The sequence below is a fragment of the Sminthopsis crassicaudata genome, chromosome 1 (assembly GCF_048593235.1).
Source record: "Sminthopsis crassicaudata isolate SCR6 chromosome 1, ASM4859323v1, whole genome shotgun sequence".
Taxonomy (NCBI): domain Eukaryota; kingdom Metazoa; phylum Chordata; class Mammalia; order Dasyuromorphia; family Dasyuridae; genus Sminthopsis; species Sminthopsis crassicaudata.
The window spans coordinates 149,062,768-149,175,877 of record NC_133617.1 but is presented as its reverse complement, the minus strand read 5'-3'; the positions used below and the strand labels follow the sequence as shown (position 1 = coordinate 149,175,877).

Here is a 113,110-nt window from a genome sequence, read left to right as displayed (position 1 = left end):
TCTGCCATACTAATTTCCAGGTTTCCCAGCAGTTTTTGTCAAGTAATGAATTCTTATCCCAGAAGTTGGAATCTTTGGGTTTGTCAAACATTAGATTGCTATTTTTATTTACTATCTTGCCCTGTGAACCTAACCTATTCCACTGATCAATTAGTCTATTTCTTAGCCAATATCAAATGGTTTTGGAGACTGCTGCTTTATGATATAGTTCTAGATCACGTACAGCTAGGCCACCTTCATTTGATTTTTTTTTTTTTAAATTACTTCCCTTGAAATTCTCGATCTTTTGTTCTTCCATATGAATTTTGTTGTTATTTTTTCTAGGTCATTAAAATAGTTTCTTGGGAGTCTGATTGATATAGCACAAAATAAATAGATTAGTTTAGGGAGTATTGTCATCTTAATTATATTCGCTCGGCCTATCCAAGAGCACTGAATGTCTTTCCAATTATTTAAATCTGACTTTATTTTTGTGGCAAGTGTTTTGTAATTTTGCTCATATAATTCCTGACTTTCCTTTGGTAGATATATTCCCAAATATTTTATACTATCGACAGTTATTTTGAATGGAATTTCTCTTTGTATCTCTTGCTGTTGGATTGTGTTGGTAAAATAATGCTGAGGATTTATGTGGATTTATTTTGTATCCTTCAACTTTGCTAAAGTTCTGGATTATTTCTAATAGCTTTTTAGCAGAGTCTTTGGGGTTCTCTAAGTATACCATCATGTCATCTGCAAAGAGTGATAGTTTGATTTCCTCACTACCTGCTCTAATTCCTTGAATCTCTTTCTCAGTTCTTATTGCCCAGGCTAACATTTCTAGTACAATATTGAATAGTAATGGTGATAGTGGGCAACCTTGTTTCACTCTTACTGGGAAAGGTTCCAGTTTATCGCCATTACATATGATGTTTACTGATGGTTTTAAATATATGCTCTTTATTATTTTAAGGAATAGTCCATTTATTCCTATACTCTCAAGTGTTTTTAGTAGGAATGGATGTTGGATTTTATCAAATGCTTTTTCTGTATCTATTGAGATGATCATATGATTTTTTGTTAATTTGGTTATTGATATAGTAGATTATGCTAATAGTTTTCCTAATATTGAACCAGTCCTGCATTCCTGGTATAAATCCCACTTGGTCATAGTGTATTATCCTGGGGATGATTTTCTGTAGTCTTTTTGCTAATATTTTATTTAAGATTTTAGCATCAATATTCATTAGGGAGATTGGTCTATAATTTTCTTTCTTTGTTTTCAGCCTACCTGATTTAGGTATCAGTACCATGTCTGTATCATAAAAGGAATTTGGTAGGACTCCTTCAATCCCTATTTTTTCAAATAGTTTATATAGCATTGGAGTTAGTTGTTCTTTAAATGTTTGGTAGAATTCACATGTAAATCCATCTGGTCCTGGGGATTTTTTCTTAGGGAGTTGGTTAATAGCTTGTTCTATTTCTTTTTCTGAAATGGGACTATTTAGACTACTTACTTCTTCCTCTGTTAATCTGGGCAAGCTATATTTTTGAAGGTATTCTTCCATTTCATTTAAGTTATCGAATTTATTGGCATAAAGTTGAGCAAAGTAGCTGCTAACTATTATTCTAATTTCCTCTTCATAAGTGGTGAGCTCTCCCTTTTCATTTTTAAGACTAACAATTTGCTTTTCTTCTTTCCTTTTTTTAATCAGATTTACTAAGGGTTTGTCTATTTTGTTGGGTTTTTTCATAGAACCAACTCTTAGCTTTATTAATTCAGTACTTTTTTACTTTCAATTTTATTAATCTCACCTTTTATTTTTAGAATTTCAAGTTTTGTGTTTGTCTGGGGGTTTTTAATTTGTTCCTTTTCTAGCAATTTTAGTTGTAAGCCCAATTCGTTGGCCCTCTCTTTTTCTATTTTATGCAAGTAGGCCTGTAGAGATATAAAACTTCCCCTTATTACTGCTTTGGCTGTATCCCACACATTTTGGTATGATGTCTCATTATTGTCATTTTCTTGGATGAAGTTATTATGTCTATGATTTGCTGTTTTACCCAATCATTCTTTAGTATAAGATTATTTAGTTTTGAATTATTTTTTGGTCTATTTTCCCCTGGCTTTTTATTAAATGTAATTTTCATTGCATTGTGGTCTGAAAAGGATGCATTTACTATTTCTGCCTTACTGCATTTGATTTTGAGGTTTTTATGTCCTAGTATATCATCAATTTTTGAATAGGTTCCATGTACTGCTGAGAAGAAAGTGTACTCCTTTCTGTCTCCATTTAGCTTTCCAAAGATCTATCATATCAAACTTTTCTAGTATTCTATTTACCTCTTTGACTTCTTATTTATTTTGTGGTTTGATTTATCTAATTCTGAGAGTGCAAGGTTAAGATCTCCCACTATTATAGTTTTGCTGTCTATTTCTTTTTGCAGTTCTCTTAATTTCTCTTTTAAGAATTTAGATGCTACACCACTTGGTATGTATATGTTTAATATTAATACTGCTTCATTATCTATGCTACCCTTTAGCAGGATATAATGCCCTTCCTTATCTCTTTTAATTAGATCAATTTTTGTTTTTGCTTGATCTGAGATGAGGTTGGCTACCCCTGCTTTTTTGGCTTCACCTGAAGCATAGTAGATTCTGCTCTACCCTTTTACTTTTATTTTGAATGTATCACCCTGTTTCAGATGTGTTTCCTGTAAGCAAAATATAGTAGGATTCTGGCTTTTAATCCAGTCTGCTAACTGCTTCCTATTTATGAGAGAGTTTACCCCATTCACATTTATGGTTAGAATGACTAATTTATATTGCTTGCCATCCTGTTAACCCCTGCTTATGCTTTTCTCCTTTCCTTCCCACTTACCCCCCAACCCAGTATTAAACTTGTGAATACCACTTGCTTTTCACAGCCCTCCCTTTTTAGTATCCTTCCCCCACTTTAAAGTTCCTCTTCCTATTTTACCCTTTTTCTCACAATTTCTGTATTCCCTTCCCCTTAGCTTACTCCTTCCCTCTCACTTTTCGATGAAGTGGAAAAAGTTTCACCATAAATCGAATATGTCTATTGATACATACTATGTTCATCCCCCTCCTTTCTTTCTCTCAGATATAATAGGTTATCTTTGCCTCTTCATGAGATGTAGTACCACCACTTTACCCTTTTTTATGGTATAATTTCCTTTCCATTTCTAATTTCTAGGACAAATTATACATGTGTTCTTTGCATATCTTTATGGCAGAAATATAGTTCTCAAGATTTCTTTATACCTTTTTAGAAATCTCTTGAGTTCTGTATTTGAAGATCAAACATTTTGTGTAGATCTGGTTTTTTCATCAAGAATAGATGGAATTCATTTATTTCATTAAATGTCCATCTTCTTCCCTGGAAAACGATACTCATTTTTGCTGGGTAAGTTATTCTTGGATGCATACCAAGTTCCTTAGCCTTTTGGAATATCATGTTCCAGGCCCTTCGTTCTTTTAATGTGGACGCTGCTAGATCCTGGGTTATCCTTATTATGGCTCCTCCATATCCGAATTACTTTTTTTCTAGCAGCTTCCAATATTTTTTCCTTCGTTTGATGTTCTTGAACTTGGCTACTATATTTCTTGGTGTTTTGATTTTAGGGTCCCTTTCAGTAAGTGATCCATGAATTTTTTCAATGTCTATTTTACCCTCTGTTTCCAAAATGTCTGGGCAGTTTTCTTTGATAATTTCCTGGAAAATAGTGTCCAGGCTCTTTTTTTCCTCACATTTTTCAGGGAGTCTGATTATTCTCAAATTGTCTCTCCTGGATCTGTTTTCCAGGTCTGTTGTCTTTCCAATAAGGTACTTTACATTCTTTTCAATTGTTTTGTTTTTATGGTTTTGCTTGACTACTTCTTGGTTTCTCCTTGAGTCATTCATTTCTACTTGTTTGAGTCTAATTTTCAATGATGTATTTTCTTCACTCACTTTTTTAAATATCTTTTTGTAATTGTCCAATTGAGTTTTTATGTTCTATGGAATATTTTTCCATTTCTTTAATTTAATTTTTTAGAGAGCTGTTTTCTTTTTCCAGCTCACTAATTTTATTTCTCAATGATTTGATCTCTTTATCCACTGTGTCTTTAAATGCGTGGGATGACTTCTCCAGGCTCTCTTGCCAAGCTTCTCTTTCCTTTTCCCATTTCTCTTCTATCTCTCTTGTGAGAGCTTTTTTGATTTCCTCTATGAGAGTCTTATGTATTAAGGAGCAGATCATATCCTCCTTAGGGGATTCCTCTGGAGACAATCTGCTTTTAGTCTCCTCATTGTTTGAAGTCTGCTCTTTCTCCATATAGAAGCTCCATATAGAAGCCCTTTTAAATTTTTTGTTCATTTTGTTAAAGCAGGAATCGAAGAAAACAAATTGACAAGAGAAACAATTGGTCTATTATGGGGCTGGATGGTGCTACTGGGCTTTCTCTACAGAATGTGGGAGACAGCATCGAGGCTCCAGCAGGACAGTGATGGCTGCCCTGTGTCTGTGCTCTGAGGCTCTAAAAACGTGCTGAATCACTTCGGGTGGGGGGTGGGGGTGGCTGGGTCCTGAGACCTAGCTAGCTTTCAGGGGTTTTATTCTTCACCTCTGGTGTTTACACCCTCTCAGCTGCTCCTGGCTTCCTGCCAAGACGGAATATCAACACTGGAGTAAAAGTCTTTTTGCAGAAATGGAAGAGACCGCACCTCTCCCCCCTCAGGTCTGAGCTGTGTGACCTGCCTGCTGAGCTTTTGCTGCCTGCCCTCAGTCTGCACCCAGTCTGTTCGTCCCCTCCCCCAAGCAAACAGAGACCTTCTCTGGCGAATTTCAAGGATGTCTTCTATTGGTGATTATTTGTGGTTTTTTTTTTCTGATCAAGCATTAATTCTGAGGCTTGTCATGAAGTAAGTCCTGAGAGAAAACGCAGAGCTCAAGCACCTGTCTGCCTCCACACCGCCATTTTGGCCAGAGGTCGGCTATAATTATTTTAAATGAAATTTCTCTTATCATTCTTCTTACTGGATTTTTTGGGCAATAAATAAACATGCTAATGATTTATGTGTGTTTATTTAATATCCTGTAATTCTGCTAAAGTTGTTAATTATTTCAACTAGATTTTTAAGTTGATTCTCTAGGATTCTGTAAGTATAACATCTGGCATAATGGCTGTTTTTTTTTTCCCTCCTTGTCTATTATAATGTCTTTATTTTTTTTTCTCTCTTATTGCTATAGCTAGCATTTTGCATTATTGAATAATAGTGATAATAATGGGCTTCCTTGTTTCAATCTTGATTTTAGTGGAAAAGTTTCTAGCTTATCACCATGTAAATAATTTTTGCTGATTTTAAGGAAATTGCTTGTTCATTTTAAGGAAAACTCTATTTATTCTTTTGTTCTCTAGTATTTTTAATAGGTATATGAGTTATATTTTGTCAAAGACTTTTTTCTACATCTATTGAGAGAGTCACATGATTTCTGCTGATAGTGAACCAATCCATTATTCCTGGTTTAAATCTTAACTGGTTATATTGTATGATTCTTGTGACATATTTCTGTAACGTCCTAGCTCATATTTTATTTACAATTTTTACATCAATATCTATTAATGAAATTGGTCTATAGTTTTTTTTCATTGTTTTTGCTTTTCTGGTTTCAATATCGGCATGATTTTTTGCTGTAAAAGGAATTTTGTAGGAGACCTTTTACCAAATTTTTGATATAGTATTGAGATTGTCCTCTAAATGTTTAGAAGAATTCATTTGTGAATCCATCTAGCCCTGGATGTTTTCCTTAGGGTGCTCATTGATGACTTATTCAATTTCTTTTTCTAAGATAAGGCTATTTACAGTATATTCTATATCTTCGATTAATCTGGGCAATGTATATTTTTATACAATATTCATTTATTTTGCTCTAGATTACCAGATGTGTTAGCATATAATTGATAAAAATATCCTAATAATCACTATAATTTCTTCTTTATTGGTGAATTCATCCTCTTCATTTTTGGTAATGGTAATTTCTTTTTTTAAAATAAAATTTACCAATAGTTTTTTTTTTTTTTCATAAAGCCATCTTCTAGTTTTATTTATTAGTCCAATGGCTTTCTTACTTTCAGCTTTATTAATCTCTCCTTTGATTTTCAGGATTTCCAATTTGATCTTTAATTAGGAATTTTTATTTGTTCTTTTCCTAGGTTGTGTGTGTGTTGTGTGTGTGTGTGTGTGTGCAATGTGTGTGGTGTGTGCATGTGTATGCCCAATTCTTTGAGCTGTTGTTTCTCTATTTTATTTTATTTTTGCTGAGGCAGTTGAGGTTAAGCGACTTGCTCATGGTCACACAACTAGGAGGTGTCTGAGGCCAGATTTGAGCTCAGGTCCTTCTAACTTCAAGGCTGGTCCTCTAACCATTACGCTACCCAGCTGCTCCTCTTTCTCTATTTTATTGGTATAAATATTTAAGAGATGTAAATTTTCCTTGTGATTCTTTTACTGCATCCCATAAGTTTTGGTGTGTTGCCTCATTATTGTCATTCTCTGTAATTTTTGATTGTTGCTATGATTTGTTCTTTGATCTACTTATTTTTTAGAATTAGGTTATTTAGTTCCCAATTAATTCTTAATCTCCTTTTCCATTGCCCTTTATTGACTTTATTTTTTATTGTATTATGATTTGAAAAGGATACATTTAATATTTACTTTTTTTCTGCATTTGGTTGTGAGGTTTTTATGTACTTGATCAATTTTTTGTGTAGGTGACATGTACCTTTGAGAAGAAGGTATATTCTTTTCTATTACCATTCAGTTTTCTCCAGAAATTTATTATATCTAAATTTTAAAAAAATTACTCACCCTTAACTTGTTTTTGTTTATATGTGTGTATGTGTATATTATTTATATGTATATACATAGATAATTTCTGATTAATATCATCAATGAATATTTATGTAAAATATTGTTAGGAAAAGAAATAATAGCAATATATCCAAAATTATTTTTATAATCAAATTAGATTTTTAAAACTACAAATGCAATGATTAAAAAAAAGGAAATGATTAGCATATTAAATTATACTGATGATGCAAAATCACATGATTAATAGATGCAAAAAAATACATTTGCTTATATTAAAAAACAAAAGCTAAAAAGCATAGGAATGAAAAGTTCTTTCCTTGATTAGATCAAAAACATTTATTTGAAACCAAGAGCATTTAGAATGGGAATATAGTAGAAGATTTACCATTTACATCAAAAGTGAAACAAAGGTTCATAGTGGTCATTATTCTTGTTAGACATAGAAATGATAGCTATAGAATTAAGGCTTTTCCCTATCAGAAACTAAGGAAATAAGTATTATCAAAGAAGACAGACTTCATCTGTTGTTGACAACAGAAATTTTTACCTAGACTAAACTCTTCCATTCTGTACTTGAACTTGTTGGTCATCTCCCTAGAGAATGGATACTGACTACATCTCCCCTCAGAGGTAATTCTGACAGGTTTTAGTGTTGTTTCTCTAATTCTGTCATTCATGAGTCTTCATTTACTATTACTCTAATGTCAATTAAATCATTGGAATGGATTGACTAAAATAAGAGGAACCTCCCACATTGATGGCACACTCTCCCCTACCAATTTGGTTCCTGGAAAAAGCTGATTCAGACTTAAAAGTTTTTTAAACAAAATATTCCCCCAATAAATGCTATTTCTGGATCAAACATACTCAGTGAACAAGTTCTCCTATGATTTGCTATTGACTATAAGTTTGATTCATTGTTAGGCTGAACCTAATAGATTGGTTACTGACACCCTCTGCTTTTGATTTCAACCACTGGACAACTGATGATCCTTCTAACTTTCCAAAACATATAAGTACCTAAACTAGTTAATTGGCTATGAGTAGGGAGATGAAGCAGTTGGTGGTACTGTTTTCATCACTGATACCTTTATTCTCCTATTTCAGAAGCTTAAAAGCATTCTCCTTTCTTATTGAAAAGCTGCTAAGTGAAAGAGACAGAGATATACAGAGCGACAGAGAGAAAGGCGGGGTTGGAGGGATAGAGGGAGAGAAAGAGGTTTCATCTGTTATAGCTTTTTGTACTGAGTTTTGATTCAGTAGTCAATGAAAGATTTTCTATCACCACCCAGCAAACTGACAGAAGATAGAAAATTTATGTGCATATTATAAAGCAGGAATGAAAGAGCACCTTCCATTATGAATTTCAGGAACCAAAATCTCCAATCCTCCATTTGCATTGATAGTCAGTAGAGCTGTATATGACCTCTTTAATTATTCTTCTAATTGCATACACTTATTAAACCCTAGGGAACTAATGAAAAATAATTAGAGAGAAATTTTAGTAAAGAACCCATATACAAAATACAATATACACACACAAGTCAATATTTCTGAATTTTCTCTCACTGGTAGTATACTCTTTTAAAACTATCCAAAACATGTCAAAGAGTTGTTCATTAAAATATTTTAATAGCTTTATTAACAAAAACCTGGAAGAGATAGGAAAATTCCATTTAAAAGTAATGTCCAAATGTCTTATACATCTAGGAGGTAATCTACCAAGATACCCAAAAGACTTATATGATTAAATAAATAACTTACTAAAGTTTACTATGTACAAATCACTATGGTAAGCAGTGGTGATAAAAATTAAAAAGCAAGATAATCCTTGCTCTCAAACTGTATATTCCAGTAGAGGAACAACACATATAGGAGGTTTCTTCTATGAGTCACTTTGAAAGGCTCAGTTCTTCTTAGAGTGTAGCAGCAAAGTAAATAATAATATATCTTATCTGTTTCTCATATTGAACTATTTGATAATGTCAAGGATTTTGATGTCAAGAACTTTCTCTTCTGGATTTTCAGTAGTTGTAGCCATTAAATAATATAAATACAAAATTATTTTTGCAAAAATTAATGAAGACAAATAAGTTTTATTGTACCAACATAGTATAACAAAACTACTCAACTTTATCTACATGTTTAATATTATCTCAATCAAATTATCAAGAGATATTTTTTAGAATTTGTTAGGTTCTTACTAAGTGCTAATAAGATAACGAGATATCAGGTTCTTACTAAGTGCTAAGTTGGTACTTAACAATTCTCTAGTTCTGGTCTTTACTAGGAGTTTAACCCCTTTGAACTCCTGGGGAGGAGCTTGCATGCTTAGAGGATCAAGTTCATTGGTTGAAGTAATTTTTCCCAGAAGCCCTTGCATTATCCCACGCCCATTCTCTGGGAGGATAAAAGAGGGCAGCACTCGAGAGATAGAGTCTTGTCTGGACCAGACCTGAGGCACCTCTCTGGAGGGAGAGAAAGGGTCTCTACACAAGGTCAGAGTTGGTGGCAGTTAATGAAAGCAGATCTCCTCCCAGAGAGCGATTGGCAGTTTCTGGAGACAACAGCACATTACAAGAATTAGACAAAATAATAAAATTCATATTAAAAAAAATGTTAAAAACATTTAAGTCAGGGATTCTTAACTTGAGGTCTGTGGATAAATTTCTGGGAGTCTTTAAACTTCAGTGAGAAAAAAATTATATCTTGTTTTTTCCTTACCTCTAACTGAAAGTTAGCATTTCCTGCAACTATTTAAAATATTATTGAGATAAAAGTTCATAGGCTTCACCACACTATCAAAAGAGTTCATGACATTATAAAGGTGAAAAACTCTTTATATAGGAAAAATAATGGGGGTGGGGAGGAAGTATGGAAGTAGTGGGGGTTTTATGCTCCATATATTGGAGAGCATTCTACATATTTATTATACCTTTGAAGTAAATATTCATTTTAAAAAATTAATGTGTTAATGGCTAAAGGAAACAGAGGTACAGATGACCTCACCCACAATTTCATAGAATAATATTGTTATGGGCTGGAGCAATTCTCAGAAAGTCCAGACACTTCCAAATCTCCCTAAGAAGGATACCAGAGAATGCTAGACAGGTGAAATGTAACATACTTGGCTTTCAGGGAGAGGGGACCAGAGTAGTCATTGTTATAAAAGAAATAAGAATCATACATGTCAATCTAAATGGCAAAGAAGGAAATATTTACTGTTGCTAGCAAAATCAGCACATAAAAAATTGCTTCTATAGCTATGAACTGTTCCAATCACTTTGTAAAACAATTCTATAAGTCCCTTGAAATTTATACAAGTCACACTATTAGTTAATATGTACTATATCCCTGGCTCATGAATTACCACTGATGCATTTCTTTTATGCTTAGCCACCCAGAGGACTTATTAGTTCAAAGGGAATACTCAAAATATTCAAATGGATTTGTAATCTTAACAATGTGGTCATTCCCTCCACTTCCCTACCCATATATTCTTGCACTTTTTGTGTGAATCATTTTCATGTCTTAAGATAAGTTTGCCAGAAGGGGTCCAATGTATGCTGGAAGCCTTTCTTGCTTTCTCTTTTATCTTATGAAGATACAGGTTTTTGATGATTATCTTTTACTCTGGCCATTTACTTGACAAGCCAATCTTCTTTCTCAAAAATGTCCTTAATTACATCTTTAATGCTACTTTTCCTTAGTAATATCTAGTTTCAGTCAATCATTTATTAAGCACCTACTATATATACCAGGCACTGTGCTAGATGATGATATAAATACAATTAAAAAGGAAAGAGTCTCAGCTTTGTAGGAACATACAACACACAAAAGAAGTGGAAAGGGAGGGCAAGGGGGGAAGAAAATGCCCAGTCTTGATGGAGCTGATGTTGATACAAACTGCCCTACTTCTCACACCAATCATCCAATCCCTATACTGCATAGCTATCCTATACCCTCTCTGTAACTAAATAATTGTATTCCCTATCTGGAATTATTCAAGTATAGGGAGACATTTAGGTTCTTTGTTGGGCAAAAGAGAACATAAAATCCAAAAATATTATATATACTTGTATATAATAAAGGCAGGATTTTAGGCCATGAAAAAGAAGGATAATGACTATGCCTCCATTTCTGGTGTACCATAACAAAATAAAATAAAAATAATTCTAGAAGAACATCTACAGGTCAAGATGAAGTCGTTTCTTTGAAGTCTTTGGGTTTGAGCCTGAAATAGGGTCCTTTGTCTCAGACAACTATCCGACTTATCATTTTAAAAATTCCAAATTCCCCTCTAGTTTCACATATAAATAAGCCAGAATAAAAGACAAACAAAAAAACTGTCATTGCCTTTGACCTACCTACCAAACCCCAGATTCTGCCTTTTTTATGTTATATATTGACACATATCTTCTTGCTATAACTTGTCTTCTGGACTGCACAGACCTCTAACTTGTGGATAGTCACAAGGGAACGTTGAGTCTAGAGACTGGAGAGTCAGAATCAAACAGAATTTTAATTTCATAGTGAGGGAAACAGCTTGTAAGTAAAGAGGGAAGTTAGATCCATGTGCTACTCCTTTTCCTCCAGTGGAGGAAGCCCTCTTTAGTGCAGGCAAGTCTCAATATTTATGCTAATGTCTATACAGGAAATGTAGTCTTCACAATGAGAGTTAACACCAACAATGAGGATTAACAGCAACGATGTGATAGGTTTGATTCATAGTAGGTCTTTATGACCAGAACTTGTTGGACTTCAGAGAATACCAGGTGCTGGTTAAAGCAACATAATAATTATGTGAAACAATTCTGGGATTTTGCTGGGGGTGAGAACATCCAGAGGGTGGATGCAAAAGATTGTTGTGCCAAGTCTGGGGAAAAGTTTGCCTGCTGGGGCTTACCTATGGAAAACAGGTTGTCTGAGTTATCGTGCTCTTATAACGTATAAGCTTCTAGTCGTTGTACTCTAGTAAATGTGAGCTGATGTTGCTAGCATTTGGTTCTGAAGAAATGAAACCTAGGAGCCAGTAGTGGAAAGTTCAGAAATCATATATACCCTAGAACTTTTCTACCTATTACATCAGGATTTGATTAGGAATACTCCTTCCCATATCTGGCACCAATTACTTGTTCTCAACCAAGATCATATTTAGGGAATACATTTTGCCACCCAAATGCCAACTTTAAGTGTGTTCCCTTCCTATCACATCTCTTACCTATTTGGCTGGCATGAGATTTTTGCCTGGGAGAACAATCTCTCTCTGTTTATATTACCCATAATATCTGTATGTATTTTGTTTGTCTTCTTGTTTCCTGTTATACCAATAAAGCTCCTTATTATATACCATGTCCCTGAATACCAATTTTCGAGACATTCCAGATCCAGGCATTTGCTTTAACTCTAGCCACTAAAGCCAAGTAGAGCAAAATACACAAATACATAAAATTTTGAGCAGTTAACATAAACTAAGTCCCTGGGATTAAGAGGGGAGGTTATCTTTTCGTAGTGGCTAGAAATTGGAAACTGAGCAGATGCCCATCAATTGGAGAATGGTTGGGTAAATTATGGTATATGAAGGTTATGGAATATTATTGCTCTGTAAGAAATAACCAACAGGACGAATACAGAGAGGCTTGGAGAGACCTACATCAACTGATGCTGAGTGAAACGAATAGAACCAGAAGATCACTATACACTTCAACAACAATACTGTATGAGGATGTATTCTGATGGAAGTGGAAATCTTCAACATAAAGAAGATCCAACTCACTTCCAGTTGATCAATGATGGACAGAGGGAGCTACACCCAGAGAAGAAACACTGGGAAGTGAATGTAAATTGTTAGCACTACTGTCTATCTACCCAGGTTACTTATGCCTTTGGGATTCTTAACTTGCAACAAGAAAATTGCATTTACACACATATTTCTCTAGGTTATACTGTAACACATGTAAAATGTGTGGGATTGCCTGTCTTCTAGGGGAGGGAGTAGAGGAAAGGAGGGGCAAATTTGGAAAAATGAATACAAGGGATAATGTTATAAAAAAAATTACTCATGCATATGTACTGTCAAAAAATTTTTATAATTATAAAATTAATTTTAAAAAAATTAAGAGGAGAGCTTAATTTATTAAATCCTTCTACATACGGTGACATGCTGATAGAAAGGCAAAAGTTCCCTGCTCTCCCGGAGCTCACAGTCTAAAGAGGGAGACAACACCTAAATACGTACGAGCACACTCTATGAATTGGAGATAAACAACAGAAGGAGAGCTTTCGAAGGCAGAGGACTGAAAAATGACTGACCCAACTTGAGCACACAGCCCCAAACTTCAAGGGAAGGCTCCCTTCCGGAGGGCTAGATACGTGAGCTCCCTGACCACTTTTGGTAACCTAGCAACCGCATCCAAAGCCAATCACTTCATTCTTTCCCGCCTCACTCTCTACTTTAAAAAACCGCTGGGTGGGCGGAGGGCTAGAGGGCGCGTCGCGGAGCCGTCCAATCAGCTGGGCGACTTGGCCGCAGAGCATGATGGGCCCAAAAAACAGCGGCCCTGGTTATCAGTACCATAGCGACGGCTGAGCGTGGGCCGCAGGCGGTGATGGCTGTTGACTGGGCTCTGAGGAGGCCAGATACCCCGGCGGCCTTGACTGTGCTCGTGGCCTTGCTGCTCCCGGGGTTCTCGGGGACCCAGAGTTTCTCGCTACCCTTCCGGCGGCCGGAGACGTGCGACCACAACCAGTACTTCGATGTTTCTTCCCTGTCCTGTACTCCGTGCGGAGCGAACCAGACTCGGGACTCCCGAGGTGAGAGCGGGGAGTCTCCGGAGAGCCGGAGCCCAGGCCTACCCTCCAACCCCTCCTGCTGCTGGAGCAAGTGTGGAGGTTCAGAAACGTAAACTTAGGAGAGGGAATGAGAATTGCTTCTTCTGACTTTGTCTGGAATTCGTGTGGGTTAATTTGCACTGGATTAAAGGGATAGGGGATTGGGGGGGAGTGGAGGGATAAAGGGAGGAGAGGAGAGAGACTGAGACAGAGACAGAGAAAGAGGAGAGCGAGCAGTCTACTTGCTTTCTGCTCCATCCGGGGCATCAATTCACCTGCCTCCCCTAAGCACAGTGAAACCCACACCCTCAATCTGCAGGGACGAGAAAGCCACTTGTGCGTGGGATATTAAAGATAAAAAATTCAAACAATTTAAGGTTCTCTTAAAAAGTGAAAATGGCAATTGGAGAAATAGTTTTTCTGGCTCTCGGGCAGGTTGGGATTTGATCTCCACATTGTTGTTTAGTAGTATCCCACTCAGTGACCCCACTGGGGTTTTCTTGGCAAAGATACTGGAGCTTCACCACTTCCTTCTGCAGCTCATTTTACAGATGAGAAAACGGGGGCAAATAGTATAAAGTGATTTGCCCACGATCACAATAGCTGTATCTGAGGCTAATTTGAACTCATATTTTCTTGGCCCTCTGTCCAGCTCCCTGATCTCCACATGGCAAGGTCAAAATCAGCAGTCTCCGGAACTGTGGCTACACATGTTCCTATACAGAAATAGTGACATCAATATCAAGAACACTAGAGTCAGCCTGGTAACAATTTGTTTTAACTGTTTTAACAGACATTTTGTATCTCTGTATCAGCCTGCAAAGAGCACCTCTATGGCTAGAACACTCCTGAGTCCTTGGGTTTGTTTTTGTTTTTGTTTTGTTTTGCTTTTTGTTGTTGTTGTTTGGTTGGTTGGCTTTGGGGTTTTTTGCACCAACTGTGCATATATTTTATGCCTGGAAGTCTCTAATTTATTATCTAAACCCTTTGTTTTCCTTAATTTTCTCTAAGAGTCAGCACTAATCCCACCTTCTACAAGAAACAAGTTGGAATTTCCTTCTCCTCTATCCTTTACCTGAGACTATTTCCCATTTACGTTGTATAGATTTTGTGTGTACATAATTGCTTTCAGTTTTTAGTACTAAGGGTAGTGCTTGGCACAAAATAAATGCTTAGTAACTTAACGGATAAAAGATTATTTTTATATTCTCTTGGAAGTACTGGACCACCAAAAGATGATAGATTTAGAGTTAACAGGACCCTTCGAGATTAGGAAACAGACTCTTAAGGGACTAAGCAATGTGTCCAAGGTCACATGTGATAGAAGACCCTTGAACTGGATCCATTGTATTTTCTCTGTCTCAGTTTTATCTGACTTTTTAATTAAACCATACTGTTTTCTTAACACAATAGATTACGATAGGACAACCCTGAGATTAGCATATGCATATGTGTCTATACACATGTATATATATGTATGTCTATACATACTACTATATATAGCTTTAACGTCCAATAATTTGGCTGATAGGATACTCATTTTTTTAGAGGAGACTTAGATATTCAGTTTAATTTGCCCAAAGTGATTTAAAATGATAGCTAAGAAGCATAGAAGTGGAAATCAGATAATAATAATACTATTAAAAATAATATAATTAATATGCCAGTATATTAATTGTATTATATTATAAAATAATTAACATTTATATAGCATTATGTTTCAGGTACTGTGTTAATTGCTTTACAATATTATCTCATTTGATTCTCATAGTAACCCTGGGAGATAGGTGCTATTCTCATTCCCATTTTAAACATAAGGAAACAGAGACAAGCAAGTTAAATGACTTGCCCAAGATCACACAGCTAGTAAGTATGTTTGAGGTTATATTTGAACTTAGGTGTTGCTAATTCCAAAATTCAGTTATTCCCAGTTCTAAAATTCAGACTTAAATTGAAGAAATTAGGAAAACCATTAGACTTAATGTAGGTGTGACCTAAATAATCTCCCATGTGGCTATGAAGTAGTAGAGATAATGAATAGATTCAAGGAATTAGATCTGCCTGGTCTAGAGTGCCTGAAGAAGTATAGACAGAAGTTGGAGATAATATATAGGAAGCATCAACAAAAGTATTTCAAAGAAAAAGAAGAGTAAGAAAGCAAAATGACTATTTGATGAGGTTTTACAAATGGTTGAGGAAAGAAGAAAAGGAAAAGAGAAAGTGACATACCCAATTGAATGCAGAATTCTATACAAAAGCAAAGATAGAGATAAAGTTTTCTTAAAAGGACTATGAAATTTTTATATCTCACCAACAAAATCCAACATCAAGAGATACAAAGAGAAGTTCCATTCAAAATAACTGTTAATAGCATAAAATATTTAGGAATATATCTACCAAAGGAAAGTCAGGAATTATATGAGCAAAGTTACAAAACACTTTCCACACAAATAAAGTCACATTTAAATAATTGGAAAAATATTAAGTGCTCTTGGATAGGCTGAGCAAATATAATCAAGATGACAATACTCCCTAAACTAATCTAGTTATTTAGTGTTATACCAATCAGACTCCCTAGAAATTATTTTGATGACCTAGAAAAATTAACAACAAAATTCATATGGAAGAACAAAAGGTCAAGAATTTCAAGGGAATTAATGGAAAAAAAAATCAAATGAAGGTGGCCTAGCTGTACCTCATCTAGAACTATATTATAAAGCAGCAGTCACCAAAACCATTTGGTATTGGCTAAGAAATAGATTAGTTGATCAGTGGAATAGGTTAGGTACACAGGACAAATTAGTTAATAACTATAGCGATCTAGTGTTTGACAAACCCAAAGATCCCAACTTTTGGGATAAGAATTCATTATTTGACAAAAAACTGCTGGGAAAACTGGAAATTAGTCTGGCAGAAATTAGGCATGGACCCACACTTAGCACCGTACACCAAGATAAGATCAAAATGGGTCCATGAATTAGGCATAATGAACAAGATCATAAACAAATTAGAGGAATATAAGATAGTTTACCTCTCAGACTTGGGGAGGAGGAAGGAATTTGTGACCAAAGAAGAACTAGAGATCATTATTGATCACAAAATAGAAAATTTTGATTATATCAAATTAAAAAGCCTTTATACAAACAAAACCAATGCAAACAAGATTAGAAGGGAAGTAACATACTTGGAAAACATTTTTACAGTTAAAGGTTCTGATAAAGGCCTCATTTCCAAAATATACAGAGAATTGACTCTAATTTATAAGAAATCAAGCCATTCTCCAATTGATAAATGGTCAAAGGATATGAACAGACAATTTTCAGATGATGAAATTGAAACTATTTCCACTCATATGAAAATGTTCCAAATCACTATTGATCAGAGAAATGCAAATTAAAAAAACTCTAAGATACCACTACACACTTGTCAGATTGACTAAGATGACAGGAACAAATAATAATGAATGTTGGAGGGGATGTGGGAAAACTGGGACACTGATGCATTGTTGGTGGAGTTTTGAATGAACCCAACCATTGTGGAGAACAATTTGGAATTATGCCCAAAAAGTTATCAAACTGTGCATACCCTTTGATCCATCAGTGCTACTACTGGGCTTATATCCCAAGGAAATACTAAAGAGGGGAAAGGGACCTGTATGTGCCAAAATGTTTGTGGCAGCCCTTTTTGTGGTGGCTAGAAACTGGAAAATGAATGGATGCCCATCAGTTGGAGAATGGTTGGGTAAATTGTGGAATATAATGTTATGGAATATTATTGCTTGGTAAGAAATGATCAGAAGGATGAATACAGAGAGGTTTGGAGAGACTTACATGAACTGATGCTGAATGAAATGAACAGAACCAGGAATCATTATACACTTCAACAACAATACTGTATGAGGATGTATTCTGATGGAAGTGGATATCTTCAACAGAGAAGATCTCTTTCAGTTCCAATTGATTAACGATGGATAGAATCAGCTACAGCCAGGGAAGGAACACTGGTAAATGAGTATGAATGCTTTACATTTTTGTTTTTCTTCTCAGGTTATTTTTACCTTCTGAATCCAATTCTTCCTGTGCAACAAGAGAACTGTTTGGTTCTACACATATATGTTGTATATAGGATATATTACAACATATTTAACATGTATAAGACTCTTTGCCATCTAGGGGAGGGAGTGGAGGAAAGGAAGGGAAAACTCAGAACAGAAGTAAGTGCAAGGGATAATGTAAAAAAAATTACCCATGCACATGTATTGTCAATAAAAAGTTATAATAAAAACAAAAAACAAAAACAAAAAAAGGACTATGCAAAAAAGTAAAAGAAAACACTAGAGTAGGAAAGAGATCTTTTTGAGAAAATTAGAAATATCAAGGGAAATATTCACGTAGAAATGCTCATGATAAAAAGCAAAAATGGTAGGTATTTAAAGGAACCAGAAGGGATTAAGAAAAAATGGCAAGAATACATAAAAGAACTATACAAAAAAGATCTTAACATTATAAATAATCTTGATGGTATAGTTATTGGTCTAGAACTGTATATTCTGGAGAATTAAATCAAGTAGGCACTGTTGATTATAAGACTAGTGGAGATGAATGGAATTCCAGCTGAGCTATTTAAAACCCTAAAAAGGTGATGTCGTTAAAGTGTTGCATTCAATATACCAACACATTTAAAAAACTTAGTGGTGCCCTCTGGTTTGAAACAGATGGTTTAAGTCCCAATCCTAAAGAAGGGTAATGCCAATGAATGTTCAAATTACTGAACAATTGTGCTAATTTCACAGGCCAGCAAGTTTATACTTAAGATTATATAAACTAGGCTTTAGTAGTTTGTGAGCTGAGAGTTGTCAGAAGAGCAGGCTAGTTTTCAAAGGAATATGGAGAAAGCAAACAAGTTCCAAAAAAATATGCTTCTGCTTTGTTTGACTACACTAAAGCCTTTGAGTGTGTGGATCATAACAAAATGAGACAAATCCTGAAAGAGATGAGAGTACCAAATCATCTTACTTGTCTCCTAAGGAACCTGCATTCAGGCTAAAAAGCCTGGAACACATAGAACAACTAATTGGTTTAAGATTGGAAAAGAAATATGGACAGCACATCATCTAGTGTCAGCTAGATGAATCAAAAGTTGGAGTTAGGGTTACTGGGGAAAATATAAACAATCTTAGATATGTAGGTGATACTTCTCTAATGGCAAAAAGTGAGGAAGAATTAAGAAGCCTCTTGATTAATTTGAAAGAGATAAGTATTAAAGCTAACTTGAAGCTTAACACCAAAACACTTAAGTTCTTGGCAAAAAGTCCCATCATTTCCTGGTAAATAGAGGAAGCAAAAATAGAAACAATATCATATTTTATAACTCTTGGGCTCAAAAATCACTGCAGACAGTGACTGCAGCCATGAAATGGAAAGATACATCCTCTGCTGATTTCAGAAAAACCTGGAAGATTTATATGAACTAATGCTAAGTGAAGTGAGCAGAACCAAGAAAATAATTGTATGTAGTAACAAGATTCAGTGCTGATCAACTGTGAGGGACTTGGCTCTTTTCAACAATGAGGTGATTCAAGGCTATTCCAATAGACTATGGAGATAAATCAAAGCATAGAATTTTCACCTTTTCTTTTTGTTGTTGTTTGCTTGGTTTTTTTTTCCCTTTCTTGTGTTTTTCCCCCCTTTTGAGCTGATTTTTCTTGCTCAGCATGACAAATATGGATATCTGTTTAGATGAACTGTACATATTCAACCTGTATTGTTATCTAGAGGAGCAGTCTCTAACAGTTTCAAAACTTCCTCTCCTTTGCACAATCTAAGTCTGTTCTCTCTTATACTTCTTTGGAAACTATCTCTAAGAGTTTTTTCACTAGATCAAAGGATAGGCACAGTTTACTGATTTTGTGGGCAGAGTTCCAAATTGTAGTTCATAGTTTCACCAATAGCACATTTTTGGGCCTAGGCTCCCATAAGACCTTCAACAATGTCCATTTTTGTTTTTATTATTTTTGTCACTTTGATGAGAGAAAGTGCTTCATGTATCTTCATTGTCTTCTTGCCTAGGGAATTTTGCTCTTTTCCCTCTTGCAAACATGTCCTTGCCAATCTAAAAATTTCTTCTCCCTTTTTAAAAGCATTCCAAATCTTCTCCCTTTCACTGCCAATATTCTTTAAAAAGTTGTCTACCTTCTCCTTATCCCTCAGGTGAAATTAGTGTCTCCAGAGCCAGTTATTATGTCCTAATTGCCACAGGACAGAGCATAGTAAGATATTTGGGATACTGTACCTCTCAAGGAAGCTAAAGATGTTGATTTTTTTTTTTTTGGCCTGTCATGTGACACTGTTGCCTCTGTGATTTTAATGCAATAAAAGTAGTCTTTTTTTTTTTTTTCACACAATTACTTCTCCCTAATTGTTTGTCACCTTCCTTCCATCATATATATATATATATATATATATATATATATATATATATATATCTTTTGGGGGGATGGGGACAAGAACATTGGGGTTAAATGACTTGCTCAGGGTCACACAGCTAGGAAGTGTTAAGTGTCTGGTGCCAAATTTGAATTCAGATCTGCCTGACTCAAGGCCTGGTACTTTATCTACTGTGCCATTTAGATGTCCCCTACATCCTTACTCTTTTATCTAGTATGTTTAACTCTTCTGCCTTGTCTTATATCATTGATATGTATGCCTTCATCTTGATGAAATATCATAGAATCAACTCAAAGACAGTTTTCTTCCAGATACCTTATCCTAGTATCACAACCTGGAGGTAATATAAATAAAATAGTTTTAAAAAGGGCTCATTTAAAGTGATACAGCATAGGTTCATAGGGCGAGTCACCTAATCTCTCTGAGCCCCTTTCTGGGATCCCCATAAAATGTAAATAAAAGTTTGTTATGATATTTTATTGATTGATTGCAATTATTTTATTAATATTAACATTTCTGTTATGGACTTTTATTTTTGTTTCAAGTATTGTAAAAAATTTATACTTATTTTTGTTTTGTTTTAGGGGTTTCATGCATATGTCTTCCTGGATTTAGGATGGTTTCTAATAATGGTGGACCTATTATTTGTGAAAAGTGCCCAGAGAATATGGTATGGAACAATTTTTTCATAACTTTACTGTAAGAAAATGTTACTTTTAAATATTTTTAATTTGTGAAATTTATTTTCTCCTAGAATTGATACTTTATCAGAATTAGTTTTGATAGAACAATAAAAGATTAAAAATTTTGTGCAAAGCATGACTGAAATAGAAATCTGTATTAGGCATTAAATTCTTGTTTCTACTGGAATTTAAGCAAAATAACTGGATTTCATTTTTTCTTGTTCTGAATGCAAATAGTATGTTCTTTAGCCAGAATGGTTTTAACCATTTAATCTCCTATGTACATATATATCTTTTACTTCTTCAGTATTGTATCATAATATATAATCAAAGCAATAAAATTGAGTCATTGAAAGAAAACTTGAGTAATTGAAAAAATCTGAAGTACCTTTTTAAATAGTCAAGGTACTGTTAGGTTTTGTTGATATAGTTTAAATTGATATGTGTTAAATGTGTTTTGTTTTATTATAATTATTTAAAAATTGGCGATTTCTATTGAAAATTGAAAACTATGCTGAATATTATAAAACAGTTAGTAGCTACTTGATGGGCAATGGTGTCATACAGGAATTCTTTTTCTCAGTAATCACTGAAAAGTTAATGATAGTCAAACAGCTTTATAGGGAATTTGTAGATGAGTTCCAGCCTTTTCAAAAAAAAAAATCATGTCTTTTTTTTTTTTTTTTGCTTTTAATATTTTTATTTTCCCTGATTGAATACAGTTTTTTTACATTTGTTTTTAAAATGTTGAGTTCTAAATTCTCTCCCTTCTTTCCCATTCCCACTCCCCATTAAGAAAGCACAAGTGAAGTTATACGAAATATTTCCATAAAAGTTATGTTGTGAAAGAAAACATAGATCTCCACTCCCATCAAAAAATCCTCAAGAAAAATAAAATTTAAAAAAATACTTCAATCTGTATTCAGACACAATCAGATATTCTTTGAGTATGGATAGCATTTTTCATCATAAGTTCTTCAGAGTAGTCTTGGATCATTATATTGCTGAGAATAGCAAAGTCCTTCACAGCTAATCATCCTGCAACATTGCTATTACTTTGTACATAGTACATTTTACTTTGCTTGAATTCATGGAGAACTTTCCAGGTTTTACTCATCTTTTTCCCATTGAACAACTAACTGCATGCTTTTTTAAAGGATAAGTGACGGGGTTTTCCTCAGTGTCCTGTGTGACCTAGAAATGTGCCAGCATTTATGAAAATTTTTGAATTGCCTTGCCCCCGTTTGTGTTATTAGCCAATCAGGAAGCAATTATTAAGTATTGTTTATATAATATCACTAGATAACATATTATATTACAAGTGCTTGATTTATTTTAGATGTTAATTTTAGAATAAGAAAGGTAGCATTACATAGAGGATAGAAGACCAGCATCAGTACTTTGGTTCAGGCCGTCTTTGACACTTTCTCTGTAGTTATTTAGGATAACTAAGTGGTGCAGTGGATAGAACGCTGGACTTGGATTCAGGAAGATATAAATTTAAATGTGGCTGTAATCCTGGACAAATCACTCAATTTCTCAGTTCTTTAGGAAAAAATTTTAATGGCATTTTATTTTTCCAAATATATGTATAGATAATTTTCAACATCAATTTTTGTAAAACTTTGTGTTTCAAATTTTTCTCTTCCCCAAGACAGCAAGCAATCTGATATAAGTTAAATATGTGCAATTCTTTTAAACATATTTCCATAATTTGCCATGTTGTACAAGAAAAAATCAGATGAAAAAACAAAAAGTCATGAGAAAGAAAAAAAAAACAAGTAAACAACAAAAAGATGAAAATACTATGCTTCAATCCACATATCCATATTCAATCTCCATAGTTCTCACCCTGTATGTGGAGGGTATTTCTCATCCCAAGTGTATTGGAATTGCCTTGAATCACCCCATTGTTGGAAAGAGCCAAGTCCCTCATACTTGATCATCACTTAATTTTGTTGTTACTGTGAACAGTGTTCTTTTGGTTCTGTTCTGCTCACTTCACTTAGCGTTAGTTCATGTGTTTCCAAGCTTTTCTGAAATTAGCCTGCTCATCATTTCCTCAGGAATACTCTTAAGGTAATGTACTACTTAATCATAAGTCTGGCCCTTTCTTCCCCATAGTTTTAGTCCAAATCTTTAGGAGTATTGGCTGTGTGTTAAAGCATTATAAGAAATGCTTTCTTTAGAAATCTAGAAAATACATTTGAGTTAGAATCACTGTTTTAAAATATATATTATTTATTTAAAGAATAATAAAGCCAACGAGTGATTGCACTGTTGCATTTTGATTTTATTTGTTCCATAAGCATGGAATAGAAATTCAAATTTACCTTTTTTAATAGAATCTGTTTGACATAATCATGTCAAATTATAATTTTACCTAATGATGTTACCTAAATTAAAAAAAATCATCATAAATTTATAGACTCATTAATCTAGTACTTAATAACATTCATAATAACTGCATATTCATTTTCTAGTTTTATGCCTCAAATTTATATACAATACATAAATAGGTATAGATGAAATTATATATAATACAATAAACATTGGTGAAGATATTGTAAGTTAGACTGGCAGGAAAAACTTTTAAAAAATGTTTTCTGGAAAAAAACTCTAAAAAAAATGTGTTCTGTTACTTAGAAAGGAATTACAGAAGATGGCTGGAATTGTATTTCTTGTCCCATTGGTCTCACTGTAGAAGGTAGATGCCAGTGTCCTGCTGATCATATTTTAGGTAAGGAATAGATTCTATATAAAGCAGTACTAATGATTATGCATTTAATTCTCATTTATAGTTAAGCTGATCAAATTCAATATTCTCTTTCCTTTCTTTGTGCATAGATGGTCACCCTTGTGTAGAATACAATCATTGCTTAGTCTTCTCCATAGAATTCCTAGTTTTCCTCAAAGCTGCCTCTTACATTAGGTTCATATGGCACAACCATTGGTGAAGCCATACTGACTCTCAATGATCGATGCTTCACTTCTTGAATATTCACAAACAATAGCTTTGAATGTATGTGCTAGAAATTTGTTGTAAATAATCAGGCATACAGACATGTATGAGTCTAAATGAATCAAATGAAAAGGACATGTTTAATTTAAAGATAGTCAAGACAATGGCCAGAACAGTCAACTACCCTAGTGGTATTAAAACTTTAGCTACTACCATTACTTAGTCTGTTCTAGCTGTATTTATTTATTTATTTATTTAAAATATAGCAGAGGTTCCTTAAAATTCTGCCTGAGTAAGGACAGAATATACAGGTGTCTTTCAAAGAAAGGAATCAACATGTCACATTATTTTCTACTACTTAAAAACAAAACACTCAAACAAACAGAAGCCTTTTCTGCTCTTTGGTGGTCTGCCAAGATTTGGCTATGACATGTGAGGTTGAAAATGATACTCTATTTATTCATGCCATATTGCAATTGACTTTTATAGACTGCTACAAATTTTAAAGTTCAGCAAAGCCTTGGCTTGTCATTAAGGAAGTACCACTTTGGCTACTATTTTGGTTCTAAATTTTTTTTTCAGGGTTACAACTACTTAATATTGTTGTTTTCAGAGAGACAGGTAGAAGTGGGTAGAGAAGAGGAGAATCAACTCCCACTATAGCATAGGACAGTACCAGGCATCTCATGCCCAGTTTATGTCTAGACTACTACAATTTAATCTGACATTACATGGTGTAGTGGATAGAGCACTGGATTTGGAGTCAGGAAGCCCTACCTCAGTCTCCTCTTAGCTGGGTGACTCTGGACAAGTCATTTAATTTCCTTTAATCTCAGTATTCCTTACTTGTAAAATAAGGACTTCTACACCAAACTAATAGGCTTCTTGTGAAGATAAAAAAAAAAGATGTGTAAAGAAAATCTTTACCTTGAAAATCTTAAAACACTATATAAATGCTATTATGTACTTTTATCATTATTAAAAATAAGTATGTAAGCAGAAGCATTTTAGCACTTTTAGTGTTTGAATGTATTATCAATTTGATACTCCATTTCAAGGGAGGAAAAGACATAATTTTTAATAGAATTATAGAGATGAGAGAGGATTTCTAGAGATTATCTAGTCTGATTTTTTTCATTTCATAGTAAATATTTGTCAGGCACTGTGCTAAGTGCTGGGGATACAAAGAAAAGTGAAAAACACACTCTGGTTTCAAGAAGCTCCCAGTCTAATGGGGAAGACAACATGCAATAACTAGGTACAAGTAAAAAAAGAGGATAAATTGGAGGTAATCAACAGAGAGATGACAAGAAAAGATGATAAGAAAACTGGCAAGGTGATAGCTTGGGATTGATAGTGAGCAGTTTTGCTTTAAATGCTCATAACATTTTATATTTTATCCTGGAGTTAAGTAGCTACTAGAGTATTGAGTTAGATTTTATGATCTCCTTGATAGTTGAATGGAAGATGGCCAAGATTGAGGAATTGTGAGACAGGAAGACCCTGCCTGCAATCTATTGCAGTAATTGAGGTGTGAGGTGAGAAGGGCATGCACTAAGGTGATGGTAGTGTCAGAGTAGTTACTGGTGCCAGAGGTATTATTATGGTAAGTGAATTTTAAATTTGTCTGGGTAGGAATTGATCATTGACTTTGGGTGCAACTGTAGAAGATCAAGAGGGAGCTTAAAAATGGTAGTTGATTAAATAAACTTATGGAAAAATTTAGGAACAATTATTTTTCAATGGTCAACTGAATGTTAATCACTTTTGATAAGGCAATATTTGTAATTAAATATACTTGAACATTCTTAGCAGTGTATCATACAATATAGACATGTTTAAACACCAATCAGCTAATAGAAGAGAAGGAAATTTATTTCAGATTTTGCAATCCGCTCATTCATCCATTATTAGTAGTATTACTTATTATAAAGAGTTATAAAGACCTAGGGAAAACTTTAAAAAGTAGAAAAACATCTTTTGTACTTATTTTTGTTCCTCCCTCCCTCCCTTCCTTCTCTTGCAATTGGGGTTAAGTGACTTGTCCAGGTTCACAAACTAAGAAGCCTTAAGTGTCTAAAGCCAGATTTGAACTCAGGTCCTTCTGACTTCAGGGCTGGTACTCTATCCACTGCACCACCTAGCTGCCCCTGCCCCTTATATTTCTAAAGAATTCGAATAGAAATTTAATATGTAAGAGGTCCTAAAGAAATGCTTTAACATAAATTTGTGAGAATAGAAATATTTTAGTTAACTATGCAGTCTGTATATATAAAATCCTATTCATTAAAGAGTAGTTGAAATAGGTGTTATGCTTTTTAAACAAAAAAAAAAAAATACTTTTTTAAGGAAATAAATCATGATTATATATTACATCTTAATTTTGTTTTTAAATTATTTAGTGGAACGAGATACTAATGGAAAATTGTTTTCTGAAGCACATTGTGTACTTTGTGATGGAAGTGAGAACTCTTTCTCAGCATCAAATATATTTAGAAATAGGTAAGCTATATTGATGGGGACTTTTGAGTTTCCCAAATAAATTTGACTAAATAGAGGGTACTAATTGCCTGCATTTTTGTTGATTTTACATTTTTAATGCTCTTTTTTGTGTACTTCATTTGCTATTCAGAATAGTCCTTTGAATATATATAAAGAATCATTTTTATTGTTTGGTTTTAGCCTTACTTGGACAAAATTTTTAAGATGCAAAAGTATATGTTCCTAGGTCCAACTTCTCCTCTGTAAGAAGCTTGAGATAAGGGCTTCTCCTTGCATAACAACCCATTTTTAAAAATAACAACCTGTTTTTACTATGATCGACCAAATTTCTTGAACTGCCTCCTGATTCTCTACCTTTCTAATTTTTCTCTCAGTCCCTTGGTGCTAATATCTTCTTATTTTGGGCACTGGAAAGCCTGTCTTAAATGAAAATATATTTGGAAGGAAATTTCCTTTTAGTTTTAGGTACTCCTATGCACTTTTTGTCAGAAATTCTTTTTATAATCTTAATAAAATATTATTCTGAGAAGGGATACATAGCCTTCATCAGACTGACATAGGGATTTATAATACAAAAAAGATTAAGAACTCCAGCTTTATGGCAAGTAACATTGAAAAGGGAAAACTACAGTGGAATAGTAGCTAAACACTTTAAACACTTGTAAGATTTAATCTTTATTTTTTATCAATATTTCAAAAATTCTCAATAATTTTTAAAAGATCATTTGAATGCTTGATTTATCTAACTTATATTTGTTATCCATTCCACACTATCTCACATAGCACTATGTAATTTTCAAAAGAATGTTTGTTTCTGATTAAAATTTCAAATTTGCTTTGTTTTAGATATAGTAACTTTTTGAGTTGAGCTGGTTTATTCTCATTTTCAATTTAGGAAGTAATTTTTAATTAACACTTGCATTATTCATAAATATGCTTTAAAAATTTTTTGTGTGAATTTTATTGCATAGGTGTGTCAGATGTGAACCAACATTCATCAATATAACCAAGTCCTGTATGTGTTCAGAGCGTGCCATTTTAGTAAGGAAAACAATTAATATAATTAAGAAAATACATAGTTTTATCAAATAATTTATACCTGTATGCTAACTGGAATTTTTTTTATTGATTATTTGTTAATATAGACAGGTGGATTGTGTTTCAGCAACAAAGAGAGTTTTCCTCCACAGGCAGTCACAACTTGGCGTTATGGACAGCTTGTAAGTGTTTTTTAATTTTTTTGTTCTTAAGTCATTAAACTCCTTCAATTTCCATTTGATTGATAATTATATCAGTGTCAAATTTAGCATTATCTCTGTTCAAGTTAATTTAAAGCTAAACTAAGAAACACTAGAGTGAAATCGTTTGGAATCCCTATAATTTTTGGTTGTTTTTTCAAATCTCCAGTTTTTTTTTAATTTTTATTTTATTTCTTTAGATTTGTATATATTCAAATCATTAATAATATTTTATGTGCTTAAATTTAAAATTAAATTTTATCTTAGTGTTTAATTTGAAATTAGTGAATTTAAATTTGTTTTTTAAAGTTTCTAAAGCTTTCTTATTTTTTGTATCAAGATCATTTAATATATAATATCCAGTCCTTTGTTACAAAGAAAAATACCTTTAAAAGCCTATTCAACAAAGACTATTTAGTACCATATAGAACATTCTATGTCCATCTGTCCATTAAGAGGAACACTGTATACCTTATCTATTCTCTGCAACTAAGATTGGTCATAATAGTTAATGGGAGTTCATCATCTTTTAATGTTTACATTTATTCTTCTGTTTCCATCATTAGGCACTTTCTGTGTTCATCCTACTTGAGTGCAGTGTTACAGCCCACATCTCAGGATCCAAGAATTTTAAAATTAGAAAAGACTTCAGGTGTTATCTAGTTAACTCATTCTTCATTGGAAAGACATGGGCTTCTCTCCTTGAAGACCTCTTTGAGGGAAACACTTTTTCAGTCAGAGCAGTTCATTTAACTTTGTATAGCTTCTATTGTTAGGAAGTTTTCTTAGATCAGGACTAAATTTGCCTCTTTGCAACTTCTGCTCATTGTTCATTGTTCCATTATTCTGCCAAGCAGAATAAATCTTGGTTCCTTTTCCACATGACAGCTTCAAGTACTTGAAGACAGTTGGCATGACCCAACTTTTCTTCAAGTTAAATGCCTTCAGTTCCTTCAATTGATAATATCTGTGTAGTCAGCTTTTAGCATACTGGCTCTGCTTCTCTTGATGTTATTCAGCTTATCAGTATCCTCTGTAAAGCAAGATGTTTTTATCTGAATAGTTGAGTAGTGATCAGTCCAAATGTGATCTGACAAGGGCAGAGTATAACGGTATTATCACTTTCTTATTTCTATATTCAAAGCCTCCTTTAACATGGTATAAGGTAGCTCTAACTTTTTTGATTACCATATTATACTCCTGACTTAGATTACAATTTATGATTCACTAAACTCTTTAACTATTTTCCAGACTGACTTCTCCCTTTTATTTTTTGTTTTTAATATTTTATTTTTCCAATTACATGTAAAAATAATTTTAACCTTTTGTTAAACAATTTTGAATTTTAAATTTTCTCACACCCTCCGTCCTATCTCCCCTCATTGAGAAGGCAATCAATTTGGTAAAGGTTACATAAGTAGTCTTGCAAAACATTTTTCCATATTGGTTATGTTGTGAAAGAAAATATAGACAAAAAACCCGTAAGGCAAATAAAGTATTAAAAAAAATACAGTATGCTTCAGTCTGCACTACTAAGATTATATAAATTTTTTTTCTGATGATGGATGGCATTTTTGATCAATTTCAGGAAGGATCTTTGTATTGCTGAGAATAGCCAAGTCATTCCTAGCTGATCATTTTATAGTATTACTATTACTGTGCATAATAGTCTCTTGATTCTGCTCATTTCACTTTGGCCAGTTCATGTAAGTGTTTCAAGGTTTTTCTGAAAGTATTCTGCTCATTTCTTATAGCACAATATACAATCATATAACATAACTTATTCAGCCATTCCTTAATTAGTAGTTATCTCCTCATTTTCTAGGGATTAGCCCATTTCTTTTTGTCATTTGCACAAAAATAGTATGAAATAAATTGTGAGACTGTCTAGGTAAACAGTGTAACATTTCTGCAATCTGGCATTTCAGTAACCTCGACAAAAAAGAAATGTATTTAATCTGATATGATGAAGTTCTTAATTAAGCCATTCTGGTTCTTTGTGATCATCTATATATATATATATATGGTATCTACTAATGATGTCTTTAATAATCCATTATTGAATTTTGTGATAAATCAAAGTCAAGTTTACTTTTCTAAAAGTTGTAGACTTTTCTCTTCCCTTTTTTGAAAATGGAGGCAACATTTGCTGCTTTTTCTATTTACCATGATTTTTGCTAATACCATTATTAAGCTTAGCAATCATTTCTTTTGATTCTTTAAATACGCAAGGAAGTTCATCTGATTCAGAAGGTGTTTGTTTGTTTTATTATTTCTTTATTTATGTATCAGTTCTTCATTAGCCTTTCATGTTCTGTCCTTTTTGGTTCTGTCCTTATTGTTCTGCTTTACTCAAGAGACATGTCCCCTACTTCATAAAGGAATCACAGGTAATTTTTATAGTTTTACATATAATATGTGCTCAATGGAAGAATTTGTTTTAAAGACCATGCATATTTATTACAAGAATTTTTTTTAATTGAGAAATTTAAATAATTATCATTCATTCATTCAATAATGAAAGAGGTGTAAAAGGAAGAAAAATATTTTTTCTTATTAAAAAAATAAAACAAAAATAAAATCCTAGGGCTAAAAAGGATGAGGAGGAAGCATCTCAATACCTTTTCTGTTTGCCCTTTGTTATCTGTGACTACCAGTTGGTCAAAGATTAACAATCCTCAAGTGCTAGAAAAAAATCAACTCTAAAACAATAACAACAAAAAACTGTTATTAGCTACCTTCTTTTTACTCAGCTCATTTTATGGTTTAACATTTTTGATACTACTTTTATGGGCCCATATAATAATTTTATATTTATCCTCTATTGTCTGCTCTTACATCCATTTCCTGTACATATCATTTAAAAATCTGAGTTAGTTTCTGAGTTCGCTGTGTATACATGTGTTTCTTCAGACTACTCAAATTGTTGTTCCTTCTGGAATTGTTTCCCTTTGTGTCATAACAGTTTCATTCATAGTTTTCTACCCATCCTGAGCTGACTTTGCAATTTAGAAAGAATGCTACTTTTACTTTAATCAGTGAGAATTGATCACTATGGAATTACTGATACATCTTTTCCCTTTCTCCACAAAGCATTCAGAAAAATCTTTTATTTTAAACTATTTGTAGACAGACATTGATAATCATTGGTAAAGTCTAGGATAGGAAGAATGTGAAGATTCTGTAGGTGTGTTATTTAGTTTGAATGAAGTTTCACAATTTTAAAACTCTGCCTCTATCCAATTTTAACTAAGTCTGCAGCTTTTCTCTAAGCCCTCAGGTTCTGGTTGTCCAAAAACTAATACTGCTGTATATCTCCTCCACATGGAAGAATTATAAGTACTTCAAACTTGCCATGTCTAAAAATGAACTCATTTCTCCTTTAACTCAATTTTCCTCTAGACTCTCCTTAGGGGTATGTATCTATGTGAATCAGCAACAAGTATGACTTCCCTTTTCTTTCCTACTCATACTCAGTTAAATGGCAAGTACTGCCAATCCCACTTCTACAGTATCTTTGCTTATCCTTTCCCAAGGATACTTCTCTTATTACTTCTTAACTGTACTGTTATCATAAAGCTTCTGTTTGATTTCCTTATCTTTGGTATCTTCCCTTTCTAAATATTCTTCACAGAGCTTACAAAATAGTCTATGTAAGGCACAGAAATAATCATTGTTTCTTTTTAGGACAGAATATATACTCCTATGTCTGATATTTAAGGACTTCCTTATCTAACTATAACCTGCCTTTATAGAATGAATTCATACCATTCCTCTTCATATACTTCTTATGTTTCAGACAAATTAGATTACTAGCTTACCCCCCTAGACACATAATAGTATTTTTTTCTAATTACATATAAAAATAGTTTTTAGCATTAACTTTTATAAAATTTTGAGTTACAAATTTTCTTTCTCCCTTCTTTCCCTCTGGTCTTTTTTTTTTTTTTTTAAAGTAGTAGCCTAGGACAAAGCCTTGAAGACACTTGTACTTAGTAGGTAGGGACAGGATGGTAGTCCAGAAAAGGAGAAAGAGCAGTAATAATGAGATTTTAATATTATTAGTTTTAAAAATTTTGCCTTAGCACTTTCTTGATATTTTAAAAACAATAAATGTTTTGTTCTTTGAGACTGCCTTACACATGTTTGATTGTCTTTGAATGTCTTTTCAAATCTAAATTTTATCATATGATAGTACTGTATGGTAGGGCTAGATAATATGGGACTGATCCAGAAATCCTAGGATTCGATTCTAGAATCTTATTAAAGGAAAAAAACCTAATATAATCTTTGCAATTAATTTTCTCTGGCATTGAGAAGATGATAGTTTTTAACTCAGAGCATACATTAAGAAGAACTACTCTTTTTAAATTGAAATTTCCATTTTAGAATGGATGCCCATCAATTAGAGAATGGTTGAGTAAATTATGGTATATGAATGTTATGGAATATTATTGTTCTGTAAGAAATGACCAACAGGATGAATACAGAGAGGCTTGGAAAGACTTACATCAACTGATGCTGAGTGAAATGAGCGAAACTAGGAGATCATTATACACTTCAACAATGATACTGTATGAGGATGTATTCTGATGGAAGTGGTTATCTTCAACATAGAGAAGAGCTAATCCAATTCCAATTGATCAGTGATGGACAGAATCAGCTACACCCAGAAAAGGAACACTGGCAAATGAGTGTAAACTGTTAGCATTTTTTGTTTTTTTTCCCCCAGGTTATTTTTACCTTCTGAATCCAATTCTTCCTTTGCAACAACAACAACAACAGAATTCAGTTCTGCACATATATATATATTGTACCTAGGATATACTATATGTATGGGAATACATATAAATATGTAATGGGAATTAATATGTATGGGAATGCCTGCCATCTAGGGGAGGGGGTGGAGGGAAGGAAAGGAAAAATTCAGAACAGAAGGGAGTACAAAGGATAATGTTGTAAAAAATTACCTATGCATATGTACTGTCAAAAAATGTTATAATTATAAAATTAATTAAAAAAAAGAAATTTCCATTTTAATTTTTCAATAAAAATTCTTTTGTTGTTTATAGGGTGCATCACTTAATTCAGAATGGTTTTCAAAACATTTGCAATCAGCAGCAGCTGCTTGTTGGGTGAGTTCAATTTTTCAAAAATTTATATATTATGAATTGTGTCACTTTTTCTGATTTAAAAACAGTGCTTTTCTACTGAAGAAGTAGTTTTTTTATTTATTGATAGAGAAAACATTTAAGAAAAATATTGTTTAATATCCACATATATTATCTACAAGATTAGTCAGTTTGGTTTGAGTTTTTTAAGAGAACTTTAAATTTGTTTTATGATATGAATACAAATGTTCATAATTCCAGCTAAAATTAATGATTTTCAAGCAAATGAATATCATCAAATTGTTGAATATAGTACTACTTTTAATTCTTTAAAATATATTGTATATAATAATTTCTTTTAAATGTAATGAAGTAAGCTTTTGTTTAGTATTAGTTTTTATAATATTTTTGAATTGGACTAGAGATTAGATCTGTGATTCCACTACGAGGGACAACTCCCAGATGAAAAAAACTTGTTATCAATTCATGATGGTACTTTCTTTTTTTCTTTTTAATTTATTTTATTATACCTTTTATTTACAAAACATATGCATGGGTAATCTTTCATTACTGACCCTTGCAAAACCTTCTGTTCCAAATTTTCCTTTCCATCCCCTTATTTCCTCCTCTAGATGGCAGGTAGTCCAATATGTGTTAAAATATATGTCAAATCCCATATATGTTTACATATTTATACAGTTATCTTGCTCAGATCTAGAAAGAAAAAAAACCTGAGAAGGAAAACAAAAATGCAAGCAGAACAATAACAGAAAGAGTGAAAATGCTATGTTGTGGTCCACACTCAGTTCCCATAGCCTCTGTCTGGGTATAAATGGCTCTTTTCATCACTGAACAATTGGAACTGGTTTGAATCATCTCATTGTTGAAGAGACCCATGTCCATCACTTCAACAACAATATTATATAATGATTAATTCTGATGGATATGGCTCTCTTCAACAATAAGATGAACCAAATCAGTTCCATTTCTTCAATAATTAAGAGAACCAGCTATACTCAGCGAAAAAGCTCTGGGAAATGAGTATGAACCACTTCATAGCATTTCCAATTCCTCTGTTTTTGCCCACTTGCTTTTTTGATTTCTTTAACAGGTTAATTACACATTACACATTAATTACACATTATTTCAAAGTCCAATTGTTCTTGTGCAGCAAAATAATTGTATGGATATTTATACATATATTGTATTTAACATATACTTTAACATATTTTACATGTATTGGTCTACTTGCCATTTGGGGGAGAGGGTGGAGGGAAGAAGGGGAAAAATTGGAACAAAAGGTTTGGCAATTTATCAATGCTGAAAAAAATTACCCATGCATATATCTTGTAATAAATAAATAATAAAAATAATACAAAGCTATATTAAAAAAAAAAAAAAAGACTTATTAGGAGGCTATTTCAGTAGTTTACCTAAAAGGGATAAGAAAAAGTAACCTAATATGTTCCTATGCCAGACACTAAGCAATTTAGCAGTATTTGATCCTAACAGCAGAACTATAAAGCTATTATTATCTTCATTTTGTAGTTGAGGAAACTGGGTCAGATAAGTTAAGATCTTGCCCATGATCACACAGGAAGTGTCTAAGACTAGATTTGAACTTAAATCTTTCTGACTTCAGGCCTAGCAGTCTATCTACTATTTCACATGGTTACTCTAGTTGATGACGATCTGAATTAGAGTAGAGATTGGAGAAGTAAAGAGAGGTTTAAAAGATGTTATAGATGTAGAATTAACAAAGCTTGGCAGTTGATTTGAGTATCAGAGAGAGAAAGAAAGAGAAAAATCAAGAATGATTCCAAAGTTGTGGACCCAGGTGACTACTAGAAAGGTGGTGAAGCTAGCAACAGAAACTGGAAAGCTTGATGAAGAAGAAAGTTTAAGAGAAATATGAATTATATTTTGGACATGTTAAATTTGAAATATTTGTGGAACATTGAGCAGATCATTGAGGTGATTTTAGGGCTATGTAGATTGATTTGGGAATCCTCTGCCAAGAGATGATAGACTTATGGCAGAGAGAAGTGAGCCTAGGACAAAGCCTTGAAGACACTTGTACTTAGTAGGTAGTCCAGAAAAGGAGAAGGAGCAGTAATAATAAGATTTATGAGAAAACCTAAGAGAGAGAAGTATCCCAGAAGCTGTGGAAAGAGAACGTGCCTAGAAAAGAAGAGTGGGTCACAATATAAAAGGCAGAGAGAAACCAAGTAGCATGAGCACTTGAATTTAGCTTTTATAGGATCTTTAGTAACCTTAGATAAATTAGTTTCAGACAATCAGTATTATAAGAATATAATGAAAGAGTGGGAAGAGAGACAATCGAAACAATGAGTGTGAACCAAAGCTTTTGGCTGTGAAAGGAGGCAATATTGAATAGTAGCTTCATGGGGATGACAGGGACAAATAAAGGGATTTTTTTGTTTGTTTGTTTTTTAAAGGATAGGCCACATTTAAGCTAGCACAGAAGAAATCAGTGGATAAGGAGATATTTAAAATGAGAAATTGAGAAAGAATAATCAGAGAGGCAAGTTCCCAGAGGAGAAGAAAGTGGAATCGTGAGTAGAAATAGAAGGATTGACCTTGGCAAGTAGAATAACTATTTCTTCATAAAAGTCTGGAACAATGCAAGAGTATTTGGGAGTTGAGGAAGGGGGATATTGAGCTGTGTTTAATGAGGGAGAAGAGGGCATGCAGGACAAAGAAAGTGATTTAATGTCTGTGTTGGCACAGGAAATTGGTTCCTGAGTTGGTAAAGATATGACCAGATAAACTCAGTTTTCTCCTTATTTTAGAAATGAGACACTGGGTAACAAAATTTTATTAAGCACCATTCTATTTCTCAGCTGGTACCAAAAGTTTTAATGATTGCTATTTATAATATAATTTGGGATTTGGTATGAGTAAGTCACCTTCTTTTGCATTTTTTTCTCTTTAATTGCTTGGATATTCTTGACTTTTTGTTCTTCCAGATACATTTTTGTTATTATTTTTTTTTCTAATTCTTTAAAATAATATTTTGATTGATTTTGTATGGTACTGAATAAGTAAATTAATTTAGATAGAATTGTTATTTTTATTATGTTAACTTGGTCTACCCATAAGCAATTGATATTTTTCCAGTTGTTTCGATCTGACTTTGTGTGAAAAGTGGTTTTTTTTGGGTTTTTTTTAAATTATAGTTTTTTATTTACAAAACATATTCACGTGGATAATTTTTCAACATTGACCCTTCCAAAACCTTCTGTTCCAACTTTTTCTTTCCTTCTTCCCACCCCCTCCCCCAGATGGCAGATAGTCCAATATATGTTAAATATGCTAAAGTATATGTTAAATCCAATATATGTATATATATTTATACTGTTATCTTGCTGCATAAGGAAAATCAGCTCTAGAAAGAAAGAAAAAAAAACCTGAGAAGGAAAACAAAAATGTAAGCAAACAATAACAGAAAGAGTGGAAATGCTATGTTGTGATCCACACTCATTTCCCATAGTTCTCTCTCTGGGTGTAGCTGGGTCTTTTTTACTGAGGCAATTGGGGTTAAGTGACTTGCCCAAGGTCACACAGCCAGGAAGTGTTAAGTGTCTGAGGTCAGATTTGAACTCAGGTCCTCCTGACTTCAGGGCTGGTGCTCTATCCACTGCACCATCTAGCTGCCCCTGGGTCTCTTCTTTACTGAACAATTGGAATTGGTTTGAATCATCTCATTGTTGAAGAGAGTCACGTCCACCAGAGTTGATCATTGTATAATCTTGTTGCAGTGTATAATGATCTCCTGGTTCTACTCATTTCACTTAACATCAGTTCATGTAAGTCTCTCCAAGCCTCCCTGAGCTCATCCTAATGGTCATTTCTTACAGAACAATAATAGTCCATAACATTCATGCACCACAATTTATTTAGCCATTCTTCAATTGATGGGTATCCATTCAATTTCCAGTTTCTAGCTACTATAAAGAGGGCTGCCACAAACATTTCTGCACATGTGGGACTCTTTCTCTTCTTTAAGATCACTTTTGGATATAAGCCCAGTAGAAACACTGCTGGGTCAAAGGATATGCATAGTTTGATAACTTTTTGAGCATAGTTCTAAATTGCTCTCCAGAGTGATTGGATCCATTCACATTCCACCAACAATGTATCAGTGTCCCAGTTTTCACGCATCCCCTCCAACATACATCATTATCTTTTCCTGTCATCAGCCAATCTGAGAGGTGTGTTGTGGTATCTCAGAGTTGTCTTAATTTGCATTTCTCTGATCAATAATGATTTGGAGCACCTGTGAAAAGTGTTTTGTAATTGTAGTCATTATATTTCTGGATTTTTCTTGTCAGGGAGACTTCCAATTATATTGTGTATATTTATTTTAAATGGAATTTCTCTATCTCTTGCTGTTGGGCTTTGTTGGTGATATATAGAAATATTGATAATGGGTTTGTTTTATATCTTGTGATGTTCCTAAAGTGGTTAATTATTTCTAGTATTTTAAAAAAATCATTCTATAGGATTCTCTTATCATATCATCTGCAAGAGTGATAATGTTGTTTCCTCATTGCATATTCTAATTTCTTTAATTTCTTTTTCTTCTTTTATTGCTACAACTAACATTTCTAGTTCAAGACTGAATAATAGTGGTGATAAGGGACATTCTTGTTTTCTCTCCTGGGAAAGCTTCTAACTTATCCCCATTACAATTAATGCTTGTTGATGGCTTTAGATAGATACTCCTTATCATATTAAGGAAAACTCTAATTTTTTCCTTTGTTCCCTAATGTTTTTTTTAATAGGAATAAGTGCTGCATTTTGTCTAAAACTTTTTATGCATCTTTTGAAATAATCATATTATTTCTCTTAGTTTTGTTATTGATATAGTTAATTATTTTGATCGTTTTCCTAATATTGAACCAACCCTACATTCCTGGAGTACATCCTACCTTAAATATACCTACCTATAATACACCCACAATGTATTATCCTAATGACAAATTGCTTTAATCTCTTTGCTAATATTTTATTTAAAAATTTTGTGTCAATATGTATTAGGGAAATTGGTCTGTTTTGACTCTTCAGTACCATATCTGTGTCATAAAAGGTGTTTAGCAGAACTTCTCCACCTATTTTTCCAAATAGTATTGAAATTGTTATTTAAATATTTGGTAGAATCTACTTGTAAATCCCCTTGACTCTGGAAATTTTTCCTTAATGTGTTCATTGACAGCTACCTTGTTCAATTTCTTTTTTCTAAAATGAGGTTATTTAGGTATTTTATTTCCTCTTCTGTTAATCTGGGTAATTTATATTTTTGTAAATATTCATTCATTTCACTTAGATTGTCAGATTTATTGCCATGCAGTTAGGCAAAATAGTTCTTATTGCTTTGATTTCTTCTTCACTAGTGGTGAATTCATCCTTTTCCTTTTTAATATTAGTAATTTGGTTTTTTGCTTCCTTTTTTAAATTAAACAAAGGTTTATCTATTTTATGGTTGTTTTTGTTCCCCCCCCTCCACAAAACAGCTTTTAATTTTATTTATTAGTTCAATAGTTTTCTTACTTTCAATTTTATTAATCTCTCCTTTGATTTTTAGAATTCCTAATTTGATATTTAATGAAGATTTTTAAGCTGCATGCTCAATCCACTGCTCTGCTCTTTCACCATTTTATTCATTTAAAGATATAGAAATAATAACATTTCCTCTAAGAACTATTTTGGCTGTACCCCTTAAATTTGGGTAAATAATCTCATTATTGTTATTCTCTTTTATGAAATTATTGATTGTTTCTACGATTTGTTGGATCTACCCAATTTTTTAGGATTAAGTTATTTAGTTTCCAATTAAATTTTAATGATCTTTTTATAGCCCTTTATTACACAACTTTTATTCCATTATGATCTGAAAAGAATGCATATAATGTTTCTTTCCGCATTTGATTGTGAGATTTTTATGTCCTAATGCATTGTTGGTTTTTGTTGTAGGTGCCATGTACTGCTGAGAACAAAAGTATATTTCTGTTCCCATTCAGTTTTCTCCAGAGGTCTATCATATCTAACTTTTCTAAATTCTATTTACCTCCATAATTTCTTTCTTGTTTATTTTGGGGTTAGATTTATCTAGTTATGAGAAGGCAAGATTGAGGTCCCTCAGTACTGTAGTTTTGCTGTTTATTTCTTCCTGTAACTCAGGAACTCTCTGTAACTCTTGTTAACTGCTTTCCTAAGAATTTGGATGTTATATATAATTGATGTAATATATTTAGTATTGATATTATTTCATTGTCTATGGTACTTTTTAGCCAGGTGTATTTTTCTTCCTTTAAATAAAAAAAATAGATCTATTTTTGCTTTTGCTTTGTCTGAGATTAGGATTGCAACCTCTGCTTTTTTTTCCTTCAGCTATGTCTCCCTGCTTCAAATGTGGTTATTCTAAACAATATATTGAAGGATTCTGGTTTTAATCCACTCTTCTATATGTTTCCATTTTGTGGGAGATTTTCACATTCACATTCAGTTAGGATTCCTAAATAGGTTTTTGAATGCATTTTTGTTTTTTCAGAATGTAGTCTTTAATCCCATTGCATTGAATCTTCTCATATTAAAATATATGTATGTATATATATATATATATGTACATATATATATATATATATATATATATATATATATATATATATATATATATATATATATTAATCACTGTATTCAAAGATGTTTACAATGTACTATCCTAGTTTTTGAATTCTTGTTAGTACTTGGCAAGCATGTTGACTGTCTTGTTCTTCTATGTTATCTTTCCTGGATCTTCATGTTCCCCTGCTTCCTATTGAGTGTCCTTTGCCTGTTCCATAGATGCTTTTTAGCCTTCTTTGCTGAATCACCATTTATACCAGGTCTCATGTAGGCATACCACAGGCTTTCTGTGGGCTCACTTTTTTTCTGTCTCTACAATCTCTCATGGGGTCAAATCCTATTGTTTCTACTTCTACAGTGTCTTCCATATACAACACTTTTCTACTGGCATAGCCATCCATCCATTCTAGACCTTCAGCATCATTCTCTTGGTCTTTGCCATAGCCTCTTAATTCAGTCTTCCAATCTTAAGTTTCTAGCCCTAAAGGAATCCCATCTTCCACGAAGGAGGGGAAATATTGAAGAAGGGACCCTGAAACTCTAAGACTTCTTGAAAGAGAGATTCTCTTTGGACCCTGTGTGGGGTCCCGCCTGAGGGAACCAAGATAAACAACTTCATTCTGTTATGAGGTGGGGTTGGTTCAGTCCTGAGCTAAAGAATTCCAACCCTATTCAATTGAAGATTTTCTATTCAATTTCAACTCCACTCACCAGTCTCATCAAGATAGGGTGCAGGCTTTGGATTGTAGCCAAAGACTCCCTTATAAAAATGACAATTTTAAACTCATTTCTTTGCAGAGATCCTAATATGCCAAGGAAACCTCTGCTCGCTGTACTCCTTAAGCTGTACTTGCATTTAATGATATTCACAATCTGAAGGTTATTGAATGCAGTTCTCTTTTAAATTAATTGATATCTTTTGTTTGTAGATAACCTTCATTTCCAATTGTATCCTTCCTCCACCCAAGAGCCATCATTAGTAGCAAAGAATAAAAAGAAAAGCAGTTACAGAATCTGACAGGATATGTGCAGTATTGTACACTCATACACTGACTTCTATAAGGAATGGAGAAAAACGTGTTTTCTCAGGTTTTCTCTAGGGCCATGCTCAATCATTAAAATCATGTAAGATTCAAATTTATTGTTATGTATTTCTAGGAATTTTGTATGATTTTGACACATATAGGGGGATACCTCTTTGAATTAGAGCCTGTAATACCAGAGAAACTGAGGCAAGATAGAGATTAGAGAATATTTAATACTTTATTTGAAAGGGAGAGATTTACTGGGACCAAATGGATCCATGGTCTGGTCCCAGGGCTGAATGAGACTATAGTCTCCAAGAATCCAGCAAACAATGTGAGTTCTCAAAGATATATATTCAAATGGCTCTGCTATGGGGGGGGGGGGTAGACTGAGGCAGGAGCAGAGTCAGTATGCTAAGAGCAGGAACATGGGACTAACAATCTGATTCTAACAGGGTAAGGGGAGACATGGGGGATATCTGATAATTGTGATTACAGAATGGGGAGAGGCACCCAACATTCTGATGATGCCTAAGATAGAAGGTCTTTCTCCTTATCTGGATCTGATCATGATTAGGAGGAAGGAGTAGAAACTGAGGCAGAGCAATTCAGGAAAACGGAGGCAGGACAATTTAGGGAAACTGAGTCAGAGAACTGTGGCACAATACGCCTGTAAGGAGACATTTGTCAAACCAAATCCAGTGGTTTTTAGTGTAAATGAACTATTGATAAAGTGTTAATTGTATCAAGCCATGGAACATTGCAAAACCCTCCAAATGAGATCCAAAATCACTCAAAAAAGTTTAGCTCAACAATCCACATGGAGAAAGACAGGTGAATGAAGAATGTTGTTCAGAGTATAATATGTATTCTGTTAAATGTTTGAATTCAATGGAAATATGATCTTCAAGCCACTTACAAGGGAATTTTCTCTCAAGAGAAAAGATGATTACAATATCCTGATGCCCAGGAATAATACTTTTGTTGAGTGAGAAAAAATGTTTTCATTTAGTTAGATCCTCCTTAGGCAGGCTGTAGCTCTGCTTCACATTATTAAATAGCTGTGGGTCTTAACAGTCTTGTCTTTTCAGTAGATCCTAGGACATAGCAGAAGGAGAAGGGGGACTTTAGGCTGCTTTAGCTTTCAAATCCCAACCCTTCTTTGTCATCATTACTTTCTTGTGAGACCATGTCTTCTTACTTTTTTGAGATATGTGTCAAATGTTACAATATTTTTAATGTTGTTTATTGTAAATACGATTTATAGAGATTTGGATTAAGTTTCACTCCTTTTTGGAAAGGAAGGAATGGGCAACCATCATAAGGAACTTATGGATCTTATAGGAGCTGCTAATATGAAACAATGATTTTGCTAATGATCCCCAGAACACGTCAATTATCCCTTCTGTAAAAATTAAACTGAGAGAAGAAATTAAATCCATTTCTAGTCATAATGAAAAAAAAAGTTCTAAATCACTATTGATTAGAAAAATGCAAATTAAGATAACTCTGAGGTAGCACTTCACACCTCTCAGATTGATTATGATAACAGGAAAAGATAATGATAAGTGTTGGAGGAGATATGGGAAAACTGGGACACTGATACATTGTTGGTGGAATTGTGAACTGATCCAACCATTCTGTAGAGCAATTTGCAACTATGCCTAAAGCCTTTTAGCAGTTTACTATTGGGCTTATATTCCAAAGAGATCTTAAAGGAGGGAAAAGTGTAATGCTGGAGAAACTGAGGCAAGACAGAAATTAGAGAGTATTTAATAATTTATTTAAAAGGGAGAGATTTACTGGGACCAAATGGTTCCATGGTTTGGTCCCAGGGCTAAATGAGACTATTGTCTCCAAGAGTCCAACAAACAATGTGAGTTCTCAATGACATATATACACATGGCTCAGACTCAGGGGATAGACTGAGGCAGGGGTGGAATCAGGGTGCTGAGATCAGGAATGGGACTCTGACAGGGTGGGGCAAGCCATGAAGAGGGGGGTGACATACTAGGGGGAGGTACCCCAGACTTGGGGAGAGCATCATGATAAGACAATATCTGATATTCTGATAGCTTGGGATGGGGAGAGGCATTCTGATATTCTGAAACATAAGATCTTTTATCTTTATCAAATACTCCTGTTTAAAAGGGAGGGGTTGTTTCACAAGACTGAGCAGAACAATTATAAACTGAGGCAGAACAATTAGGGAAACCAAGGCAGGACCATTTAGGGAAACTGAATCAGGACAATAAAAAAGAACTGTGGAATAACATTCCACACTCTCTTCTGAATATTCGAATCATTAAATTGCCTTCCTCTAGAAGGTCTTAGCACCCTAATTTTGACTAACCCTATGAAAAGCAAATAAATCAAAATAAAACTAGAAAAATACAAGGGCTTATGGCAAGGACAAGTCTCTCCCTGGTAACCCCAGTGTTATTAGCATAAAAACAGCATTCTTCATTTAGGGAGCCACACAGGCCTCCCTGTTTCAGAAATATCAAGTCCTCTGCAGTTGGGGCATCTCAGCCAGAGAATACAGTTTGAATCCAGTTCACTGTGAATTAGGTCTGTGGTCATTTGTGCATTTAACTCAGCCTCTGCTGAATGAGTAGCAGTGCTCAAGACAGTCCTGCTGCCCATCCTAAGAGGGGCACCCCAAGCCTGTCAGAGGCTCCAAAAGGGGAAAGAAGTGGAGTCTGGGGTAGCTCCACCTGTCCCCTCTCAATAGAACAGGACCTTTTATTAGGTAACAGATTTCTGAGCAAATTATGCAGTTAGACTAAGGCAGGCAACCCCAAACTATTAGAGGCCTGTTATCAAAATGCTGAAATACTAATTAAGGAACTGGGGTAACAGGAGTAGAGAAACAGATAGGAGAGATTGCCAGTCCCCAGACAGGTATCTGATTTCTGGTTTTTTCTAAAAAATAATCCCTAAAGCTGAATCTGCCAGGGCAATTCCAGCAGAATAAGGGATTTCAAAGTTAAAACATAACCAGCAAATCATAGTCCAGTAAGTTTTAAGCAAAGAGTAAAAACGAAAAGGACTATTTAAATAATTTCTAACTCAGTCTGAATTAATGAATTAATCAGTTTCTTCCTCCTTTTTTTTTTTTTTTTTTTTACTCATGGAAAAGAATTATCAAATTACCATTCCACGTATAAATTCCAAGAGTGAATCAAAATTCCTATAACAGACTAGTACAGTAAGTTTCCTAAAAATCTCTCAAACATACAGCAATAGTTACACAGTTTTAACAAATCTATCCTAAATTCTAAACACAAAGTAATAGATAACCCAATCAGGGTTCCTAAATTCTCCCATATCAGTTCATTGGGGATAAAAGATGAAGCTTCATTCAAAAACTGCTTCAGGCCATTCAAAATGGGCAGACTCAGTCCATGCAGAGGATATACATGGTGTGGCCTGGCATGCTGGCAATCAAAGCTGATTTAGGTCCCAGAAGTAAGTCAATACCTGTAACTTGACAAAAATCTAGAACAAAAAACACAATTCTAACAAATAAAGGTTAGAATAGACTGATACAAAATGTGAAAAGGCCAATATGTATTAGCTAGCAGCTTAACAGGACAGGCAAATGGTTGTCAGATATAGTCCCCATAAATAAATAGCAGTTAGGTCTTACTGTGCTAACTATCCCTTCATTATTTAGAAACCTTTAAAAACCTAAATATCCACAAACACAGACAAAACACATAGATGACCAGGGTAAATACTCATTTGCCAAGTATTTAGGATATAATAGATTACATATAACCAGGTTGGAAACAGCAAGGTATGACATAATTGAATTGCATTAACAGTTTCTATTGACCATTGCCCTGATTATAGAAATTAGTTATAGGAAGAAAAAATGCAGGGACATAACTATAACATAACATAAGCAATCAAAACTTAACTTTCAGCAAAACAGGATAAAATAGCTTTAATTCATTTTTACTCAAGTTAATTGTCCCACTAACTCTCAGAGGGTGGAGCTTTAAAACTGCCAAATATCATTAACTATAATCCCAAGAAATTTTTGCTTCCCATTAACCAAAGTTTCAGATAAATCCTAAAATAATATTTACCATAACCTTATATTTATAACAGTAAGAATTTATTTCAGTAAGTTCATTTCTTTCATATCTAAGTAGATGTTTCCATAAGTGAACATTATATATACAAATCAGTTTGCTTTTAAAAATATTCAATACATAAATATCCCAAATTACATATTGTCTATAAGTTACTGACATTTTGTTTTGATAACCTATATTTTAACTTAAAATCCAATCAAATACAGCTTTAAATTCCCAGTAATATAAAACTGCTTTCCCTATCATATTTCAAATAATGAATTTCACTAAACATAGTTGTGTTATTTTTCCCCCCTCCCTCTGGCCCCACATGGCCATTATTCCCAATGGACTTTTCCTAAGCTCCAACTTTGGCCAGAGTTGGAGCTTTTAGAAAAGTCAAACCCTTCTCTACTAATTAGAGGCACATGACCCCTTTCAGGCAAATTAACAGAACTTCTTAAAATCTTATATTCAAAGATAACCAAATCTAGCCTGCATAGGCAACAATAAAATTATTTCCCATAATTTTAAAACTGCCCAAAGAATACTCAGAACAAATCTGGCATGCAAAGGTAATAATAAAATTATTTCCCACAATTTCAGAATCATCCTAAAATTCCTAATCATATGTTTTCTCCAGCCAGAGTTCAAAGCAATTAGCATAAACTTCTTTTGTTATCCAAAGGCCTTATCTAGGCTAGCTCAACCTAAGCCATGCCTGAATTTTAAACTACCTCAAAGAAAAAACCCAAGTGCCAGTTTTTAAAAGTTTAAAATCACAAGCAAATTTTATACGAAGTACAGTTGCAACATTGAAATAACCAATTCCCAAATTTCTTTTTTTTTTTTTTATAATATTATCCCTTGTATTCATTTTTCCAAATTATCCCCCCCTTCCTCTCTTCCCTCCCCTCCCCCCATGACAGGCAATCCCATACATTTTACATGTGTTACAATATAGTCTAGGTACAATACATGTGTGTGAATATCATTTTCTTGTTGCACAATAAACATTAGAATCCGAAGGTACATGCAACCTGGGCAGACAGATATTAGTGCTAACAATTTACATTCATTTCCCAGTGTTACTTCTCTGGGTGTAGTTATTTCTGTCCATCATTGATCAACTGGCAATTCCCAAATTTCTTAATCATTGTTCTTAAACCTTTAGAAGAGCTCTTAACCAACAGAACACACAGACAGACTGTGCAGTCAAAACATTTAACCATACAGACCAGGGGTTATCTGGAAACCTAAGAATAGACTTGAGGAAAGTTGTTGCAGTTTGAGAGTCTTCCCTCCCAGAAAACAAATGGAACCTTTTTTAGATTTTCAAGCATTTGATGCATTTCTCTGCCTTCAAAACCTGAGCCAGATTGTATCTTATAAAGACATCCAGATTTATACTCAGGAATTCCCAGTTGTGCTAACTGGCACACAGAACCAAATTTGTCTTAGGAGACACCCAGGTAGTGCCCCCTGTATCCAGTGGACACTACTCTCAAAATTTATGTCTACCAGCATTTCATTATTCTGAAAATCCAGATGCTAGCACAGATTCACAGAACAAAACAGGTCTAAGACATCCAGACTTACTCTTCCATGGCCTAAATGGAGTGTCCACTGTTGGGCTTAAGGCACAGTTGTGGCTGAAAACTGCTCTTTCCCGGAGTCTCTGGGAAAAAAAATCCAGAGAGCTGGCCTCTTCAAGCAGATCTTTAGCTGCCCTAAGGCCCAAAGTGGAGACCCGAATGTCTCTGTTCTCTAATCCTACTCATTTTCTAATATCTCGCTGGAGCCTCCAAAAATGTAATGCTGGGGAAATTGAGGCAAGATAGAGATTGGAGAGTATTTAATAATTTATTTAAAAGGGAGAGATTTACTGGGACCAAATGGATCCATGGTTTGGTCCCAGGGTTGAATGAGACTATCGTCTCCAAGAAGACAGCAAACAATGAGTTTTCAATGACCTATACACACGAGATTCAGATGCAAGGGGTAGACTGAGACAAGGGTGGAGTCAGGGTGCTGAGAGCAGGAACGGGACTCTTTTTAAAACCCTCCTCTTCTTCTTCCTTCATCATCATCATCATCTAGGTTATATAGTTAGTGTCAAGTGTCTGAGGCCAGATTTGAAAGCAGATTTTACCAATTAGAGGTGATGCTTTATCCACTACACCTAGCTGCTTTTCATGTCTCCAACCTTGTTTCTAATTTTGCAATTTTCATTTTCAGTTGTTTTGTGGTTGCTTTTGTTTCCTGTTCTTTGCTACCATAGTGTTGAGATAAGTATTTTGTAATATATGAAACCTTTTTGTTTTCAATTATCTTATTTCATTCTTTTCTTAAAATTACTTTTGCCAGTTTAATGGGTTTATTGGTAAATTACAGTTGTTCTAATTTGCATCTGTTTCATTATTAGTGAGGTTAAATACTTTTCCCATGGGATTATTAACAATTTGCTTTTCCTCCTTTGAAAATATTCTGTTCATGACCTTTTACCATTTATTCATTGTGAATCTTGATAAATATTTAACAGTAGCCTATGCATTTTAGATGTTGGGTTTTTATTTGACCTACCACAAATATTTTCCCCGATCTGTTATTTTTAAAAAATATTTTTGTTTTTGTTCTACAGAAATTTATTACTTTAATATATCCAAGCAGGCAGTGTGGTACAGTAGCAAAAAAAAAAAAAAAAAAAAAAAAAAAACATTTGTAAAAATACACTCTAGGTTCAAATCTTAATTTTGTCACTAGCTCTCTCTAGGCTTGTTTCCTTATCTTTAAATTGAACAAGTTGGACTAAGTACCTTTAAAGTCCCTCTAAAATTCTAACTTTAAACTATGGTCCTAGGAATATGAAGAAAAACTCAGATAGTAATAGAGATATGAGACTAAGATGAAGTTTTTATTTCCTGAGCTGGAAAACAAAAAAATTCCAAAATGAGGGAGTAATGAATAGAATGACTAGAAGAATGGTTCTCAAAGTATGGTCATATAATCCTTTAGATCCCCAAGATCCTTTCAGGATATCCATGAGATCAGAATGAATTTTATAATACTAAGATATTATTTAGCTATTAAAATACTCTTTCCTTTTCCAATCAAATATCTGTAGGAAATTAGATTTCTTTACATACTTCAACCAAAGTAATATAACAGATTGAATGCAGAAACAGATGTGAGAACATAACTGTCTTCTTTTAAATCAGACAATAGATTTGCAAAAATATATAAAGCAATGTACTTCTCATTTTTGTTTCAGGAAAGTTATTTTCATATAAAAAGTAAATTATATTAACATGTGATAAGTTTATTATTGCTATTTTATTTTTTAATTTAATTTACTTAAAACTTAGAGAAGAAAAAAAGAAGAAAAAAAAAACAAAAACATTGCCCTGTGTGCAGCAGAACATAAGATTCAAAATATAAAGCAATAAATTTTCATTTCAATAAAGCCTTTATAATAAATACTACACATTTTGTTAGGCACTGGCTATCTTTTCTTTGCTTCCTTGTAAATTTTCTGTTCTATGCTGTGCACTTTTAACTTTATTCTTTTTTTTCCCCTCTCCCCTCACCCCAAGAAGACTACAATTAAGAATCAGTACATTTATATATGTCTTTAACCCTTATTTACATATATACATATCTAACATATCGTATAGTTTCTCTATTTTCTCTTTTTATTAAATTATTTTAGTTTTAACTTTGTCTAAAATTATAATTACTATTCCTGGTTTTTTTACCTAACAAATTCTATATTTGATCTTTTTTTATTTTGTTTGTATATATCACTTGTTTTCTATCCCTCCAGTTTAAATTTACAACAGGGTAAATATTGATAGATATAATCCACATAGACAAAAACTTTCAGCAATTTTTAAGAGTAAAAGGGGTCCTGATACCCAAAAATTGGAGACTGCTAGATTAGTCAAAGTTAAATTTAATTTTTATACTAACTTATTTTTTAATAGTCATACTAAAATTTATTTCCATTTTCCCTTAAAGATATATTCTAATCTTACATCTTGCCAAGCTCTTGGAAATATGTGCATAATGACCATGAATTCTTGGAGTTCTGCTACTTTTGATGCTTGTCGTCTATTTCGGTTTATCTTTGAAAACACTGCTGGACTAGGCACTGTTCATTCTGTAGCATTCTGGTATGAACATTTTTATTTATGTACTTTTTTGAACATGCAACTATTTGTACAAATTTTAAAAATAAAAATATTGGATTTCCATGATTTAAACTAAAATTATTTTCAGGAGACAGAATCTTCCATGGTTATTCTATGGAGACCAATTAGGATTAGCACCTCAAGTGCTCAGAACTACCCAACTTTCTACGAATTTCAGCTTTAAAGGTCAAGACCAGGTATGTTGTAAATTCCTTTTCCTAGTACTTAGGGACATACAGGTCTTAATACAGTAAGTTATCACTTTAAGAACAGAATTCTTTCCCCAGGAGTTCTGAAGATGGCATTTCCAAAACCAATGACAAGAGTCTTGAAGTGTAAGAGTAAAATTATGATTTTCATGCCTAAGTTACAGGAAATTTCTGCCATGGCATGCCCCCAGCATCCTGGAGATTGGCTCAGGAAGGCATTTGAGTCTCTGCCTACATGCTTAATGTATCAAGGCCCTTAAATATAAGAAAAAGGGGAAATTTTGATTTTTTCCTTAATTAATCTGTTTTTTAAAAAGATTCTTTTATATGTGAAAACAAAATGCCACGAATAGAAGTGCTATATCCTTCAATCTTAAATCTATTTTATTAGCTTGAGTCCCAAAATATATTTCTTCAGTGTTCTTGACTTTGGTTTTGGCTAAATTAATCTAGTTTCAAAATAGAATCAGTTAATTTTTAATATTTAAAGTTTAGCAGAGAATTTTATTTTTCTCAAAATTATAATGATGTAAGAATATGTAATATATTAATTTAGCTTTTGGCTTTTATCATTAGGATATGAAACTGAGGTTTGTCGCAGCTTCCTATGATGTAAGAGGAAATTTTCTTGAGTGGAGGACTTTGGAAGGAGGTCTTTTACAGGTAAAAAATAATTATAATTAAAGAAAAATTATTCTCAGCATAAAAGGAAAAACTAATTAGGGTTTTAAGTGGAGCATCCTTTTAAATGTTAAACGTAGATTACACTTTAAACTGAGAGACTGTGACTCATGCTCAGGGTCATAGAGCTACAATGTCTTGGAACTGGGATTTGAAACCATGTATCCTATTTCAAGTTCAGCACTGTCTTTTACTCTACTATATCTATAAATTGGATCTCATTTCTATAATGCCCACCCCACATAATGATTATGAAAAAAAAAAGTATTTTGTAAATTGTTGAGCTTTGTATAAATCCAAGTCATTACTTTATTAGGTTTTTAAAAATTATTCAGTATTTATGCTAAAAATAACTCTAATGAAGAACAAATTCAATCCCTAATGCAATATCTTCCTTTAATTTTGCACATTCTAGTGCTGTAGAATAGAGCAGCATGTGCTCATAATATACTGGATTATGATCTAAACCAGATTAAGATGTGATTGGATAATATTTAACAAAATAAATAAAATTCAAATAGGACATGGAGAATAATGTTAATTTGTGGCTTTCTGAGTTAATTAATATGTGCCCTGTCTTTAAATATGATTTGGTGGCTCCCTTTTTTATTTGAATTTGACAGCACTGATATGAGAGTTTACACACTGTATTATTCAAGCTATTTATATATCTTTTTTTCTGTTGATAAAGTAACCCTTTTACTCTTCAGTTATTTTCTGTACTTTTTTGACTGCTTTGATGTAGCTTTGTCCAGACACAGTGACCAGACTGAATGCTGCTTATAAGTTTGGAACAACTTATCATCAAAATGTAAGATTAAATTATATCAAGTTGTACTTTTATTCTGTGCTTAAATCTCATATTTTTAAAACAGTAATACTGGAAGCAAACATTTATTCTTGAAAAAAATATTACTTAATATTTTAGATAATAAAAAAATTTCTTAATTCATTTACTGTCAATAATGATAAAATAAAATGTAGCCACTAATATCATCTAGATTCATAAAATCTACATAATTTTAATTGTATGAGAGAATATTATACATTTTAAAATTTTATAAAGTCATTCTGATTCACAGATTGATTTATAGGTTTTTCTATTTCCTTAGCAAAATGTATTGTTCTTAAAATAATAATAGATTTTCATAATCATGTTTTTATTACCTAGATTTGCAATTATAAAGAAAAGGGTATGTCTAAAATTGAAATTTTTGAGAAAAATTCTCAATATTTATTATATACTTATATACATATGTATATATACACACACACACACAGATTATAATATAATATATTCTATTTGAGTTCCAATACCTAATTGTATTTTAAATGAGTATATTTTACATTTTTCTGGGAACTGTCTTATAAAATTTAGGGGCATGCTTAATTTTTTTTGGCCAGTGATCAGTAGATTTCATTGATGTTGCACTGATAAACTTTATAACCCATACTTGATTGACTAGAATATATAACAATAGTAGAATACACTTACTTTAGATAAATTTTATGTCTGTGGTATTTTTATTAATACATTCAATTTTAAATCTATGATTGCTTTGCCATACCTTGAAGGTAGAAACTATAACTACCAACTTTTGGTACCATCATAAATGAAATTTAAATTGGGGGAATTTTTAAATCTAATTAAATATTTTTGTGCATCCCCTCATCAGAAAAGATAATGTAATTTGCCTGATTCTGCCAATGAATTGTATTAGCCTATTTAAGATGTGAGTTCATGTTTTAAAATATCAGGATAAATTTAATGCCTTGAAGACTTTGGTGACAAAAAAGGCAACTAGTGGCTTAAAATGTACTATTTCTATGGAGCAAACTATGCCCTTTTTGACCATGACAACTAAGCTTATTACTTATTTTGTACTTGTTGGTTGATCTATTTTTTCCCCATTTAAAATTTTTGGAAAAAGCATGGGATATACATATGTACTTATTCAAAATGCATTAATGTGTATGTATTGTCTTTCTTTATCACTGACATATGTGAGGTATATATGTGCCTAGTAGTGATACCTTTGGGTCAGAGGGTATGAGAATTTTACTCACTTTTTTAGCATAATTCAAACAATTACTAAGATAACTACAATAATGTAAAGAAAAAGAAGAAAGACATCCTGAAACAGGCTTCTTCCTCCTTTGCAAAGAATGCATGTCTATACTTATTTATAACAATGAAGAGCTTCTATTTGGGGGGGGGATGTTTGTGGACAATGATGGAGATGTTTTTAAAAAGCATGAATTAAGCATTGACTAAATACCATCTTGTTAAATTTAATACATACTTTTAATAAATAAATATATATATAAATTCAGCCATATATGTGTTCCTCATTTTCTTTGTTTATTGAAATTTGTTATGTTCATAAAAAAATTAGAATTTAAGAGGAAAAAAAGTATGTCAATGAAAATTTCCCCTAAGTTTATTTTAAAACATCTTTTAAGAGCACCAATGTCAATTTTGAAATTTGATGCTTTTTTTTTTTTTAAATAGTGTGAGGTTCCCATCTCCAAGATCTTAACAGACTTTACAAGTCCAGTATTTTATGATGTGTATCTTGAATATATTAGTGAAAATCAAGAGCGACGTCTTTGGGCTATACCAATATTAAACCTAAATCTTCGGCACAATGAAATCTTCGTGAATCAAGGTAAGACCTTCATACTTATATGCCTTAAGTTGACTCAAGTAGGTAAAATAAATGATAATTGCTATTATCAATACTTTGAAATTTATAAAGCCCTATACAAATGTCAATAAACATTAAGCATTTACTTGTGTGCCAGACGCTGTGCTAAGCACTTCAAAAAGTGGCAACTATGGTCTCAAGAAGTTTACAATCTAATGAATGAGGTTAATATTATTTCATTTATCCTTACAATCACCCTGGGAAGTAAATGTTATTATTATCCTCATTTTATAGAGGGGAAAACTAGGGTAGACAGAGGTTAAATGACTTGCTTAGAGTCACATAATAAGAGTATTGATGAGGTTTAGGTTTTGGGGTTTCCTTTAGTAGGGAACCAAATGATAAGGTCTAGATTTATGGAACCAAAATGAGATTAGGGTTTCTGGTGGTCAAGGAGTTAAATGATAAGGTCTAGTGTCAGGTTTGGGGTTCAGGGAACCAAATGGAGAGGTTTGGCTCCCCTGTACCCTCTTGGGATTTGGCACAAGAGTAGAGAGTTTTGTGGAGCCCCCTTCTGGCAGTGCAGAAATTGTCTGTAAAGGAATTTACAGACCCGAACACCTAGATTGATAAAAGAGGTTTATTATAGGGATTGGGAAGTAAGGTTAGAAATCCTGACAGAGAGGCATATAGTCAGGATAGGGAAATAGGTTAGGGTAAAAAGAGGATAGTACTGGAAAAGAATATTATTCCAGTGATCAGATGCCTCCTTGGCATAGCATGGCATAGCCTAGCATGGCATGTTTAGAACCTCTGCAAAGAGAGGATTTTAGTTTGGCTCTTTTATAATAGGAGCTTTGGCTACAAGCTGAAGGGGTCTAGTGTGTGGAGTCCCAAGTTGGCTTATCTCCTAGCTGGGTTTTAGCTTAAGCTGGAATATGAATAGAATTAGTTTCTTGAATAGAATTAGAATTCTTTTCCTAAGGACTAGAATCAGCCCCACCTAGATAACAGAATGAAACTGTCTTGTTTCCCTTGGGCTGGGGTCCCTCACTGAGCAGAGTTGAAGGAGATTCAAGAATTTTTAGAGTTTTGGGGTCCCTTCTTCAGTATGAGGTTGGATTTAAACTTATGTCTTCTTAACTCCAGGTCCAGTACCCTATCTGCTGTGATCCCTAGCAGCCTAGATAAATAAATGCTTGTATAAAATTAATGTACCAATGATCTATTTTATTTCTAATGTCAGTTGTATTGTTATATGAATTTAGATTTTCCATTGTTGTCTTTGACATAATGCTTTGCTGAAAATCACTTTCAAAGGAAATTAAGTAGAAATCATGTGGGAGTGGTTTTTTTTTTTTTCCAAAATGATAACATTTTATTCCCTTTAAATAGTTTTTTCTATAGCAAGAGCTCACTAAATTCAGATAAATTGGGGAGAATTATTTTCCCAAATTGATGAAAACTTAGTTATAGAAATAATAGTTAGGTATGATGGAAGCAGTTCTTAATTATCAGGATCACACTGGAATCACTATCACCAGTATTCTCAACATCATTTTCTCTTTAGCCTCCTTTATATGAAGCAAAACATTTACTTTGCGTATTAATTTTGTTTAGTGTTTTTTTTTCCAAATTATTTTGGACAGTTATTAAAGTTTTGAATGTCACATTGTTCACATGCAAATCCTGATCAGTGATCACAAAGTAGCACAGTGCTGGAGGAAATGAAGCACATTCCAAACTGGCATTCTTGCTCTTAAGAGGACAGAGAAAATAATGAAGTATGACTTCAGTGAAAAGATGGTGAGAAGGCTCTTTGAGAGGTGAAGGAATGGAATAGCCTTGCTGGCTATTGAAAAGTCAGTGGGAAACACAGTAAGGAATATTTGGGTATCTTGTCTCAGAGCATGATAATGAAGCTAACTGAGCATACTATCATGAATATGATTACATCTTGAAGTACCAACGTTCCCTGAAGAAGTGTATTATGTAAAGAACTTCATAAGTTCCTCTATTATAGTGTTCTTGTTGGTTTTCTGGAGGTCTTAGATCAGCCTTCAGTAGAGAAATCATCACAAAAATAGCCAGGTGTTGCAGTACAAATCCTTTATTATCTCCTTCACATCCTAGTTTCCTTGTCTGGGGCCCAGCTAGCTTTCTTAGAGGCCTTCTGAGTCTTGGTTTCAATGGAGAAGCTAAGGAGGAAAGCCCTGCCACCATGGTGGTGTGAGATGGGATGAATGAATCTCTCTGAATCTGAGGGCTTGTGCTTCAGCCTTCAGCAACCACAAAGGTGGATGATGGAATGAATCTGTCTCTCAGTCCCTGCTGGCTGTTATAGACTCTATTATAATTACATCATTGTAGGTGTGAATCTTGTGGAACTATATTAATCACCATCTAAACTAGATAACCATTGTCTTTAGCAATTCCACTGACTTAATACCTTGTAAGAATCCTTGTTTGTGAGTTCTGGCCCATAACACTCTTATCTTTTTGGATCCCTTTGGCATTGTGGCGAATCATTCTATGTTCCCTTTCTCAAAATGTTTTTAAATGCATAAACTAAAATGGAATTTTAAAGGAAGCCAATTTTATTGAAATAAGAGTTATCAGTATATATATATATATATATATATATATATATATGTTTTTTTTTTTTTTTTTTTTTTTTTTAAAGTTCTCACATCCCAGGTTAAGAATTCTTCCTCTAAACTAAGACAGCATGTACTTGGAATACTTGGGGACTTGAGTGCATATGTAGATGCAGAAGATGAAGAAAATTGTATAGGAAATTGAGACCAAGAACTAATAAAAATTCAAAGGCTTGTGAAATTTATAATCCTGATTCCTTTCTTCATTAAGTGTGCTAATATTTTCTTCTTAATTATTTTTGTAATGTATTGTAGTTTTCTTAGTTCTTCTGTGGGCTTCTGCATTATTTTTCAATCTCCATCTCTTTGGAGATTGAAGGATTCTATTACTTACAGTAATATAATAACACTGGGAGAATATTAGTTTTAAAAACATTAAAAACAGACAAATTTGATGTCATTCAAAAAACTTAGTAATTTTCCAAAGCCAGTCCTGATCACTCTTATGTTCAATTTTGGGATCAACTCCTCCATTTATAGTGTCTCTTAAAATTTGTGTGTGTGTCAGTCAACAAGCAGTAAATATTTATTGCTCCTACTATGTGGTAGACATTATACTAAGTGCTGGGAATACAAAAAAGAGGCAAAAGACAGTCAAAGAGCTCACAATGTAATGGAAGAGATAATAAGCAAATATGTTTGTTACAGGATAAAAAGGAAATAATAAAAAGAGCGAAGTTACAAAATTAAGAAAGTTGGGAATGATTTCTTGTGTAAGGTGGGATTTTAGTTGGGACTTGAAAAAAGCCAGAAGGTTCAAATGAGAAGGAAGAGCATTCTAGATCTGGAGAATTGAGAAACTTCCCAGAGCTGAGATGAGGTGTCTTGCTTAAAGAACAACAAGGAGACCATTGTTGTGTTACAGAGAACATAGGGAGTAAGATGTAAAAAGACTAGAAAGGTAAGAGGGTGCTAGGTTATGAAGAGTTTTGAGTGCTAAACAGAGTATCTTTAAATTTTTTCTCCTGGAGGTATTAGGGAACCACTGGACTTCATTGGGCAGGGGCCTGTCCTTGCAGGATCTATGTTTTATCACTTTAATAGCTGAATAGACAATGGATTAGAGTTAGGGAAAGACTTTAGGTAAGCAGGCTATTACAGTAGTTTTGGGATGAGGGGAATAGAGACTGCCCCAGAGTGATGGTAGTATCTGAGAAGAGAAGGGGGCTTATTGGAGAGATCATAGTTGAACCTGACAGGCCTTGACAACAATTTGGGGAAGGGCTGTATGTGGGTATGAAATAATGAGTTGTTAAGAAAGTTGTCAGCATGAGGAATCAGGATGATGGTATTGCCCTTCATAATAAGAAGGAAGGTATGGGGGTTGGAGCAAAATTTAACCCTAACCCTAACTCTGATACTTAGTATCTCTGTGGCCTTGTGAAACTTCTTTAATCTATCTGGGTTTCATCATCTTTACAAATTGGACTAGATTATCATGGAGGTCCCTTCCAGCAAAAATCTGCAAATTCTAAGACTTGCAGAGGCCTATTTCCTTTAAACACTATCCTATGATCTTAATGTTCATATAGATTATTTGTATTAAATTTTATATAGGTTAAAACAGTTACATGTATTACTGTAATGTTCTCTCTTTTGTGTGTGTGTGTGTGTGTGTGTGTGTGTGTGTGTGTGTGTGTGTGTGTGTGTGATAAAGGCAGAGTTTTCCCATAACTCTGGCACTTTTCCTTTCTTTAGATACTTTGAAAATCAATTCATAACATCTTTAAATTTTGTCACCTCTAGTATAAACTTCCCTTTGTGTCAACTAGTTTTAGTCTCACTGCTTCTCTAATCTTTATCCTTTTTAATTATTTTGGTTTCTTTATTATGGCAATTGATTTATATTTATTATGAATTATCATAATTAATATCATGTTCTTATTTAAATAACTCAAGTTGTAGTTTTAAGTCCACATCATATTTTACTTACTTTTATTATTTTTATCTTTCCTTTTATAGTCAGTTGTTGCATATTAGATTTTAACAAAAGAGCAATGAGGCAAATCTCTGAGCAAAATAACATTTATTAACAGGGACATTTTGCCTGTCAATAAATGGTTCAATGGCTTGCCTCCATTAAAGCCAAAAACTCTAAACAAAAGAACAATTTCCCTTTTATAGGTTTTGGGAATACAGAACAAAGAAAATTATAGGTTAGGTAGGTAATACCATGAAATTAAGGGCAATATGATTTGAAACCAAGTACAAGATAGCAGCCCAGACTTCTAGACAACAAATCAGACATCTTTGAAGGATCACTTGATGTAGTAAAAATATCAGACCCAAGCTCCCTTTCTGTTCACACACATTCCCCAAGGTTAGCAAAATTTCTTGAGACAAGAATATATTAGTGATTAGCAAGAGAGGTAGAAGACTATGAACTAAGTTAGAGACAAAGAACCCTAAACAGTTACAGAATAAAATCAATTTATAAATAGTATCAATTAAGAAAATGATAGGATCAACCTTAATCTTCTCACTGTGACCTGAATATACACACTATATTGAATCTCAAGAATGATTCCCATGCCAGTAATGATTCATTTGTTCTCTATTAAAATAATCAATTTTATTTTTTATATTATTTGTGCTTGCCATGTTGAATGATTACCAGTTCTTTTTCTCACAGCAACTAATCCTATCTAGGAACAATATTTTTGTGTAGTCTATAGATCTTGGGTTTCTCTAATCCATCCTCCTAAACTAATTTTCTTACATTGTTTCTTGTCCTTGCCCCTTTTCACTTTTTAATTCAAAACAAACAAACAAACAAAACAAACCCAGATGGCAGTTTGAGGATGAGTGCTGGATTTTGGAGTCAAGGAACCAGTGTCTCTTGACTCCACCCTTCAAGATATCTGAGTGATTTTGGACAAGGCACTTAATTTCCTTGGGCCTTAGTTTTATTATGAGAAAGAAGAGGGAGCTACTAGATGATCTTTAAAATACCTTTTGCTGTGCTTCTGTGATCCTTCTACATAAAGTAGGCAGCCACAAAAACATAAAATATTGACCCATATGTTTGCTTTCTCAGAGGTGTGAAGTTTTTATGGGAAGAATCTCTGTATTTTTGAGAGCATCATCAAGGAAACTCTGAATAGGAAATAAGCAGCTTTTATGATAATTTTTCATAGTAATTTACCTAATTGAGAGGAATAGTTCTAAAAATAATTTGGATTTTGAAAAGATGGTGGAATAGGTCAGAAAATTTCGGCTCTACAGATTTCCTCTACAGAAAAAGACAAACATTGTCTCAGAGGGAATGGAGAACAGCAGAAATAAATATAAGTCAAGGTAAAGCAGTTATTCTCCTAATACAACCTAGGAAGACCCCAGGAAAGACTTGATCTTCAGGGGACAGAGATTTGGTCTGAATAAAATACAAACATCTGTGGACCAACTCTAAAGAATTAATAAACAACAAGACCTGGAGACAACTGGGGTTGGGAGATAGTCTTAGCCTTAGAAATTTTTCATGTCATGGACCGCATGGGGATTTGACAGCTGAGTAGAAAACTGAAGGACCTTCCATTCTTGAAGAATACCAAACACAGCTGTGCTGACCAGATGTGTCCTGGGACGGGCTACTACTGTTGAGAAGTTATCACATACCTGGTAAATGCAGTAGTAGAAAGACAGGGATCCTACTATGTGTAGGCACTTGCGAGAGAGCAGAGTCCCTGTTTCATTGCCCAAAAAAAGAGAGGATGATTGTGAATTGCAGTCACTGGAAGGACCAGAGAGAGTAAAATCATTTGTTGGACAGCTGCTGGAGAGGAGGGGAATGGGTGGGTCTAATTGAGGCTTAGAAGTAAAGAAGAGAGCCCAAGATTGAGCCTCAGGACAGATCTCAGAAAATAACAGTAAAAAGGACCTGAGATAAGGGAGGGAGGAATGGATTGATTAAGGTGTAGGAGGGCAGGGTAACAGAAGTAATGCAGAGGAGTGAGGAGGGATAGGAATAGAATGAGAAGGATAGTGAGGAAAAATAGGAGGAAAACAAGCAATTATAGCTTAGGCAGTGAATGGGAAGAATTTAACCATAAAATGGAAACTGATAGATTAAAAATTAGAATTCAACAAATCTTGTTTTTAGGAAATGCTGTAAAAATGAGAGGCACACAAAATAAAGGTGAGAAGTAGTATTTATTATGTAAAAAAATTGGATAGAAATCATGATTACAGACAAAGTTAAACCTTTAATTATTTTTAAATTAAAATTTTCTTGCAAAAGTAAAATCTATGCAGCCAAGAATAGAAGGAATGCAGAAAGTTATGTGTGTGGGGGTGGGGTGGGTGGAGATGGAATCTTTCAGAGACAATCAGATAGAATTAGGTTGGAATATTGCTGTGGTGTAGGAAATGATGAGCTGGTTGACTTAGAAAAGAATGGAAAGATTTGGACATATGAAAGAAGATGCTATCTACCTTCGGAGAAACAAGATAAGTGGTAACAAGCACAGTATGGTGTGTGTGTGCGTGTGTGTGTGTGTGTGTGTGTGTGTGTGTGGTGTGTGTGTGTGTGTGTGTGTGGTGTGTGTACGTATGAATGTATGTGTGTGTGTATATATGTGCATGTTTACAGATAGGTATATACTTATATCAACTCTTAATTATTGCTTTTTTGAGATGGAAGGGGAAAAATAAAGTAAAAAGTGCATAATAGAAAACAAACAAAAATCCACAAGGAAGCAAAGAAAAGCTAGTTTTGAAAACAATGTATTTATATAGATTTTATTGAAATAAAAGTTTATTGTTTTATATTGAATCTTTTCTTCTGTTCACATAGAAATATATTTTTCTTATTATGTATTTGTTTAAAATAAATTTTAAAATTTTTTTAAAAAAAGAAAAGTAATTGAAATAAAATAGAGAAATTTGTTGTAAACACTTAAAGAATTTTAAACACTAAAAAATAAAAAACCCAAAATAACTTTTCTTTGTTGATTTTAAAATTGTGTTTGAGGGCATCTAGATAGTGCAGTGGATAAAGTGCCAGTTTTGGAGTTGGAAACACTTCATCTTCATAAGTTCAGATCTTTCCCAAAACAGTAAACTAGGTATGTGACACCCTGATCAAGTCACTTAACCTGGTTTTCCTCTATTTCCTCATCTGTAAAATGAGTTAGAGAAGGAAATTGAAAACCACTCCAAAATCTTTATCAAGAATCTTCCCTAAATGGGGCTTGAAGACTTGGATACAACTGAATAGCAATAAAAAAATGACTCACTACAGCAAAATGTAGCTTTTAATATTCTTTTTAAACAAATTTGTTTCTTCATGTATATGTTAAAATGATACTTCCACATCTATAGAAGTTGTTGGGCTTGAGGCCCTACCCTCTATAAGATAAAAGCCAAGAAGCGTTTCCTTTATGTTTCCCCAAGCTACCCAGTAGGTCCCATGTACAATGTGACATTGTCCTGCTTGCAGAGAACTCCTGAGTATCTTACCTCATCATTACCAATAGGAAAGCCAAATTACTGGAGCAGAGGAGCAGGGGAGCAGGGTACCTAGAACAGAACAGATACTTTGTGAATGCATGGTGATTAATTCACTTTAGCAAAAGATTTGAATCTTGAGCTGTTCTCTAAGTCAACGAAGATATAAGGGGACATAATAGTAACATGGATTCAGAACTGGTTAATGGCTGGACCACAATTTAAGCATGCTCGGTGTGGGTTTATTTTGGGTGACGAGACTAGACATGTAATTTCATTAGTATAGGAAAATTTCAAAGCAGATACTCCTTCTACCAATACATATCAACACTTGTGCAATTTAAAGTCTTATAGAAATACCCTGGGTCAGAACTATATTAAAATATAATTGGGAAATATTTAACAAAATAAAAAAAAAATAGGAGCAACTAGGTGACACAGTGAATAGAGCACCAACCCTGAAGTCAGGAGGACCAGAGTTCAAATCTGGCCTCAGACACTTAACATGTCCTACCTGTGTGACCTGGGCAAGTCACTTAATCCTGACTGTACTCAGCAAAAACAAAAACAAAAACAAAAAAAAAAAAACTGTTAATATGTGGCTTTCTAAATGGTCAGTGTGGTCTGTCATCAGAGAGATAAAGGTTATAGCCATTCCTGACCTGGAGCTGAGAGGATATTTGACTTATTCACCATAAGTTACATAGCCAGCATGTGCCACTTGAACCTAGTTTTTCCTGACTGCAAGCCCCATTGTTGTACTGTGCTTGGGAAACTATCTGGTCATACCTTTCATTTCACAGTGAGGAAACTAAGGCCAAGGGAAAGTGACTTGCCTAGGTTAAAATAACCTCCTTACAATCAGGATATAAGGACAAACCCCTCTTTCTCTATATTCAGTATCATTTTTATAATTAAATGATACCGAAACACTTAAATGTGAAGTGTTTAGTTAGAGCTGTGCCCAGCATATAGTAGGAATTTAGTAAATGTGTGTTCCCTTTCTCCCCATCTCTCTTCCATGCATTTTATAAACTGGGCAATGCTTTCAGTGACCTTAAATGCCTCACTATCATACGAGCGCATCTCTTTACGATCCGTTTTCTTCAGGTAATGCTGTATGCTTCTAAATCATGGAACCCCATAGATTGGAAAAAAACAGTGACAAGTTGCCTAAAGGACAATAAACAGGTGCATTATAAGTGTGGCTAGTATGACACTTTCCAGCTTTTCTAGAAATAGGCTAGAGATATTCCTTGAGTAGGGCCATCTCCAGCTGGGAGACCAGCAAGCAAGCATGTAAACTAATGAAATCACAGGGCACCAGAGTATAAAACTAAAATATCTTTGTTCTGTTTTCCTCTTTCCTCTTGTTTTTGGACATTAAAGATAGCAGTACTGTCAGGTGGCTTCTGACTCGCCGCCTGTTCTTGGTGGATACCTTAAGTGGACGAGAGAGCGACTTAGAGAATCGGCCAAGAGTAATTCGAATTGCCAGCAAATTAACCATGAGGTGAATAAATGTCTAATACCTTGGTCTTGGCTATGGGATATGTAGCATGAGAAGCAGTGCCTAGCTGTCTCAGAGAATATGGGTAATAAAGTTTATAGCTTCAGGTGTCTATATAGCTCAATACAGAGTAAGGCATTGAAATTGAAAGTCTAACACCAGTAAGTTTAATGATTTCTTGGTTACCAATCAGATTTGGTAGAATGGGATTAATTATTGGAGCAGGGCTATGAAGAGGTATAATTTTATTCAAAAGAAGTCTAATAGAATGGAGAGATAATTATAAGATCCACAAACCTCAACACCTAAAAATGCCAGAAACATAACTAATTTGTATCTCCCATAGGAGTGTAGTATCAGAGACCGCAAGACCTAGGTTTCACTCTTGTATCTAACACACATTGGCAAGTCACTTAACTTCTTTCACTTCTCTAGACAATTCTCCACGATTATCATTTGCAGAGAAGGTGCCACCTGTATTGGCAGAGAGGGTTTCTTACCTGGGAAATCATAGATCTAGTCCCTATCCCAGTGGTCCATAGCACCTATTGGCATATACCAAATGTAATAGGTGCCTAATAAATGTTAATTGTATAACTGAATGAGTTACACTATTTAGGTGCATAATTAGATTGCCCCCAAAGATGGAGACTATGGACTAGGGCTTTGCAAATACATATGATCAAACTAGAAATTGCTAAAAATCTGCTTTTTAAAAAATTGGCTATGATAAATGATAAAGTATTAACTTTTTTACTGACTGATTTGTCATTTATCAGGTAGAAAGGAACTATGTAAATTATTATTCTTTACCTAATCTGACCAACAAGAAAAAAACAGTTGGCAATATGAAAGTGATAGGAACTTTTGGGAAAAATGATCATGTCATCTTGAGATTCATATTTGCAAAGTGGAACATTGGGGATAATTAGCCCAATATCCTAGACTCTTGAACAACGAGTGCTAAAAAATTAAGAGAAGGACTAGTAATAATCCTGGAAATTCTTAAAAGATATGACTCTCAAGAATGTGAGATGAAATTCCAAGCACAAATAATGCTTAAGAGAAAAAAAGGGTAGAAAGATCAAAAAAAAAAAAAAAAAAAGAGGGACTATATGATGAACTCATTTTAAAATGACATAAAAAAAAAAGATGGAAGGAGAGGCACTGGAATAAATATAGGAGAACAATTAATCCTATCAAGAAAAGTCCAGAATGAGAAGGTCACAAATAATAACAACAACAAAACACCCTTCCCACAAACTGAAAATAACAACCGGAGCTTTAAAAAAAATCTGTGGAACAGAAGGATCAAGGGAATGACCCATTTTTTGAAGATGACGGTATAATGACAAAAGGAAGATGGAACTATTTAACTTTAAACTCCATCTTCTCTAGAAAGTATTCTTCAAACTGGAAAATGGGGAATATAGGTATATAAAAGAAATTGAATTCTGCACCAGGTAAAGAGCTAAAATGAGAGCATTTCACTTCAAATGAATCTCAAGGACCAAATGAAGTCCTGCATAAATAATAAAAATGTTAGATTTAAGGGAAAATCATAAATATAGTGTATTCTTTGTGAATCAAATAATGAAATATGAACTAGACAATGATAGATTTTTTTTGTTAGTATAACTACACTCAAAAGTTTATTGCCCAATTGATTAATGGAAATAATGAAATTCTAGTAATTTATCAATGACTTGGATAAAAACATCGTATCCATGAATTTGAAATCCCTAGGTGCTTCAAAATTAGGAAGAGGTAATAGAATAGGTCAAATTAAAGGTTCAAAATTATAAATCATCTTGTTAGGCTAGAATGCTAAGTTGAAACCAGCATAATGAAATTTAATTGGAATAAAGAAGATAAGTCTAGAGTTAGGTTCCAAAAATAAGTTCCATGAGTATGAGATGGGGAAATATTACTTACATAAAAAGAAACTCAAAGTCTTAGTTGACCACATACATAAAATAAAGCAAAAGAATGAAATAGTACATCAAATGAAATTAGCATATGAGGCAACTTTGCAAACCTTAGAGCATTACATATTATTAATTATTATATAATATAATTATAAATCATACAATATTATATATTATGGTTAATATATTATTTAATAATAATATTTATAATATTATCATTTTGTTACATTAATAAAAGTAGTATTTAGTTTATGGGAAGTCATAGCACCAGTGTAATCTCCCATAATCAAATTGTATCCAGAGGATTATGTGCCACATCTTAGGAAGGTCATTGACCACATACATTTACACACGAAGTTAGCCAGGATAGTATGGGGTCTGCAATTCATGTCATAAGTCATTGTTGTATAGTAATTATATGGCTTAGCCATATGAAGTAGTTTGAAGAAATAGAGGATGTTTAGCCTGCATAAGGAAAGACATAATACCCATCTTCAAATACTTGAAAGGCTATCACATAAAATATAAAGTAGACTTTCTTTTTTGCTTTAAGTTGCAAAACTAACACTGCTAGGTAGAAGTTACAAGGAGTTGGATTTTAACATTAAAAAGGAAGAGTACTTTCTAAATAGAGTGGTCTAAATAGAGTAGAATGAGGTGTCTCTTTGTAGTGAATTCCCTCTCACTGGGGAAGATCTTGAGTCGAGAATGAAATTGAAGAAATTTCTGTATTGGGTGGATGATTGCTTTACACTTTTAAATAAAGTTCCTTCCAACTCTAAAATACTTTGAAATAGTCTGATGAATAATTTTGAAATAATCTTACCAGGAACCTAGGTGATAATAACAAATAAGAGCACTGGATCTTTAGTCAGTAATATCTGAGTTTTATTTTGTGTTTTGTCCCCTTATATATTTATCAATTATAATTTTTTTTTCTTTTAAACAGTATTTGCCTTGTACCCAACACCAGAAGTGGAAACATTTATCCGCCTCTAATTACTGTTGCATATGAGGACATTGAAATTGAGAATCCCAATAGCCAGTCTGTGATGGTGAGTTCTTAAGTTTATCTCTCCTATCAAATGTGTTTCTAACTTGCACAGTGCATTAATATTGGATTTGAAATCAGGAAGACTTGAGTTCAAATCCATCCTCAGAAACTGTGTTGCCCTACATAAGACATTTAATTCCTTAGCCTCAATTTCCTTATTTGTAGAATGAGAATTCTACAATAGCACCTACCTCCCATGATTGTTTCAAGGAGATGTAGTAATAGCTTTAAAGTGCTTTGCAAATCTTAAGTGAACTGCATAAATGCTGGCTATTATTCTTATGGCAGAAAACTTATGTCTTTTTTCAAGCTTCAAACAGGTACAAATATAGGTGAATTTGTATAAGTATGTATACAAATATAGTTCTTGAACTTTTGTTCTCAGTATCCCTTTATTCTACTAAAAACTATAGAGGATTTGTCTATCCAGAGAGTTTTTGTTTATGTGGATATATTTATAGATATTTACCATATTTTCATGGTAATTTTTTAGTTTTACCATTAAATTACTTATAATTATTACAGTGGTATATATTAATTTTATATATATATAACTTATTAAATTAAGTTTATCATATTTGCCATATTTTGAATTTCTAGATCCTTTTCACACTGATAGAACCACTGATCTGTACTATTTGTGGGAAGTAGTGCTATTCCTTGTCTTGGTCTTTTGCTCAGTTTTTTATGACTTTTTATGTTGGTTCACTGCTTGTCTGGATCCTGTTCCTCCAACTCTAGACCAGAAATAAATGGAATATTCTCTGAGACTAACACATAAATAATCTAAAGTGTGGTATACTTCTTTCCCTCATCTTCCTTTCTCTTCTTTTTTTTTCCTGTTTACTCTTCAATTTCTTTTTTTTAATCATTTAAATTCATATTCTAATTGGGGAAGTTGAGTATAGAAGTACTTAGGCTTTTTGGCTTAAAAATCTTTTTCTGGTGACTTGGATCTTTCATTTGAATTTTGAACAGGACCCCAAGCTCAAATGGTGCTGTACTAAGCCCTTTACAAGCATCATCTTTATCATTCACAACAGCCATGAAATGGAGGTGCTATTATTATAATCCTTATTTTATAGATGAGGAAATGAGGCAAACAGAGATCAAATGATTTGACCAAGCTCACATAGCACATTTGAATTCAGATTTTTCTGATTCCAGGCCCAGAGCTTAATCCATTATACTACCAGCTGTCTATGTCAACATATCAACTATATTAGCATTTTGGTTATATATGTAGTGATAATCATTTTATTCAGATTTATATGTATATTCATAAGTGCCATATATTTTTCTGATGTTAGAAAACATCAAGATGAAAAAAATCAACATGTTTTACATAATTAGTTAAATTAATTTTGTGATTTTTTTTTTAATATCAGGTTTCTTTCTCAGTCAGATATGAAATGAACCAAGAAGAAGCACATACCCAAACTAATGTGAGTTAATATTACTTTGTCATAATTCTTGGGAGTTTTTTGGAGGGTGTTATAAAAAAGATTATCTAAGCTCTAAAAATCATAACTTTTTTTTTTCTTTTAGATTGCATTGGGTGTATTGGGGGGGCTGGCAGTTTTATGGTCTCTTTTAAAGACTGCAGGATGGAAGAGACGCATAGGAAGTCCTATGATTGACTTGCAGGTATAAAATTTTTTTGTTTTAGAAATGTTATATTCTTGTAAAGATAAATCTTTTTTAACAATCATTTTCCAGGCAGCTAGAAGAGGGTGAAGATATAACTTAATAAGTTATAAATGCTTTAAGACCAGGAATTTTGTTAGCTTATTTTTATATCTCCTCCAGGTCAAAGTATAGTAGAGCACACATACTATGCACTTGAATTTTAAGAAATGAATATATAAATGAGAGAATATATGACTTGGGACTTGGCATACCTACCAGAAAATAAAAAAGCAAGATTTTCATACTAACTTGGATTTTGTTTCTTTTATAATGGATTTGAATTGAAATTGGTGCTATTCCTGATCTCAGTACTCTTAGTTTATACCTTAAGTATTTACTGATAGTATAATTATTTTGTTCTTTTATTTATTAGGATTACCTTGGTCTGGACCTTGACAGGACCTTAACTAGCTTCCATTGTGGTGAAAGTAGAGAATAAAAATGAGACTAGGTATTTTATTTTATGTTGAACTAGCCTATATTAGTAAAGGTGGTTGTAGTATAGAAAGAATTTAATAAATTATAGTAGGAAGTCTTCAGCTAAGGAATGAAGTATTAAATTTTTTTTTTCAAATTGGTCATTTTGAAGTTGGAATCCATTTTTTCACAGAAGCAATGTTGTAAGGGGTGATCTGATTTTAGAACCACTACTTCTCATCCTCTGAGAGCCCATTTAAACTAAGATGTGCTTCTACTAATCCTTCCTTGATATCTCATTAAACTACTTCTGGATGATGTAGTGAATTAGCCCTAAAACCAGGTAGATCTGAAAGTGCCTCAGGCACTTAACACTTACTAGATGTGTGACCCTAGGCAAATCACTAACCCCCAATTGCCTCCTGAGGAAAAAACAAAAAACAAAAAACTAAAGGTATCTTATTGAAGAGTGAAAGATTAACTTTTTAATTTCCTAATAGTCTGGGGGCAGCTAGGTGGCAAAGTGGATAGAGCACCATTCTTGAATTCAGGAGGACCCGAGTTCAAATGTGGTCTCAGACACTTAACACTTCCTAGCTGTGTGACCCTGGGCAAGTCACTTAACCCCAGCCTCAGGGGGGAAAAAAATTTTCTATAGTCTTGAAAGGCTTTGAGTTATGATCCCAATGATTATGATTGCCTTCTGGTGGATCAGCCTGTTAAGGTTAGAGTACTTGCCCTGGTTCACTGCAGAAGGAAGGCCATCTGTATATGTTGTAAGAGTACAACATTCTGTATCAGCAGAGGGAATATCTGTGCCAAAAAATGCATGGTTCCTTGATTACTGAAATACAGTTCTCTAGAACATAGTTTCATTTTAGGATGCTAGAAACACATCATCTGCAGATACATCCCTGGTAGCTGGAAAACAGATTACTCTCCTTGTTTCTCCCACTCATATTACTTCTCTCTTGCTAAGAAGTAGGGACTCCTTTGTATCTAGGCTGCTAGTAATGGTTCATATGGCCTATATCAGGGACTCACAGAGGGTTGGGAGAGGCAGGGTCCTGGGAGAGGAAAGGAGTTCTAGATGGAAGCTGGAGGGAAAAAGAGAAATAAGGAAATTTGTTCAGCAACTTCTGGGAGAAGAGAGTCTTAGTAGCAATATGACTAGAACAACTGTTCCTTCTTAAAGAATATAAACTTCTTTTCTTTTCTTCCCTTTCCATCTTCTTTTCTTCTCTCTCCTCTACCCTTTCTTTTTCTTGCCCTCTCTCATCTTCTCTCTTTTAGCTTCTGGAGGCAGTTAAGTGGTACAGAAAATAAAGCTCTGTTTTGGGATCAGAAAATTCAGATCTATCCTCAGATGCTTAATAGTTAGTTAGGTAATTGTGGCCAAGGTACTTAAACTTTGCTTCAGTTTCCTTATCTGTACAATGGGAATAATAATATCACCCACCCTCCCAGAGCTCTGATGAGAATTAAAAATGAGATATTTGTAAAGCACTTCGCACGGCCTGGCATTTAGAAGGCACTTTTTCCTTTCTTTCCCTCGGCCTCCTCTCTCTCTCCCTCCTCTAACTCCTTTCTGTCTCTCTTCTCTCTTCTTTCTTTTCTCTTTGTTTTTCACTTCCTTTCTCTCATTTTTCTCCATTCCCTCTTTGTCCTTACACAATCTGGCTCATTTTTACATTCCTGGATTTATTTCCAGCTATTCTGTTTCATATTCTGTGTGTCTCAGCCAAAATGGCCAGGTCATGTTGTCCAGACGTCATATTCTACTTCTTGCTTCTAGCCTGTTTTTGTATAGATTGTCTCACAGTTGCCATGTTTTCCCCCTTCATTTTCTGTTTTGAAGTTCCCAAATCTCGTGCCATTTCCTATGAGGGGCCTTCCCTGCTTCCCTATTGTTAGGGTTTCCCTTGACAAGCTACTTAAAATTGACATTGTAGTTAGCTGTATATTCAATTATCCATATCCATGTTGTTCTCTTCTTCCCAATTCTAAGAGAAATATAACCTCCTTGAAGACAGGATTGTTTTGTTTTTGTCTTTGTATCTTTGATGCTTGCACAAGGGAGGTATTTAATAAATGTTGAATTGAATTAAGGGATGTATGTAAGGTAGATGAGCATAAGGGTAAACATATAAACATAGTGAATATTTTGTTTCTCAAAATGGTGATATGATTAGATTGAAGCTTATTACTACATGTTTGTTTAAATATAATTTAATATTTTCAATAACTGTATTTTTTTAATAATTACAGACAGTTATGAAGTTCTTGGTGTACTATGCTGGAGATCTAGCTAATGTTTTCTTTATCATCACTATGGGAACAGGTCTTTACTGGCTGATTTTTTTCAAAGTAAGTAAGATTTTTATATCATACTTAACCTGAATGCTCTCAGAGTAACATTGTTTAGCTATATTTATAAATTATTCTTTTCCTCCTTTTTTGGCTCAAGCATGCTCAGAGAATTGTATGATGCAATTCAAGAATGTGTCATTTTTTCCTTCTTTTTTAGTTGCACTGAATATATGTTATACTTAGTGTCAAAGAAGGTAAGAACATGTTTTTTAATAGCCTCACAATCTTCCTTTATAGGCACAGAAGTCTGTCTCTGTTTTATTACCGATGTTAAGCCAGGAAGAAAGTTTCGTCACTTATGTGGGGTGTGCTTTTGCTTTAAAGGTAAGTTTAATATATATATATATATATATATATATATATATATACATATATATATATATATATATATATATTTTTTTTTTTTTTTTCTGGAGTCCAGATCCCCTTGCCTCACCAATAGATTTCCAACAACAATTCCGTCACTCATCTTCGTGAGTTTTCTAGAACAATGAAAAATGAAATGTCTTGCCTAAGTTCCCTCAGCTAGTGTGTGTCTTGTCTGGAATTGGAACTGAGACCTTTCCTACTCTGAAGCTGACTTTCTAGCCTCCTTGTCACATGGTCCTTTTTGAAGATAAGATTTCTAAGAACATGGTGTCTAATTTTAAGTAAAGGGACTTATTGGATTGTGGTAATAGAGAAAAGTGATAGACTTGGACATTGGACTCAAGATTTCATTGATATGGAAAGCTCAAGTGTAAGGAAATACTAAGGCAAACTATTATCTTCTCTTCAAATTTAAACCAAAAAACTTTAAAAGAAAAATTTCCTTCATTTGTCATAAATATAAAGATCTTTTTTACAAAAATGTTTTAAATACTTTTTAAAAGAAGCCACAAAAGTAGTTCAAATGGATATAGTTATATCATATGGTTTATATGTTGTCTGATGCACTTATTCATGAATCCTCTTGGAACAAAATTTCTCTAAAGTAAAATCTAAGTTAAAAAATACATACAAAAACATGTTATGAGTAATATGAAATATTACATAGTATGCATTCTTAGCTAAGCATGATATCAATACCATTTATTTTTATACTTAGTTAAAGTTATGGAAGTCAGACTAGGCTAACACATAAAATGTCAAAAATTCATTTTCTCGATCCTGAGTAATGCATTCTTCCTGACATCCCTTTTGTGCTTTAGTTGCCAGCTTTCCACTTGCCTTCTTTGGTTTCCTTCCTTTTTCAAAACAAGAAATAATACAATATTATTCATTTCTCACTCATCCTTTTCTTTTTTAAAATAATAAATAAATTGCCTCTATCTTTTTAAATATCTCTGTCATTTCTCCAGTTATTCCCATTTTACCCTCTTCCATAAAACCCTTCTTTGTAATAAAGTATAATCATACTAAACATACCTCTATATTGACTATGACTGATAATAGTAATCTACTACATCTTCATCAAAAAGTGGGAGGCATGTCTTACCTCTTAGTCTTGTGAATAAGTAAAATCCTCTCGATTTATTTATTTCATTTAAAACTTGATCATTCTTCCTCTTGGATGCTCTGACTTCCCAAGGCATTTGTGACACTGCTCTTTCCTGTTTTTCCTCCTACTTGGCTGACCATTCTTTCTTAGGCTTCTTTTTAGGATCATCATCTAATTCTCACATTCCTTCCCTTCACCTTAAAGAATGAGAAACACAGCTCTGCTTGTGTCTCTAGACTTTTCTCATGTTTTAGTTCTTTCATCAGTTCCCATAATAATTTATCATCTTTATGCAGATGGCTCCTAAATCTACATATCAATCCACAAACTTTTATAGTATTTCTATTACACTGTAGGTTAAAACTAACTAAGGTAAAAAAAAAAAAAAATGAAATGAAAGTACCTATCTTCAAAGAGCTTACATTCTGTCTTAGGGAAGCTATACATTGTTCCCTCCTGAACTCTAATCCACATTACCAGCACTACCTATTAAGCATATCTACTTAGTGTCTAACAGGTATCTCCAGTTTGTTATATCCAAAAGACAGTCCGTTATCATTCTTCCTAATCTTTCTGACCTTCCTCCCTCCTACCTTCCCTTCCTCCCTTCCTTCTTTCTTCCCTTCCTCCCTTTCTTTCTTTCTCTGTTCCTTCTTTTCTCCCATCTTCCCTCTCATCCTTCCATCCTTCTGTACTTTTTTCCTTCCATCCTTCTTCCCATCTTCCCTTTCATCCTTCTTTCCATCCTTCCATTGCATTGATCCTTCTCTTCTTCCTTCTTCTTTTCCTCCTCCTCCTCTCTCTCTCTCTCGTGGATGCATTACAAAATTTATAAATACTTATAAATAACATTTATAAATACTTGTGTATATTTAGTCAACCAAAAATCAAACCTCAGTTTAAGCCACTGTGTATATAAATATATATAAAATATATAAACAAAAATGCTTGTAGGCTTCTTTATCATGAGGAAAAATATGATATTAAGCTATATTGTATACCAACTATCAGCACTTTATAGCACTTATTTTATTCATTTACTTTTTTGTTTTGTTTTTTAGAATTTTAATATTTTAACTTAATTGTAAAATTTTTAAATTTATTAAAATTTTGAATTCCAAATTTTTTCTCTTTGTATCCTTGCCTCCCTCATTGAGAAAGTAACCAATTTGATATAGATTATACATATGCATTCATTCAAAATGTTTCCATATTAGTCATGTTATGAAAGAAAACACCGGCCAAAGGGAAAAAAAACTCTAAGAAAAAGAAACTGAAAAAATTAGTATGTTTCAATCTACATTTAGATTCCCATCTTTCTTTGGAGATGGATAGAATTTTTCATCATAGTTCCTTCAAAATTATCTTGGATCACTGTATTGTTGAAAATAGCTAAATCATTCACAGTTGATTATCACAAAATGTTGTTATTATGGTGTACAATTTTCTCCTCATTTTGCTCATTTCACTTTGTACCAGTTTGTATAAGTCTTTCCAAGTTTTTTTAAACAGTCCTGCTTGTCATTTCTTATAGCACAATAGTATTCCATTACAATTATACTCCAAAACTTGTTTATCCATTCTTCTATCTATGACCACCTCCTCAATTTCCAATTATTTGCCACCAAAAAAAGAGCTGCTATAAATGTTTTGTGTAAATAGTGGTATTGCTGGGCCAAAGGATATGCATGATTTTATAGCCATTTGGGGCTACAGTTCCAAATTGCTCTCTGGAATGGTTTAATCAGTTCATGATTCTACCAATGAAACAGTAATTTTTAAAAACACAACTATAGTTGAATATTTGAATATGAAAGCAAAAAAAAATTGCAAGTAATGAGTGTGTTAAGACAATTGTAGTTCTTCACTCATTCACTATTGCATATAAAATCCAGAAGAATACTCACTGGCCTCCATTAAGCAATTCCTTTGACAAAGAGCCTTATCTCTAGGATGATGTTTATCATCCTTGTAAGTTTCTTTGCAGATGGATGAAAGTCTATCAATTCTACCTAATCCATTACTTTATTCTTCTTTTTCTTTAAGGCAATAACTTTTCCAACAAAGATAGCTTTATCTGATGAAAGAAAGCCATTCTCTGTGAAGTTTACTTTAAATTCAGTTATTGGAGTTTCTTTTTCATAAGATTCATAATAAATCAGTATGTCTTCATGCAATACACATTTGATATCTTCTTCATTCTGACCAGGATGAGAAGTAATGACTATAGTTCTACTGTAAGAGTTGATAATAGTTTCTGAAAGCTACACAATGCTTCAGACAATTGGATATCTATATACTTGGAAAAATCCTCATTGTGACATTTAATTTTTTCCAGTCTTTTATTTTTTATTAATTTAATAATTATAACTTTTTTTTTTTACAATACATATGCATGTGTAGTTTTTTACATCATCATCCCTTGCACTCACTTCTGTTCTGAATTTTCCCCTTCTTCCCCCCACCTCCTCCTCCAGAGGCAGTCCCATACATGTTAAATATGTTATAGTATATCCTACATACAATATATGTGTGCAGAAACGAATTTCTTGTTGCACCAGAAGAATTGGATTCTCGCTGTAATATTTAAATATAGTATTATCCTTCTGATCTAAAACAACAATATCTCCCGACTCCTAATCACCATCACAATGGAATTTATCTTGTAACCATGTTTCATTCTCTTGTGAATATAAATTTCCAGAATCTTTTTTTATGCTCTTGGCATTCCATGCAAAGTAATTCAATTTGTTGAACTATTTTAGGTCTTATGAATTCTTATTATCATTGTAGTACTTCTGCAAATTAGATGGCATTCTACAGTTCCTTTCTTTTTTTTCTTTTTTCTTTTTTTTTATTATAGCTCTTTACTTATAAGATAATATGCATAGGTAATTTTACACCATTGACAATTACCAGCCTTTTGCTCCAATTTTTCCCCTCCTTCTCCCCATGCCCTTACCCAGATGGCAGGTTGATCAATACATGTTAAATATGTTAAAGTATAAGTTAAATACAATATATGTATACATGTCCAAACAGTTATTTTGCTGTACAAAAAGAATCAGACTTTGAAATAGTGTACAATTAGCCTGTGAAGGAAATCAGAAATGCAGGTGGATAAAAATAGAGGGATTGGGAATTCTATGTAGTCATCTCCCAGCATTCTTTTGCTGGGTGTAGCTGCTTCAGTTCATTACTGCTCTATTGGAACTGATTTGGTTCATCTCATTATTGAAAATGGTCACATCCATCAGTATTGATCATCAGATAGTATTGTTGAAGTATATAATGATCTCCTGGTCCTGCTCATTTCACTCAGCACCAGTTCATGTAAGTCTCTCCAGGCCTTTCTGAAATCATCTTGTTGGTAATTTCTTATAGAACAATAATATTCCATAACATTCATATGCCCTGAAGCACAATCTTTCTGGGAAGTTCTATTGCCCCAGCTGTGCCCCTCCTGCCGTGCAAATTTGCAGCTGCCCCAGGAAAAGCCCATGCTGCAGATTGGGGCCCTACAGCTGTGCTGTGGTCTGTGCTGAGTCACTTCTGGTTTTGAGTGGGTATAGCTAGGTCTTGTTAGGATCTGGCATTTTTTAGAGTGCCCTTTGCCCTTGGCTCTAATTTCTCTGCTGGTCTGTTGCTTTATAACCAAGGCAGAGCAATCAGTCTATGCCAGAGTCGTCTCTGTAGTTTTCTAGCCGCAGAGGCCAACCCCTTCCCAGGTCCTCTTAGTTTGCTAGCCTCTTCCACCTCCCAGTTTGCGCTGATCTGTGTCGGCCCCTCAGGACAAACTTTTTTCTGACGAACTTCCAAATTATCTTCTGCAGGTGAGTTGTACTTCTAGTCTTAGTGAATTTTGCCAGTCAAGTGCTATTTTTGAGGCTGATTTTAATGATTGGTCCTGAGGTACGAGAGGAGTTTAGAAAGTCCCATGTACCTTCTCCACCATCTTGGTTACAGTTCCTTTCTTAACATTTCCTTTCTTATTATCCTTTGAATCTATCACTAATTACATTATTTTATAAAGCCACTTTTTCCACCATTATATAAATCTTCCTTCTGAGGTCAATAATGACTGATGAATAGCATTTTTACCTCTTTGTTCTCTTTTCATTCTTCTGCCTCATCCAAAAAATATATCAAAGGTATCCGTTGGGGAATCAAAGCAACTACCGAGATCACTCTCTTTAAGGGCTTATTCTCTACCTTTGTCCTCTAAGTCTCTTTTTTTGTATCAGAAAATACTTCATAAGCTTGAGAAATCTGTTTGAACTTATTTAAAGCCTTTAAAATTTTTGTTCTGCTCTCTCTCTCTTCAGACTTAATGTCATTCCCTCTCTAAAACTCTCTTTTTGGGCCAAATTAGCCTATTTGTTGTTTCTCAGTTCCCTAAATTATACCTTTACAAAGGCTATCATCATGCCTAGAATGTACTCCCCTTGACCTCTACTTTTATAATGCTTAGCTTCCTTTAATAAATATTCAGTTTTAAGGTATAGCACTATGAAACCTTTTTTGATTTCTCATTGTCCTCCCCCATTGTTAGTGGACTGCCCCTTTTCTATTTTGTATTTATTCTACTTTTTGTGTTTATTTATCCATAAATATATTATAGCTCTATGTCAGAATTTAAATTTCTTGAAGGTTGGGAGTTTTGTTTTTGTTTTTGTTTTTAATGTGTGAACTTACTACAGTGCCTGTACTTTTTTTTTTTTTTTTTTTTTCGGTCCACACCTGAGGGATTTCCAAGCTGAGGAAACTCTTATCTGCTAATGTAGATCCTCTTTAGCTTAGAGTCTTCACTATCTGAGGCATTCACAGGTTAATTGACTTTCCCAAAGTCACACAGGCATTTTATATCAAGGATAAGTTGTTTTTATGCACCCCATCCACTATGATATAAAGCTTTTCTCCATGGAGTTGTATTAATTCACTAAAGTTAACAATTTGTGCACAGAAGGAAAGCTTATTGAATCAAATTGGATTCCTTGATAGATTTCAGTTATACATAAATGATTTTCAGGATATTACCTCAACTAGTGTTTTGTGTTTTAATCTTTAATAAAACTACAGTTGTGAACTAAACTCACAAAAAAGTCCTATTCTCATGCCCCATTCTGTTGTGGAGGGGACCTTAAATTGTGAAAAATTATGTCCATCCAATTTCTAAGTGGAGGTTTCTAATTGGCTGGAAAAGTGTCACAGATTGACTTGTCATAGATTTTGTTTACTCTCTGAGGACCAGCTTTATAACAGACCTTGAAGAATATTTTAGCCAATGCAACCTATGAAACAGATTAAAATATAAAATAGTTCTTGGGCCTATGAATTCTCTGGTTGGATAGTAATTATGATAGAGTGGTGAGAAAAAAGAATCATAATTTCTGTTAATTATAAGAATCGCAGTTTTTTAGAGTTTCAAAATGATTTTAACTTTTGGTACTTTTAATGTACAATCTCTGATCAGTAACTGAGTCTTCAGACATAACTGTATTAACCTTCTTGCTATGAATGGTATTTATATTGTTTTCAGAAAGGGAAATAGACATTTTCAGGAATTAGTTTCCTAATATATCCAGAGAATACAAGAAATATTATCACCCAGGACATTTGGTCTTCTTTCTAAAAACATTTCACATTTTTAAATATAGACATTTCAAATTGTCTGTCTTCTTCTCTGAATATTCTTTTCCTTAGCTTTAGTTAACCTTTCTCTGTGGATAATTATCAAAATCTTCATCTCTAATCCTTACTTCTTTTCCCACCTTTGGAATCAAATTTCCATAGCTCTTCTTTTTTTTTTTTATTTATAATTTTTTTTCACAGTATATATGCATGAGTAATTTTTTTTATAATATTATCCCTTGTATTTATTTTTCCAAATTATCCCCTCCCTCCCTCTACTCCCTCCCCTTGATGACAGACAATCCCATACATTTTACATATTCCATAGCTCTTCTTGGGTATCCTATTGTAACTCCAACTGACCCTATCCAAAGCCAAATCCATCATCTTTCCTTTCAATCAGTCCTGTCTTCTGCTTTTAAATTCCTTATTTCTGTTAAGAAGTGTCATTACTTCTCTAATTGTCCAATTTTTAAAACCTTTCACCTTTACTGCTTTATTTTTGGTCTCTTACATCATTCAGTTATTGATGACATAATATTTTTGTTACCATATAACTCCGATCCTATGATTCCCTCACATAAACTCCCTGATTCAGATTACTAATTAAAGTCCAAACTCCCAAGTATGGCATCCTTCAGTCTCTCTTCAATCTACCTTTATAGTAATATCTCCCATTTCTCCTTTTATCTATCCTTTGCGCTGGCAAAACCAAGCTACTTATGTTTCCTGAAAATGTTCTATGCTTTCTTACCTCCTTGTTGTTACCTCATGTTTTATCTCCTTCAAAAATCCCAAATCCCTATTCTATCATCTTGCTTCATCATCTATATCTGTAAAAATTATACTCTCCTATCAAGGTCTAACCCAAATGAATTCTGCACTTCTTTCTCCTAATTTCAATTGGCAGTAGGCTTTCTATCTTTTGTGCATCCCTAGAATTTTTATAAAAAATTTTTCCATAGTACTCAATCACATTCAACCTTATATTACAGTTATATTTTTGTGGTTCAATTGCTTAGCCTTTCTGACCTTTTGTGACTTCATGTGGAGTTTTCTTGGCAAAGACAGTGGAGGGTTTGCCTCTTCTTCAGCAGATGAAGGCAAACAGAGGTCAACTGACTTGCCCAGCATTTTACAGCTAATGAATGTTGGAGGTGGTATTTAAACTCAGATCTTCCTGACTCCAGGCCCTGTGCTCTATCTACTGAGCCACCCAGCTACCTCTTTTTAAAGTTATTCCTAAAAATGTCTTATCTCCTTTAGGGCTAGGACTATTTTTTATTTTTCTTTGTATCTCCACTAGTGCTTTGGATTTAATAGATGCTTAATAAATACTGAATTGAATTTAACTGTACCCAAAAAATTAGTAAAGATATATTTACCTGGTATCATATTCAGGCAACTTGTGGTGTTTTACTTGTGTTCCATTAGTCAAATAAGATAATGTGCAAAAAATTATTTGAAAAATCTATTGAGCTATTGTTATTAATAGTGTAAAATCAGCTAAAATAATAATAATTATTCTTTCCTCCTAGACCCCTCAGCCCTACATTCATATGAGGGGATAAAGGAGAGAATTGTTAGCAACTAAGCAAGATGGTCTGTATTGGTTGATGTCCTGTCCTATCTGTCTCTGCCCAGATGTTGAATCAGGACAGTGAAGAACTTGAATTCACTTTAATATTGAAGTCAGACTTTGGGGTGAAGGGTGGGTATTTGTTGGCAGTACTTCCAGTGTCAAGACACAAGACTTGTCAACATGGAGCTCCATTCAAAACTACCAGAGGCCAACCAGTGACTTTGGGAATATAGGTAAAGCATGCCCAGGTAGTTTCTATCTTAGAGAAAGTCTTACAAAACTAAAGCCTTCTTTATATCTGAACTTACACTTGGAACAATATGAGAGCTATCTAAGACAAGACTTTATTGAATCAGGCATCCTTAGAAACGATGTATAAAGCAATTCCTGATTAATCATTTCAGTCATCTATTTCTATTTAATTTGATGAGCTACAACTGCTTTTATATTTACAAAATATTTTGAAAACTTTAAAGTACTATATACATGCTAACTATTATTTATAATTATTATTGTTATCATTGTTATTATTACTGTTGTTAAAATGGTGAACATCTGGATATTCTGAGATTCAGAGAATTCTTCTAAACTAGTGTTTTTAACAGCAACAAATATAATTTAATTCAATTAAATACTTATTGAAAACTTTGTACAAAGCACGTTACCTTTCGTCTTCTTTGAGAATGGAATGATTAGCTACTGTTGAGTTTCCAATTCATTCTTATCCTTCCTATTTTAGGCTGTATCCCTTGTATCCCTTGTATCCCTTGTCAAATATAGAACTGTGCCAGGGCTGCTGCTGCTGCTGCTTCTCCTCCTCCTCCTCCTCCTCCTCCTCCTCCTCCTTCTCCTTCTCCTTCTCCTTCTCCTCCTCCTCCTCCCCCTCCCCCTCTTCTTCCCCCTCCTTCCCCTCCTCCTTCCTTCTTCCTTCTTCCTTCTTTTTCTTTCTTCTTTCTTCTTCCTTCTTTCTTCTTCTTTTTTTTGTCTAAGGTCAGATTTGAATTCAGATCCTCTTGACTTCAGGGCTGGTGCTCTATCCACTGTGCCACTTAGATGCCCTAGCTTTAACTTCTTTATATCATCACTTTTTACCATGAGAAGAGAAGAAAATAGTCATATGAAAAGATGCTTCAAATCATTATTAATCAGAGAAATGAAAATTAAGACAACTCTGAGATACCACTACAAACCTGTCAGATTGGCTAGAATGGCAGGGAAAGGTAATGCAGAATGTTGGAGAGGATGTGGGAAAACAGGGACTGTAATACATTGTTGGTGGAATTGTGAATACATCCAGCCATTCTGGAGAACAATTTGGAATTATCCCCAAAAAGTTATTAAACTGTGCATACCCTTTGATCCAGCAGTGCTACTACTTGGCTTATATCCCAAAGAAATACTAAAGATGGGAAAGGAACCTGTATGTGCCAAAATGTTTGTGGCAGCCCTTTTTGTAGTGCCCAGAAACTGGAAACTACATGGATGCCCATCAATTGGAGAATGGTTGGATAAATTGTGGTATATGAATATTATGGAATATTATTATTCTGTAAGAAATGACCAACAGGATGAATACAGAGAGGCTTGGAGAGACTTACATGAACTGATGCAGAATGAAATGAGCAGGACCAGGATATCATTATGTACTTCAACAACAATTCTATATGATAATCAATTCTGATGGACATGGCTCTCTTCAACAAATGAGATGAACCAAATCAGTTCCAGTAGAGCAGTAATGAACTGAACCAACTACACCTAGGGAAAGAACTCTGGGAGATGACTGAACCACTACATAGAATTCCCAATCCCTCTAATTTTGTCTGCCTGCATTTTAGATTTCCTTCACAGGCTAATTGCACACTATTTCAAAGTCCGATTCTTTTTGTTCAGCAAAACAACTATTTGGACATGTATACAAATATTATATTTAATTTATACTTTAACATATTTAATATGTATTGGTCAACCTGCCATGGGGGGGGGGGAAGGAGAGGAAAAATTAGAACAAAAGTTTGGCAATTGTCAATGTTGTAAAATTACCCATGCATATATCTGGTAAATAAAAACTATTAAAATATAAAAAATAAAATAATAAAAAAAGAAGAGAAGAAAAACCAATCATTTTATGACTATATATAAACATCCATTAATTGTCAGCTTTATTAAGTTCCCAGAAGACAATCTTATTAAAAATCATTTGTGATTGTTACTTGTAATTATAGTATTTTTATTTTATCAGCAGAATGGAATTTGGTTTTTTTTTTCCTATGCATGCAACATGTGTAATAGTTTAGGAGCTGGCTTTGGAGTTAGGTTGAAAGGACCTGAGTTCCACTTCTACCTTAATACTGCCTAGACCAACAGTGTCAAAACAGTCCTTTCAGTCATGTATTAATTTAGAAAACCACATATTAGCATTATCTATGTTCTATTGTATTTTTATTCATTTTGTTAGATATTTCCCTAATTTTTTTAAGCTGACACTAGGTTTGGCATTTCTCACCTAAAAAATTTACATTGGCCTACAAAAATACACTCAGCCCCCTGACATCTCTCTACTAATATGTTACAGAGCAATTGCAGATCTATTTGCATTAGTAGGGGGAGTTTCCTAAATCAAGGAAACCACAAGTATTAATTTTAATGTCCATAACTTGTCTGTATATATGTTTGATTTCATTCACAGACTCTGCAGTTTTTGCACAAGTTTGTATGCCAGGTTACTATAGATATCTTTTTCATTGACTGGGAGAGACCCAAAGGCAAAGTTCTTAAAGCTGTTGAAGGTAATTTAAATAATCATTTGTGCTTATTCATTCTGGGTGCCGAAAGGTTGACCTTACCTTTTGTTTCATCTTTCATAACCAGGTGAAGGAGGCCTACGAAGTGCTGCTGTTCCTGTGAGCATATGGAGGACATATTTTGTAGCAAATGAGTGGAATGAAATTCAAGCTGTGAGAAAAATTAATCCCCTCCTGCAAGTGCTTACTGTTCTCTTCTTTTTGGAGGTACATACAATAACTGATAAAAAGCCATGGTCTATGTTATACCCAATGTTACCTTAATTTGAGTCGTATATAAATATTAACATTTTAAATTTAAAACTTAAGAATGCTCAGTGATTACTATTGTCCTGTAACTATGGCCTAAAGCAGTCTTGTGTTTTGGGTTCTGTTCTTGCTAGCATAAAACCTTTGAAGATAGGAATTCCAGTCAAATGGTTTTCTATCCTATGACTAAAAGTGACCACTTCTTTTTCTGCTAATCTCTGTGATATATATATATATATATATATATATAGTAGTTGCTGGTAGCACAGACAACACTCCCCTTCCTCTGCTATCATTTTTTATTCCAAGATTCTTACCCTCTTCAGGCATATCTGTTTTGAGTTTTTTACTGTCCTGCCTTCCTATTCCATTGTACACTGTGGAATCTCTGCTTTTACTAAGAGACTTCCTTCATTTTCTACTTCCCCTCCTTCTATCTTGCATTCACAGAAATCTAACCTTCTATAAAATACCCTACAGTGCCGAACATCTTCTCCAATACTGAGTGTACCTTCTCTCTAAAAAGGGATGGGGAATCTTCTTTTCTGCCAAGGACTATTTGGAAATTTATAACATCATTCATGGGCCATACAGTTATCAACTTAAAAGAACTCCAAACAGTGGGATGCTGTTGTACCTAACTTTCAGTTCATCATGGCATCATGTTGCTTTGGCAAATGATTTCATGGGCCTTATAAAGCCTGCAAGTCGGACATTGCTCATTTCTGCTCTAAAACATGGCCAACAGGAATACTCTTTGATCTCTGCTATCATCACTCAGCAGCCTCTCTTCCTTTTAAATTTACTCCATTCATCTTTATCTTTATCATCTGGTCCAAATCCTCATCACAGGCATGTACTGGTGTCCAAGAAATATACTAAATCCTCCCCCCCCCCTCTCTCTCTCTCTCTCTCTCTCTCTCTCTCTCTCTCTCTCTCTCTCTCTCTCATGTGTATATATGTGTACACATACATATATTGAGTTGAAGGTTTAGTAAATGAACTAAGAGGCCAGGGTGTTTTAAGGGAATAGTAAAATCTAAACCATAAAAGCCTTTTGTTCTGGAAATAAGTATCTCCAGTATGCCAGTAGAGGTTACTCTTTTCCAAACTTTCCCTCTTCCCTAAGGTACTTTGCATAATTTTTTTATATAAGCTATCTGTGACACCAAAGCTATTCATCTTTGAGTGAGAAGGTTTGGGGAAAAATAATGCTGGCCATGAAGATAACATTTGAGACCTGGCACTTTTACTTGGATTCTAAACAGACCTCTAAGCTTAAATGGCAACAGTGAACAGCCAATCCAGTCACTCCATAGTATATGTTTCAGGTCACCACCATGAAGATATCCTCTGACATGGAAGCCAGAGCATTTATCACCACCACTCTTCCCTGTCCTCTGTGCAAGAATTGCTCAGAAAAATTTTATTACCAATTTCTTCAAGTTGGTCTGACAACAGGCAAGAGGACTCTTACTCTTAGGTCTAACTTTCCAACATTAAAGGAGGACCCACTTTGAAGTTATGATGGGGATGTATCTGATGACCTTTTTGCCCAAAGCGTCTGCCTTCTTGGTCTCCAATCTTGTCCCATCTTGGCCAAAGGTACTCAAACTTTTATATTTTTGTCCTACCCTATTCACTGGTCTCCAGGTAAAGGTTCATTTCTCCACAGTCAAACCTCAATTCTAGTGGTCAGTCAGAGGAACCATCAGGCACACTTTGGTACAGATATATTTTCTATTACCAGGGTGACCAGTTATTCCTCCTGTCCACCATAGAGAGATGCTACAACAACTTGATCTATACTTTGTGCCTCGAACACTATCTTTTATTCAAAATATGTTTTTTCCCTTCATTTTGTTTTATATTGTACAATCCCAATCTGCCTCACCTTTTACTGCAACACTAGTAGTAAATGGAGACTTGGAGGCATCACAAGTCAACTTATATGATACATGACACATACTCAAAGAAGCCTACAACAGTTCTTTGAAGTGGGAGACTAAATCTGATTGATAACCTGGAATCTACCAACTGAGAGACTAACAAAGAAACTGGCAGATGGAACCTTACCTCATTGTTCAAGTAGCAAGGCTAGTTTTCAGATCAACCACAGCTGCTCTGGTCCATACATATTTACCCTGTGTTTCATCAGTCTGTTCTACAGCACATATTCTGCACCACAGAAACCCCATCCACACCCTCAGGACTAATGGATAAAAGAATGAAAGTAATCATTAACATTTACAGATTCAAGGAACATCTCTGGGATTTGGCAGAGAGGGAAGAAGTTTAGTAGGGGAAAGATTCTGGGACCCAGCTTACCATCTTCATTCCTATAGGTAAAGGTTTCTACTGACACTGCCTTACCAAACCCATATGTATGGACAAGGAAGAATTCCTGGGTGGAGAAGGAATATCTTTGGTCCAATAAATTTTACAAATTTTAATGAAGAAATGGACTACTCATAAAGCACTCCAGCTGCTGGGCTCAACTCCCATCGTTTTTATGACAGCTAATGAGAGGAATGACAGCACAAGAAGGTCCTAACTACAGGAGTTTTGATGAAATGAGAAATGGGGGTCATCTAGGTCCTCAAACTTTTTAAATAGGGGGCCAGTTCACTATTCCTCAGACTGTTGGAGGGCCATAGTAAAAACAAAAGCTCACACTCTGTCCCCACCCCTCAGCCCATTTGCTATTACCTGAGGGGCCATCAGGCCACATCTGTCCCTCAGGCCGTAGTTTGAGAACCCCTGATCTAGGTAAATGGCTGGGGCTAAAATTATATTGTTATATTACATTCAATTACATACAATTACAAATTACATTCTTATTCCATGTCATGCACAGCACATCTATTTTCTGGTATTAAACTCTTGGTATAGCCTGAAAACAAAGCAAAACAAAACAAAAACTAAATCTCCCTCTTCCTGTTTCTTTCCACTGTTTGCCCACATTCTTCTATCCCATCTCTCTCTTTGCCTTATTTCTCCTAAATATATCATTATTATTATTATTATTATTATTATTATTATTATTATTATTTGCTGGGGGAATTGGAATCAAGTAACTTGCCCAGGGTCACACCGCCAGGAAGTATTAAGTGCCTGAGGTCAAATTTGAACTCAGGTCCTCCTAATTTCAGAGCTAGTGCTCTATCCACTGCGCCACTTAGCTGTCCCTTCCTAAATTTATTCTTGATCATCATCATATTCTTATATTCCCTCCCCTTCTTTCTATCCTAATTTTTCTCTTCTCTTTTGCCTTACTTTCCTTTCTCAGAAATCTCAACTCTGTAGTTGATCACTTCATCAATGTTATTCTCTACTCTTGAATGCCTGTTTAAGCCTTGCAAAATCCCAACTTTGAATTAAATGCCACTATAGAAAGATTTACAAGCATGTTGCCTGGGTCCTCTATAAATTCATGTTGTTTGGTTCCACGTTGTTGCTGCCTTCTTTTATTCTTTCACAGTTGTCTCTTACTCCCTGCAATTACTGTTCCTAAGATTTCCTCCTTTCCCCAAAACTCTTTCTTTCCCTTTTGACAGAGATTCTTGTCTCCTACTTATTGACATTATAGAGACTGACTATCTAGATCTTCCTCCTTTTCCTTAACCCATGCCTCACAATCCCTCAAACACCAGCCTCTATTCTTTCCTTTATTCAGTTTCTGATTAAAAGGTTGGCCCCAATAAAGCAAAGTACTCTACCTGTACTCTGATAATATTCCCTCCCATAGCTTGCCCCATCTGTCATCACCTCACTCTTCATCTTCAGTTTCTCTATGTAATGACTACTTTGTTGCTGTCTATAGACAAGCCCAAGTATTTCTCATTCTTTAAAAAAAAGAAAAGAAAAAGACAAACTTTAACCTCCATCTCCTGATCTAATAATAATAATAATAAATGATATCCTATAATCCTCTCTTTCACTATAAAATTCTTAAAAAGCTGTTTTTTCTTTCATTTCCTTTTCCCCTACTCATTTCTTCATTCTTTGCAGTATGCATTTTCCAAGGTTATTAATCCTCTGTTAATTGCCAAATCCAGTGATATATTTTTCTTACTGCGTCAGTATTTCATTCACAGTGTTGACTGCCCTGTTCTCTCTTCCTTGGATTTTTGCAATACTTCTCTCCTATTTTTTCTCCTTCTTGGTAGACCACTTTTTCTTAATTCTCCATTGCTAGAGCACCTTCTAAGCTCCTCCTCATTAAGTTAATCAATTCCCATGGGTTAATTAGCACTTCTCTACAGATGATTCCCAGATTTATGTATATGACCCTATCTCTTTTGTGAGTTCTAGTCCCATATTACCAACTCTCCCACTTCTTGGACCAAAGTAATTTTTGATCTCGAGATGTAGTTTACTAATACCCACTATGTGTTTTTCCCTTTTGGCCTTTTGGAGTTGTAATTTTGATTCTTCTGAGGTCATGTTGTCATGATTTATATACATATAGCATGACTAACTGGGTATTATTGTGTAAGAGATGAGCTTTTGTTTTGATATCATCAAGCCCTCAGCACTGTTTTCCTAATCCAACCAACTTTTCTTTTCAAGTTCAATTCTTCTTGACCCAGTCAATTGACAAATATTTATTAAATAGCTACTATGTACCAAGAACTGTGCTAGGCACTAGGGATATAAATAGATGAAACAATCCCTACTTTCTGAAGATCTTACATTCTAATGGAGGAAACAGCAAATACATTACATAAAAATAAAATGTAATAAATAATATACAGATTGATTAAATACCAAGAAGTTTGGGGAGAAAGAAATATAATTAGGGGGTTTGAGGAAAAGTTTAAAAAAGAAAAAAAGATGTTGTGTAAACTGTGTCCTAAAGGAAGAGACAGACTCTGAGATGGAAATAAGAGGAAGTCTTTGCACATACACAGAAAACTAAACAAAGACAAAAGTGAAACATTCCTCATCTCTAAAAATCTTATATATATATATATATATATATATATATATATATATATATATTAAAATATGAGATAATTTTGGGGGTTGAAGGGAAGAATTTTTGTAGGGATCAGAAAGAATGAAAGCAGTGCTTAAACTGAAATTTGAAAGAAGTCAGGGATTCTAAGACAGAGGTGATGAGGGAGGCACCAGGGACAGTGCAAAAACATAGAAACTAGAAATGGGATTTTGTCTGTGAAGAACATCAAGGCCATTTTGGCTAGATTAAAAGGCACTTTAAAAAGTAGGACAAATAAGCTTGGAAAGGAAGATTGGAGCCAGAGCTTTAAATGCCAAATAGGAGAGTTTGTATTTGGTTGTAGAAGTTATGGCCACTGTAATTTATTGAGTAGGGAAGTCACATGGTTACTTATATACTTAAGAAACATCACTTTTAGGCTAGATGAATGATAGATTAATGAAGGGAAAGACCACACCAATTAGGAGACTAATGTAATAGTCTAGATAAGAGGACTGTTTCAATAGGACTTGAATTAGAATGCTGGCCATATAAGTAGAGAAAAGGGGACAGATGTGAGAGATGCGATAGGGAATCAATAAAATTTGGATATTGATGATATATATTGAGATGAGTTGAATACTTAGGTAACTGGAAGGACGATAGCCATCTCAATAGAAGGAGGAGAGGGTTTTGAGAAATATGTAATGAATTCTATTTTAGATATATTGAGTTTAAACATGAGGCATCCATTTGAAAATCCAATAAACCATTGGAGTAGAAATAATGCTGGATCTGAAGTCAGAAGACCTGGGTCCAAATTCCAGTCCCAGTACTTCATATCTATGAGATCTTGGGTAAGTTATTTATCCTTAATGAGCTTCAGATTCTTCATTTGTGAAATGAAAAAGTAGGGCCAAATGACCTCTGAGAGATTTCTTATTTTATATCTATGATCTTAGTCTTTGGATATAGGACTAGAACTCGGAAGAGAATCTACTTCTGAATATACACATCTGGAAATCATCTGCACAGATGTCCTTTATTTATATGTAACACCTTTCTCAGATGTGTATATTTGCAAGAGGCACAGATAAGAGAAAGGTAAATTTAATTCATTGGTGTAACATGCCCTCCTGGCAGTTACAATTACTAGTCTGTCCTAAGCCCAACAGAGTACCTTTGAACACTGACCTTTGCAGTGTCAACTCTACCCGGCTCGCTTCCTCTGAGGCCTTCAGAGGTCTCTGGCCACAATCTCTTGAATTTATAGTTTAATAACCGGTAGCGCGCTCAAGAACAGTCACGTGAAATCTTAAAAGCCTTTATTATACCTACTCACATAATGCCCTGACTGATGCCCTGACTTGTTGGTTCCCTAGTGAACACCTGGTCAGAAGACCCACGTGTTCACTACCAAACTCCTTACCTCTCTGGGCTATCCATCCACTTGGCTTAGGGAGCCAGGTTAAAGAAAGAGCAACTGCTGTCTGCAGTGGGCTTATAAAGGGCCTGTGAGTTCACACACAGAGCCAATCAGCAAGAGAGTCACCCATTACAAAGCTATCTCAATGTGGCCAAGTTCCCACCCACTGGACAGTCCTACTATCCACAGAGATTACTTCCAGGCCTCAATCTCCTGTTGCACTGTGGCGTCGCCCATTTAAAGGGCCCTTACAATTCCCTTCTCTTGTTTTGCGGGAACTGCATCCTTACACATTGGGCTACATATCCAACTGAGTGTCATAATTTGCATTTTTCAAAAATGCATTTTTTTTTCAAGTGTATTGCAACATAGTGGGAAGAGAGCATTGGACATGCAATCAACAGGTTTAGATTTGATTTCTTACTCTTGACATGTAGGAGTTTTATGATCTTGGGCAAAGATACTTAACCTTTGTGAGCCCCATGTTACTTGCAAATAAAAGTAGGGAGAATATTTCCATTATCTACCTCACAAGTTTACTATGAAGAAAGTACTTTTTAAAATTTGATATTTTTGTGTGCATTATTTATTATTTTGAATTTCATCATGGATTTGTAGTATCCTGAGATTTGATGCAATTAATACATTGTCATCTCTTAGTAGGAATATTTCAAAGAACTTTTCTATAAATAAGAAATACTTAGCATTTTTAGATTCTATACAAGAGATGGTCTTTATTTAAAAAAATTTAAACAAACTTTACAAGCATGAATATTTCAACATACAGCAAAGACTAGCAAAGATTGTAGAACTAAATTGGGAACTTCTGTTCTATACACTTTCATTTTTGAAAGCATATATTAAATTTAATATAACAGTATCAAGTTAGCTCATCTTGTCAGTATATCCTTTGAACATCTTTCCATTCTGTTTTACATATTTTAAAAATATTTCAATTTCAGTCTTTTCTTCCTATTTTATATTTCTATTACTATGTAATTCTAATCTCTCCTTTCTTCCCAATGTAGATGTGTATTTGTACGTGTGTGTGTTTTCAAACAAAAAAAAATCTACATATTGGTTATTTCTGAAAACATGTTATTATTTTGTGTTTATTCTTCAGTTCTGTCTGACTCTTCATGACTTCATTTGGAATTTTCTTGGCAAAAGGTACTGGAGTAGTTTGCCATTTCCTTCTCCAGTTCATTTTACAGATGAGAAAACTGAGTCAGAGTTGTGACTTGCTTAGTACTTGAAGTAGAGACCTATTAATGGCAGCTGATGGTGTAATGGGTAGAGCTCTCAGCCTAGAGTCAGGAAGACCTGAGTTCAAATCCATACTCAGACACCTAGTGCCTGTGTAAGCCTGGACAAGTCACCAACCTTTCTCCATGTCTCAACACCTACCCCCGAGTGGTAAATAACTTTACACAATTAGTAAGTGTCTAAAGTTGAATTTGAATTCAGGTCTTCCTGACTCCAGACCCAGTACTCTTATCCACTGTGCCCCCAGTCCATTACTTCTAAGTGGAGAGATGGGAAAATATATTTCATTGTTAAGTTGCTGAAATCTTGATTAGTTACTGTAGATCTGTTATGGGCCAGAACTCTGTACTTGAAACAAGGATTCTCACAAGGTGCTAACTCAGTGGAATTGATAAGACAATGGTTATCTAGTTTAGCATGATGATTAATAGTTCTCTAAGTTCAGTATGATTGATTTAATCTTACCACAAACAATGGTTCCCTAGTGATATAATGATTGGTTTATACTCTGTATTCAGTAAGTGCTCTAATTATAATAGAGCATCTAAGCTGGGACAAACTCAGCCAGTGTCAGAATCGAATAAGACAGAGAGCTCAAGCTCTCAGAGCCAAGGAGAGAGATTCACTCCATCTTACACCACCACGGTGGTTGGCCTGGTCTCCTGCATTTTCTCTATTGAGACCAAGCTAGCCTGGGCCCCAGGCTAGGAGGCAATAAAGAATTTGGACTTTTAACACCTGGATATTCTCCAGAAAACCAACCAGATTATTATATACACAGATCAGTGTTTTTTAAGCTTTTCTTTTAAAATAAGTGAATTTCAATTCCAGTTGATCAATGATGGACAGAAACAGCTACACCGAGAGAAGGACACTGGGAATTGAATGTAAAATATTAGCACTACTGTCTATCTACCCAGGTTACTTATACCTTCAGAATCTAATACTTAACATGCAACAAGAAAATTGGATTTACACACATATATTGTATCTAACACATTTACCATGTATGGGATTGCCTGTCATCTAGGGGAGGGAGTGGAGGGAGGGAGGGGAAAATTTAGAAAAGTGAATACAAGGGATAATGTTGTAAAAAAAAAAAATTACCCATGCATATGTACTGTCAAAAAAATTATAATTATAAAATTAATTTTAAAAAATAAAATAAAATAAATGAATTTACAGTAGCAACAAAATAATTTAGCAAACATCAGCAAACTCTTCAGTGTATAAAGAATAGCAAAGAGGATTTACTTATATATGAAATTTTGAGTTTTTATTAGATGTTTTTAACAAAACTGCCCTATGTGTCTTCTGAATGGATCTTCCAATTTGTACTTGGAACTTTCTTTTCTTCTCTTCTCTGTATTTTTATTAGTGTCTCATTGATAGTCTTTTCTTTTTTTTTTTTTTTTTTTTTTTTTTTTTTTTTTTTTTAGTCTCTTACTACTCACCAGCTCATTCCTCCCCACAAATGGCTTTCTTTTTCTAACAAATAAGTATAGTCAAGTAAAACAAATCAATCACTATATTAGCCGTGTCTGAAAACAGATCTTATTCTGTATCTTCACCCCCATGGCACAAAACTCAAATAGAAAGATCCTTGCAGGAGTGTATTGAGTTAGATAATCACAAATTGTCTGTCTTAATATATCTTTGTTTTGTCAAATATCTCTAGTTGCATTTGAATCTGCTTTGGGCAGCACTTGGTTAATATCTCTGTTCTTGTCTATCACTTCCATTCTTGGAGGTAGGATCAGCTGTTCCTTGTTCTTCTGAAGTCATGGACGCTTACAGTTTTAATCAAAATTCTGAAGTTTTTCAAAGTTGTTTTCCTTTATGTTATTTTGATTATTGTATAAAGTGTTCTCCTAATCCTGCTCACTTGACTCAGCATAAGTTCATATAAGTCTTCCTAGCCAGAACCATAGTTTCTTACTGCACAGTAATAATACTCCATTACATTTTTATACTATAATTTGTACAAGTATTCCTCAATTGGTGGATGCTCCCTTTGTTTTCCAGTTTTTTACTGTACCAAAAGTGCTACTTTAAATTTTTGTGTGCAGTTGGGTGTTTTCCTTTTGTCGTTATCTCTTTGAAATAGAGGCCTATTAATGGCAGCTGGTGGTGTAATGTGTAGAGCTGTAGGCCTGGAATCAGGAAGACCAGAGTTCAAATCCACCCTCAGACAGTTAGTGCCTATGTAAGCTTGGGCAAGTCATCAACCTTTCTTCATCTCTAAAATGGGCATAGTAATACCTGCCTCTCAAGTTATGGTAAGGATCAAATGAAATAATAAGTGTAATGGGCTTAGCACAATGCCTGTGCATAGGAAGCACGCTGGGTTAGCTATTGGTGTTATAATTAGGGTTAGCATTTGTGTATATCAAGTAGCAGTATGATTTTTAGGCCTGGTTCACCATTGCTTTCCATGGCGTAATGGAGAGAGCTGACCTCAGAGTCTGTGAGACCTGGGTTTATATCCCACCAGTGACACATGCTGGCCATATGATCCTGGCCTTAGCTGTGCCATGATGTTATGAACGAATGAAAATTGTCTTGCTGAACATATTTATTGTATGTCTGGTTCTTTGTGTTTGTACCGGTTATATTTTTGTCTTAATACACAAGGATGGTGCAAGCACAAGTAATAGCAGCAGCAGCAACAATAATAATTAGATTTCTAATGAATTTACAAAATGCTGCTATAATCCTGTAAAGTACTTGGGGCAGCACAACAGTGTTGCCATCCTGATTTTACAGTTAAAGAAGTGCCTCAATCAGGCTTGGGATTAACCCAATAACTTCTGGTGGCAGCCAAGGTTCAAACTTGGCTCTTCTAACTACTTCAGGCTGCCTCCCTAACATTCTAGTATCTCCTTAGGATTTTTAGAGACCAGCTAATAATTTCTGCATAGTCACAAACGGAAATACTGAATAAAGTGATTAATCAAGATTAGTCTTTCTGACATCTATATTAATTTGAATTGATTATTTTTCATAATATGTGACTTTTCCAATTTTTATTATGGGTAACATGAGGTTATCTTTATCTTCAGGTTGTTGGATTCAAGAACTTGGCATTAATGGATTCATCTTCTAGTCTTTCAAGAAGCACAAGTAGCTATATAGCGTCTTATAGCCGCATTTTACGATATGCTATATCTACTATGCTCTGGATAGTCATTGGTATGATACAGGTATGTACAGATAGTGCTCTTAAACAGCATTGTCTCCATATTTTATTGATATATAAAAGCTATATGCTCACAAAATGGTCCCATCCTGATATTTAAAGTGGGGGAAAATGTAATTTTGCTTTGTGTCCATCATTTACTGAAAATGAAAAGAATCTACTAATGCCCGTAACCACAGGGACAATCTTTTTCCCTACTTTTATTCTTGTATTACTGCTAGGACAACTAATTATAATTTATATGCTTTTAAATGCTTTTATCATCTACAATTTTTTAAACATTTAAAAACCATAGTGGTACTTACAGCATCCCCTGTAGAACAATTTCTTTGGACTATTGACTCTAAAGGCACAGCAACATGTTTTTTCCTATCTTCTATTGCTTCAAAATGGACTCTGGACCATTGCAGCCTTTATCCTCTTAAGCACAGAGAACAATAGAAGACTTACTCTGAAAGAGATGCAATATTCATATCCAATTTCCATCCTTAGCACCGAAGGGACTAAAGGATGCTTTCATGGGTTCTGAGAGCAGGTTTTACCTGGGATGCTAGGTATTTCCTGGATGTGCTTATTTTCATAGATTTTTGGAATGAAGCTCTGGGATAGTGATGAAGAATGAACTCAGCCTTAAGGGACCTAGTCACAACCTTATTCTTCCTCTGCCATCAAGACTCAGAACTTTGAGAGGTCTTTGCCTCCAGGAGCCAGAAGAAGAGCTCAAAGAAGCCTCCATTTCAGGTCCAGACTCTTGCTACTTGTAGCAGCACAAAACCTGCTACTAGAGGCTTTTAGAGATCCCAAGTTTCAATGTCCTTAAGGCTGATTCTAAGAGGACTTTGTTCTGAGGGTCTTGGATCCTGAGCTAAGTGTCTGGTCCTTTGGTTCTAGGTATGCCTTAATCCCCGAGGCACAAGGGTCTCAGCCCAGACTCTAAGGATATAATTATCACCTTATTCGGTCTTTGATGCCAGGATCGCAGAAATATAAGATTACTTGAATCTTTAATAATTAGAGGAATTGAGGGGCCACATTAAATTTGTATCATGACCCTGAAAAGTTGGGCCTACCCCTTTTTGGTAGACAGGTTCCAATTCCCTCCACTTGAATCAACACATTTAAGGTTAATAGCTGCTAAAACAAAAATCCTCTGAATCATGTTACTATAAAGAAACTTCTCCTTTTTTTGAAACTCTTCACTCTATACTTTCTCTTCTTATGAAAACGTAAGCTGAAGTTTGCACATTCCTGTTCATTCTCACATTTCTCTTGTCTCATACCTTCAAAATGCTGATGCAGGAGTCAGAATGAAGATGCTGCTTCTTCTTTTCCTCTTGCTCTTGCTCTTCCTCCTTCTCCATAAGAAAAGAATAATTTGAAAATCATTTTCTTTTATCATCTCTTGGAATAGCATATAGAAGCTGGGCAGAGTTGCAAGAACCATTCATTGATTGAGCCATTAAAGCACCAGTTTGTCATGATCCCACTTAGGACTTAAAAAACAAACAAACAAACAAACAAACAAAACCCAGTTTTTGTTGTTTTGTTGGGTTTTTTTTTTTTTTTCTTCCTTTTGGCAATAGGGTATGTGGGATTGAAGGAAAGTGATATTTGCTTAACATTTTTCTGGCTTTCTCTGGGATTTTTAAACATTGTTCCAAGCTCATGTTCCTTTGAAAAAGCAACTTGTAGTAACTACTAAATTTGTAATTGTCCCATGGGAGCATTAAAGTATTTACTTCTAGGTTCGAGCTTCTTGCACTTTTCAGGAAACTGCACTGAAAAAAATTAAAATCTTAGAGGCTAACAAACATTAATTTGGTTTAATATTTCAGATTATATACTTTGCTGTCTTTTATGAGAGATTTATAGAAGATAAAATACGACAATTTGTTGATTTATGTTCCATGAGTAATGTAAGTACATCTTAACTTTATTTGAAAATCTTTTTTTCTTTTTAAAATTTATTAATAATTTGACATTTAGAAAAATTAATTTGTATCAACAGAATTACATTGCATTTATTGATTAGTATACCCACAATAATAAACCTACAAATATAATTTTACACATGATTTCAATCAAATACAAGTTACTTTTCATCTGCCTAGTTAGTTTTCTTTTCTAGGTGTGCTCTCAAATTCCTATTCATTAAATTAACTTCTTTTTCCCTTTTTTGGATCTGCAATGAGCCTAGACATTTTCACTCATCAATTTTATTTTCTCTTTTTCTAGCAAATACATATAATTCCTTTTTAGAAGCTTTTGTGAATTTTTAGAACTCTTTTGTCAAATTTTTAGTTTTCTAGATACTCTGAAAGCAAGGAGTGTTGGAAACAATTTAAAATCTAATTTACTTTATGTTGATTAAGGGTTGAGTTACTAATTGTTGTTTGTCCTTTCTTTATAGATCTCAGTATTTCTCTTATCACACAAATGTTTTGGATATTATATCCATGGTCGATCTGTTCATGGACATGCAGATACTGACATGGAAGAAATGAACATGAATCTTAAGAGGGAGGCGGTAAGTCCTAAGAACATAGGTCACTGATGCCCTTCTTTCTTACTATTTGTGGGGAAGTTGTCATTGGAATTGTAGACTAATACAGTATTATTCCATTGGAGAATTTGAGAGGGGAGGGGAGGAAAGGTTAATCATTAACAATAATGTTGCACAAATTTCCAAAGTGATTAAACATCAGATTTTAAAGACTCCTATTTAACTAATCGCTATCTGTGTTCAAATTTGAGGCTATCCTTTGATCTCTTTATTGGTAGATACTTTTAATGGCTATTTTACCCTTTGGTTCTAGGATATTAGTAGTTGTTTTCCTTGATGTTTGTCCAGAATCTTAGTATATTTTCATATAATTGAAAATATTTTTTGTGAAACAATTTTCTTTTTCCTTTTCTATCAAAATCATAACCTGTTAAATCTAAATTTTTTCAGCTACTTCAACCCACATTGATTTCTTCCTTCTCTGAAAACCCTGTTAAAATTAAGTAGTAATGAGTATCACAGTACTTTTTAAAAAATTGTTTCATGTGGATTAATTTTGTCTCCCTAATGACATTAGGAACTTCTTGATTGAAAGCCCAAACCTTGTGCCTTTTCTGTGCCTGTGAAAATAATTAGATAAATTATATCAAATGAGAACAGTATAGGTAAACAATAGCATTTCTGGAGGTTTACAAAGTGCTTTACAAATATTAGTTCATTTTATTCTCTAGCTGTTTGCAATATTTTGCCTTTGATATGGAATTTAGCTACAATATTTCTTGGAATTTTCATTTTGGGATCTCTTTGAGATTTTCAATAGATTCTTTCAATAACTATTTTACTCTCTGGTTCTAGGATATCAGAGATGTTTTCCTTAATATTTCTTGAAAGATGTTGTCCAGGCTCTTTTTTTCATTGTGGCTTTCAATTAGTCCAATAAATTCTGGATCTATTTTCCAAGTCGCTTGTTTTTCCAATGAGGTATTTCACATTTTTTTCTATTTTTTTTCTTTTCTTGGTTTTATCTGATTCTTGATGTCTCATTTAGTCATTCACTTCCCTTTGTCCCAATTTTAATTTTAAATGAATTATTTGGTTAACTTTTTTTTACCTCCTTTTGCATTTGGCCAGTTGTATTTTTAAAGGAGTTGTTTTTTAATTCAGTCGATTTTGACTTTGATCCCTGTCATCAATGATTTGTGGTCATGTATCATCACCATGAGGATATTATTGTTAAAAAGTATTTGGGATTATTGGAATCATGGTGTAGTTTCCCAAAAGTAATCCAACCTAAACGCTCTACTTCCTCAATTCTGTGACTAGGCTACTATCTATCTATGGCATGTGCCAAAAAATTTGATATTAAATTTTGGACTTTTCACATTCCTGCAAAGGTAATACAGATTTTTCTGCTTTTTTAGATATAATTTAAAATGTTAATATAAATAAGAATAAAGAATAGTTAAAGGTATTTAACTGACAGTCGATTCATTGGGCTACTTTTAACATTTTCAAATGTTAAAACACTATATAAATTTTAGTTATCACTATTTTTATTATTGTAAAATTTGTAAATATATTAAGATGAAGTGAAGAAAGGTGGTTGAATTTGGAAAAGAATATACCATTAGGAGCTATCCTTTTGTTTTTAGTATTTCCAATATTTTCAGTAGTATTACTTTTGAAATGTCTTGCTTTGAGCTGTTGCTAGCTCTAATAAATAATTTGAGCTTACATGAGACTTTTAATTCTTTTAAGTTAGAATCTTTCACTTTTATCAGGGAGGGTTTTAAAGTGGAAGATAACTATTTCAACACCTTATCATTCTAGGTAATTCTTGCTCATGCTTTCCTGTGAACTCTCTGTAAAGAAGCTTGTGAAGTATTTGAGGCCTTTTTCTTGTTCCTTTAGTATCTTGTGGGGAATCCATTGTAACATGGATTATGTTTCTGTTTTCTCTTATTTCCCACTTTTTTTCTAGTCATATGGGTTCTCATTAGTTCAGTGTATGTTATTTCTTGTACATAAGCTATAAATGTTATACTGATAGAGGTTTTTAATTATTAGAAAAACAATTTTGCTTCTCTTGGTAGTAATTGTCTATGTTCTTTGTCATTTAAATTTTTCCAAGATGATGATATGGTATGGTATAGTAGAAAGAGTGCTGGATTGAGAGTTAGACAATCTAAGTAAACTTCTACCTCTCCTGCTGACCACAGATTTATAACCTTTGGCAAAATATTTCAACTTCTTGGGTCTCATTTTCATCATCTGGAAAGTGAGGCATTTGAAGTATGTGACCTTGATCCCTGTCATCAAGGGATTTGTGGTCATGTATCACCACCATGAGGATATTATTATTAAGAAGTATTTGGGATTATTCCTCAATTCTGTGACCAGGCCACTATCTATGGCATTTGCTAAAAAATTTGATATTAAATTTTGGGCTTTTCACATTCCTGCAAAGGTAATACAGATTTTTCTGCCTTTTTGGATATAATTTAAAATGTTAATACAAATAAGAATAAAGAATAGTTAAAGGTATTCACCATGCCAATCAACCAGGAATAGTTAAAGATATTCACCATGCCAATCAACCAGAAAGTTTTTATGGAGACTTTTATTTATATGTTTATCACTGTGAGGAATATAGAACACAAAACATTTTCTCTGCCTTCAAGAAACTAACATTGTAGGTGCAAAACCTGAATTAACACCCACGAAAGAACAATGAAAAATATAATACTATTGTTAAGGACTGAATGGTGTGGCATAGAAATTATGGTTAGTGCTATTTAAAGTAAGAGAAAGAGATTTCTGAGGCCTTGGAATAGTTACATCAGATTTTATGGAGAAAGAATGATTTGAACTGGTCCTCAGAGAATGGAAATTTAGATAGTCAAGGATAAGAGGGCAAAATGGCCTTGTGGTTCACAGTTAAAGGCAGATGGCATAGTGGAGATAGGATTCAAATGTGACCTCAGATACTTGTCAATACTTGACCTCAGTAATTTAAGGATAATAAAAGAACCTACCACTCAAGGTTATTACAAGGTTGATATAAAATATTTGTAAAGTGCTTAACAGTGACTGGCACCTAGAAGGCACTTAATAAATTCTTGTACCCTTTTCCCTCTTCTTTATTCAAACTTGTGGAGGGAAAAAGTCAATAGATTTCTAATCCTTTGCCTAAACTACTCAGCCACAAGACTTCAGTAACTGCTTATTTGAATTAGTTTATAACATATCTAATGTTTATTTAACCATTCTAAAAGAAATATTTTAAAATTATATATATATCTTTATTAAAATTGAGTGAATTTGTCATTCGACTAAAATATTATAACTTTTCTACAAAGAACAATAAAATTAATGAATTGTAAACTACAGAATAGCTTTTTGTGGCAGATTATTTGATTAGTAAGTGAACTTGAACCAAAAGAAACTGAAGACATATATAAACTAGAAAAAAAAAAACTTCCTCAGTAACTAAAAATTAGGAAAATTTAGTATTCTTTAAATTCAAAATCTATTACCGACAATTTTTGCAAAGTGAAATTCTTTTTGTGAAGCTAAGAAAAATTTTGGTTTTTTAGATAAATAATTAAATACTTTGTTTTAAACTTTCACTTTTTAACATAAATTTTTAATTACATAGGAAAATTTGTGTAGCCAAAGAGGTTTGCTACCCAGCACAGATTGTCAGACCTTTCAGATTTCCATTTCTAACAAAATGAGACAGCATTATGACAGAATTCATGAAACACTAACAAGAGTAAGTATGAGATAAAATTAAATGAGATATGCACATTATTTCACATAATTTAAATACCAAAGATATATATTACATTCAATTTATCCCTTTTTTTCCACTTTAGAAAAATGGTCCTGCTCGATTATTGAGTTCATCAGAAACAACTTTTGAACAGAGTATTAAAGCTTACCATGCCATGAATAAATTCCTTGGCTCATTCATTGATCATGTACGTATTTTAGTATTCATATTAAAATAAAAACATCCTTTCAATAATTAAGTTTAAAAAATTTCTATTCATTTAACTAAGTAGATGAACTATGAAAAGTCTTTGGATCTTTTGGTTTTGTTCTTTTTGGGGTTTGGGGGTTTTTTTTGGTTGTTTTTTGTTTGGATTTTAATTTATTTATTTTGCTATGCATGATTTTGTTTTATGATATTGGTGCCGTATTTTTTAAATATTCAATTTGTTTCAAAACATATTGATCACCCATCTCCTTCCAAGAACATTCTCTTTACCAAAAGTTGGAAAAAAAAAAAAAAGGAAAAAAATGTTAACAAGATCAACCCAACACAACCACGTTATAAGACAATATATGCAGCATTATTCTCCCAAATTCTCCAGCGTTTGGAGAGAGGGACACTTTCTCAGTTTGTCAGGGCCAGTCTTGGACATCACAGTTTCAAAGTGTCCAGTTTAACTTTATTGTTCCTTTCATTTACATTCTTGTAGTCCTATCTGTTATTCCTATCTGCTCATTAGGGCAGTTCATACACATCTTTTAAAAAAATTTCCAGGTATTTGTTTCTCACTGTGGAATTGTGTACCACAGTTTGTGTAGCCATTCCCCAATTTATGGGCACCTACAATGTTTATTCTTATTTCCTATGATAAAAAGAGCTGTTATGGATATTTTGGTAAATATGGGCCCTTTTAAAATCTTTTGGGAAGAATATGCTTAAAATTTTTGACTCAAAGACTATGAATATTTTAGACATTTAGTACTTAGTACTTTTAGACATAGTACTTTTCAGATTTAAATTTTAAAGAATTCTAAGAAAAATGTAGATAAGATAAAATAAATGTATAATAAAATAAGCTAATAGTGAAATTAATGTGACTCAATCACTTTCTAGTTTGGGCATATCCCTTCACATCAAAGAATTTTAGTTTTCTTATCTGTGAAGTGATTTAAGTAATTCATTACAGCAATACAGTAAATTGTAAAGGACTGTAAATAAAGGTGCTAGTAATATGTAAACAAAAGTCCTTTCCAGATTTCTTCAAGCTAACAATAAATAATTTGTACGTATAAAAATATAATCAATTATAATGGAGAACAATGATTATTAGATAAACCATTTAGATTTACTACACCTATATATACACTTGAATATTGTTCTGGGACATAACAAATTAGACAGTTATAGTGGGGATTAGTTATCATTAAGCAAAACATTTAGATCCACTATACCTATAATTAAATGTTCTCAGATACAAAATTAGTGTATTAGACATTATAGATATATCTTGCCTTATGCAGCAAATACATCTGAGTAGATGCTGTAATTTTTTTTTTTTTTTTTGTAAATAAAAACTAATTTTAAGTATTTCACAGGTTTCTGTATTAAGGATACTTATATGAATCTCATGATGAAAAAAAGAAATCTTATAATGATGAATACTAATTTAACAGTGTTCATATTGATCTGAGAAAGGCAAATTAAGACAACTCTGAGATACCACTACAAACCTGTCAGATTGGCTAAGAGGACAGGAAAAGATAATGATCAATGTTGGAGGGGATGTGGGAAAACTGGGACATTGATGCATTGTTGGTGGACCTGTGAACGGATCCAGCCATTCTGGAGAGCAGTTTGGAACTATGCTCAAAAAGTTATCAAACTATGCATATCCTTTTATCCAGCAGTGTCACTACTGAGCTTATACCTAAAAAGATCTTAAAGAAGGAAAAGGGACTCATATATTCAAAAATGTTTGTGGCAGCTCTTTTTGTAGTGGCTAGAAACTAGAAACTAACTGAGTGGATGCCCAACACTTGGAGAATGACTGAATAAGTCATTGTGTGAATGTTATGGAATATTATTGCTCTGTAAGACATGACCAACAGGATGATTTCAGAAAGGTCTGGAGAGACTTACATGAACTGATGCTGAGTGAAATGAGCAGGACCAGGAAATCATTATATACTTCAACAACAATACTATATGACGATCGATTCTGACAGACATGGCTCTTTTCAACAATGAGATGATTCAAACCAGCTCTACTTGCTCAGTGATGAAAAGAGCCATCTACACCCAGAGAGAGAACCGTGGGAACATAGCATGGAACACAACATAGCATTCTCACTCTCTCTATTGTTACTTGCTTGTATTTTGTTTTCTTTTTCAGTTTTTCTTTTTCTTCCTTCTTGATCTGATTTTTTTTTTTTTGTGCATCAATATAACTATATAAATATGTATACACATTTTAGGTTTAACATGTATTTTAACATATTTAACATGTATTAGACTACCTGTAAGCTAGGGGACCCCCTGGAGGGGAAGTAGGGGAAAATTTGGAACAAAAGGTTTTGCCAAGGATCAATGTTGGAAAAATTACCCATGCATATATTTTATAAATAAAAAGCTTTAATAAAAGAAATAAAAAATTTAGCAGTGTTCAGATTTCAGGTAACTGAAAAATAAATAAACTATTGTATGTTATCCATACTTTATCTTCCATTTATTGAAATGTATTTATTTCAAATTCTGTTTCTGAAACTATTTTGTCTTTGTTAGGTTCATAAGGAAATGGATTACTTTGTAAAAGATAAATTGCTTCTTGAACGAATTCTTGGTATGGAATTCATGGAACCAGTGGAAAAAAGCATCTTCTACAATGGTATTATTTAGATTATTTTGATATATCTGAGTTTTTTCAAAGTTTGACATTATGAATTAATATTTTTATTGCATAACTTTATGTGAAGATGAAAAGAATTGTAACTAACTTTGTCAGTGTTATAATATACTGATTTTTCACCGGCCACTATCTTTTTGTCAAGTCAAAGGAAGCATCTAGATAAAAGGTTTATTTTATGAGAAAGTACTGAAAACAATTTTCAAAGCCTCTTTACATTAGAACTAGAGGAAATCTCAAACTAATATTATTTTGATGATAGTGTGGGTTTTTGTAAATACCAGTGGAAGCTTTCAAGCTGTAGTGTTATGTACCAATTTAGCTACAAATTCTTTGCATGTAATTGGATAAAATAATTTCTGATAGTTACTTTTATATCTGCTTCAGTTGTGAATTTTTCTATTTCATTTTTGAAAATATCTGATTTTAGACAAGCGTTTATCTTATTAGGTTCTCTCCAAAAAATCAGCTAGAAATTCTACTGATATATTTATTCAGTGAAAACTTGTCTATCAATTATATTCCTTTTTAATCTAATCTTATACTCAGTATTTTAAAAAGTGAGGCATCTATGAGAGCAATAGTTGAAAAACCTTGTGTCTCACTATAAAAAAGGAAGTCTCACAAACTTTGAATCTATGCTTTTTTGATCCTAAAAGTTTTTGCAACCTGTAGGAGGAAAGAACTAGATTGATTTATATAGTATCATTGCTATTCAGTCATGTCTGATTCTGCATGATCCCCATAGATAATGTCCATGGGGTTTTCTTGGTCAAGATACTAGAGTGGTTTGCCACTTTAGTATTTCTCCATTTTGTAGATGAGAAACTGAGGCAAATAAATATTAAGTGATTTGCCCAGAAAGTATATGTCTGAGTCTGGATTTAAACTCAGATATATGTGACTCCAGGCCTGGTGCTCTGTCCATTATAACATCTAGCTGCCCCCTTAAATAGAATACTGGCATGGAAATTTTGCTATTTATTATTTGCCCCATCCTCTGACTGAAAGAAACTTAGTGGGAATACATGACTCTTTTCCAGGACCTGAAAAATCATAATGTGGCAAAGGGAATAAAATTTTTTCTGAGATTGAACTGGAGGACCTAAAATCCCATCCTGTTCTAAGATTCTTTTGTTTGTAAAATTCTCTGAAATTCCAGAGTCTTTACTGACATTCTTTCATAGAGTGAATACTCAAGTATTACTGTCAGAATATTTTTATTCATATCATACATTTTTTTTTCCTGCTGCAGTAACTTTAAAAAAAAAAATGGATGTGCCTTTCCCAAGGATGTAAGTAGAGGCTTTCAATGATTTAGGCTCCTTTGTCTGATCTTCTCATACATGGTCCAGAATTCTCTAGGTCACCTCTCTCCTCCCAGGAGCATTTTGTTAACCTGTGCCTTTGTTGAAGGTTACAGACCTGATGCTTAGTAATTTTTAAGAATTTCTTTCTTATTCAGATGATTTGATTAAGAGAGCAATAGGTGCACTGAAAGAAACTCTCGGCACTCTTAAGTAACTATTTCTAGTTCAAGATCAGACTGTGTGGTTGCTTTATACACCATGTTAATTTAACTTTTAGTTACAACAAACAGAAAGGGTTTCTCATCACCTGAGCTCATCGCAGTACTACTACATGCTAGAAATTCTAATAGCTGATGAAATGTATGCTTATTTAGGAATAAATATTAGACATTATTATTTATTCTTTACAAAATGTGAAGCCAGACCTCTCCTCCAACTGTTAAAACTAGTCATCTAGTAACTTCTTAAGTTGCATTTGTAGAGAGTTTACTCTTTTTTTTTTTTGCAAGGCAAAAAAATAGACTCGTTCACACAACTGGTAAGTATTAAGTATCTGAGGTCAAATTTGAATTCAAATCCTTCTGACTTCAAGGCTGATACTCTCTCCACTGTGCCATCTAGCTACCTAATTAATAACTGCTTTATAGCCATAGTATTCAACTTTTTTAGTGAGCTTTTTATACTGTTCTGAATCATCTAAATTTTATCTTTAATTCCATTTGATTAAAAAATTCTGTTTTTAAAAACCTTGCTTAAAGTTTTTTTTTCTCCTTATAGATGAAAATTATTCTTTCAGCACTGTTCTCTATTATGGAAATGAAGCCACTCTTCTTATCTTTGATTTGCTATTTTTCTCTGTTGTGGATCTGGCATCTCAGGATTTTGTTCTAGCAGCCATTCTTACTTACTTACAACAGGAGGTAAGTCACTTAAAAAATCATGACATCATTTATGAGTACATAGCGACTAATAAAAATATTTCCTTTCATCAGAAAATAGAAGCATATCTGGTACCACACACACACACACACACACACACATACACACACACACACATGCACACACACTATTAGCTTTTCTGCTATAACCAGAACACTCTGCCTTTTAGCTTTTCTGCTATTACCATACTCCCACATTTCATGGCTAATAAAATTTAAAATATTGAGGCCTAATGATATGGTCATAAGAAAGGGAGATTATGGCTAGGAAAAAGAAAGGGCGATAAATGAAAACTGCAAAAGAGAAGAAAGAAGAGGAAAAGAGATAGGAAAATCAAGTCAAGCATTTATTAAGTACCTTCTGTATACCAGGCACTGTGTTAAGTGATGGGGATAGAAAAAAAAGTAAAAAGTCTCTAACTTTAAAGAGCTCATCGTATAATAAGGGAAATAATATACAAACAGCTATCACAGCAAGATATAAACAGGATAATCTGGTGCCAATCTCAGAGGGAAAGCACTAGTATTAAGAGGATAAAGAACGACTTCTTGTAGAAGAAGGGATTTTGCTTGAACTTAAAGGAGGCCAGGGAAACCTGGAGGTAGAGGTAAGGAAGAGGGAATTCCAGGCATGTGGGACATCTGGAGAAAATGTGGGTGTTAGGAGACAGAGTGTTTTTGTGAAGAACAGCTGGGAGACCTTTGTCAGTGGGTCCTAGAGTAAGTGTTGGGGTGTGAGGTATAATATGGAAAGACTGACCTTTGCTTTAGGAGAATCACTTTGATAGCTGAGTTGGAGGATAGACTGCAATAGGAAGACCCATCCTCCAGCTGTGTAGCAGTCCAACTCTTGAGGTGAGGAGGCTCTGCAGCAGCCTGGTAGCTGTGTCCAAGGAGTGAAGGATGGTCATTCTGTCACATGAGAGTCGCAGAAACCATTGTCTTTATGCTGTGCAGTGCGCACAGGAGCCTGATGGCATCATGGAGGCTCTGGGGAACAAATAGCATCCAGTCTGTATTATGGAGAAGCTTCCTCTTGTTTGAATGGCTGTTGGTCTCACCTCGGTTTTAGGTTTAAGCAGTATGAAGTCCAAAAGATTCAGTAAAAGATCAGTAGTGTGAACAGAGATAATATTAATAGTAACTTACACATGACAATTTGTAAAGGACTTTCCTCATGACTTTCCTGAGAGAAAGGTAATGCAAGTGTGTTTTACAGAAGAGAATCTGCCTCCCTTCCTTCTGCCCCGTTTACAAATGTCACCTCTGACAGCTCCCTGTGTCATCTCCAAGGCCAGATAGAAAATCTTCTGTTGTGACTCTTTATTTTCCTTCATAATGAAAGGACCTTGGCAACAGCTTGGATATGGTGGGGAAAAGAGAGAATGAGTCCTAATTGTGAGCTAAGGAAATGGGAGCGTGGGGTCCTCCACAGCAATGGAAAGTACAGAGTTTGAGGGGAACTGTAATGAGTTCAGTTTTAGATTTGAGGAATGTTTTAAGGATCTTCAGAATATCCTGTTTGATATGTCCCAAAAACAATTGGAGATGTGAGACTGGAGATCAGGACAGGGATTGGACTGAATAAATAGAACTCAAATTCATCTGTAGAGATGATAATGAAATTAATTAATTGATGTGAGCTAATGAAATAGTATAAAAGAAGAAGCAACAAAGGTGTAGAACATAGCCTTGGAGCATCCATGATGAGTGGATAGATCTAAATTAGTATTAGAGACAGAGGAGAGGTAAAAAGGAGGAAGAAAATCAAAAGACAGATATGAGGAGAAAGACAGAAGACCCCAAAAGGGTTGGGATCGTTGAAAAAGAAAATTGAGGGTAAGACAGTAGCTGAGTGGCATAGTGGACAGAGTATAGACTTGTAGTCAGGAAAACCTGAGTTTCTGCTTCAGACATTTACTGGCTGTGTTGATTTTAGACAAGTAACAAATGTCTCCTCATTATCCATTTTCTTGTCCATAAAATAGGGATTCTTGGATTTTTTAAGGATCAACTGAGTCAATATTTATGAAGTGCTTTACAAACCTTAAAATGCCTTTTGAATGCTAGCTATTACTATCAATATTAGGAGACATGGAGAAAATGATAGACTTTTTATAACTTTATGGTACAGAAATTTCTTATGAGGAATATTTGATTTACTCCTAGCTGGGATTGACTTATTCTGCCTATGTGATCCACACCAAATTTAAATAACATTATTTTTTAAAACACTTGTATTTTATATATGCTATGTTGAAATAACTATCTTAAATATTATTTGGGATTTAAAATTCTGTAATTCCTGATGCAATTTATGCCATTATAATTTCTTCCCTTGACTGACTTGGGGGGATGTAGGGGAGGTGTATGTATGTATGTATGTATATGTGTGTGTGCAAGTATGCATTTGTTGTTCAGTAGTTTTTCAGTCATGTCCAATTCTTCATGACACCATTGGAGATTTCCTTGACAAAGACACTGGAGTGGTTTACCATGTCCTTCTCCAGCTCATTTTACAGAGAAGGAATCTGTGGTAAAAAGGGTTAAGTGACTTACCATACACAGCTAGTAAGGGTCTGAAATTTGAACTCATCTAAATGAATCTTCCTGACTCCAGGCCTAGCATTCTATTCACTGTAACACCTAGCTACCCTAGCATGTATGTGTATATATATCACACACACACACACACACACACACATATATTTACCACCACATGAAATAAAATTCTGGAAAATAGATTTTTAAAATAAAATTTGTTTACATTTACATGCATTAAAAGTTAATTTTTTAAGTATATTTTCATACTTAATGTAGTATTCCCAACTTTTAGGTAAATATTTAAATAGAAAAAAAAAGTTTCATCTTGCTTCATAAACTAGTTTATGGATAAAATTTATGATTTATAAAAAAATCACAAAGGATTTTTAGCTTCCTGCTATCTGTGTGTATGTGTATACACGTGTACCTATGAATACACATATATGTGTATATATATGAATACATATATATATATATATATATATATATATATACACAATATAAACATATATATGTGTAAAATTCAGTTAATACCTCTATAAGTAATAAGCAGTTGTTTTACAGTTTCATAAAACTGGCTTTCAGATACAGAAATGTTATTTTTGTAAATCATATGGCTCATTAACAGCTTAGGTTATTTTTCAGAATAACTAAAGAAATTATTTAAAATGTTATACACATGTTAAACTATTTGCACATTTCTTTTTGTTCTGAATTATTTTTAATGTTCATTTTAGATTTTTAGGTTTTTCCGTAATATAATAGGGCGGAAGAATTTGGCATCTAAAACTCTGGTGGACCAAAGATTTCTTATTTAATTAACTCAAAGGATCAATCAAGACACTGTACAATCATGGCACAAAATAGTTGTGAGTTTTGGGTTAGTTTATCATTTTAAAATGTTACTGATATTTAAAAAAATTCTTATTTTATTTTCTGATTTATTTTTATAAAAATATTTTATACTATGCTTATGAATATATAAAATGGAATGTTTAGAAGTATTGGGTCTTCATTATGTATGGTGCTTAAAAGTTAAAGGAAATGTCAGATACCATCTATCACTGAGGCAAAATTATAAATCCTCTTTTTTTTGTGGTGTGGCAGATGTTTAACAATCATAGAATATGACTTCCTTACCCCACCACTACCTGGGCACATGGACACATAATTTATTTTTGTAGTTCCTCTACTAATTGAAAATTTATTGGATTATCTGATTGGCAACATCAGATTTAAGCATTTGTTTTAGATGTTATATTGAAATAAGCATTCAAATATTAGTTGAGATTTTTAATTTTATAATTACTGACACAGTTGATGATATCATAATTTCTTCTCTTGACTAACATGATATTCAGTGAATTAACTGTTTTAACTAATGAATATTTTACGAAACAGTACCTATATATTCTGTGAAGTACATATGTTGACCTATTCTTTCCATGAAGAATATTGTTAGTATGGCCTCATGTTTTATACTTAACCTTATGATTAATGTTCAAGCATTCTCTTTCTATATGGTTTTATTAACCATTTTGCATTATTTTAGGCAGTGTTTCAAAATTATGTTTTAAAGTTTGTAATAGCTCCAATGCATACATTATCATGTTATTTGTATAAAATGTCACATTAAAATCAATCCCTTTTATATTATATTTACCTATTTACCATAGTTTACAAAGAAAATGGAGAGATAAATATTAGGATACAAAATACAATTAATACAAGTTTGAAGCTATGTGATTACTATAAAGTGATTTTCTGTAATAGTCTTAATTAGCTTTTAAGATTCTCTTCCTGATGTATAATTTATGTTTGGACATTATATCACATTTTAGAGCAATAGTGACCAATAGGTAATATTTTTAATACATTTCTTGATTAAATGTCTTTTGTTGTTGTTGTAAATACTGTCGTGTAAATAATATTTTTATTAGATGTTTTTATTAATTAGAAATGTGAAATAAAACACTTGGTATTTGTGATTCTTGTGCATATATTGTTTTAGAATAGGAGCGCCAGTCTTTATCAGACATCCCCCAAATCTTAAAATAAGAAGAAAAAAAAATGAGTAGGAAGATCAGTCTGGTGACAGAAGGCATAAAATATTGATAATGTAATCAGGTAGATAGATAGATAAAGTATATATTAAGTGATTTACTGTGTTCCTGATATTGTGCTAAACACCCAGAGAAATTCCTGTCCCCAAACAGATTACCCTCCCCTCAAAGAGCTTACATGCCGATGGAAGAAGAAAATACACAAAAAAGGTATGGGGGAGGGGGAAGTGTTTTCTGTGACCAAATGGTGACCAAATGTGACCAGTTGATGGAGACTTGGGCCCTGGCAGAAATTCATATCTCAGGTTTAGGGATAGAGTCCAAAGTTCCAGTGGAAGGAGATAAAGATGATTATAATCTAAGAGAAAGACTGCATGGTGAAAAGAGAGAGAGTAGGAGTTGCGCTTATGACTGTGTGGTTGTAATGAGATAAGAACTCTGTGTAAACTCATAATTGCAAAGTACCTTAAAATCAATCTAATCAAATCCATACCTGATAGGAATTTTCTGTTCAATATCCATTTCACTTGGTTATCTGACCTCTACTTTATGACTTCTACTTGGGGGAAAACTAACCTGCTCTAAAGGCATTATATTTCTTTACCTTTTCTCTCCTGTTATCATATTCCTGCTTGTTTTATTATTCAAGTTTTGTGCTGTAATTCTCCTATCAGTTCAGGTCAGCAAACTTTTTTTTTTTTATTAAATAACAGCCTTTTACTTTCAAAATATGTACAAAGATAATTTTCAAAATTCATCCTTGCAAAATTTTGTGTTCCAAATTTTTCTTCCTCCCTCCCCCGTCCCTCCCCTAGACAGTAAATAATCCAAAATATGTTAAACATGTGCAATTCTTCTGTATATAATTTCCACATTTATTATGCTTCACAAGAAAAAATCAGATCAAAAAGGAAAAAAAATGAGAAAGAAAGCAAAAAACAAGCAAACAACAACAAAAAAAGGTGAAAAATACTATGTTGTGATCCACACTCAGTTCCCACAGTCCTCTCTCTGGATATAGAGGGCTCTCTCCATTACAAGATCATTGGAATTGTCCTGAATCACCTCATTATTGAAAAGAGCCACATCCATCAGAATTGATCATTGTATAGTCTTGTTGTTCTGCTCATTTCACTCAGCATCATTTCATGTAAGTCTCTCCAGGCATCTCTAAAATCATTCTGCTAGTCATTTCTTTCAGAACAATAATGTTCTATACCATATATAGCATAACTTATTCAGCTATTCTACAACTGATGGGCATCCACTCAGTTTCCAGCTCCTTGCCACTACAGAAAGAGCTGTCACAATTATTGGCACATGTGGATCCTTTTCCCTTCTTTATGATTCCTTTGGGATGAGGGCCCTTTGGGCATAATTCTAAATTTCAGCAGATATTTTTATAAAAAGTTTTATTTATCTCTTTTGTCTTAATATCAATCATAAACTTTCCCCTTCCTGAATGCAACCTCTCACCTTGAACCATTCTTTGTGACAAAAACTATCGTTAAGCATAAATATCTGATATATTCACAACATCTGACAATGTATGAAAAATTCTGTCTGAATAGTGTCCCATCACTGCTATGAAGGTCAACAAGGATTTATTGATCTTCTACAATACAATAGGCATTGTGCTGGCTGTTGGGGGATCACAATCAAAACCAGTTTTGTTCAATGAAATGACATACTACTAAGGTAATCCATTCCCTTAATAGTGAATGCCTTCTAAGCATCTCTGCCTATGGTTTTACTAAATCATATACTTCAAAACTACTTAAGTCAAAAGTTTCTGATTGACCTCCCTGTTTCCATCCTTTTCCTAAGTTCTATTGAGAAAAAAAAATCCTCCACACAACTATTAAAATAATTTTGCTAATTCAAAGGTTGGACCATATCATGGTGCTACTCAAAATGGCATAAATGGTTCCTTCATCTTTAGAGCTTAAATATTTGTAAGGCTCTGTAATCTCACAGATATTTCTTCCATTGTTGCAAATATTTCCCCCATCCCCACCATGTCTTCTCATGTTGTATAATTCTCATATGTCTTGTCCTAGAAATTCTCCATGGAGATTTCATGTGCTAGAGTTGTTCTTCTAATTCTTTTTCTATTTCATGGACATAATGGTAGCACCAAAACTGTCATGCAAACTTACTTTCATTACCAAACAAATTTCATCTTTTCTGATTTTACATCTTCTTTATTTCTTTACCACTTCTTGGATGCAGTAAATTGTTGGAAATATAATGTTCACTTATACCCTTCTTTGTCTCTTGGGTTTCTTAGACATAAGATATGCTATTATAATTAGTAGAGCATTTATATTAAGAATTTCTTTAGCACTTATGTGCTGAAAACTTAAGTAGACATCATGAATACAAAGCCAAAAATGAAACAGTATTGGGGGAGACAGTATGTATACAAATATCTTTTAAAAAGTACAAAATTATTTTTTGGAGAGGAAAGGGAGACTTTGTATAGAAGGATGGCCTTGTGCTGAGCTTTGAAGGATTTAAGGATTCTAGGAGGTGGAGGTGAGAAAGAATTGAATTCTGTTATTGGGGAACAACCTGTACAGTGGCATGGAGGTGGGATCTGGTATGTCATATAAAGAATCACAAGAAGGACACATGCTTTGGTCACTTCTTTTTTCTGTTTTTTTATCTCTCATAGTTTTTCCCTTTTACTCTGATTTTTCTCTCCCAACACGATTCATAAAGCAATGTGTATTAAAAAATAAATTACTAGACAAAAAATAATAGCAAAAAAGAAAATTTAACTGGATTAAAGAGTGTATGTTGGGAAGCAACATAATATTCTGGGATTTAATACAATCAGCATAATACAAACATGAACATCTGGAGAACCTCATTTTCACCGAGGAACCTCTTCCATTTGGACTTTGTAGAGGAATTTTTTCATGCCAGTGCCAAATAGTTTTGTTGAGTGTGTATCCCTGGATTGATGCTAATAATCTGGTCATTTAATAGATTTATCTCTGTTGAGCACATTAAGGAATCTTATATGTATGATCTTAACATATACATGAGACTTGTTGGAGGAAAATTTTTAAGATGACATTTTGTCAAAACATTTATCATTTTTTTCCATCAACAAAAATATACAAAGGTGTTTTATGTTCATTGGGTATTTTGACAATTATATGACTAAAAAGATATGATCTTCATGGAAAATTGTGAAAGCCTACTTATTTCTTTATGTTTTCAACAGGGATTCTCTCTCTCATTTTATCTCTGTCTCTGGTTTTTTTTTTTTTTTTTTTTTTTTGTCTCTCTGTCTCTTTTTTTCTGGATTTTAAATACACACAAAAAAAATATATAGATATACATATATATATATATAATTTTCACAAAAGTTGTATGAAGATATAGAAATGTACATCAAGGTCATGAGTTAATCATGTTCTCTTGAATACTCTTTTTGAAGTAATATCATCCATTTTTTCCCTGTATCTTTTCATTTCTTTCCAAGATATCTCTTTTATAAAATTATCCCCCCGATAAACTGGAACCATTCCTATTAAGATCAGGAGTGAAACAAAGTTGCCCACTATCACCATTACTATTTAATATTGTATTAGAAATGCTAGCTTTGGCAATAAGAGTTGAGAAAGAGATTAAAGGCATTAGAGTAGGAAATGAGGAAACCAAATTATCACTCTTTGCTGATGATATATATGATGGTATACTTAGAGAACCCCAGAGATTCTACTAAAAACCTATTAGAAATATTCCAAACCCTTAGCAAAGTTGCAGGATACAAAATAAACACACATAAAGTCATCAGCATTCTTATATATAACTAACAAAATCCAAAGTTAGAGTTACAAAGAGAAATTCCATTTAAAGTAACTACCAATAATATAAAATATTTAGGAATCTATCTGCCAAGGGAAAATCAGGAACTATATGAGCAAAACTACAAAACACTTTCCACACAAATAAAGTCAGATCTAACGAATTGGAAAAATGTCAAATGCTCTTGGATAGAGCAAGCAAATATGATTATGACAATACTACCTAAACTAATCTATTTATTTAGTGCTATACCAATCAGAATCCCCAAAAAAAACTATTTTAATGATCTAGAAAAAATAACAATAAAATTCATATGGAAAAACAAAAGGTCAAGAATTTCAAGGGAACTAATGAAAAAAATTAAATGAAAATGGCTTAGCTGTACCTGATCTAAAACTATATTATAAAACAGCAGTTACAAAACCATTTGGTATTGACTAAGAAATAGACTAGTTGATCAGTAGAATAGGTTAGGTTCAAAGGACAAAAGAGCCAATAACTTTAATAATCTAGGTTTGACAAACCCAAAGACCCCAGCTTTTGGGATAAGAACTCACTGTTTAACAAAAATTGCTGGGAAAATTGGAAATTAATATGGCAGAAACTAGGCATTGACCCACACTTAACACTGTACACCAAGATAAGGTCAAAATGGGTTCATGACATAGGCATAAAGAATAAGATTATAAATAAATTAGAAGAACATAGGATAGTTTACCTCTCAGACCTGTGGAAGAGGAAAGAATTTATGACCAAAGAAGAACTAGAGATCATTATTGATCATAAAATAGAAAATTTTGATTATGTCAAATTAAAAAGTTTTTGTACAAACAAAACTAATACAGACAAGATAAAAGGGAAACAATAAATTGGGAAAACATTTTTACAGTTAAAGGTTCTGATAAAGGCCTCATTTCCAAAATTGACTCTAATTTATAAGAAATCAAGCCATTCTCCAATTGATAAATTGGTCAAAGGATATGAACAGACAATTCTCAAAGAAATTGAAACTATTTCTAGCCATTTGAAAAGATGCTCCAAGTCATTATTAATCAGAGAAATGAAAATTAAGACAACTCTGAGATACCACTATACACCTATCAGATTGGCTAGAATGACAAGGAAAGATAATGCGGAATGTTGGAGAGGATGTGGGAAAATTGGGACACTGATACATTGTTGGTGGAATTGTGAATACATCCAGCCATTCTGGAGAACAATTTGGAACTACGCTAAAGAAGTTATCAAACTGTGCATATCCTTTAATCCAGCAGTGTTACTACTGGGCTTATATCCCAAAGAGGTCTTAAGGAAAAGGGACCTGAATTTGCAAAAATGTTTGTGACAGACCTCTTTGTAGTGGCCAGAAACTAGAAATTGAATGGATGCCCATCAATTGGAGAATGGCTGAATAAATTGTGATATATGAATATTATGGAATATTACTGTTCTGTAAGAAATGACCAGCAGGATAATTTCAGAAAGGCCTGG

At 33.7% G+C, this 113,110-nt stretch overlaps 1 protein-coding gene across 1 annotated transcript; it reads left to right on the top strand.

Annotated features, from left to right (window-relative positions):
- The first annotated feature begins 13,409 nt into the window (after nt 1–13,409).
- Nucleotides 13,410–107,722, top strand: TMEM67 (transmembrane protein 67). The gene is made up of 28 exons (XM_074269542.1): nt 13,410–13,664; nt 20,713–20,798; nt 23,458–23,551; nt 26,176–26,275; nt 27,247–27,316; nt 27,421–27,495; nt 32,586–32,648; nt 48,400–48,554; nt 48,661–48,769; nt 49,358–49,444; nt 50,208–50,273; nt 51,975–52,131; nt 61,602–61,725; nt 64,600–64,705; nt 66,093–66,149; nt 66,253–66,351; nt 69,079–69,177; nt 69,418–69,504; nt 80,563–80,662; nt 80,745–80,884; nt 91,623–91,763; nt 93,595–93,675; nt 94,170–94,286; nt 97,921–98,037; nt 98,141–98,245; nt 100,822–100,924; nt 103,030–103,172; nt 106,472–107,722. The coding sequence occupies exons 1-28, from the start codon at nt 13,460–13,462 to the stop codon at nt 106,550–106,552; spliced, it is 2,967 nt and encodes a 988-aa protein (XP_074125643.1). The 5' UTR covers nt 13,410–13,459; the 3' UTR covers nt 106,553–107,722.
- Nucleotides 107,723–113,110: the final 5,388 nt, after the last annotated feature.

Bases quoted from the DNA above. Each gene is read 5' to 3' on its own strand.
- TMEM67 (XM_074269542.1), top strand. From the start codon at position 13,460: ATGGCTGTTGACTGGGCTCTGAGGAGGCCAGATACCCCGGCGGCCTTG. The intron at 61,726-64,599 runs GTGAATAAATGT...TCTTTTAAACAG, and splicing joins GCCAGCAAATTAACCATGAG to TATTTGCCTTGTACCCAACA. The intron at 66,352-69,078 runs GTATAAAATTTT...TAATAATTACAG, and splicing joins GTCCTATGATTGACTTGCAG to ACAGTTATGAAGTTCTTGGT.